This window comes from Ammodytes marinus (assembly GCF_949987685.1).
Source record: "Ammodytes marinus genome assembly, chromosome: 7".
Taxonomy (NCBI): domain Eukaryota; kingdom Metazoa; phylum Chordata; class Actinopteri; order Uranoscopiformes; family Ammodytidae; genus Ammodytes; species Ammodytes marinus.
The window spans coordinates 18,726,168-18,870,346 of record NC_137211.1 but is presented as its reverse complement, the minus strand read 5'-3'; the positions used below and the strand labels follow the sequence as shown (position 1 = coordinate 18,870,346).

The window sequence follows — 144,179 nt, the reverse complement described above, 5'->3', positions numbered from 1 at the left end:
AATGGGCCTCAGGATCTCATCACGGTATCTCTGTGCATTCAAAATGCCATCAATAAAATGCACCTGTGTTCTTCGTCCATAACAGATGCCTGCCCATACCATAACCCCACCACCACCATGGGCCACTCGATCCACAACATTTACATCAGCAAGCTCACCCACACGACGCCACACACGCTGTCTGCCATCTGCCCTGAACAATGTAAACCGAGATTCATCCGTGAAGAGAACACCTCTCCAACGTGCCAGACGCCATCGAATGTGAGCATTTGCCCACTCAAGTCTGTTACGGCGACGAGCTGGAGTCAGGTCAAGACCCCGATGAGGACGACGAGCATGCAGTTGAGCTTCCCTGAGACGGTTTCTGACAGTTTGTGCAGAAATTGTTTGGTTATGCAAACCAATTGTTTCAGCAGCTGTCTCAGTGGCTGGTCTCAGACGATCTTGGAGGTGAACCTGCTGGATGTGGAGGTCCTGGGCTGGTGTGGTTACACGTGGTCTGCGGTTGTGAGGCCGGTTGGATGTACTGCCATATTGTCTGAAACGCCTTTGGAGACGGCTTATGGTGGAGAAATGAACATTCAATTCACGAGCAACAGATCTGGTTGACATTCCTGCTGTCAGCATGCCAATTGCACGCTCCCTCAATGCTTGTGGCATCTGTGGCATTTTGCTGTGAGACAAAACTGCACATTTCAGGGTGGCCTTTTATTGTGGACAGTCTAAGGCACACCTGTGCACTAATCATGATGTCAGATCAGCATCTTGATGTGGCACACCTGTGAGGTGGGATGGATTATCTCAGCAAAGCAGAAGTGCTCACTATCACACATTTAGACAGATTTGTGAACAATGTTTGAGAGAAATGGTAATATTGTGTATCTGGAATGAATTTTAGATCTTTAAGTCCATCTCATGAAAAATGGGAGCAAAAACAAAAGTGTTGCGTTTATATTTTTGTTGAGTGTAGAATCGCCTCAAGGGCTTCTCTCCCAGATTGTCTACTTGTAAACAGCAACACCGATTACAGTAGACCGTACTCCAGCAACGCAAAGGGCTGCTCTTTTATTTGGTTGTCGTTTGATGTGTAATGACAAAAACCATTAGCAGTAAGAATGGGCTCTCCCCAACCTGCTTCTCAGCAGATCTTAGTCAGAGCTGCAGTTAGCCTACATGTCTATTTATACGTTCAGATTTTCTCCTTTTCTAGTACAGTTAGTGCAGCACACATTGAAGCAGGCTGCATTCCTGCTGCCTCCTGCCTTTTTCTCCTTGTGTCTTCTATTGCTGCTTCTCTCGCTCCGTCTCTATTCCCATCCCCCTCTCTCTGGCTGTCTCCTCCCTCTCTCTACCCTTCCCCCAGCTCTTTCCTGCTCTGTGCCTCCCTCCCTCCCTCGCTCCCTCACTAACTCACTCCATCTCATCAGGCTATATGCAGCAAGGCACAAATTCAAAAAAGAGAGACAGCAGAGGAGACTATGGAAGATAGAGGGTTTTGAAAGTGAGAGATAGCTTGGGCTGAAAGAGTGAAAAACACGAGCGAAAGACACACCATGGGGAAATGAGAGGAGGAGATCGAAACGAGACAGAGAGAGATAGAGAGAGAGATTGAGAGGTAGTGGGGATAGGACGAGGGAGGGCTGGCTGGCTGGGTGGGTGGGTTGGATGGGAGAGAAGCGAGGATGAGGAAGAGGAGGAGGGAGAGGGAGACGCTCGCTCGCTCCCTCTACAGCGATGGGCGTTCACTTTCCCCGGCTCCATGCGAGGTCAAAAGTTTACCGTGGTTTTAATTTCACCTTTCCTCAGCCAATCAGAACACGTCTCCGGCTGCTGGGGGGAACTTTGACCCACTCGGAGAATTTGACTGTAAAGATCTGAAGCTCGCCTCTGCTGCCTCTACACCAACTCTCTATTTTTTTTCCTTTTCCATGCCTTCCCCCCTGCATGTGTATTTGTCATTGATCACCGAGGACTTGAAAACAAAAAAAAAATTGTTGTTGTTGATCTAAGGGAATAGTGAGAAGGGGGGAGAAAGATAGGGGGCTTTATTTTTTGTTTACGTTTCAGTACTTTTCCTCTGCTTTTCCAAACAGATGCCAACTAGACGGCGCGTGGGTCGGAAACACCCACGAGATCAACAGGATAAACAATGAGCAGCAGAGCAATGACACAGGAGTCCACAGTCCATGTAAAACGCCACTTGATCAAAACAACATACACGCAAACACTCCGAGACCAACTGCGGCGACACACCCCGCACGCTGCCAGTGTGCTGACTGGTGGTGGGTGTATGAACACCTCAGTGTTAGTGTGTGTGCTCGAGTGCATGTGTGTGTGTGTGTGTGTGTGTGTGTGTGTGTGTGTGTGTGTGTGTGTGTGTGTGTGCGAGTGTGTGTGAGCGCGAGCGAGGAAAGTGTGTAAGTGTGTGTCTCTGAAGGGGGAGGAGGCTGCAGTTAGATCATAGCATAAGAGAGGGGAGGGGTGCCTCTGCAAATAGAGTGAGCAGAGTCGGCATGGCTCGCCACTGTAAGGAGAATGGCTTCAAGCCTCTCGTGCAGAGACTAGGCTGGGTGTGTGTGTGTGTGTATGTGTGTGTGTGTGTGTGTGTGTGTGTGTGTTTGTGTGTGTTTGTGTGTTTTTCCATAGCTCCTTCATCACTGCCTGTGTGTGTATGTGCAATTTGATTAATTAATAGCCACAGTTACTGCAGAAGCTCCCTGTTGTTCTATTCTCCCCACATCAACTGCACAATTGCCCCCACCCTCCTCTTCCTCCATCCACCTGACTGTGATAATAAGACACACACACACACACACACACACACACACACACACACACACACACACACACACACACACACACACACACACACACACACACACACACACACACACACACACACACACACACACACACACACACACACACACACACACACACACACACACACACACACACACACACACACACACACACACACACACACACACACACACACACACACACACGAGAGCAGCAGGCTGTGAACATAAAGAGTGTGTGCAGCTAAAGTGTGGACAGAGTACACTCCGAGACGCGCTGTATAGCCACCCTCCACCTGTGGCTTGTCTTTCTCCTCACACACGCTGTGTTTTCATCCAGAAAATGAAATGTCTATTACCTTCAGACCTGAAAAGTCAGGGGATATTTTTATTAGATGAAAATAAATCCCATATAAATACACAAAACCAATAATAAATGTATCCTATTATCAAGTTTGGTCTGCGTATCCAAATGCTGATCAATCGTTTTATATATCTTATTCCTTTTTGCAATAGAGCTCCATAGCTGTCCGATATTGGTTTTTAAAATCACGCCAATGGGCAAAATTGTTGAGTGACATGTTTCACTCCTAACCATGAACACAAGTATTTTTTGGTCAATCCCAAACACAATGTCTGGCTGCTGTGAATACTAAGCACCAAATACACAAATTAAAATAGTCCTTCACAAATACTCTATTAACTCCTGTTTGAGTAGCATCTGCTAAAAATCTTGTGTCCGACATTTTAAAAGGTGGTAGCTTCTTTTTTTTTAGGTTTCTTTATAGATTTGTGATCCTTTTTTAAGATTTAAGTCTTTAACAGTTAAAAAAATTGCCTAAGAGATAAGAAACCCAACACAGACTTGGGTATACGTAGCAAGTATAAGAGAAACTCAGTCTAACACACAGTTTTTTTTTTTTATTTAGTTAAAAAAAAAAGACATACAATATCACCAGCTTTTCCTGAACTAGTGTAGTTTATTAGAATGATAAACCCCTTGAGATTAATCATCTCATTTTCGAGGGGGTCCTTAAGTGATTCAATAGTCGTTCATCGACAAAAAAACTTCTTTCAGCAATGCTACAATGGGAGATTTCCAATCTCTTTGTAAAATAATTATAACCTTTACAAAAACAGAGTTCTATCTCAGATAAATACAGAAGTTAGACAACAAAAAAGCATGTAGAGGTTTGACCTCCTGAATTCTGGCATTCTGATCAATTTTGTAGATTGCTGTTGAAAGACAGTTCACTCACACTATTCAAAGGGTGTCCAACAGACCTCAAACCTTTCAAAATTCCAATCAACAAGGAGTCAAACACCTCTTCTTTGCCTAAGATTTTTCTTTACAGATCAACTTACATCACACTAGTGTTTCATTCATCTGTCTCTCTCAACACTTAATTTTCTCTCTTTTCTCTCTCCTTTCTCGTTTGGACATTTTTTGGCCATTTCATGGATTAAGCGGAAGAGCTGTGATTTGTTTCGAGGCTGTGTCGCATGCAGGTGGGTTGATGGTGTGAGAAGACGCTGAGATCATCAGTCTAATCTAGTGTGTGCATTTTGGTCTTTCCTTCTTTGCAAGCTTCATATTAAGTTTATTGCAATTGCAAAGCCATGCGAGTAGTTGATATTTATTTGCTGCAGTTATTTTCTTTTCTGTTTAAGCTGCTACTTAAACACCTTAGACCCAAAAAAAGACATTCAATCTATGCAAAAGTCTCACGAATATGGCAGTTTAACAATCTGCGAAACATCCCAGCGTAAGCACAAGCACTCTAGCCTAACTAAGCTGCTGTAATAAAATGGTCTGTAACACCTTGCCTGGGTGAGAGGGGCCTCAGTGTTACCCCAGGGTTTAAGGTTACACAGTAAATGGACTGTTTGAAAAACACTTGAAATTTAACAATGTCAACTGCATTGCCCATTCTTCTGCTGCTTGAAATCCCCAACCCCCCTGTGGCACTAAAACTTGCCTTCTTTCTTTTTTTCTGTCTTTTGTGCTTCGGCAGAAACTGTGAAGCCGAGAAAAGCTTGTGGAAAAAATCTGCATCATCGGGTTCATGCCCCTTACCCAGGACCTCGGTTTGTTTAGCTGGTAAATAGAAACTAAAAATAACAAAACAAACAAATAGTACAGTAAGTACAGTGTTTTTCACAGCAATGTAAGCACAGAGCAACAAGTTGCACAACCCCTCCGATCAAATCCTCCAGCAATATTCCAGTTCTTTTGTGCAGCTGAAGTGTTTCAGTACAAAGGTTAAAAGACAGAGCAGTTGCAAATTAGTCTTGAGTAGCGAAATTTGAATATATGAGCGTCAATGTGTTGTTAACAGGACAAGCATCAGAATACATACAGCAGGCAGCAAACCAAAGAATAAACTTGGTCTTGTGGTTCACCAATCAAACTTTATGAATGAGTGAAAATATTCTGCACAAGGTGTCAGGAGCCACGTTGAAAAGCCAAACTGTTCTTTGAAACAACTAAACTACAGGTGAGGCAATATACAATCAAAAGACACAGTCCTGATTGTTGTTTTACACGTCTTTCTCATAACAGAGAACATTCCCATTAACTATGTTTTAAACTGACCAAAAGCGTCTATCTATTCTATCCATCCATCCATTAATTGCACAAGAGGGGACAACGACACACACCTTCAGACAGTCTCTCCTCAACAGGCCTCCCAAGGAGTTGCACTCGCACACGCAAAAACTGATGGAAGGAAAAATAAAAAAGGAGTTTAAGAGAAAGAAACATTCAAATCCTGCTTCATTTCACGACTCCAAACACCTGAGTAACTACTGCGTGAAGTGGTAGTGCTTGTCAGATTATGTTTTGAAAAAATAAAATAAAAATAAACTAAATCGTTGGTTGCAGCCAAAAGCAATTCCATTGTTGTGTAACACGTGTACAGGTTCGACTGTTGCAATGGGACGTCTCTCAGAAACAAACTGTACCCGCACACCAAATAAATGCAAGCACACATTCCCGCTGGATTGCTTTGTAATGTGAGCCAAGTAACTGCAGTGTTTACCCCAAGTTCGTCCCTGGAGAGGATGAAAATATTGTTTTGTCCTAATAAGTGCCCGTAAACTCACAAGTCTTTTACTTAAATCTTCCTTCCTAGTTCAGGTTCCATCTTCTTACTGGTGCCCGTTTTATATCACAGTGCTATTCTGGGGCGTGAATGCCCACTAAGCACTCAAGCACACCTGGCGAGTCCTCATGTGAAAGCGATTGCTTCGCCAAAACTGTACAACAGTCTGCACAACACTGTGGTGAACAGCGCTGACCAGACCCAAAGGTTGAACTAGAGGTGTCCCCCAGGTAAATTATTAATGACTTGTTTTCGTTTCGTCCCTGCACCTTTGCTCTACCGCCATCCGTCTCGTCTACCCTTTCTCTTGCATAGATTGTTGTTTTCTCACTCTGGCTCTCTCCCATCCCCACAATCTCTGCACCCCACCCCACCCCCCCCCCCCCCCTTCTCTGTGTAAGTGTAGTGTGGAGATGGTGTTATTTTTAGCTCTGGTGAGATAGGGAGAGAGATCTCTCTGGACTAACACATTCTCTCTACAAGGCCATGACTGGAGGCCTGTCACCGACATGAGAGAGCGCGAGAAAAAAAAAAGAGGTTTTCACGTGCGTGCGCCGTATCCACCGTGTGTGTTTTTCCGTACCAGCATGTAAACATTACTAAGCTGCTTTTCTTTGATTAGGCAGTCACTGAGATAACAGGCCTCCACCCTGGCTAAAAGTACAATGTGTGACACGAACGTAAACAAAAGGATGGCACCACCACCACCACCACCAAAGGTCGAAAACAGGAAAACATTCTTCATTCATTTCTGTAATGTGGACGAAACAATGATGGGTTTACATCTCTCTGAGATATAGCGATGATATGTCAAAGTTGAGATATTGCCTGTGCGATTGTGTGAGTCAAGTTGAGAAGATGTTTTATATCATGCTTTTATTTTCAAGATGTTTAGCGTCTTCTTTCACAGATTCGATTTGCTTTTCTGTATTGTCTCTGATGTTGCATTGGTTAGCATCGGCACTCAAGTCTCGAATTCTGAGACGAAAACAGACAATATAGAGGGTTACGTTTTAATCCAGTCCAGCATTTCTTGAATGGACTCCATCTTCTTGTTGATTTGTTTGGACAGTTTGTCTTTGCTAGTTGATGAAATTCAGCAGGGAGTTTCATGGTGGGGGATTAGAGTTAGCAACATTAGCCCGTTTGATAACATGACCAAGTGTCCTGTTTACATTGATGTCCATACTGAAAGTTTGAACCAGACGTTGGTGAATTTCTCCAGCACTCTTTCATAATATATGAAACTAACTGAGTTTATCAGCTTAACTGCTAATTTACCTGTAATTATGGATTTGAAAGTTATTGAGCCAGACATTAAGACATTGAATCCATACCAGCTATCCACCAAAACAAATACAAATTACAAAAAAAGTTATTAGAAAATGAAGAGTAATCTTTACATAAGATAAATCGAGATTTTGTGTCATTTCTCCTTTACTTCCCTCAATAAGTATAATGTTATGAAAACAAAAGTGCTGGATGCTTTGATGATTTGCATTCATGTCATAATGAACAGTATTTTCAGACCATTTTCACCTCTTAATTGTGTTGTGCTTCATGTCAAAAACAGGATACTGGGTTCATGAAACAGAGAGGGATCATTAAACAAATCTGGTCCGACTGGAGATAAGTTGAGACCATGGGAGTTTTATTTAATGGACGGCAAAGTAATGGCCAAAAACCTGTTTTGGTTTTATTGGTCGGGAGAACTTACAAACAAAGCACACAAATCTACACGGAAATTATTTGTCTTGGGCAAATATATATTCTGGTTTGTAAAAGTGTCTGAAATCAAATTAAAAATCCATTGACATCTGCCCTGTTTTTACTCTATAGTCATCAGTTTAAATGGTTCCTCCTGCACAACACACATATTCAACCAGGCAGTTTGAAAAAGTTAGAAGAGGACTAGGGGCTGTTTTCCACAGCCTGCTACATCGGAGTCTTCCAGCAGTGTCAACAGGGTGCGAACATACTGCACTCGACGCCGGTGTAGGTTGACGAGTGTAACGCCAGCGACTGGCCGCTTGATCATATTGGGTCATATTTGCCTGACGCCCAACGCCGTGTCTGAGATCAGACCCCGTACAACTGTGCACTTTGTTCCTATGACAACATGGTCAAGCTGTGCCGAAAGACAGATGTAGCTGGCAAACACATGAAGACACCCCACTCGCAAATACACTCAAATTAACAGCAAGTCAGCAACAGAATTCTGTGCGCAGCGGCAAAAAAAAGGCAGACATCAGCCTACCGTGCTGTGAAAGTGTGCCGGGTCTGGCGGAGGACAACACCGGTGCTTCGCTGTACTACTGTAATATGGACACAAAAGACTATCAATATTGGACCTTTGTATGGATTTATAAATCCCCGAAAAGATGCATGTTCCGGGATGAATTGAAAAGCTCCTGTAAGGGTTACGATGGCACAGGACAGCTGATTTGGAACGGAACAACAGCTGTTCGCTTCCACGGGGAAAAAGTAAGGAACTCCGACTTTATTACCGTTCGAAAGTTATTAAAGCATCAACATACTACGCAGCATGCTGTCTCGGCTCACACACTCGGTTTCAGGGAGTACATTTGGATTATTAATGTTGGTTTGATGGTGTGTTTTTTTAGAACGAGTACTCGAATACTCGCTCGGAAAATCTAACGAATATTCGAAGCCTGTAAAATGGTATTCGGGCCAGCCCTACTATTCGGTGCTAACTTGGCTAAAGTACAACCGACAGCTAAACCGATGCAAAAGACACATATTCACAGAATGTATCAGGAAGGCAAAATGTCCTCATCACTCTCCACTCGCCTGCCTCGTCTTGCAGAACCCCGGGCAATCTCAACGCTGATTGGCTATCACAGCGCGACAACGCTGAAAAGTTCAATATTTTCAACTTCTCTGTTCGATGCGCCGCAAATGACGCTCGGCAGATAAAGCGCGGCAGATGAAGTGCGTCAACGCACTGCGCAAAACGCTCGACGACGATTCGCGCGTCGGCGTGCTTGCCTTGTACATTGACTTATTATGTAATCTTGACACGCATCAGTGTGCTATGTGTCCGTACCTTTAGTCTTCCATTAGTTGGTGTTAATCAGCTCAATAAGCATCACCTGCAGCAGCCTTCTAGATCTGCAGGCAAGCCCGGGCTGTTAACCTGATGGCTACCTGAGTTGGCAGCCGAGTCCAAGAGGAGATGATATTTCATCCTGGGCATCATGGCTAACTGATGCCCATCACAGGAACATGACCATATACACAGTGAGAGGCAGACAGTACAAGCAGGCCATGTTGTTAGGGTCAATTCTGATTGGCTGAACAAGCCCTAAAAATACACCAGCAACAGCTATAAAAAGCCCCCCAAAAGAAAAACACAAGAACAACCATAATCGTTGTCTCACATTGCATCAAATCAATATTTAAATACTGGCCCTCTTTTCCTCTAAAAAAGAGCATGCGGATGTCATTGCCTGTTTACTACGACTCGGATCTCACTGAACTAACAGATTCATTGTGAGGGAGCGAGGCAGTAAAAGAAAACGAGAGGGAGGGAGGTTAGAGAGGAAAAATCTGATTCAACTAAAGATGCCTTCCCTCCCCTCTGGCTTAAGCCGATGTTCGGAGGGTCTTCTTTCCTCTTCCCAGCTTGGCAGAAAACAGATGGGTGAAGGTAGTAACTCCGCTTAGTCGCCATCCACAGCAGAATGTGAAATTCAGCAGTTTGACTACAGCCTGAGCCTGTGTCTGCTCTGCATGTCATGTGCACACTTTCCCACTCTCCTGAGTCATATGCTTCTTTTAGCAAAAGAAAAATCTTTTACACATGTGGGTTAAAGGCAATGATATCGCCAAGTGAGCCAAAATGGGATCTATCAATGAAGTGTTGTTGGAGAGGGGGTACATGCCAGAAACTGCAGCAATGATAAATCCATATGAGCTTTACCAAATAAAAATATGTACATGAAGCACTGTTAAACCAGAACACAAGCACTGGTCATCTGGTTCTGTCCACGAACTGTTCCCTATGGAACAAATTCGGATTTTAGGCGGAAGTAGACAAGCTGCCAGTACCGTGTTGGCACGTGCCTCATAAAACACTTAACCTAACTTTCACTGTAAATGAGTAATTATTTTAAATAGGACCTATGATACTTTTCGACTTTTATGACCTATAAACGTTGTTATAATGATTTATAGTCATGTTTAGCCATACTAGAGTATCAAATAATTACGTACATGCATTTCGAAGTATTCCCTGCTGACCGTCTGGGGTGGCTATGCAGAGCACTAAACACTATGGCAGCCGGTCGAGCTGAACTCGTTCAAATTTCCGGATTGTTTCTGTCACGCTCGGGTCGTTTCTGTCATGTTTCCATGTACGGTAATGCTGCCGCTCAGGCAAGCTCCGGCTGCATGCCCCCACCTTCCTGAAAATTTCCCGCCGCTGGAAGGAAGGTAACCAATCACAACGGAGTGGGGTTTGCAGCAGGGGGGAGGGGCGGAGAAGCTCAAAGCAGTGTGTAGAGCAGTGGTTCTCAACCTTTTTTGAGCAAACGCCCCCCTAACCTTACCGAGATACTCTAGCGCCCCCCCCCCCCCCAAAAAAAAAACAAACACACACACACACAAAATTAAGAATATGTTTTTCCTCTATCAACAATAAAACATATTTTCTGTGCTGTTTTGGTTTCTTATAAGAATTATTTAAAAAAAATCCCAATATGAGCCTGTTCTATGATAGGCAGATTTAACCCACTGTCAGGTGGCTGGTTGCATAAAAAGAAAAAACACTGTCAGCATTGGTTGTAATCAGGGGTGTAAAGTAGCGAATTACATTTACTAATTACATTTACTACTTACATTTACTATTTAGGCTACTTGTAATTTTTTAAGTGATTTTTAAAACCTATACTTTTACTTTTACTTTGAGTATGTTTATTGTGAAGTATTGTACTTCGCTACATTTTATATCACTTGCGTTACTGAGTAAAAAAATAGATAGGGAAAGGAGAGAATAGAAAAGAAATATCGCGGGGGGCTTTTATTTGTACGGCACAATACCGGAAACTAACACAGTGAATGATCGACAGGAGGAGAGAACACATTGCGACTACATGATAACAACAAACATTGCTTCCCTTTATCATTAAAACAAAATAATCCTAGTTAAACTATCATTGTACCGCACGTGAAGACGTGAAGGCTTTTAAATGCAGCAAACCTATCATCCAGCCGTGCGATCGGCCCCTCCCTCACCTGATAGTTTAGCTTTCAGTTTAACAGTGCAGAGTAGGATGGAGACGGTGCGTGTTGCCAGGGCTGCTGTACAGGGCTTCAGTGAGCCTCTCGCGGTGCACAGCGTTTAGTATATCGTCCCTCTCCAACATATGAGGGTTGTGTCTTTAACATGGTTCCGCTTGTGTGTTAGTTAACTCCATGCTTTGGCTGATTACTCTGTGTTTTCTCCACCTCAGAGACAATAGTTAGTTTAAGTTTGAATCTCGCTGCGCTAGCATTAGCAATATCAGTAAACGTCATTATACTAGTCTGTGATTGGCTGATTCCGCTGCCGCTAAGGCTTTGATTGGCTGGTTGTTCTGACTCAAAGACCTCTGATTGGCTGTCTGCAGAGCCTTCTCTTTTCTAAGGCTGTGACAGTCAGCAGACCGCAGAACATTGGAGAGAATAGTTAAAAAGAGGTCGAGGGGTTAGAAACATGAAAAGTTAAAATAGGCTGTTTATTTCAGGTAACCTATTTTTGCAGTCAAAAGATTTATAAGATTTTTAAGAAAGTTTAAAATATATTTATTAAAAAAAAAAAAAAAAAAAAAAAGCTCATGTGTCCCAGCCTGGTCCCAGCGCCCCCCTAGGTTGTACGAACGCCCCCCAGGGGGCGGTACCGCCCCCGTTGAGAAACCCTGGTGTAGAGAGAGACTGCTGTGCTCGCTAGGGTAAGAGGAAGAGTGTCCCGAAAATCTACATAGTTTTTTGTGATGTGATTCGTGTCAGGTTGCTCTATAGCAGTTTTTAACAAGAAATGAAGACCAGAAAAGTAATATAATAGGATCTCTTTAAGCACTAAAAATATGACAAGTATATTCTGCCTAAACCTAAAAATAAGGTCATCAAATGCACTAAATATAAATGTTATTATCTAACAAATAAAACTTTTTTTAAACAAAATTTAGTCCAATTTTAATGGCCGTCTGGGGGCGTCTCTTCGGCTCCGTGCGATTATCAGCTACGTCAACCAACTGGGACTATGGGCGGAAAAAATGCTAAGTAGAAGCCGCAAGTTCCTGCTCCGTGAAATCAATTTCCTAAATCTCCATTATTATTATTATTATTATTATTAAATCCCCATGATTCGGTCATATTCTAAGTGGCTTGAACTCCAACCATGAACCGCTAAAGACCAAGCAATACGTCTACACAGGACAGATGGTGAGCCACTAACAACCCTGAGTAACTCTTGATGGATTGATACGTTTCCTGGATGAAATTACACTTTTCAATAACTATAACTATTTTCAATATTTGTTGGCATTGTTGCGTTTTCTGTGCGACATCCCCAGAAGGACCAGTAACCAGTCCACTTTGAAGAAACAATGCGAAATGAAGAATAAAGAAAAACCCCAATGCTGTTGGTGCTTATGCAAGGTGTTGCAAATGAGCTTGACAGGAGGTACGGATAGGCACAAGCGTCTGTGAGATCACCGCACCAACAACGCAACTTCGGAGGGGAGGCGGAGTGGCAGCCAATCATGAGCCTGCCTGACCGGCCTGCAGCTACCACACCAAGGTGACGACGTGGGGGTAGTGGACCTTGGAGTGCTCTTGCGCTATCCTGAGATGAGTGATGCTGCTGGTGACACTGGAGAGAGGAGAGGAGCTGGTGTATTGAGTTGGCGGCGTGTGTATATGTGTGTGTGTGTGGTGGGGGTATAGAGTGATATAGGGGGTGTGGCGGCCGAGGGGAAGGCAAGACGGGAGTGAATTGAGTTGAGGAGGTGGTCACGTAACAGCCGGGTTCAGGCAGAGTTGAAGCCACGCGCTCGCTGTGCTGCAGCTGGTAACATTTACCTTAACTCCTAGCCCATAAATGTTGTGTGAATGTGTGTGTGTGTGTGCACACGCACGTAAAGGAGCTCCAAAACACATAAACTAGGCCTGGGTTTCTACAATGGAAAATAAGTAAAAACACAGAACTCCCCTTCTTATAGACACACACACACACACACACACACACGCACACACGCACACACCCCTCTGTGGACCCCTTTAATAAGCATCTATTACCTTACAGCAAGAAGAAACGTGAAACTAACCCCCTCCTTCCCCCTAACATCCAGCTCTCCTGAAAGTAGGCTCACAAAAAGGTGACAGAATGAGATTTTCTAACTTTTTTTTCTTTTAAACAATGATATTCACAAACATACTCTTGCCCTGAACTATCACTTCAATGACCACAAAAAAGGGACACAATTCAATACTTCTCTCCCAGATGGTGACTTTTGAAATGGGTTTTGAAAATCCCGCTGAACTCTCTGTGGACCCGGTGGAGACTAAAAAGTGAAGGGAAAAATGTAGCAGAAAGAGGAAAACGCCTTTCCATATTAGGCACCAGGACATGTTGTTTCTTTGCATGATCTTCAGGCACATTCAAGAACAGTTTGGCAACAGCTCATCTGTAACCCTTATTGGCAGTGGTCATGTGTTGTTCAGAGCAGCAATGGAACTATATGTAGGTGGGGATAAAAGATAACAATCACGAGAGAAATTAGGTGCATTTTCTTGGGTTGTCAATTCGAAGCAGTGGCTTTTAAATCACACTGAAGGCTGATTTATGGCTTTGGCGACCAAAAGCAGCCTGTGTCCAAATTCCCAAAATTTAGGACCAAATTCTCACAATGTCACTGTGGCTATGACGCACGTATAAAAAGCAGCTAATCAGAATATGGCTTTAGCTTTTTCAGAATAAGCTGGCTGAAGAGACACTGTGACCACACTTTTTAATATAAAAAAAACAACAACAGAAAAACACAGCAACAGTGAATATCTATTATGCTTCTGTTTTTCTATCCTTGAGTTGGGTTTTTACTTATCTAAATTTGTAAAATCTTCCTTTTATCCCAACATTGTGATGTGCTGATTAATTACTGCACAGTGAACACACAATGCTATCAATCAAGCATACCCACTTCAGATGAATTAGATCTCAATACTCAGGGTTAGTGTGGTTGTAATTGCACAATGATGCCGTATGTTGCCTTTGTTGTCTCTGCTCTATTTCCCCTTCAAATTGTTACAGTAGTTATTTTTATTTTATTTTCTGGCAGCAATGTTAGTGTTGATTTCATCCATGACAGTCTGCAGTATCTGGTCATGGTTTTTTACCACACTGGGATTGGTATTAACACATATGACACTGCCCTATTGATGGCAAGTCTCTTATTGGATATTTTCAGCTAAGCTTGCAGTGTGGCTATACGGTTGTCTGTTGGCGCAACACTTTGGCTGTTATATCTCAACTTCCACTGAATGTGGAATATTTTCAGACATGCATGGTCCCAAGTAGATGAACCCTACTGAATTTATTGATCCTCGGACATGTCCCTGTCAGGATGAATCCAAATGACTTTGGTTACTCCCTGACGTTTGATCTGGTGCAACCATCAAGCCAAAAAATTTCATTCGTCCAATTATTTGGCTTTCAACCACAGAGCCACCAAGATTTTGTTACAGCAAATTTTTCACAATGTGGCTTGCAATGAACCTGAAAGATTGCCGCTATCACAAAGTGTATTTGGGCCTTTAAGGTAAAATGAAAGAGTCCAGTCAATGCCGGCAAACATGCAGCAGCGCCCCGAGGGATGCTGAGGAGAGGAGAGGAGAGGAGAGGAGAGGAGAGGAGAGGAGAGGAGAGGAGAGGAGAGGAGAGGAGAGGAGAGGAGAGGAGAGGAGAGGAGAGGAGAGGAGGTGGGAGAAGCCCCAGGTAGCCTCACAGCAATGCACCATTGGAGAAAGGAAAACGCAAAGCTCTACTGCTCGCTTCATCTCCATCCCTCACTCTCCGGCTGACCAGCTAAATATTTTATCAGCTGGCAAAAGGACCTACAAGCCCCTGGGCCAGAGGTTCTTTTTTGTTTGTTTGTTTCTTTATTAAAGAAAGTAGCTGGTGTATGTATATGTGTGTCTGTGTGTATATCATGGTGGGGGTGGAGGGACGGCGTAGTTTGTTCAGCGACCACTACACCACTGAAGGGCTTTTGATTGGTCACTTTGAGGTAGTGTTTCTGTTTTTCTCTCCCTCACTCTCTCTGTCTCTCTATGTGCATCCTATGTGCAGCACGCCGCCTGGTTCAGAACTGGATGAACGACCTTGAGCAGGCGCAACGGGCTGTGTTGCCATGGCAACGAAGCCTCGCACAACCAGTAACAGCTGGATGCAACAGCACTCCCTGAATTTTAGCGGGAGTCGCCACGTTAATAAAACGACTCTCCATGTCTCCTCCCCCCTCTTCTGCTCCTCACTCCTCACTCCCCCCTCCTTCATCTCTCTCTCTTACACACATTTACTCACACACATGGACCTGTAATAACACAAAGGAAAGCCGCTGTCTTACAAAGACAATATGTTTGATATTATTAACCCATAACACATCTCTGTATAGCCTATATGTTAAGTCCAGGGCACCAGTACATTCTGCACTACTAGGGAAAGAAAGAAAGAAAGAAAAACAAAGACGACACAGACTTAGGTGAAAAAGTCTAGCAGAGGAGAAAAAGATGGAAATTCAAGTAACAAAGCAAAACAGAAGATCGTAGAGAAAAGCACCAAGACGGGCACTTGACATTCCCCTCACAGAAGAAATAGCTCTCAGCAAAATAAAGCTGCAGAGGACACGGTCTGCATTGAGACATTCCGGGGAAATAAAGGAAACAGAAAGCGATGATATACAGTCGACAGTTTGTCTGACAGTCAGATCCTCTCTCCAGCTCTGTCTGATTTTTACTTATTCTATTTTCATGAATGTATAAACTGCTCTTCAGCTCTTTAACTCAAAAGAGACCAAAAGTCCTTGAATCTTTTTTTTTTTTGACAGAACAAAAATCGACTGCTTTTCCTGACATGTCAAATATCACAAATGACTAACAGAACTCTTAGATCAGTTCATACCAATGCAAGGACATGACCTGTGTTGGCTGCGAGTCGGAACGGGTCAACACGTGTTCAGTGACCTGCTTTCACAACTCACTCCAGATAAGTGTGTTTAACACAGGCCTGAATACAGCAGTACAATAGCAACATCAATGGTCAGATTTACCTCCAAAATGACAATGTATACAATAATAGGAACTTTTTTAAATCAATTTATCTGTCCCTTACTTTGAATCATTGCTTGTGTTGTCTAATTAGGAGACTGATTTATTCAATTTACAATGATATAATGAAGACAAAAGCAGTAAACACTGGTATTTGAGAAGCTGGAACCAGAAGAGAGCATTGCATAATTAATTGATTATCAATCAATAATAACAATAAGAGTTGTGACATGCATACCTTGCGTAAATACAGGGCTGTTTGCTGATTAGTTGGTTAAACATCCGATGGTTGTTGTCACTTCCAAGAGATTTATTGAAAACTGTGCTATTATTAAATAAGAGATTCATAATGTAGGTAAATGTATTTAGTTCATTGTCCAACTTTATATCTGAAACTGCATGGCCTTGGTGAATCAGTATAAACAGCTGTTTGTTTATTTAATTACTTTACAGATACCAAGGAATAATTACAGAAATGCTATTTTTAATAAAGGAATTCAGGATGACAGTCATACACTGGTCAAAAGGTGGATTTAACGCACATTTATATTTTTGCATGGTCATCATTGTGGTTAGAGTGTGACAGAAATATCCCGTCACAAAACCTACTTTCACATGTGGTTTTCCTTTCGAGAACTTCTATAAACACACTGCCCAGTGCAACCCAGACTGTAGCTTGTAATTATCAAGAGTGTCTTCCATAATTCATGTATATATTTTTTTTCTCACTTCACATTTCTGCCAATTTCTCAAAAAATATAAATGAATACAACTCAGGGCAGTGCCCACTTAATGGCGCTTTAAGTCAATGTTCTCTGTTCAAGCACCAGTGACTGAAGAGAAATTAATCAATGATCTAAAATAATGTTATTTCCTTTCATAATTATCTTTTAGAAAGCCCTCAGAATAGGAAAAATATTTTTTTAATGATAGCTATAAGTGCAATTTATTTTTGACCATTTTGGAAAAGAAAAGTTTGCTCACCTCACCTGATGGCTCTGGCATGTTTAGTGATTAATTTACATTTTAAACGAGGCGTTGCGGCGTCTTTTGATATTTCAGGTGGTGACGAAACAGAAATTATGTGGGGCACCAACATATTCTACTCTCCCGTCTTGACTCATGAAAGGACAGCAGCTTCCGGCAAAGCCACGAGAGAACACACACACACACACACACACACACACACACACACACACACACACACACACACACACACACACACACACACACACACACACACACACACACACACACACACACACACACACACACACACACACACACACACACACACACACACACACACACACACACACACACACACACACACACACACACACACACACACACACACACACACACACACACACACACACACACACACACACACACACACACACACACACACACACACACACACACACACACACACACGAATTAACAAAGAAAGTAACATTTGTATTCAAAGAAAGTTAAATTTGTATAATAGGAAGTATAAATCCTTTTCAGTCTGGGAGAGAGACAGTCATCTATAACAAAATAATCAATAAGTAATTAAGATGTTCTTAAACACTTGAGAATAATGTAAGCCTTTATGTTGAATACATAAAACTAAAAGCTTAAAAAAAGAACCCCTGTAGTAACAGTAAGAGAAAAGTGGCCTTATAAGCCTTGAAAGCAGCCAAGATGGGTCTTTTGTTGTCTTACAAAAAAAACAGGATGTGGGTAGTATTTCTGGTTTCAAACTGTTAGCCGTACGATAAAATAGAGCTCATTTGGGTGTCAGAGCTAAAGCCAACACATAAATCCCCCTTCTATCTCCAATTCATTATCAGAAGAGCGGCAGCAAAACGTGTGTCTTGATAACTTTACAGGCGGGAATCCTGGCTCTGTGGTTTCTGGCTGGAGAGCAGAGCCATAAACACAGAGAAAATATTGACTTTACATATGCAAAATCATACAGCCAATACAATTCTGCCTCTTGTGTTTCTTTGTTTCCCCTTTAAGCGTATAGAGGGCTGACAGGGTGGAGATACTGAACCTAAGTACCTATTTGGTATGGACCCAAAATTACCTGTTTGCATCGGATGCACTGTCAGACTTGCCCAAAACCCCTACTTTTAACAGAGATCGTCCAATCGTAGATCAGCAACTAACAATGTGTATCTGCTCTACGGTACGGTCTGGATAATAAGCTTTCTACCTAACAGCAGCAATAACACTAGTGTCACTTCCAAAGCCAAGGAGCCTATCATTAACTAACTTCATTTGTTTGTGAGGTTGCAGGTTAGAGACGTACACTTCCAGTGTGGAGTATTAGCCTACCCTCTGCGGGAAGCGCTATCAGAGTTCATGCTAAAGTAAGCAGCTTTGTGCTACTCTTTAATGGATTATAGGAGGTTCCAACCCCAGCCAACTTGTCCTGCTTTACCACAACTCCTTACCATAGACATTATGCATTAGCGCATATTCCAGGTTCTCATTTTATATGAAAACCAAGGAGCCAATGTTAAAAATAATATTCACATCTTTTTAAATAACTTGTGTGTGCACAATTCACACGTGTTCTAGAATGGAATGTTTGACAGACAGCAATGGTAACTAAGGGGGCCGGGGCTTAGTGAATAGTCTTGTTTAGTGATGCTGTTCTTATGTGCGGAACTTGACATTACACCTTAGAATATTAACCGGCATGAAACAGTAACACAATCATGCACTTATAGAACATATATTAAATAACTTGAACTCTGCTTTAACTGTATAGAATGCCCACAATAACTAAATGAATACTCTTTTGACCATGTAAACCTATACCTCTACAACAACAGCACAACAGTTCGGTGAAATACACAATACAGAGGGGGAAGCAGGGACAGAAAGAGAGAGAGACATACCACAGACGGGAGAGAGAGAGATAGAGATAGAGAGCAGAGTAGAGGAGGGGAGAAACATTATCAACAAAAGACCAGGAGGGAGGCAAAAGACCAAAAAAACACCAGGTAAAATTCCAGCACCTGCGCCCCTCCCCTCACCATATACACCCCCCCCCCCCCACACACACACACACACACACACACTCACATAAACACCCACCCATGCTGGCGTGTGAGGTCCTGCCTCCCTCACACTAAGCCTTCGTCAGCCCTGCCCCCAGCGCCTGACCCAGTCACCAACATCCCCTGCTAACCTCTGTCCCCTATTTTCACATTCAGCAAACATCGTGCATCACTGTCACCCTCCTCCTCCTGTTCTCCATCGCATTCATCCCACCATCCGCTCAGCGCAGACCCCTCCATGGGCGTGTAGGGCGCCGGCAGCCTGCCCACACACACCCCTCCCAGTCCAGCAGGTTGTAGGCGCGTGTCTGTCTGCACACGTGCCACAGGGTTGACTGTAAATCTGTCAGGAGAGGGGTTTGGCCATTAAAGGAGACCAAAGGGGCTTCACGCTGCCCCCACACCTCTCCACTCGGGCCGCAGACGGACAGACTGTTTAGATGTACAGCTGAAGCCATCAAAAACAAATTATCCGCCATTTTGATATATACGATTTATTGTTTAATCCCCAATCATGAGTTGACAAGCTATGCATCGATTACAACAAGTTGAAAAGAACAGTGAGGCTTCCTGCTTTCAAGAACCTGCGATAATGTAGCAAATAATAGCAATAAATACAGAACTGTAAAATAAACAGAATAGGAGAATAAAATACTTTACTGCAGGACTACTTTTTTAAACTATGTTTGGATAATATGAGGAAAATAAAAAGGGATCAAGAAGAGTCAACTGTTTTTGCCATCTTGTGCACAAAGAAGAGTTCATTTGTTTGTGCCATTTAACAAAAACCCAAACCATTACCTCGGTGCAGCTCTTCCAACATAAGAATTTCCAGCTGTTATCTGATCTACATCTTGGAAAACTGAATATCTTTTGAGTTTTGGACTGTTTGGCAGAGAGAACAACAGAATGGAAGACTTGGACTCAGGCCAACGGGACAAACATTTTTTTTTAAACTAAATTTCATATGAAAAAATTACATATTTCGCAGCAGGCAAATAATCATTAGTTGAAGTCATATTCAGCCCCAAAGCAAAAGCTGCAAATATGTCTATATTTAAAACACTGACAGTAGAGTAATTACCTTCACCTGACTTCCCTCACCTGTCCACACTGACACACAAACAAACTGCATCACTTCCATTCAACCACTGTTGTTTACACACACTGAAGGGGCAGACTGCTATTATCCAGCACAAGCAGGTATTGTGGTATAGGGGCTTTAGTGTCATCATGCTCAAGGACATGGTGCTTCTCCACACACACACACACACACACACACACACACACACACACACACACACACACACACACACACACACACACACACACACACACACACACACACACACACACACACACACACACACACACACACACACACACACACACACACACACACACACACACACACACACACACACACACACACACACACACACACACACACACACACACACACACACACACACACACACACGGTAGGGATCAAGCCGTGGACCTTCAGGGTTACAGACGGTAGTCTACAGTGTGTGTATGTGCACACGGCCACGTTGCTGCCCCCTGGAGATATACAGTGAGACACATTATAATATAGAGGGTGAAGCAGGGGTTAAATTATGGAGGAGAAGAGCAGAAAACACAAGCACAGCGAACGATCGCTCTGTCGCCTCACACATTCAGAGGCAATGACTGCTCTATTCAGTGCACCAACATGCTTATTGGAGACATACAGACGAGTCGGTGCACTTTCCAGAAAAATATATATCGCTATATTAGCAGTCGGGACCCGGGCTGACAGGCTATGTGACTGACAGGCAGTGAGCATCGTCTGCCTCTCTCTTCCCGCATCGCATGTTTCTAGCAACGAAATCGGTCAAACACACACGTGTCCTCGTTCACAAGCGATCCACACCAAGCACATTTTGAGAGTGTTTGCAAGCACTACGCTATTTGATCAACAGCATTTCGGTCCAAATTTCCTCATGTTGCGACTGGCGACAGCGTCAGGCTCAGCTGTTGGACGGTTTCTCCAGCTCCTTCCTCCTCGTCAACAGACTACCGCTAACAAGTCAGCAGCAAGCGAAAACAAAGTGTTAACTATCATTCTGTTTTGTATGCGTCTGAGAGCAAGTTAAAACAAACTTACACATGATCTGTGCGTATTGAAGAGAAATAAAAAACCTGTATTTGACCCACCAGTTCGTGCGTAAAACTGGCCAGCTTGCGTGATCGAGTGAAGTTTAGGAAAACACGCTTGCATTTTGCAACACGGGCTGACAAACACAAGACATTACAGCGGTAGTGCACCTTTGTCGCCGTCGTGAACAGGTTAGTTAACCCCTGCTGTCATTTCCTAAAAATGACCATGCACTGTGCCCTCCGCACCGATGCCAATATTGTGTGAGTGTGCACCGCCACTGGGAACCAAAGTCAGTAGCCTACATATCCGTCCTCTATCGAAATGCAAAGCAAATGTGAAGGCGGGTCAGACGAGCTGAATGCTCGCAAACACGCAGCACGCGCTTACCTTGTGCAGACGTAGCCTATCTCTCTACCGGATCGATCATTTCTTCTTTACACCATTAACTCTCCGCCATCTTCGGCACTGTTTGTTTAAATGGGAAACACTCCCGAAGCCCAAGAAGCCAGTTCTGCAAGTTGAGGTGTCGCGGGAGGTTCTGGGTAAAGGAGTTTGTTCGAGTGGATTGCCTCCTTTCCGGCTTCGTCGTCTCACCCGGATACGGACTACAGGCAGACTCCACCACCGCCGGGGGAGGTAGAGTAGAGGTGGAGGTAAGGGGTGAGTGAGGGTGGGCAGGCACTGTCTGTCTAGCAGCCTACAGACGTATGTCAGCGACGGTACTACTATACAGCAGAGAGAGAGATGCCACGATGTGTAGGCTAGACGCCGAGCAAAGCAAACCAGCTTGTGTGTTTGTTTGTTGGGGCCCAGAGGGTTTCCGGAGTTTCCAGGCATGGGGCTGACACAGAAGTAGACGGTCTAAACTTCCCAGCAAATGAGGACGCAAAGGTCTTATCCTTGGTCAGATGAGTCAGTCAGTCCGTTTGGATAAATAAAAGTCTCGTTCATGTGCCAGTGACATCCACTTAATTGGAAGCTGGGATTAGTTGTAGCCTAGGCTAATACTTTTAAAAAAACACACTAGTGGTTTTGCACGTTTTAGAAAACACATTAAGGCTATAGGCTACACTTTGCGTGGCATTTCTGTTTTGGACATTTTGATGATTCATTTTCAATTCATGCCCTTACATTAGTCTTAAAACCTGTTACAGTAAAAATCTGCATTTAAATAATTATCATGCCAAATAAATGAATAGCCTAAATTAAAATGCATGGCATCGTGACTAAATTCAATGCAGAATTATCCTATTCAGACATCATCCCAAAAATATGCTACCTTGTTCTCATATTGTGTGAAAATGAATGGAAATAAGAAGCTGCTTCGAATAAAAGAAGGAAAAAAAACATAAAACTGTGCCTAATCTATTCAAAAATAATCAAAAGGTATGTTGGGTTTGTATTTATGGAAGCAACATTTGTATGGTCTTAAACATTTAGTCTCATGGGGGGCAGGGTTGCAGGACTTTTTTAAATTTTATCTTAAAATGTTTCTTCTGTTGTTTCTGTTGTCCTCTCTAATCCTTATGAAATGTCTTCAAAGGTTATACATATTTGATACCTTGAGGAAAAGAGTGATTTTTTTCCCCTTCTCATACTGTTGTTTGTATAGATTTATAGATTGGAGGAGGCGAAACAGTCAACATACTGTCACAAGAAAAAGTGCGAAAGGTAAGAGATTCGTCTTATAAGCAAAAAGATGCACAAAAATCTGCATCTTGTTTTAGTCTTGTCAATCATCTCTTTCCCCCTCAGATCTGTCCTGCAACTCACATGGGGACCACTGATGATGATATTTATTACAGCACGTTTATAGGTGTTTGTCAGGCATTGTGGGATGTGTCACATAGGCCTATGACAGATCCAAACCATGTGTGCCTTTGCCAGTAGAAAATGTTTGGTTACTTACCATTATCCTATCATTAAATAGTTAACTGTCCATCAATTGATTGACCTATTGACTAATTGTTACTCAGATTTATCAGTATTTTCTTTATTATTTTATTGTATATTATGCAGTTGTAAGTCAGGCATACAGTTGTGTGAGAACCCGTAATATGTGATATTGAGTAAAATGTGCAATATTTGAATTTGTTTATATATATATTTTTGTGTAGGCCTACAGGTAGTCTCATTGAGCCATGGGGTCTAACTTTTGAAGTGATACACTTTGTTACAAAAGTCCCAAACTCAAATATACAGTAGAAAGAACATATAAGAATGAATATCATATCAATTAATATAGCACAATTTGGCAAATAAGTGAAAATCCTGAAAATTAATACAGGGCACAATAGAGATAATGTCGTTTGTGTTTTATGTAGGCCTATATAATATGGGTCGGTATCTGTCACCAATACAAGAAAAGGCTTTTTCTTCTTTCCAATTTTTTTTTCTTCAATCATAAAACAGACACGTGCTAAAGCGTCGCTTCACATGCTGCAGCCTTTTTCTCACTTGTGCGAGCTGGGTTTGTTTCAGTGGTGGGACTGTGGCTCCTCCAGGCCAGCTATCTCTTATAGATGAGGCCCATATGTGGGCTCCATATGCCAAGATGGCAGAGGATGCTAGAGCACAGATTAAAGCCACTACGGGTAACTTTGTCCGTTGGCGGCCTCTTTGGACAAAAGCGGTAGTATTTTTACGATGCCCGCTGTCGTAAAGCTGTTTTCTAGCTTGTGCCGGGCGTGCGAGTGTCAAATGGTTAGGGCGCAATATATTGCATGTCCGTGTGTTGAAAGTGTGAGGGCACGGAATCTTTTCGGCTCCGTGAGAGTGGTTAGTGACACTGCATCAACTAATGCCAGTCAGTGCCACACACATCTGATTGCAATGAGTTGATGCAGTGTCACCAAACTACTCTCACGGAGCTGAAAGATTACGTGTCCTCACAGAAAGCGAATGAACGAGAGACGGCAGTTAGTATGGATCACGATGAGGTAATGTGTTTATGTTGTTGTAAATAATGACTATTTCAGATGAATAATGGTCATCTGATGATGGTGAAGCAAAGTCAACTTTGTGTTAGTACCGCTCATTCATTTAGTAGTAAACACTGCAGTCTAGTTCACTCCCGTGAAATTGTGTACACGTTGCTTGGCAACGTCCTCCTCCCGCCCGTATATCACTCTCCCTTTTAGCTTTTCTTCATTGCATTCTCTTTTTTTTCTTTGATGGTTCAGCCCCGTTATCAGTCATTAGGACGACAAATAACTGTCTGGAGGGATAGGCTTCTCAAATCGCATTGCTGCGCCACACTGAAATCTGCGAACAATAAGAATATGTGACCATAGAGCCTGCATGCGCGAACCGAAAATCGGACTGGGTGTGCGACCAGACCAAATGCAGTAATAAAAACTACATAAAAACTTATTTCTTTGCACTGATGGTCTCGTTTGCTGTTAAAGGTAATGTATGACTATCAGAGGAAACATGAGGCTGTTTTAAAGATATTTAAATGTTACTCGTAGCTGCTTTAAAAGATAGAAGAAAAAAATAATAATCCACACGCACAGAGTGAGTAAGGATCCTGTTGTGTCAATGACAGTGGAACTGAAAGAACATGAGAAGAGAAAGGTGAGAGTCAAGTGAGACAAGATGATGAGACACCGGAGCTTAGTTGAAGGCAGTTTAAGAAGACGTGGGGACAAGATCACACATAATGATAAATGGTGCCTTTATTGCCTGAAGAGAAGGGAAGCTGGGAAAAACCTATAGGTGTTAAAGAAACACACAAAGTATTACAAGTGGAGCGGACAAGCAAGCATGGAGTTGACACCGTGATGTAGTTAGTTGGAGAGGAAGTGTTGTAGCTTAAAGGAACATGGATGGAGAGAGTGGAAATAAGGTAGAACTACACCAGTTTAATTCAGAAAGCAAAGGAAGGATGGAATACAAGAGGTGTAAGGTGCAGGAGACTATAGTGAGAGTAAGAAAATGTTGAAATGGGGTTGTGGAGGAGGTTTAAAGCAATTAGCCTCATTACATGGGTTAGACATAATTCATCAGGGAAAAGTAAAATAAAAGGCTTAGGTGAAGAAAATGTGATCAGATTATAACTCTGGGAGGAATGCAAACGTGTAAAAGCAGAAATTACACTCTGAAGATCCAGATAATTTAATTTCAGTAGCTTAATATTTCTGACAAAATGCTGAGGGGAGCATGACCCAAAAAGTTTCATCCAAGTTTATCACAGTTTGAGCATTTCATAAAACACCAACTGCTCATTTCACACACACAAAAACCCAACAACAAACAAATGTGAATGCTACACTGTAAACCCCTTAATAACACTTACCCACTCAGTAACTCACACATACAGAGATGAGTGGGAGCCAAAGGGTTTAGAGATGTAGTAAGCCTTTCTCTAAGAAGATATAAGGACTTTAAGCACATTTGAGGTGGTCCACTGCCAGACTGTGGACCAATTTAACCGGTTACTCTTGGTTTTTGGGACCCGAGTGCCAGAAGTTTCATTCTTAAAAAGAAACACTGCATGAACTGCAAACCTGTAATCGTTGAATTGTTTCAGATTTAGCTTGCCATTTCTTTACTGTTATATGGACTGGAAATGGTAGCTTTTGAGAATATCTGCAAAGTATTCTTAATGTGGTCTACACTGCGAGTGCATTTTGGGGTAAAACACTAATTAATTTGGTCTGTCGAGGTAAACAGTGGGGAATTGTTTTTTTTGTCTATAGCCTGCTGGCTTCAGGTTGCAGTTTCACAATATTTAAAACCACGTTATTATGGTACTTATTGTCCGTCATTTGGAAAATTCCTTAGTGTTGCTGTAGTAGCCGAATGTTCCCCATGGCTTGACAAAGACAGAGGCATCAGACTGGACTCTTTAAATCAGTGTTCCAAGTTTATTGCAGGAGTTTCCATCAGACAATACAGAGGACTTGGTAGTAGCATCGAAGCAGCAGGCTGAGAGCCGCATGGCACCTATCGATTAGTTACAGGACTCGTTTATATCTGTGTGTGGGGTGTATCATGTGTCTTAAATCTTCTACTAATAGACAGATCGTTTCATCATTTGTGCAACACCAAGTCAAACACACGTCCATCTAGGGATGTTCTACTTCTTCCCCGTGACCTCAACCTTTAGAGTCTATCTGCTTAGCAACTCTTGATGAATAGAGGCTATTCAAATCCACCACATTGCCTTGGGACAAAGGAAAAAGGAAATATCAGGAAATTAAAATGTAATGGGAAGAAACACACGCACAAACACACACACACACACACACACACTGAACAAAGTCACTTCTATTGTACCAGCGCCTCAGCATTGAACAAAGATAAAATAAAGCACAGTTACTGCCTGATATCAATTCATTAGACGGTTACGGTGTGGATAGAAGATGATTGTGCTTTATTTACCAGTGCACAGTTTATTGGACTGTCCCTCAGTGAGAATTTAGGGGACAGAGAGAGAGAGTTGTGGGAAGGTGAGAGGAACGGGGAAGCTGTTTAAAATTCAAAACAGGTGGGGACAAGGCTTCAGGATGGTAGTGGAACAGCAACGAGCATGCACACACACGTACACAGATGTGAGACGGCGAGAGCAAAGAGAGGCAACCCACAAGCTTAAAACGCTGGTACATTCAGCTTAATAAACCATTACTCGGTTCAGTTTGTAGATTGAGGATCAAGAGCCATTCAATCAGCAACTTTGTCAAAATAAGTAATCTTTCAAGTAAAACACACTAGTTCTGGCTTTGACATACAGTACGTGTTTGTAAATCATGATAGCAAACCAAACATGTTCATAATAAAAATAACCTCTCTGATGACATCAATAGCATCTTTTACTACATTTTACAACCAAGTGATGAATTGAGAAGATAATTGCAAGACATGTCAGTAATTACTATATGTAAGCCGTCCTATTTGTATGTTCTGTATTCTCAATATGTACACTATCAATAATGGACCCAATTGAACTTCACACAGACTATATATTGCTATGAAACTGCCTGATAACACAGTAAGGTAAACACAGTTTGAAGATGGAATATCAACACTCTTTCAGAAGATCAGGTATGTCTGCGCCAGACTTAACTGGGCACAAACAGCCCTTTAACTGTACTGTGTAATTATAAGACAATGCCAGAGATATTACATTTTTGTTGTCATCTAAAAAGAGCAATAACAACAGTGTGTTGGTCCTTCTATATAGTTTGTTCATTTATTTATTGTATTCATAATATTCTTAACCAGCTGGAGACTGACACTTTTTGGGAAACATTGCTCAAAATGACTAAATTGCCTATTTTTCAGGATCTATTTTCAGTGGTGGATTAATACACATTTGGGGCTCAGCAAGTATAAAGTATCAAATTGGATTGAAAAGGGAGAAGGGAAGCAAAAAGCGACACAGATCTGGTTAGGAATAAAGGAGGAAAGATATAGGTGGAGCTGTGGGAAACAATTATGAATCCACCATATGGTCCAGTCCCATTTAGCCATTACCCTCTGCCTCCATTTCTGTCCGTGCAACCTAGCTCAGCATCGTCCAATGTAAAATCAATACAACATGAGTGAACAGATAAAGCAAAAATGGGGGTAGTAAGAATCACTGGCTCAAACGCCTCAATAGACGACAAAGTTGCTTTTTTGGGGGGTAGGGGGAAACAGCAGCCACAATGGTGGAGTAATAAGTGAGAGGATAAGATGGAGTGTGGCGCTGTGTGTTTACCGTCACCGTGGAAGAGTGCACTAACAGGAGTTTTGCCCAGAGAATTCAGGCAATGGAGGAACAGATGAGACTGTATAAACACACGTGACCCTGCTAGTGCTGTCAGCTGTCCCAGTTGCATCTGGGCTATCTGTGTGTGTGTCTGTGTTTGCACATGCATGTAGGTATGTAAAGACTTATGTTCCAGTTGTACAGCGTATTATTGCATAGCTAAATCATGAACACATTTACTTCAGAAATTTTTGACACAGTCTAGAGCACATGCATAAATCATATTCATAGTCCTGATACATTTGTGTCGATTTCTGTATCGCTGGATGTGAACGCTTGAGGCAGTGGGCAGAAGTGACACATGCTGACTCCATCACTGAGGTCGTCACTGGCTCTATAAGCTCACACTGTCACATGCACACTGTCACATGCCACACAGTGTCACTAACACCCATAGGCAGCAAGGACTGACCACCATAGCAAAAAAAGTATTCGAATGAGACCAACCTGATGCGTGCAAGCTTCACATTTGTTTCTCTCCCTCAGATCAGTTCAGGCCTTTCTCCAATCTCTGTGGGGAGGAGTCTGGTCAAAAAATTAACCAATCATGTTCCTTGTTCATACCTTACGTTTGTCCGTACTCAGAAGGCAGCCCCTGAATGGTTCATGTAGTTGTCAATCTAGCCTATACAGTCAGAACATGCCATACCCATTTGTCGTCCATTCGTGGAAGGCAGCCTGCGAACGGACAAACTTTCGGTCTGATTGTTAAACTGGACTCCTCCGCACGGAGATTAGAGAAAGTCCAGACTGATCTGCCTACATGTCTTAGTTTATATTCTGGATTTTCATTCCTCCGCGCCTGCGATAGCCGAAGGCTGGTGCATGGCATTATGCTTTCAGGTTGCCTGTCGTCCGGGCCATTCTTGTGAACATGATATCTCATTAACACTTTGAGGGATTTTCATTAAACTTGTCTATTTTGAGGATTAACCATTAGGTGGTCAAAGGTCAAGGTCACTGTGACCTCAGTCCTCATGAACGCAATATCTGAAGAACGCTTCGAGAGATTCTCCCAAACTTTGGCCCAAACTCACACTTGGACTCAGGGATAAACTGATTAGATTTTGAAGGTCAAAGGTCAAGGTCTCTCTGACCTCAAATTCTTGTGAGCACAATATTAAGAATGCATTGAAGGATTTGGTCAAATTTAGCACAAATTTACATTTGGACTAAAGCGTGAACAGATTAGATTTTGGAGGTCAAGGTTACTGCGAGCTCACATATTGTAAAGTCTCAATGACATTGTACTACAGTATATTGTAGTTTACCAGGAGCATTGCCTACAACTACTGTACTTTCACTGCAATTGTATGCGTCGTTGTGGATGCATATTACTGTAAATCATAGTTTCATAATACTTTTTTATTCATCTGTGCATAACACATCTGCCCTTCTTCATGAAAAATCCCCTTTAAGTTTACGCTGTGCTGGTGCCCTTTACTTTTCCTTGGCATTTTGTTCTAAGGACTGTATGTATGAATTAATTCGATAGGGATTATTGAAACACTTTTTGCAAAGCTGTCTCTAAATAAGAATTTGTTCTGAACTGAGTTGCCTGTAATTTAGTTCCAGTCATTTAGTCTATTTCATTCATCTTGATCTTGCTGTTGTCTGTAGCCTCTAAATTTAAAGTTTTACATTTCATCTATTTATGTGGACTATTTTACTGTCTGCTCTTATTTGCATTTGCTGGCTCTGATGGACACTGCTCTACTCTGTACAACACACACACACACACACACACACACACACACACACACACACACACACTCTCTCGCCCTCTCTCTCTCTCTAACACACACTTCCCTACATTATTCTGCTAAGTTTTTATGGTAAAACAAATTGTAACTTGGGCTACATTGCTCTCGACCAGTATGTTTCTCCCCCTCTCACTTCCTTTACTATTTTGTCCTCCGGTTGATCAGTCCAGATGTTACCAGCCCTACACTCTACACTCTGTCCTGTACTGGTCTGCACCTGCTCAATTGCTCACCTCAAACCCTCCCCTCTCGTCTGCTCGCTCACAAATAGCCGGGAGTTCATGACACCCTAAGATCTCCAGCGTAGGCTACTTTGTGGTTCACTGCAAATAAACCTGGCTGGGAGAGCAGCTGCTGCCCAATTTGCTCATTTGAAACAATCAATGAGAATCACACAGAGGGGCTACAATACTTCTAAGAGATTAGGCAGACACACACACACACAAAGGCACCACACACACATGCTCCAGTCCTGCTAATTGTTGGTCATTAGTCTGCGAGTCTGGGATTGCATGTCTTATTAAATACAGAATTTCAAATGAGCTTTGTTAAATAAGAAAGTACTCCCCTTTTAATGAAGCTAATTTATATGGAAATTACACATAATACTGGCGATTCAGCAAGAGATTTATCCCCATTGGATGAAGGGGAGGAATTAAAGAAAAAAAAGAGAGGGATAGTGATCCCGCCCCCCATCCCCCATCCCACCCCCTTTCACTTTAGCAAGTCTCTGCCGCCGCTGGACACTTTCTGCAAGTTTGCTTTTGAAGCACCGCCTCAAGAGGGTTGGGGTCATGTATGTTTAGGCTGGGGATACAGCCATCAGTGTGCTGGTGTGTGTGATGGAAAGCATGTGTGTGAACCCCTGTCCTTGCTCTGACCCTGTGGAGCTCCAGCCTGCCTCTCCGGTTCCCACTGATCCATCATGTTGTCTGATTGGCCAGAGAGAAGCCATTACTCTGGAACTACACAACACATTAGCCCTGAGCTGCAGGTGTCTCTTCTCTGTGATGTGCTCATCCCTCAGCGTCCACAGATGCAGATGTCATGTTTACAGTGACCCACCAGTCAAATTGCACACCGGTGGAGGTTTCCCATCTGTAATATAACACCATATTTGGATTAACAAATGGTAGGACCAATCAACTGCCTCGTTTTGTTGGCGGACTGCACACTAAAGTCTGTCTAAGAGTGTTGAGCTCCATATAGTATGATAAGACAATGTTTCTGTCTTTCTCACTCCGACTAGTGATTTATTAATGCAGGTCTGTATGCAGCTATGCCCCTGCAGACTGCTTCTGTCCCTCAGGCAAAAAAGCTCAGTGTTGCCCCCTGGTGGTCATTAGCCAACAACTAGGATATGGCCATTATTTCCTCATGTCTCCTGACACCGTCCCCCCAAAGGGAAGTATGAATGAATAATCTTTCAAATCAAGTATAGCTTTTCAAATATATCCTTCAGTGCAATAGGTGGAAATATGTATTGAGCAGGAGGTGAGAGAGGGAAGCCAATACCAATATCTCGTGTATTTCGGAATTACATCTTCACTGCTGGTTCACCTCAGAAGTAGATCATTATCAACAACAGCTCACTTCATTTACAGTGCACTTTGTAAATGCTAAGTTTAAAAATTTAAATTTAAAAAAATCCATGGAGTTTCCATGGAGACGGTTGCGCTACTACTGTGGGCTGTATGTTAAAAAGAAAATCAACAAGTTTGCTTAATGAATAAAAGCTTTATTCAAACATGAAATAAAAAAAAATAGTGACAAAGAAAAATGACCAGAAGTCACAATAATTTGCATAAATATATACTATCAGCAGTTCAGAGACAACATATTTGAAACGTAAATATATATATATCGCAACATCTATAAACAAGCAGCAAAAAAATAAAAAATCAAGGACAATGCAGGATGAATTTATAGAATACAATAAACGTGTGTGCAGGGTTTTTTTCTTTTTAGTAAGTGACCTCATGGTCAAATTCATAACTGATTGTTGCCACCTAGAGGTTGCAATCTGTTTTTTTAAAAAGTTTAACAATTACAAAATGCAGTATTGATTGTGCAACTCCAATTGGTAAATAATTGAGGATCAATGTAGAAGCAGCCCGAGTGAGCAATGTTATGGTGCGCTGGCATAATGCATATTATGCAAAAAACTGCATTCCTGTGGGATTATACAGGCTATTGTGTATCACAGTGAGGGGGCTGTGAGCGGCAGCATGGAGCTTGTTTCAGAGCTTGTTGTACTGTGTGACATCTGATGAGCGAGAAGAGCTTACAGGTGGTTTCACTCTGCACAATGCAGTTTGTTAGTTTAACATCGGGGTCAGTAATAATAACAAGAACTGAGACACCTGCGGGACTGGAACAGATAAAACGCTATACTGACCATTTGCTCTTCCGATTATATATTGAAATGGTTGTGTGGATAACTAGCCTCAGTATGATGGTGTATTTCATTATCAGAGAAGAGCTGCAGTGTACACCTGCAGCAAAGTGTCAACTGAGCACTGTTTATACGACTGAGTTCAATTTGCTCTAATAAGGCCATGAAGTTAAATAAACCATTAGGCTAAAGAAAGTTGTACACTCATACCACAATGTATACTCACGCTAACAGTTCGGCAAGCTTCATTCTCATATAAAAAACAATTCATATCGACATGGATGCAAAACAAATATTCACACGAGTGGACTGAACAACAGTGAATTTCAACAATTTCCCCTCTAGAAAAATAGCTTAAAAATCTGACACAGGTTTTAGTACAGTGTAGGGTTGAGTCAGTTTTTCTCTCTCTTTTACATCCGAGACAGTTAAATAACAGGCTGGTACATAAATCTTCTGCTCCTCCTTTCCTCCTATGACATCGCCATACACAGACTGAGGGTTTTCAAGACCACCAAAGTCTCAATAAGGAGCGCCAATGGGAACAAAGATATGAATGGCCTCCTCATCTCCTCCCTGCTCCAAGTTAAGACTCCAAACTCCAACCGTCTGCAGACAGGTAGTACAGTCGTTCTTTTAAATGCAGAACTTCACATGCACGGTGGTTTAGTAGTGGAGCAGGACTTGGTCCACGAGAGGAAAGACCAAGAGTACAATGCCTGCGCTCCATAGCAATGTCACGATCATTGAAAAGGCTGAAGCAAGAAGGAAAAAACTTGCCACATTTGGCAAATAGAAATCACAGAATCTCTCTCACACAGGAAAGGGGGCATCTGAGGGGCAAAGACACTGAACACATAAGCATTTGGTAACCGATAACCTGTAGAACGTACACCTAACCACAACTCAGTGTTTTACACACATAAGTGTGTTGGGGACTGAGACCGGCCCAACAAAAGTGAACTAAAGATGGAATATGATCGTGAAATCAACAAACCGGGCAGCAGTCAATGAACAGATTGTCACATTTCATGCTCTGCACGCAGGCAATAATTTTTTTTACGAGACAAGCAATAAACATCGTTGTCATCACCGTCATCATCATCCACGCCCAGTTAAGTCACATAAACAGTAGGTAAAACGATACTGGGCACACACACACAAACACATATACTGTACACGCATAATGCACAGGCATACAAACACACCACCCTTACAACCTTACAAACAAGCCTCCCATTGTACAACGGGATGTAACTCATAGGGTAAGTGGTGAATAGCTTGTTGTCCCCTGATACCCAAGAATTTAAAAAAGCAAAGGGAGAAGGCAAAGAGAACGCAACACGAGCAGAACGAGTGATACAACCCACTGACATTATAAGGACACTTGAAGAAAGATTGTATTGTTTGGATTAACTAAACGCAGTTGCTATGTACCGCTGTGTTTGCTGGTCATAGCTTTTCAAAGTATACAAAATAATAACTATCTGTAGTAGATGGCAAAAATAAATAACTGAAATGTCTTGCAGCAGTTGTAAAAAGGCCACGTGTGTGTGTGTGTGTGTGTGTGTCTGTGTCTATGTCTGTGTGTGTGTGTGTGTGTGAGAGGGAGAGATATACAAACTCAACAGCACAGGTAGGAACTACCATACAGTCTTTAAACTTAAACCATCATGCATTGACATTACCGCATAAGAAGGCAGAATGGCGGGCCTCAAACACAGTAGCGTGCTCAAGTTTCCCATCATGCCATTATGAGGATTTTACTGTTTGCGTACAGTAAAACGACACGTGTCAGGGTACAGTTTCCTCTTGGTAAATCACCTAACCTGGATTGAACCTCTGTAACAGGATGAAAGTAATTACCAGAAAAGTACAAAATAAATACTCGCCTCAAACCTGTAACTTTGTTGGATTTCAACAGCAGAGGCCTTCAAACAATTGTAGTTAATGATCAAGGAGTTAAGTAGAAGCTTCAGTTTTCTGGCTGCAGCTATATCAAATACCTAAATAGCATACCTATTCCTCTGGAGTGATTTATTTTGGCCCTATTCCTGACAACAGCAAAACGTTAAAGTGTTGTTTTTGGAGTTTAACTGAAAGAGGCCCAAACTTAAAATTATACACCGTTTATCTGTACATTAACACTATAAAGGTTGCCTTGAAGTCAGTTTTATAGCTTTATAAAGATACTGGCATCATGTTAACTGATTCCATCTCAAATTACAGAAGAGCAACCCAGTTTTAAAAGTACCCGGCGAGTGAACGTAATTTTACACTAAAGGACACTTTGAATAGATAAAATCTATCCTGTTAAAGCATCAAAACCAGCACTCTCCTACCAATGTCCCTTCTGCAGAGCACCCAGATTAAGATTAGTTAAACGTTTCTAGCAGATAGTAACAGGGTTTTTTTCCACTCCAAAAGGACAGTTACGTAAGGTTTCTTAGTGCGCTTAAACATTTGTTTTGGAGAGCAGTAGACAAAAATTTGAAGTTTTGTCAAGACATAATGTCACATTGTCAAAACTCCCTCAATCAGTTTTCCCCCCGTAATTCTTCCATCTCTATGAGGCTTTGGCTTTTCTTGCCCGTGGTGATGTTTTTTCGTCAGACTTCACAACCCCATTGGCAGCACCACCTGATGAGACAAGTGAAACGAAATATTCACGGCAAAATAATCTGAAACCTTGTGTGTGAGACATAAACTGACACACAGGATTGTTTAGTGTCTATTTGGATGGTTGACCACATACTGAGTTTCTTGAATACCCACCCCTTGCAGGCTCCCTTTTGTGAGGCTTGCTCTTTGGGCTGACTGCCGCCTTCTTCTTCGAGGCCTGGTTCTGGCTGTGCTCCCTCCACTTTTTCAACTGGAAGTTGATGAATTTCCACATCATCCAGGCCTGTGTCAGGCAGATAGCTGCCAGACAAGTCATCCTAAGGGGAGTGGGAGTACACATTTTCAAGAACTACAACATGTTTTAACTGGAACAGGAAAAGGAAAACAAAACCTTGGCCTTTTTGTCATTTTATAGTTTAACGCAGAAAAATTAGCAATGTACGAGACATTTAAGGCACCTCCTGTCAACTGCCTTCTGGACTTGCCTTATGGTGAGCACATTGAAGTTGCCTTCTGCTAAGGAGAAGCCCTGGTTTTCCGTACGGGGCAGGCCAAAGCCAAACGTCAGAACTGAGAGTGTGAGGGTGAGGAGGCGAGCGATGACAAAAAGCAGCGCCCACAGAGTGAAACTGTACAAGGAAACAAGACAATCAGGATTTCCCGATCAGGGAAGGCGCTACCACACACAAGCGATACTAAACGGCAATATATTCGTTTTTTTAAATGACAACTTGTCTGTGAGATGAGTGAAAGCAATACCCCTTCTGCTTGTTTTCATCACTGAAGTAGAAGAGGCGTGAAGCGTGGAACAGGAGCTCTACCAGGTAGTGAGGGACAAGCAACATCAGACCCAGTCTGTGGAGGCTAAACGCCATGGGACAAGGCAGAATTAACTTAGGACAACTCAGGAGAGGAGACAACTCTGGACACCATTAGTTACATATACTCCTCTTAGAGAACATGGCTGAGAAACAGTAAATATAGCAAAAGAAAAAAAAATCAAATACTTCACTCACTTCAAGACATAGGCACCAGTGATGTGGACGACATAAAGGCAAATGTAATAGAGCTGGCGGGGGATGTCCTCCTGTGGAAATAAAACAAATCTCAAATCAAACTGGTTTTCAATGGACCCTTGCTTGTGTGTAAGTAATGCAACAGGTGTGAATGTGTAAATGTATTCTGAGACCCTTTGCGCGTCTGTGCAGCCTTCAGCTGATTCCATGTGGAGACACATGATAGACGTCAGCAGGGACATAAACCAACACACCAGCTTCATAGGTTTCAGAATGCAGACGCACATCGCAAGACTTTGACGATAAATTGTGGAATAAGTTTAGGCATGGTCCGATCCCATAACTCTTTGAACTCAACTGCTAACCCCAGATAAAGTACAATAAAGTGAAACATTTATCCGCCCAGAGTACATAACTTTTTAAAAGAAGCTCACCTTTCGTACTTTTTGAAAGTACAGCTCGGGAAGTGCATGGAGCCAATAGGCAATTTGGCAAATGTAGAAGAACTTGACCTGAAAACTTGACAGAGGACAGGTTGTGCAGAAGTTATATCACATTAATATACAATATGATTAATGTTGAGCATGGCTCTGTGACTTCTCTTTCAAATACAGTGATGTGGGCTACGGATCAAAGCAGCAAAAAAATAGGTAGAAAACACAGCCTGACCTAGAATCCAAAAGCACAATCTCTCATTGACCTATGACCTTAAGCATCCACTGTGATATTACACTTTGATAGGAGATAATAGGATGAATCCAACCAATTCCAAAAAAGTGCATCATGTATTTTAAAAGAAGGGATTAAACTGTGTAAGCTCAACAAACTTCAGAATTGAAAAAGTGAGACTTAAACATTGGAATTAAGCGTTTGGTTTGGATTATTCTGGGATTCAATTGTAAAGTCTATGACGTAAAGGAATCTATGGATCTTTACTTACACCATGTGAGTGTGTGGGTAACCCTCCCATAAAAAAGTAGGGTTTGTTGCGAAGTCCTCCTGTCAGATAAAAAGAGGAGACACAGAGATGAGATAAAGCCTTATGCGGGATGGGACAGTGTGTTTCCGTGGCTCCAGAAGCTTCGTACCGCTGTCAGGATGCTACAGCCCCAAATGAATGAGAACAGGTAGAACGCTGCAAGCTGACCGGACTCATTGAACTTGCTGTGTTTGGTTTTGGACAGGTGCAACCTCCTATTCATTTTCTGAAAAAAAAAAACATTGCACAAGTTGAACAGTTTAATATAGCAAATGCTGGCATTGCAGGAAAATTCAGTTTCTTCTTTTTTTTTTATTGGAAAAATATGCGACAGGCAGGCATGAAACAGTGGGATCCCATCTATTGCGATTGAAAACCAATCCTTGCACCTTGTTGAATGTGGTCCACAAAAAGATATTTATTTTTGGAACAAAAATATTTATTTTTTATTAATCATGTCCCACTGGGAACTGACATCAAAGACAAAATATGACAAGAGAAACACTAAGCACAGTAAAGGAGCTAAAAACATTGGACCTGTGGGCTGATGAAATGAAAAGGCAGAGATTCTTCAGCGGTTTTTCTGATTCCCTCATACCATGTAAGTAAAAAGATCGAAATAATAAGTCGAAACAATTGGAGCCAATTTGACGGACGGCTGCGGACTTCGGATGTCAGCGTACTCACGTCTAGAATATATTCTTGTATCAAGGCGTGAAGGATGACGGCAATAAGCAGGTAGAAAAACACAGTGGCCACATCCTTAGGGCCGTACTGGTAAAGGTTCACTGGCTCAATCTTCTCATCTGCAAAACACAAAGTTAAAACCTTAAATCCAAAGAAATAAAAATAAGAATATAAGACACGCAGTTACTGAAATGGCTGCTAGACCTGTAAGCTTCTGCTCACCAAGAACTTGTGTGACGTTGTACTGGACTGTGATGAACATGATGGCGAACTTTGCTGTGACCTGTAAAAACACAAAGACAGGAAAAAGATTAATGGACTGATTGTGAGTCAGAGGAAAGGTTTGTCACTGATCACTGACGTACTTTAGAAAATAGGGAGCCAAGCCTTTGTGCTGAAAAACTTATTACAAATGTGTGTAGAATCATTATAGTGCAGATAAAGAAAATGTCTTAGCAACCACGGCCAGGTTTAATCTTTTGGCAGCACCAAACAGGTGTGAGAAAATGCAGTCTTTGTTTCATGCACAAATGTAATGAGACTGCTTTGTCACTGTAAAATCCTGAATCCACTGCTCCCTATAACTGGGGTGTGGGGACCGCCGGGGGCCTTCCTGGAGGGCCACACAGGGGTCTGTAGCTACATAAAGGTATAATTTGAGTCCACTACCAATGAACAAAGACTATCATTGTGTAAGCATTAGTGTGTGTATCATGAGCTCCACTATCCCCCCTTAGGGTATAAGCAACTATAACACTGTTGTAGATAGGTAACTTGCTACATCTTCACAGATAAAGGTTGATTCACAATAAATTCAAAATATTGTCAGTGTGGTGGCTGGGATTGGGTAAGTAGTTTCATTCAAACGTGGCAGGCTACAGTTGATCTGACGAACCAAACGGCTAGTGATCAAATGTATGGAGACAATTGAATTCATGCAGACTTTTAGCCCGACTATCTTGTTGCCAAGGGCCAGATAAGTGTATTGATTAGCTAGGGAGGCAATGGAGCAGCCGACTACGTAAAAGTGACCTGCTAGCTGTGCCAGTGACAGTGAGCCTCCTCGCCATCATCTTCTGGCAACCAGTGAGACACATGAGAAGTCACGCTAGCGCCCTGCCCCTGGAGTGCTGCTGTCATGTCAGCTAACGATACTTAGCAGCAGCGGCTAACATCCCTCGGCTAACCCCAGCTCCTGTCTGAGCTTTTCCCGTCCAAGCACACTGTACCTCGAACATCAGGCCGAGGAGGATAATCATGGCCAAACACGACACCATGTCGGCGTGATTCTGGATAACAAACTCGTGGCTCAGCACCGGCGGGCTCTTGTTCTTCTTGCGGAAACCCATGGCTCTCTCCCGTCCCCTCCTCTGGCTTCTCGGGCTGCGGTCAATGGGTCCCTCTAACTGGGTTGGAGCTGTAGCTTCGCCCCGCTGCACGTCTCACAGCTGATGGATGTGTTCGGCTGCGCTCCGGGCTGATCGGATCCACCGCAACCCGCTGCGTGTGTGTTTAAAAACAGTCATGAAGCTGCATCGCACCAACACCAAACACTACAGCACAACACCCACTTTTTTTTTGGATGCCTGCTAAAGTCAGATGACTGGCCCTCCCACTTCGTTCAAAACCCCATTCATGAACCGCCCAGTGTCATTGACGTAGTAGGAGAACCAGAGGAGAACCCAAGCCCGTGATGACTTCAAGTACCCCACGTAAACCCCAGTATCAAGAAAGATTGTTAAGTGTAGGCCTATTAGCCTGCGAGTCACGACCACGACTGTAGTTTGAAATTCCAAGTTACCTCTAGATCATTAAATCAACTGCAAATGTATTAGATAATTTATTATTGAAGAACAATAGACCTTTCATCCAGGGTAGGTCCTGCATTATCACCCAATTTTCTAAACTTTTTTATTAACACAAACACTTTACAACGGTAGGCCTGCATTTGTTTAAATGTTTAAAGCTGTTCATGTGAAGGCTACACCTGTTTCTAATATGTATAGGCCTACCTGTTCATATGTCTGATTATTATGTACCAGCCTTGGCAGCCTAACTTAGCCTATGATTTACACCTGTAGACCTATAGCGTAGCCTATTTGCATTTTACAGAATTAGGCCTATACCATTAAGCAATTGCCTGGCATTTTGTCACCAAAGGCCATGATGAAATGCCTTTTAAAATGATAGGTTAAGATATTTTTTTTTACTAAATTGTCTAAATCCACATTCTAAAATTGCATCAATTCTTTCTGTTGTCTATATGTTACTAAAGTCAAAAGATCAGATCAGAAGATGGAGATACACAAATTATAGGCTAGGCCTAGAAGTTGAATTTGTGTTTGTGTGTTTAATGTTTAGAATAATAAGGGCTAGGCTATATATTATTGTGTACTGTCTGTAGTGGCGATTTGTCCTCAATAAAATAATAACTTGAAAATAAAGAAATCAAACAAAGCAATTATCAAAATAGCCACTGTCTGAGGCACAAGGGGGACGAATCTTACGCAGGGTAGGGAAAAGAGTCAACTGTCCAGTCGGGAATTTGCGTTTTTGAAGGTTTATTTTCCGAATTTACAGGCAAACAAAACAAATGTGCAACAGTGTGGAACTGGCCGCCTCATCTCTTTTGTCTCTCTCGTGCAGCTGGTAAAAAACCATGACCCTACCCAGTGCCTGTCTTACCTATGACCGCCTACCTCTATAGGCACCTGGTGCGCCACAGCTGGCCAATAATTGCAAAACAAAAGCATAAATAAACTCAAATTAACTTTAACTTATAATGCAAACGAGAAAATAAACATTAAATAATCAAATAATTGTAGGCTATATCAGGCCAACAAACTAAACAAATGTTTTATAATTAAATTGTACAACTGAATAGCTCCAACACTGTCCTTTGGACAAATTGTAGGCCTATTATGATGCTTTGGCGGCAACATTATTTTTGAAAATGTAATGCCAATGAAGCCATTTGAATTTGAAAAAATAAAAGAGTTACACATCTGGCCTATGTCTTAAAAAGGTAAAACAGAGGATGTGGAGGGCCCCATGCCTGAATTTGCCCCAAAATGGCTTAATCCGACCCTAAGGAAGCAAGTTTTGTAAGCAGAATTTGAATTTGTAGGCTAATAGTGTTTTTAAATGGTGGGTATACGCTTTCACTCAGGTAAGGGTTCCTGCTTTATAACAATAGAACACAATCAATAGGCTACTTTTTTTGTAGGTGCATTCTTTCAAACATTTTATTTTGGAAAAAGTAACCGGATGTTGATGTTTAGTTTTGCTCGTATGCTAGGCCTACATAAAAAAGAAGTAGCCTAACCAGTTAGTCAAATAGGCTAACTAGTGGGTCATGCTTCAATGATGTTTTACGGTCAATTTATGGAGAAAAATCAACAGGCAGGTAACTTGTGAGTGTCTAACACAAATTTATGTGATGCTAGGTTAGTGAAGTCAGTTCACGTTTTAAATGCTGTGACTATAGGCTATTGATTGACCGTTAATCAACTTTTCCTCGCACTACTCTTTCACTAGGCTTTGGGTGCGGAGTTATCCGTCTGAAATGTGAAGAAAAACGCTGACGACAGCCGGTTAGTCTTGGTGAAACCGTAAGTATGATATCATGAGTATTTTGAAGCTTCGGGCTGTCAAACTCAACCGTTGTGGCAGTTACTCATCAATTTAACATCAGAGAAACATACACCGACTCCAGTGAAATATTTTAAACACTTCCTCTGGTTTGACGCTAGAGGTCAGTATAAGACCTTACCGGACCTTACCCACCCTCTGTCAGTCGAGTACCTTTATAATATGTCCATAGTCCAGTGGGGTGAGACTATCTATGAGTGGGACACAGGGTGTTTGGTGTTTTGTGCCCCCAACATTCAAGACAGCGCTGGTTAATATATTCGTACATTTCCTTTATTTATCCTCGAAAGAAGGGTGACCCTCATTTACAATGATGTTGAGTAAAAATACAATAGGCCTACACACACAAACACAATGCAAATATAGGCTACAACAAGCTGACAAAGGGACAAGAACAATTAAAACAATCTGATCAAATGGGTAAAGCAGAACATAGCCTATAGTGCAGTGGGGCTAATTCAAAATAATATTTTTAAATTGGTTAACGGATATGAGGGTATTTATCTTACCGTAATTTGATGTTGTAAGTTATTCCAGTGATAAAGCCCGTCTGAGATTTGCAGCATTTCTGTTAAATAATGGGGAAGCTTCCCGGTCAGGGCTATATAAAAATGTGCCAATATGCGCCGCATCTTTCTTTAAGAGAGGACCATCCAACCGTTCCATATAAAGCACAATGGTGTGTCAGAAGCAACTGTGATGAACCTTAAAGCAGAGTGAAAAACAGAGTCCAGGAGTTTAGACATGAATGTGTTGCTTGCGGTAAAGCACATCACCGTAATCAAGGACAGACATGAAAACTGCCTCAATAATCCTTTTCCTTCTAAACAAAGGTTGAAAGGTTACGGTTAGGGGACAGGGGATTACAGGCAGCGCTACCGTGAAAGCACCGTTGGGGGCACAAAACACCATTGAGTGGGACACAGCAGCACAAGTTGCACAACGTGACCAACTTCATGTAATATTATCAATAACAGCAATATTTTCAGTAGGCAAATAATTGTTACAATGCTGTGGCAGAGCTTTGTCGCCCGGCTAGCTCAGTCGGTAGAGCATGAGACTCTTAATCTCAGGGTCGTGGGTTCGAGCCCCACGTTGGGCGCAGCTTTTTCTCCAGGCACACTTCGAACTAAATGTGCAGAGAGCAGGTTTCAGCATTAATCTCTGCACAAAAAATAGTCACCGTCACCATAAGTATAATGCAGTTTCATACCATCTGTTCACCCAAAATACTGTATTGTATTTAAAAGATTCAAACATTCACCCCTGATCAAAACCTTTTTTATAGGCTACAGTCTATGATCAACACATTATATACTAGTTTGTTTGGTTACCAGGGGTTGTTTTACATATATCAAGGTTATTACAGTGACAACAGTATGTGTGACTTCCACAAAGCTCTAGCCTAGCTCTTTTTCCTTTTTTCAAAACACAATTAAAGTGTTTTGACCTCATCATTCTTCATTTGAGCTGCCTAATTTTCAGACGTTACATTTTTTTGCAGACTGAAATGCCAAAATAGGTGAGGAACTACAGCCTGTCTTTTCTCTGGAAACAGCCAAGAGGGAGGGAGGGAGGAGTTTAAACAAAGGCCCTATCCGCTGAAAAAAAAAATGGAGGCTTGTGCAGTGAAGCCATGGTGTCCTGCTCCTCACAGTCTACATGCTGCCATTTCTACTTCTTAAGCCTTCAAATGCGACAACTACCGACAGATTCTACACCTGGAAGCTTGAAAACCTTGATATATGGGGTTTGTATGTCAAAATATTCGTATTAATCATGTGATTTTGTGGTTTTAGGCCTAGCTCTGTGCTTATTTTTCTTCCCCTGCCTCTGACACTCACAGTGCTGCCCCTGCCTGCACTGAACAAAGATAATTACTCAGGAAACATTTCGGCCAATCAGACGCAGCCTTGCATCTCGCTTGTGAGGGGAGCGACCAGTCAGGATCCGGCTATCAACACCGGGGCCTGATCGCCTTGCCTGAAGAGCGGAGCCTTCCACGGCTGAGGGCTGAGAGTGTCCTCCATGTTTTATAAGTGTTGACATAACAGTGTGTCAGGCAGCCATGCATCCACAGAGGTAAGCTCTGTCTTTTTTATCTCAACTCTCTGATAACAACATGGCTTCCTTCTTGTCGTTGTGGTGTCTGTAGGTTTTCTCATGATGAATGTGCTCACCTTAAAATCAGTTTAGTGTGCAGCAGCAGGAACAGGAGGAGGAGGAGCTGGGGTGGATTGGAGGCCTCGCCAGGCCTTTCTGCTCCACCACAGTGCTGAAGAGGGTGGGGGGTTGGGTAACGACTCTCACCCTTGCTCTCTCTCTGTGTCTCAGGGTCACATGGGTGCCCCAGACAACCAGGGTGCCATACAGGAGGCAGAGTGGACCATGGCAAATCCTTTTCCTAGTTTTATAATGCAAAAGATAGTTAGATTTAAAAATGGCACCCACATCTCCTTTACTGTTGTGGCAGTCTTGTGTTGGAGCCTGGCAGAGAAAGAATGGGGGATGGGCAGCGGAGGAGAAGGATGGGGGGGGGGTATAATGTACCCTTTGCAAGTGGTTTGGCTCTTGTGTTTTCTTGTGTTTGATGCCAGGCCAAAGAATAGACGTGGATGGGGGGCAACAGATGTGCCTTTTTAGGAGGACAAGGAGTGAAGGGCATAACTGAATACTGGTTTCCAGTCTAATATTTAAATGCATGTATATGTTAAGAAAAAAAAAATATATATATATTATATTCACTTTAAATTGTATGACTTGGTGCACATTTAAGAAACTGTACTGAGGGTGCAGCTCCTACACTCCATATGTGTCAGAGGTTGAGCCCACACAAAACAAACCTTTTGTCAGAGAGAAACACTTTACATTATTGGAGGCTAATCTGTAGAAATAATATGATGAGACACAGGTTTCCCTCAGTTTACAACCATAGGCTCTGTGTTTAATGGCCCGGGGCTTCGTTGACTCTCAAGCACTATTGTGAAACTGCTTCCTCCACTCTCTGATCCTCAGACAGACAGTGGCCATTTTGTGTAAGGGAGCTCTCTCTCTCTCTTTTTTTAGGAGAACTTCAGTCTCTTCTTCAGAGATAGCAAAGAGCAGGACAGAGGAACAACATGTCACGTAACGCGTAACATGTTTTTACACATCGTGTGTATATATCTGAGAGAATTTAAAACGCTGATCTGTTTGTTTTCTCTCTTTTTTTCTTTTTCCCTCGTGGTCCTCCTAGGGTTTTCCTGTTCTTTAAACAGAAAATAGAAGTGAGCCTTTCATATATAAGGATCAAGCCATTTAATGAGAAATCTGCACATCAAGGTTTATGAGGAAAGTTGTTACTGTTTGTTACCCTTTTAGCAGTATCAACTTTCTTTTGTGGCCTGACACGAGGCATGTTTCACCACAGCCCGAAAATAGTAACGTTACAATCAGTATTTCCTCTATGGAATTCTCTAAAGTACTTCTAATTCACTCTCTCCGTAAAACCAAAACCAAAAGTCAACTTTTAAATCTACGGATTAGTAAGTGAGTCAATAGTGCTTGAAGGGTGCATGTATGTGCTACTTTAACGGCTAGAAATGTCAGCAATGCGTAACATCATGGTGTCGTGAGAAACCGTGTGGGCCATGTATCTTAGGCAACGTATCTGATAAAAACTGAACAGCCATTGAATTGTGCATCACAACCACCAATGTAATCTCCCTAGGTTTAACAATAATAATAATCCAGTTTGGTTTTATACCTTCACAATGAAGAAGCTAAACTGAAAGAATATAAACTGTCTAATGCAGGGGGAAATCTCTGCATTGCAGCAAAACTGCTTTTCAAGAGGAAGAGGGGAGCCTGCACACTGTGATCTGTGTGGCACGGCACAGCCGACCAATAATGTTCCACCCTGTTGGCCCTCCAGCCAATTGCAGCTGCAGTCGAGGTTAAAGATTGACAATCAGAGGGAGAGCAGCAGGGAGAGCAAGGGCCTTCTGGAAAATTCCACAGCCATCTTTGATTCACCCTTTACAGCCTTTTATAAAATCCAGGTCAATTCTTTCTTTTCATACAGGATATTCTGTGTCTTCTAGTTGGATACTTTGGTGTTGGGACATTGTTTTAACATTGTGAAGCCATCATGCTAAACTAGGCATATCTTAAGAGTTTAAAAATCATTCTTTTATTAAATGTACGGTAGAACCTTATACTGTATGATTTGATTATATAGTTTGTTGATTTTAAGGAAAACCAATAATATGCATTTCTCTGTATGTCTGCATGTGATTGTTCGTTATGAAAGCTGAGAGTATTGTGTAATTTTGCAAAACCCAACAATCTATCTGGGGTTGTGTAGCAGAGTGAGTAGGAGTGTTTTTTTAGTCAAGGGTATAAATCCCAAGCGTTTTCAGTGTAAAACATTTTTTTGTGCAAATAGTACAATATGATGTTTGCATTAAATGGCTCTTCAGTGCCATGTATAAAAGGGCAATTTTTCATATATTTGTCTGTATATTGATGTGCACACAAACTGCATATTCTGCAAGGCATAGAGAATAGTTTTGCCATGAAGTGAGTGTGGCTTCACAGTGTTGGTCTCTCTTTCGTTGAAAATGAAATCTAATTATTCTATGACAGCAGTATTCACAGGGAAGGAGGGAAGCCAAGATTGAAGACATAGAAAAAAAAAGAGATGAGTGCGTCTCACTTTGCTGGATTTCCTTGTGTCTCCCTCTCCTGTGTTACTCCTCCATGTCTGATCGACTGGGAAGGTTCGTCTCTTGACATGGTCGTGTGTTGTGTTTTTTTAATGTTGGACTGTAATCTCCACAGATCTCTTTGGTCCTCCTGCATGGATGTGCCAGTGCCTGAGTCTGAGCCCCGGAGTGGGGGATGGGGGAGAGGGGGGAGGGGAGCAAGCTGTGGCCTCCATTTTCTGTGACGAGAGGACCCTGCTCGTCTCTCACAGGAGTGGAATCTAAAGGCATTGAGTCACTGTTGTTTCCTTTTTGACCATCAGGTACTGCATGCAGAGGGGGCATTTTGTCAGTGTTTTCTTGAACCCACGTTTCTCTGGAATACATCCCAGAATTTGCTGAGGATTTATTTTCCTTGTTTGATGGATCATAGCTCCTGGTCTGAGAATGCCCTTTGGATCAGCTTACTTTTTTATTGCTGGTCATCCTGTCTTCCTTGTAGTTGCAGCAGTTTCTTGCCATCTGTACGGAGTGTGTATATAATATAGGGTTGGGTTCAGCAGCTCTGTGTTGCCTGGTGATGGCGAATGTACTCTCTTTTCTGGGCTGTGGTACACGTAGCAGAGCGACTTGGCTAACGTTTTCTTATTTTCATGTGGGCCTCGTTTGTTCACTCAGTCCGGAACAGGAAGGCCCCAGAGGGGTTGGGGGGTGTGTGTGTTTGACTAAACAGGCTGAAACCAGATACTCTTATGCCATATTTTTAAAGAAACCTTGCTCAACTCATTCCTGTCATTTCATTTCATCAAGTTATGAGGCATTTATTGTCCTAAGTGTCAGTCAGATATGCTGTCTGGTTTAGAATAACCTTGATGACTGTAAGCTACAGTGTTTGGCATTTTGTTTGTTTGAAAGAATCATTGTTAATCCTCTGAATTGTGAAGCAGAACTTGTTTTTTATGTGATAAGGTTTAGTAGCTGATGTGATCACATCCAATCTCTATTGTCATCACTGATTAATGAAACCCTTTTAGAATATGTATTTTGACCTCCTTGTTCCTATCAACAAACTGACATTTAATCAACTTAGTGTGGAGTGTCTCTTTAAGGTTGGAGGAGGGGACTTTAGAAACATTCCTTTACTTACAAAAGAGGGGGGAAAAGGCTTATCCAACAAATGTGGTTGACCTTTGAGTTGTAGCCTGTAAACCTACCATCTTAGCTGGAAACCAGAGCTGCGGCCAAAGCTATGAACTGGTCAAGTGTGTGACCTGTCAGGGGTCTTTGGAAGGGGTTTTCTTCTCGGGGCTATTGAATAAAGACTACATCCTTGGAACGAGGCCCTCTGTTGCTCTGACAAAGGAGGAGCCAAACTCTCAAAGACTTCCATTTATTGTCAGACCCCCTTTATTCTCATCTTTTTTTTTCTCTTAAAGGAAATGAGATGAGATGAGAGCAGTATTGTAGACCCGGGGAATACGGCTTTCAATATGCTAGAGATACTATCATCTTAGCTTTAAGATGTTTCATTATCTATGGGTTTATTAATTTTGATATTTATCCTGTTTACATCAGTTTGTAAACACGGCAGTAAAATAGGGCAGGCCTATAGTTTGAGTTTGGATGTATGTGATAGATCCTTAAGGGAAACTATGTGGTGTCAAATTTAGAGATTGGTCTCAGTGATATAAACCATGACTTTGACCAGCTGAACCTACAATGTTTTTGGATATACATGTGGTGATCATCCAGGTAACACGTAATATGATACACCTTATCAGAAGCTTGTTAGATGGATTACTCTCGCTAATGGGACCAAATCCTTCGAGGGTAACCGGTTGTTACTGAAGGGGCTTGAGAGTTAGTAGAAAAATAAACTTAATTGCTATGAGACACTGTCGACTCCAGTAGTACGGACCAGCTCACTCCGACTCACTCTACTATTGGACTATTCACCATTCAGCACAGCAAAGATCAGAACGTAGTCGTACGATAATCTACAGCTGCAATCTCTCCTGAAAGGCCGAGGTGCTGGGTAATGTCAGCTATGTGGGGCCTATGTGGTGTTGTGAATATCAACTTGTGCTTAGCGGAGAAGAGCGTTGCCATGGTGATAGTTACCAATCTCTCTTGAAACATAAAGACCATACTCTGACTCATTTGTCACTGATAATATGGAATGGTTTTGAACTTCATGCCGCGGTGTCAGAGATGTGCTGAAATCAAATGTAAACAATAACAATGGAAACCTACAGGGTCCCTATTGACAGATCCTCTGGGACCCGGGTTCCACTTGTTTACTGCTATGCTTATGTTGTATCTGAACAAGCCTTTTCTGACTTTGTGCTTGCCTCTCTTTCTGTGTTTCCGTGTGCTGTTGCTTGGTGCTCTGCAGTCTGGCTGAGGAGGAGGTGAAGACAGAGTCTGATGTGGTAGAGGGGATGGATGCATCTGTACGATCCAAAGGTAAGCCTATCAGGCCGAGAAACGCTCTAGGCGTCTTAGTTTCAGATAATGTCCAGGTTACTTACTGTAAGTTTTGAGAGCAGTGTAATGCATTTTGTCCTTCTCTTGGGACTGCGAATGTAATCCCTTGCAGTATGCCTGGCTGCATGCCTGTTTTAGAATTGATGTTAAGTGTCAATACTGGGTCTTTTTTTATTATTAGAGGGAGCCTTCTAGCTATTTGTTTCTATCAAGTGGTAATTTCATATGTATAGAAGCTATTCCCAAACTAGCCTTTATGTCGTTTTATTTTCTGTCAGAAAATGTTTATGTTTTTATGAAGACATTCTTAAAGCTGAACACTGCATCTAACCATCAAATTGCTTCCCTGAAAAGGGCATGCGTAAATGATCACTTCCTTGTTTTCTCAATAGGCTCTAAGAATGTGGAATGATGTCTTATTGTGTATGTTTGTTTTCACCCTCTCGATTTTTATTCTATAAATAGCTGAAGTATTGTCATGGCTCCCTTTCTTTTCATCTTCTTTTAAGGCTTGGGTAATGTGTTGAACTAAAAGACAGGGAACAATATCAACTGCCTCTTGTTGTTTGATGAACTGATTGTCTTTCTGCATCCAGTCCCTGATCCACCGGGATCAGCAGAACGACCGGTTGTGCCACAGAAGAGAAAGGTGCAGAGTCCCACCCATTCCTCAAATGGACACTCTCCCTCAGACACCTCCCCCAGCCCTATTAAGAAAAAGAAGAAGCCTGGGGCCATCCATAGTAACAACAAAGACCAGGTAAGAGCGGCGGTATACTCCCTTCAAAATATGCCGTGTTCTCAAAGGCTGTGGAATCTGGTGCTGTTGGGAAATGCCAGTCTAATCCCTGTGAAATCAAACGAAATGGTCGTCCAACCTAACAGAAAAAAAAACATTTATAGTTTAAACAAACTGTCCCAGAGGTATCATTAAAATACAGGGGATAACAACGCATTATTAGACGGTCTCTCCTGGAAGACATTCATATAGTTTTACACACAGGCAGTGCCATAAATATTTGTGTCAAGAGCGCTGAAACGTGACCAAACAGGTTCTGAGACTGAGCCACATTACCTGCGAGAACACGCCAATTATGATTTTGACTGTAGTGTACTGTTATCTTGAAGATGAACAAACATGTACTATGTAACCTGCTGGGACAGTGGATATGTGTTGTTGTGTGGGTTTTTGAGCAGTGCCATGAATGCATGATCCAAAGTAGGATATTATGTTAGGCTTTTTGCATATTTGTCTTAATATCAATCACTTATTTAAGTGTTATGCATTTTGGTTATAAATTAATCTCATGCATATGTTTTTTATAATCTGCTTGCCAAATTAATGTTGTGCCTAGTGATTCCCTTTTGACCCTCAGTCCAACCTTCTGTTGAACATAAAACATGATTGTAGCTTTGTGTGGATTTTGTGTAATATTTGAAACTGGTTTGATGCTAATAAGTTTAGAATATTTGCTGTGATTCTCAAATAAGACACTGTTGAATTTGAACCACTATACTCATGACTGGTCAAGTGTTACCAGCCTAAGATTTTTTTTATACTTGCGAAACACCTTGAGCTGTTAAAGCAGAATGATGCATTAGAAGAGTCAGTTGTAGCTACATCTAATCATCCCAGTACTTACCTGAGAACAGTAACATGCTTTGTGCTTACACTCACGTGAAATATGAGCTATCTAATTGGAACATAGAAGGACACAGTAATCCTGGAGCTCACACCCTAAAACCTGTTAGTCTTGTCTGACTCACAGTTGAACAGTCACGTTATCAGATGTTCAGAGAGTTCACCTATTTGCTCAGTCTTAGACCCCGTTTCCACTTGGCATTATCATCTGACTTTTGTAATCGGATCACATGAATAAAGCTTTAACTACAGGTGAAAACACTCTCAAGACGCATTGAGATCGGATCACAAAAACCACATTCGGAGGTGGTTTACGTCGGTTGTGTCGCTTGTATCCACATTCATTTTGTAGTGGGAACACCTATGTGGTTTTTGGTCACATTAGGGACCGCCTACTCAACTGCTGCCCCCTACCTGAGCGGAAATACGTTGAAAATGCATCACTGGCGTTCATGCAGCTTTTATAGAAGCCTCGTGAACGTTAGTTACATCCGCCAGTATTGTAAATGACAAGCTTTCTGTCCTCTGTTTTCATTTCACTGCGTAAATCTGAAAACACGGAAATCGCTGCTATTGACTGGAGATCTGCAAGGCAACGACTACCTGTTCTTATCTGCTTAAGAATAAAAGTCAACTCGCGTTTGGCTAGTAACAGGCTTTTAATGTGAAGGCGCACAGGAAATATTCTGTTCGCATGTGCAGTATCTTAACTGCATTTAGAAAGCCGTGTAGGCTACTGGTGGTGGTGACAAGAGTGTAGCAGACATTAGAAAAGCCGCCCGGCAAACACACATCTTTCACCAACCAAAGAGGCGTAATAACTTACTTGCCTAAGAGTTTTTACTTTTATATAGGCCTTCTATCTATGATATTTCCCGCATTTGGCGAGTGTTAATGTAGAGCCCTCTAAGCAGCGTAGTGCATCGTTCCAAACTTGTCTAAATGAGACAGTAGCCTATCTCGTCAACCTAGACTGGTAATTATCTTCGCATGTAGGCTTAATGCATTTTAATAGCAAATGCGATTAAAACTGTGGCACTGTACAGCCCTGTAAGTTTACTTGTTTGAACCCCACCGGTTAAAAACAGCAATGCAAACGGAAATTATGTACGTGTTGATTTAAATACAGCGCGGGTAAATGGAATCGGATCACAAGTAGACAGAGAAGTCACATTTGAAAATACAAGTGGGAACACACGGACTGAGAGCTGGCCACTTGTAACCGGATTCAAAAAGTCAGATGTTAATCCCAGGTGGAAACAGGGTCTTAGATCGTGTTCACACCTAATAGTAACCACTTCTTTGGTGCGCACCAGTTTGAGAGCGGATACATTGTTTTGTTTTTAGATAGTTCGGTTCACAACGTTCAAGAAGGCGAAACTCAAACGGACTATACATTGTAAACAAAAGTCACGTCCACGGAAATTCTGTCAGACAGTTTGACGAGTAAAAATGTAAATCGCTCGCAATTCCTACCATCGCCTACATCACAGAGCATCGGCCGGTTATTTTCATGCTTAATGTGGAGAGCATATTGTAACAGCCAGAATCTGTTCAATGTAGTGCTACTTTCCCCTGTCAGCCCACGTTAAAATAACAGCAGACTGTAGCGGGCGGAGCATCTGGGCGTATGCTAGGACAATGTGCGCTAAACAGAACTATATAACACGTGCATTATGCAAAAGACGGTGAAATGATGCGTAAATACTATGCTTCCTGTGATAAGGGTGGCTGGGGTTCACACGAGCAACGATCCGCTCCACAGTTCACTTGCAAGAGGCCCGTCTCGGACTGCGTTCAAACCAACCCAAATTAACCTCACCAAGGGCTTAAACGATCCAGGGTTCCTTTCAACCGCACTGAACAAAGCTGGTGTGAACATGCTCTTAGACTTTAAGTTGGTTTTATCACATTACCTGCCCTTACAATGCTTACCCTGCTTACCCCACCCTACTGCTGCCTTGTTTGTGTTGCACTGCACCGTTTTTGTGTTCCTGCGTGTTTTTTGAAACCTTCCCCCCTGTTTTTCTTGCCTGCATTTCAGTCAGAGCTAAGACATGGTCCCTTTTACTATATGAAGCAGCCAGCACTCACCACAGACCCTGTTGATGTTGTACCGCAGGACGGCAGGAATGACTTCTACTGCTGGCTGTGCCACCGCGAGGGCCAGGTGCTCTGCTGTGAGCTCTGCCCCAGGGTGTACCACGCCAAGTGCCTCAAACTACCAGCCGAGCCCGAGGGCGACTGGTTCTGTCCAGAGTGTGAGGTATCTCGCTGAAGACCTGTGTATGTGTGTGGGTGTACACAAATGATTGTGGGACTCAAGAAGCACAATCTTGCTTGCTTAATTCACCAAAAAGGGGTAGCAGACTATGTGCCATGAACAACCAAAGCAGGAGAAACAAATCTTTGAAATCAGCTGCTTTTTCCTGCGGTTAATCCACAAACCAACTGATGATAGAAGTGTTTTGGCTCTCATGACACATGGTGTGACACCCCTGCAAGCTTAATGCTCACACTGCAAGTCTGAAAGATGGTTATCTAGTCTGAGAATTCAAATATTGATCTGCTTGTTTACACTCAGATACATTTACGACACACTTATTTTTGGCACAATTTAATATTTGTGTGTGCAAGCTAAATCAAAAGACGGCTTATAATGTTAACTTAACAATTTAAGATTTCTAGTGTTTGCAGTTTTCCTTATGTTGATAAATGACATTTATTCATGAACTTTGTTTCTGTTGCAGAAAATAACAGTCGCTGAATGCATTGAAACCCAGAGCAAGGCAATGACAATGTTGACAATAGACCAACTCTCCTACTTGCTCAAATTCGCACTGCAAAAGATTAAACAGCCTGGGGTAAGACTTAAAAAGATTCCAAGATTCCTATTAAACCAGTTTACAATGGATCTTTTTCATATCTAAGAAAGTGTTTAAAAAAAAAAAACAGACACAAAAGGAAACACAGAAAATAAGAGATTCATATTTTGACTAATGCATCTATCCTCCTTTCATATTTTTCTATACTGAGCAGACTGAGCCTTTTCAGAAGCCTGTGGCTCTGGAACAGCACCCAGATTATGCAGAGTACATTTTCCACGCCATGGACTTGAGTACTTTAGAGAAGGTAATATATATATATTTTTTTATTTATTTATTTTTTTGTTTTTTTAATGCTTAATGTAGACAAACATTTCTGGAATGAGCAACACAGGACAACAAAAAACCTACTAAGACATAACTTAAGAAACTGTTGAGCATAATATACTCTGTTTTTATCTTGTCTTTTGATTTCTTTTACATTTTTCACGTCATCATAGAATGTCAAAAAGAAATTGTTTGGCTGCACTGAAGCCTTTCTTGCGGATATGAAATGGATCTTACACAACTGCATCATCTATAATGGAGGTAGGCCACCTAGATGTCTATCAGTTATCACTCTACTCTGCTAATTTACAAAAAAAAAACATATAAATTAAGCTTGTCACTTTATTCCAGGTAATCACAAATTAACAGCAACCGCAAAAGTCATCGTCAAGATTTGTGAACATGAGGTAAAGAAGCGTTAATAACTTGTTAAAGGCAAATATACTGTCAATTTGTCTAATGTATAAAATAACTTGCATCTTTGTAATTCAATATGTGTTTTTAGATGAATGAGATCGAGGTGTGTCCAGAGTGCTACTTGTCTTCATGCCAAAAAAGAGACAACTGGTTTTGTGAACCATGTGTAGGTTTTTCTTTACACTATCTGAAATGCTATATTCAAGCAGTGCTCATATATTTTAGATCTGCAAAGCATTGAATTAGGTTGCCTTGCTCCTAACAGAGTCCACCCCACCCCCTGGTCTGGGCTAAGCTAAAGGGCTTTCCATTTTGGCCAGCCAAAGCACTTCGGGAAAAGGACGGGCAGGTAGACGCACGCTTCTTCGGTCAACACGACAGGTGAGATAAGCTCATAAGTATTATAGAGGAAATATGTTGGGGTTGTTAGACCAAAACTAAGCCAAGATTAGTCTTTTGGTTATTTTACTGTGGTTATTTTTTTACCGTGCTTTTCACTGTGCTTTTGTGTAGAGCCTGGGTCCCCATCAACAACTGCTACCTCATGTCCAAAGAGATCCCTTTCTCCGTGAAGAAGACAAAGAGCATTTTCAACAGTGCCATGCAAGAGATGGAAGTCTATGTGGAAAACATCCGCAAGAAATTTGGGGTCTTCAACTATGCACCCTTTCGCACTCCCTACACGCCCAACAACCAGCTACAGATGCTACTGGACCCCTCCAACCCCAGTGCAGGCACAGTGAAAACAGAGAAACTGGAAAAACTTCGCTTCAACTTTGATATAACCGCGTCTCCTAAGATGGTCTTAAGCAAGACTTCCACACCCAGTGGAATGAGTCGGAGGGTCTCCATGACGGACATGCCTCGGTCTCCCATGAGCACCAACTCCTCTGTTCACACAGGGTCAGATGGGGAGCAGGACATGGAAAAGCCCAGCAGGAATCCTGCCTTCCACTACAGCACTGGAGAGGAATCAATGGACTGTACTGGTAAATAATGTGTTACAGTGGCTATAATTGATCATTTAAAAACAACAGTGTATTAAATTACTATGAAAAAGGATCACTTACAGTGGAGGAAATAAGTATTTGATCCCTCACCGATTTTGTAAGTTTGCCCACTTACAAAGAAATGAGCGGTCTATAATTTTAAAGCTAGGTTTATTTTAACAGTGATAGACAGAATATCAAAAAGAAAATCACATTAAAACAATATATAAATTATTTTGCATTTCATTGAGTGAAATAAGTACTTGATAAGTACCTACCAACCATAAAGAATTCTGGCTCCCACAGATTAGTCCTCATGCTTTGAATAAGTATTCCTAATCTCAACTAGTTTCCTGTATAAAACACACCTGTCTCAACTTGTTACCTGTATAAAATACAGCTGTCCACAGAGTCAATAAATCAAACTCCAACATCTCCATCATGGGCAAGACCAAAGAGCTGTCTAAGGACATCAGGGACACGATTGTAGACCTGCACAAGGCCGGAATAGGCTACAAGACCATTGGCGAGAAGCTGGGTGAGAAGGAGACAACTGTTGGTGCGATTATTCGAAAATGAAAGAAACACAAAATGACAATTAATCTCCCACGGTCTGGGGCTCCATGCAAGATCTCACCTTGTGGGGTATCAATGATCATGAGAAAGGTGAGGGATCAGCCCAGATCTACACAGGAGGAGCTTGTTTATGATCCCAAGGCAGCTGGGACCACAATCACCAAGAAAACCATTGGTAACACACTATGCCGCAATGGATTGAAATCCTGTAGTGCCCATAAGGTCCCCCTGCTCAAGAAGGGACATGTACAGAACCGTCTGAAGTTTGCCAATGAACACCTGAATGACTCAGAGAATGCTTGGGAGAAGGTGATGTGGTCAGATCAAAAAATCTATTTCTTTGGTATCATAGTCACTCCCCATGCTTGGAATGAAGAGGAAGACTATGACCCCAAGAACACCATCCTCACAGTCAAGCATGGAGGTTGAAGCATTATGCTTTGGGGGTGTTTCTCTTCTAAGGGGACAGGTGGACTTCACTGCATCGAGGGAACAATGGATGGGGCCATATACCATGAAATACTGGGTGACAACCTCTTTCTCTCAGCCAGGGCCGTAAAAATGGGTCATGGATGGGTCTTCCAGCACGCCAATGACCCTAAAAATACAGCACTGGCAACAAAGGAGTGGCTCAAGAAGAAGCACATTAAGGTCATGGAGTGGCCTAGCCAGTCTCCGGACCTTAATCCAATAGATCTGTGGAGGGAACTGAAGCTCAAGCGACAGCCTCAAAACCTTAAAGATTAGGAGAGGATCTGCTAAGAGGAGTGATCCAAATATCCTCCTGAGATGTGTGCAAATCTGGTCATCAACTACAAGACACGTCTGACCTCTGTTCTTGCCAACAAGGGTTTCTCCACCAAGTACTAAGCAATGTTCAAATACTTATTTCACTCAATGAAATGCAAAATAATTTCTATCTTTTTTTTTATGTGATTTTCTGGATTTTCTTTTCGATATTCTGTCTATCACTGTTCAAATAAACCTAGCTTTAAAATTATAGACCATTCATTTCATTGTAAGTGGGCAAGCTTACAAAATCAGTGAGGGATCAAATACTTATTTCCTCCACTGTATAGAGATGGACCTACAGGGAATTGTCACCCAAATCTGCAGCCCCTTTCGATCTTATGGAGCTTGACAGTGAGTTTCAGCTCATCGTTTGGCTGCTTGTCCTGCAGCTATTCTGTTTTTATTCTCTAAAAAATGTTTACTCACAAGGTGGCCACAAGCAAGACTCTACATGAATGATATTGTTGCTCCATAACTGCTTGATACTTAAATGTGCAACTGTTTGAGAACAATTTCGCCATACAAATTTAAGAGGTGTTGATATGTGATTGTTCAAAACAAGTGTCTGATAAAATCAGTTTTTGCAGGTTTAATCTGCATCACTTTGGTCATGTAGCCACGGGTGGAAGGATGCTATTTTAAACAACTTTTTACCCCATACGTAAAAGTTTCCATTTTTTTGTTGTAATTACAGCATCACCCGTCTCCGGGAAGATGGGTCCTGCAGGCAGTCCGAAACCCTTTAACCCCGGACTGGTGCCCAAGCAGGAAAGGACTGCAGGCACAGGCGGTATTCTCAATCTCAACCTGGGTCAGTACCAACAGCACAAAGGATGATTTCAGAAAGGCTGATCATTTAAAAAAATAAAAATTATAATTATTATTACATTTAAACATATCGACATGCTTCACCCCCAAGCAATCAACATAACATAACAAACATAAGTCTAATCACAATAACTATGAAAACGATATAACAGATTACCATGATCAACAACAACAGGGGTGTCAAACATACGGCCCGCGGGCCGGATCCGGCCCGCGAGATGATTTGATCAGGCCCGCGACCTGTAGAGCATAAATTTCTGCGTATGTCAAAAAAAAAAGTAAGTCTCTAGCCCATTCCTGTGAGGAGTTATGAATTTTTAAAGAAATAACCGAAATGCTCACTCCTGCCGCTAGGGGGCAGCCTAAATAAAAAAAGCACATTTTAGCAACGTGGTAAATGGTAAATGGCAATCCTGCTTCACCGCTATTAATGTTTCCTCCAGTGCTTTATGGCAAAGTAAAAACCAAAAAAAAAAAACATTTTTATTTTTAGTACATTTATTTTATTACTTTTTAATAAAAATAAAACTATTTTTATTTTTAGTGCTGAACAATTAATGTACTAGCAAGCGCGGTGTGTCTGTGGCTCTGTGTGCGCAAAACGAGCAGGAGCATGCTAGTGTAGGCCTACAAGATTTATTTCCTAATTTTCAATGCTGCTTTATTTTTATGTTTTAAATTGGGAAAAACAAATTCCAAAACAACCAATAACCTCTGTATTTAAAAATAAATCAAAACAGTAGAAGTTGCACTTTTATTTAATTGTATTTTGTACAGTCTGCATGTTTGCACAAAATGTGTCCCTGTACATATAATAAACAAAATTGGACAACTGTAAGGTCAGTGCCTGTTGTATTTGTGTATTCAAATAAACAGTTGTTTATTTCATTAGTGCACATTGGCATCTTTGAGCAAAATACCCCCAAAATTTTTGCTGCGGCGCTTCGCGCCGCACCTCCTATTCCCATGGCCAGCAGCAACCTTTACTAAGACATTTCCTGGGGGGTACAGAGATCCCTTGTGATCCGTGATAATGTAGGTTGCAAATGTAGGCTGAGTGATAAAGCATATTACTGAAAAACAAAGTTAGGGATTTGGAGTTATTTTGCCATTATTTTACTAGTCCGGCCCACCTGAGATCAGAGAGGCTGTATGTGGCCCTCGAACCAAAATGAGTTTGACACCCCTGAACAACAACTATGACAAGAATAACACAAACGCACCCCAAAAAACAAGGCTGATAATGTTGATTATTATTCAAATTTGTTTTACAATCAAACATTAACCTGTTCCTCACAGATCGGGTGAAGGCTGAGATGGATCTGAAGGAGCTGAGTGAGACCGTGCAACAACAGCAGCAGCAAAATCAGCAACAACAGGGAGCTTCAACTGCCCCACCTACCCGAAAAAGACACATCAGGAGCCTGGACAAGACTATTGAGAGCTGCAAGGCACAGCTCGGTACTTACACAGTGATATATTGTTTTTTTTTGTCACAGGACTGTATTCTTGTACTGTAGATGTCAGGCCATATTCACTGGAGATAATATCAACCCCAATAGCACAGATTTATTTTATTGCAATTTAAAAATCACCTTGTCAATTTGCAATTGAATTAATATAGTTTAATGCACTGGATAATGTCATTAGTTTTCCCAACTCTATGTTTTTGTTTAATTATGTTTCAGGCTTTGTTTGAGACTGAAGTAGACATTTCTTACATTTCTTAATCAAACTTCATAAGAAAAAAGAGTTACACTTTATTTAAATTTGTTTTAAACATGTAATCCATAATGTTTGTTTCCGCCTGCAGGGATTGATGAGATTTCTGAAGATGTGTACAAAGGTGTTGATCACAGTGACTCCGATGACTCTGAGAAATCCGACTCAAGTGACAGCGAGTATCTCAGCGACGAGGAACACAAGCCAAAGATCTCCGCCCACGACGACAAAGACAAAGCAGAGAGAAAAAGGCCCAAAGGCAACACGGAGGGAGAGATTAAGGAGGGAATTACAGGGGGAGCAGATAAAGCCACCTCTGAACCCCTGCTCAAAGACAAGCACAGTAGCAATGGCCCAGACCGGGACCTCCAGGACAAGCCAAGAACGCCCCAGTCTCTATCCCTTACTGACAAGCCCAAAGCCCCAGAGGAGGGAAGAGCAGCTACTGCCACATCAGTGGGCGAGCAAGACTCTGATTCTGAAAGAGAGCTAGTGATTGACCTCGGGGATGAACACGGAGGCCGGGACTCTAAGAGGGTCAGAAGAGACCCGGGTGCTTCTGCTGCCAAAACTCCCAAAGAGTCTAATGTTGCCAAGTTGGAAGGTGAGGCTTCTGATATAATATATTATTATACTGTATATACTGTCTATTAGAAGAGAAATTGAGAGCAAATTATATCCTTAAAGGTCTCATATTATACACTTTTCTGTCAATATTATATGTTCCTAGAGGTCCCTAATACGTTTTTCTTTAGTTGTTTGCTGAAAAAACTGTTCAGATCATTTATTCTAGTATACCTCTATACCCTGATTTTCAGCTAATCTCAGGATGGCCTATTTTTGAAAACGAGCTGCAGCTCCCCTCGTTTTATATACCATCTATGAGCTCCTCCCGCCCCTGTCCGGAAGCGAAGCCATTGGCCTCGCCCTCTGTCCATAGCCCTTCGCACCGTCTTCACCCTGCCTGTTACCACGGTTAGGTTTACCCGTGAGAAGAACCATGTCTAGTGCTAGTAACGCAGGAGCTCAGCCGCACTTTGAACAGTTTGACATGACCGATCCTTGTCTACATGAAAGACTATGTTCATACTGATGCACTGACAGCCACAAGCTAATGGAAACGGCATGTTCACAATCAAAATGCAGCAAAAGATGGAGGCTACTGCGAAGCTACTCGGGGCTAACGGCTAAAAATAACACTTAAATCAGTGAAAACATTTGTTTCAAAGTTTGACTTCTACACTATTAGCTTCTAATCCTTTGTCTTGCTAAAAACGAGGCATTGCAAGACTGGTGTGGGGAATATAAATAGGTTATTATGAGCAAAAGATTGATGCTTGTCATAAAGCTAGCTCGGGAGCTAGCGGCTAAAAATAACACTTAAATCAGTGAAAACATTAGTTTCAAAGTTTGACTTATACACTATTAGCTTCCAATCCTTTGTCCTGTTAAAAACGAGGCATTACTAGACAGCTGTGGTTAATACAAATAGATTATTATGAGCTAAATCTGGATGCTTGTGCCAAAGCTAATAGCTATACACCAGTCAGGCAAAAATACCAATAAAAACATTTATTTTAGTTTCATCGTTTGAAAAAAAGCACAAGTAGCTTCCTATCCGTTGTGTTATTAAAAACGAGGTATTTGACTGCTGTGGTTAAGATAAATTAGTGTATTATGAGCAATCAGCTTCTGTGTTGGTTTATGCAACATTCAGCATGCTTTGCTGTAATACAGGCATCTTGTCGCTTAGCGGGGAAAACAACATGGCAGTGAAGGAATATTTTTCCAGAGGATCTCGGGCCGTGGACCAATAAGAAATAGGGGGGTTGGGTTATCATAGACTACTGCACGGTGGAAGTTTCTGGTTACTAATGTGGGGGGAGGTGGCTTTCCCGTTTTTGACGTCAGAAACTGAGAGAATTCTGGCTGGAGTATATTGGGGGGAGAGCGAGAATAGGAGAGAGTTTTCTTTTTGTTTATACTTTGGCAGTTTCTAGCACACCGTGGACCCATGTTTATGTTCAAAAACATAGAAAAAAGTGCATTTTGCATAATATGGGACCTTTAAGTTTCTAATGTTAGAACACACTCAATGAATGGTGCAGGCAGCGTGTTCTTCAATGCAAAATCCATCCAAATAAATACCATTCTTCTTGAATACACAATGCTTTATTTACCCATCTTTCTCAGCCATCGTGTTTTCAGGGACATATCTAAAGGTGAGAACACACCTGGCGCGTTGGCGCTTTGGGCCAAAGCGACCAACGCGCCCGATCTGGCGCTTGGTCATTTTGTGTCAAAAAGTGGTTCAACGCGTCGCTTCGCAGCTAGTCTCCCCCCCATATATTTATTCCCCTAATCAACCATGGCTGCGATCAGAACCGACCCGACACAACAGCGATCATGTCCGCACAAAAACAACAACAACACGGCCAACAATTGTGCCAAAAGACAAATAAACAGCAACTGAATGGAACAAATAGCCTTAAAACAGATTCACGCCACTCGGAAATGAACACAAACGGCAAGGCAGCACCATACCAAACACATTTACAGCAGCATTGCTGCACAGGGCAGTAGAAAATAAAGGCAAGTAGCCTACATTACCTGGCTGTGACGGGACCGTGGCTGGCGTAGATAGCCTATAGGGCAGGCATAAACACCGGTGCTTCGCTGTACTCGTTGTGAAAGTTCCCCGGATTTAGCCGTTATGTTTTGGTTCATTATATGGAGGTGGTGGCCGCACACAGCCGGGTGAGTTAGCTAACGCTATCCGACCGGTGCTAACTTGGTTTATCGGCTTAAGCACAGCCACACATATTCACTGAATTAACCAGGAAGCCCATTCTCCTGGCTCACTTTCCCCACCCGAGCGGCTTCATATCACCAGCCAGCCGCATTTCCTCCACGGTGTTTATAGAGACACAGTCTCGCACACACAGCGGTGATTATTTGCTCCTCCATTTTGTCTCAGATTTTTCTGTCCTCGGTCTCTCTGCCAGTGACGTCAGGTCAAGCTCACCGCTGATTGGCCAACGCGGCTAAACGTCACGCGCTGGAGCGTTGAAAGTTAAATTTTTTCATCTTTTTTTTGACGCTTTGCTGGCGCGTTGACGCTTTGGTAACGCGCCCAAAGCGACGCTTTGCCGCGGCCAACGGATCCTCGCGCCTAAACCAATGGTTCCCTATGGAAAAATAGGATTTTTCAACGCGCCCACCACACCCAACGCGCCCGGTGTGTTCTCACCTTAAGGCTGGGTCACCATAAAATTTCCATAAACTTTTATGGATTAATGTTAACTTGATTAAAGGTGCTGTAAGCAGAATGGTTCTTTTAGCTAACTTCCTGTCAGTTACTGCAGTTAGCAGTCCCCTCGCTCTTCCCTACGTCACCACATTAATGCACTGTGGTCTTCAAGCAGTGAGTTATCTAGCATCATCTCAGATCCATAAATGTGATAAAAATATGATAAAAACCATCAAAATAGACATTGGGAAGGATTTTTACCTGCTGCGCCATTGTAGGCGCATAAATTCACCCATCTGTCGCTCTGGCGTGCACCGGCAGTGAGACCATGAGTGAATCGGTTTGTAGCGTTCTCTCTTGTGATTGGATATTAATTTCGGGATCCCCCGAAAAGTTTATTAGCCGATTACATGCAGAGCAGCTGACTGAGAAATCGGCTTTATGAAACGCGCACATTATGAAAGTGATTACTGTATGAATAAAGAGCGATTTAACATTTATATTAACATAAATAAACCGCTTACTTCACCTTTTTTAATGTTAACTTATTTCAAAGTCTGCAGTTGACCTTAAAGGCCAGGACACACCGGCCCGATAATCGGCCATCGGACATGGTTTGGTGTGTTCGGTATAGGCCCCCAGGACTCTGCCTTCTCCGAGCAGCCAGCATGGACATGTGGCCAAGCCATTGTATTGTGCATGCTATGAATGGGGTTGTGGGAGGAGCTTATTTTCATGCGGCCCGGAGGCAGATTTCCCCTTCCACACAATACAAGTGGCGAACAAGATTGTGTCTCTGCAATTTTTTTTGGGATATCAATCATAGGCTCATACTTATCTTTAGACCATATACTAATAAAATGGAAGTTTTCTCATTTCAAAACGCCACCTCAAGCGTTTTATTCGCCCAACGGCTTTCAGTTTGTTTTCGCGGGAGGAGGAGGGGTGGGCAGGCGTGGACAGCTGAACAGAGTCGTAGTGAAACAAAGGTTTCGGCCTGGCCTCACGGCAGGAAATTAAAACTAATTCTTACTCATTCTGATAAGGCAATTGCGTTCACAGCTACAACATTGGTCTTATAGGAAAACTTTAAAAAGCTAACTTAAGCATTTGAACATTTGTTTGGTTGATTTCAATAGTTAACTTTAGCACCATGGACCTATAACGATGTAACACGCTATCAAAACAGCGCTAGCCCACTAGTTTGGTGTAGATGGCTGGAGGAATCTTCGTTTAGAACTTGTTAACCACTGTATTACTTTACAAAAATGGAGTGTTTTAAAGATCACATACAGCGATCACATATAGCAAATCATCGGGGGGTTAGTGACTTATACGCCTATGGTCGGTAAACAATGCAACTGTGCTCGCTAAGACCTTTAGCTTACAATGCTACAGAACGAGAATGATTCTACATCCGCTACCAGTCCGCTACGCTTGCCGCCCTCTTTCTTGATAGGTCCATAATGCCGCTACGTCATGCTTCCGGGCCGCATGAATTTCCGGATTAATGCTTCCTTGTGGCTTCCCTGCGCCAATGAGCAGCTATCATTGGAATGAATGGCGCCTTGTTTCAATCCGGTGTCCATTTCTTTATATGTCCATGGGTCGGTGACGTCGGCCGTCGTAGATGTCGTCGGGCTTCTTTTCAGCCGATTCAACCATGGACCTATAAGGATTCAACATGTTCAATCGGCGTCGGGCAGTCTTTCAGTCGGAGCAATTCGATTTGTGGAGGGCTAGCGAATCAGTGAAGCCCGGAAGTGAGGCGGGTAGCACAAATAGCTGACAACAGTATCGCATCGCTAGCCATTGTTTTAATTAGTTTGTTTGTTTCGTTCAGCGAGTACTCGCATGAATCAACCCTTCTTGACTGCTCGACACCATGCTCGACACTCTCTGCTAAATATATATATTTTTTTTTCAAAGGGCCATATTGCATTATATTTTTAAAATCGGCCACGGGCCAATAAAAAGCGCGGGCCGTAGTTTGGACACCCCTGGTCTAGACTAGAGAGCTGTCCCATCATTTCCGGCTTCCGTATTTTTTTGGCCACAACACAGATTAGCGCCGCCTGCTGTTATGGAGACATTACGTCCCGCGCAAGCGCAGAGCGTACGGAAAGGCAGTAGTCGGCTCGGTGTGTTCTTGGCACTTTTTTGGCCGCGACGGGCAGACTGGAGCTGCCTGAATCGGCAGACCCCATTTTCAGGCGACGGTCGGTAGTCGGACCGGTCTGTCCTGGCCTTAACACATTCATCCGTTAACTGAGTACTCCACTGATCAGGAACTGTTGCATTTTTGTAAACACACTTTGAGGTGTGAAATCGGTTGAAGAGAAATACTCTCCAGTGGACCAAAAAAATCCCTTCAGGCCTTATAACTTATTTAACCTTCTGTAGCTTACATTTCAGATTTAAACATCCATAGTGTGCCACTCTTAAGGCGCAATATTGTTTCTTTTTGCACAGGTAAACTGCCTTCATCAGCTGCAGCGGCCACACCATCCCGGGAAGCTGCCGCCAACCTGAAAGATTCTTTACAACCGGCCATCACGGCCGCCCTCAACCTTGTGTCCACTGCAGCTTCTGGTCAGCACAGCACCACCACAGCTGTGAGCGGATCCACCAGTGCTGCCTCTCCCGCCTCCAGCTCTGTCTCCACCACATCCCCAGTGCCTGCAGCTTTAAAGAAACAGCGCCCTCTACTGCCCAAGGAGACGGCTCAGGCAGTGCAGCGGGCAGTGGTTTGGAATCCCACCAAATTCCAGACGTCGTCTCAGAAGTGGCACATGCAGAAGGTGCAGAGGCAGCAGGAGCATGGAGAGGAGTCGCTAGGGCAACCACAAGCCCAGAGTCAGGAGCAGACACTCAGCCCTCAGCAGCTGCAGTCACAACAGCAGAACTCCTCCTCAAGTACACGCTATCAGACCAGACAGGCAGCCAAAGGTATGAACCAGAGCTGCCAAGTCTCACTCTTTGGCCGTGAGACACACTCAAATCAACCAGTTCACACTCTCACACGCCACACCTCAAATTAATCCCCAAAATAACATTTGTTTTGCGGGACTTTTATTTTCAAATTCTTATTTTGAAAAGCTAACAGACATGAGTGCCGTGACTTCCTATTTCTGAACGCGCATTAACGTTATGCTTTGATGTGCACTGTGCATTTGAAGCTCGAGGCGAGCCCCCAACCTGCACCTTCTCTTCCGAGGTGTGTGTTGATAGCGTGCCAAGTTACCGCTGATAAGAATTGTTTCCCCCTGGCCGGTGAGCGCACATGCATCAAACATATTAACGCTTCAATTTCACTCAAGTAAATTCAGAAGATCTTTGGATCGTTTTGTAGATTTTTTTTTTGGTAATTTAGTTTGAAAATTAGGTTTGCAAAGTAACAAATGGCTCATCCGCCAATAAAAATGTTTTTATTCTTCTGTGTAATGAACAGTAGCCTATGTATTGCACATTTATAGCACTTTTCATAACACAAATCAAGGTAGCCTAAGAGGAGGGACCAACTCAGATGTTTAATTTTAGTAGTTTGCATTGTTGAACTGTTCCCCAATTTTTTTTCTTCTTTGAATAAAGCCTAATGCTGCTAGTAAAATACCACCAGCCACTCAACCCTCAATAGTAGACATGATATAGAATAATTACCTTTTTTACAGTTTAACCAAATGTTTTAACATCTCTACATGAGATATTTGAAAGCACTACACATGCATTGTAGGCTATTCAATTAAATTTGTTTCAGCGGAACCGTGAATGTTCTTTATTACTTTACATAAAAATGAATGCAGAAATGGCACACATTGCTCCATAAAAATTCAGTGGGGTACCCCCAGACCCCCACTTGTAATGTCTCCACACCCAATGTTTAATTAAAACCTGTCCTACGGCTTTGCAATTCATGAATTTGTTTATTTTAATAAGATTTTTGATGTTTTATCACATTTTCCAATTGTTTTTATTTCTGATTTAATATGAACAATATGTAAACTTGCAGGACACTAGCAAAAAAAATTGGGTGGGAGAGAGGACACAGTTTTGGGTCCCTCTGCCAAAAAATCTCACTCCAAACAAAAATCCTAATAAATGTTGATGAATATTATAAAACTTAGTAACTGTCTAGACTGTTGACAGGACTATTTGGGTGTGGCCGTATCAAATGGTATCCATGGCAACAGTCATTGTGCTGTGATTGGTCCAAAATACTTATTGTGTAATAAGAACCAGAGCAGAGCCTGGCTCATCTAAACCCAATTTCTGCTATCAAACTTAAATGACAATATCTTTTATTTGGATTGATGAATATGCCTTACTCTTTTCATATGCAAACTTGATGCAAATAACAGAATATAATGTGAATAAAAAGATGTATAATTTCTGTCTTTGTCTTTTGCAGGGCAACAAAAAGACCCGCCTCACAGTACTTCAACAACCACAGCGGCACAGGCAACATCTAGCAGCTCCTCTTCTTTCACGTCAGGAGACATTCAGATCCCTACAGCTTCAGCCGGCATGGCTGCAGATATAGCCAAGTACACAAACAAAGTAAGTCCGCAGCTCTGAGATTTAATGTGAGAAGGACTGCTGTAGTTTATCTTGAGATCTTTCTAAATTTTCAGTCGCTTTGCACTGATTGTAATTTTGCTTTATCATGGATGTTGCATAATGTAAGGGGAGAAACAATTAGGGACAGCTTTACTTCATATCAATTGAATAACTGCTCTGTTAACTTCATTTTTACTGAATGAATTTGACTAATATTTCATGTTTTGTGCCAAAACTTTACAGATTATGGACTCGATAAAAGGGACAATGACTGAAATCTACAATGACCTTTCAAAAAGCACTTCAGGAAACACAATTGCAGAGGTAAATATATATGGACGATACTTATGAATGTGTAATTATAATTTTGCCTTTGATGGACAGTGGTAAGCAGTTGAGAAATGTGCAAATAAATGTGCATGCCATTTTATTTGCAACGAAGACAGACTTTGTTGCCACTCGGCTACCAAGGCGCTTCAATACTGACATGATTTGATGTCTGTTTGTTTTTGCCCCAGATTCGACGGTTAAGGATAGAGATTGAGAAGCTTCAATGGCTGCATCAACAAGAGCTGTCGGAGATGAAGCACAATCTTGGTAAATCCCCTGCTTCCAGCATTGTGTTGCCACACTTCCTGACAGTTGATGGCACCACTGAACCATTATTTTCATGAAAGTTTCATAAAAACAGGTGTTTTTTATTATTTTACACCTGGTGTACCTTTCAAATAATGGTTATATTGTCTCGCTTAAATGCAGAACTGACAATGGCAGAGATGAGGCAAAGTCTTGAGCAGGAGAAGGAACGGTTGGTGGCCGAGGTGAAGAAGCAGACTGAGTCGGAGAAGCAGCAAGCAGTGGATGAGACCAAAAAGAAACAGTGGTGTGCTAACTGCAGGAAGGAGGCCATCTTCTACTGCTGCTGGAATACCAGTTACTGTGATTACCCCTGCCAGCAGGCACACTGGCCAGAACACATGAAGTCTTGCACACAGTCAGGTAACATACCACACTCTAGTGTACCCAATGTTTAGATTTAATTTGGGCAGCCTGCTTTGATCTGTGGGGGATTTATGTTGGGCTCTAAGATACACAAAGCTGTCACACTATAGTTTGGCAACTGGATTAATATAGACAAACAAAGATACTCTGATAATGAAGCACAAACAGACCTGTGAACGCAGAAGAGATGCAGTTTTTCATGTTCTCACTATATTTTGCTTTTCCTTTCAGCTTCAGGTTCACAGCAGGAGCCAGAAACTGAACCCAACTCAGAACCTTCAGTCAAGTCATCTGGCCACTCTCCTGCCACACAGACTCTGCCTTCAGGAGCAGCATCCTTATCAGACAAAAGCAACTCTCCCCCACTTATTGACAAGAGCAAGGACAGTGCTGGCGTTACTGTGACCTAACCGCTACACTGCAGATACTATCGCACATTTTTGCAAGGCGGCGGTGGGGCTTGTCGCGTCAAATTGACTGCATGAAAGGCCTACAACTCTTTGACAAATCACTTCGATTTTTTCATTCCCATATTTTACATCAGCCTGGTGGACATTTTTTTTGTTTTGTTTCATCTCTCATTCGCACATTTTCCACAAGTCTGTGATCAGGTGGATTCATCATGTCAAAGTATGTCTTAAAAAATAAAATGTGAGTCTGTATGTTTTCATACTGTAGTTTTGTTATAACCCTGTTACCACTTTCTTTGAAGGCTGAGCAAGATTGTATCAACCCACAGAATATTTTCTACATTAACACCTTCAGTGCTGCTCTTAAGTACTTCATGGCTGTTTTATTATCTTGTTAATCATTCTCCATATTATGATATTTGAAAATAGCCACCAGTTGATACTCATTCATCATCGTGCCATCACAGGTCTTTTGAGTTATGCAAGTTGTATCTTTGTTTCAAACCATGTCTGCTTCATCATGTCCACTGAGCATTTTTTGAGTAATGCAAGTTTAAACATTTTCAAATATGTCCTCTTCGTGTCAGTGCTGGCATTTGGGCTCATACCAGTTTTGTATTGTAGTTCCACATTGTATAGATCTACATAATAAAAAAAGAAAATCTGATTTATTAAAGAATTTAAAAAATTTAAACTGTATAAAGTTTTTGTAAGAAAATACCTGAACAATATTTATAGTGTTATATGTTTTTTTATAGTATGTTAAATGAAATCACATTTCTATGTGTCTAAACAAAGATATTTGAAAATAAATTACTTCACATGAATGTCAGCTCTGAGAGAAGTCTCTGTTTAACTGGTTATCCAAAGCTGATGTAGGCCTTAATCCTGATCAGACTGGGTTGGCATAAATAGAAACTGTACTTTGGATGGATATCATTTTTTTGTGAGGTGAGCATGTCTGTTTTTGACCCATTGTCTCGTTCGTGTTTACATATTGTACATACAATAAATGGACTCGTGAAGAAAGAATAAAAATGCTCTGATTAAACACATCGTGCTTTGATTCATCCATTGATCACGTTAAGCTAAACTGAATGACACAATAGGATCAGGAAACAACGGTGCATTCTCCGACTGTGGCCACATCTCGCGAGATTATGTTTCAGCAAAGAGAGAAAATGGAAGTCTGTGGGAGCTAGCCAGCTAGCGGAGCGATTTCATTAGCAACTGGAAACTAATCTTTTGTAACCAAGGTACGACTTCAGTTTGCGCAAGCACGCGTGCAACATCAAATGATTTTGTCAGTATCGTTGAAAAAAGTCAGTTCAATTCCGTATCAGCTGTTACTTGGTAGTGTAGCAGCTAGCAGTTAGCTAAATTAGCTGCAGAAAAAAGTCGGTCACCTGTAAAGATACTCCTGTACTTCCCTAAATAACAGTGTTTGAGGGATGCAGAAGAAGGACGTTTCGTTGTTTACGCTTGTACATACGGCTGAGGGCTGTTTTTTCGTTTCTCGTTAGTTAAATTTTGAGGCGACATTGGGCATTGCCCGCCTACATATCCCTCATGTTTACGAGACTTTGCATATCAACCACATGCACCAGGGTCATTTCTGCAATGTGAACGTTTGACATAACAAGAGCGTGTAGGTAAAATCTCAAGGCCTAACTCCAACATCTAAATAACGTGAGATAATTTAAGCACTGAGAAGATTTGTAAACAAGGCGGTGGGATAGAAGCTAAATATGCTATGAGACAATCCTGTATTTAATATAACCTATTCTGGCAAAAGCATATTTACCAGAATAGTGACACATGACATATTTAAATAGTGTCATGAAGTCTAATATCAATCAAATAATTGGAATTTTAGGGGGGGTGGATTGACCATGCTGTAACAACTACAAAACCAGGATAGTACCTTTAGAAAATCATGTTAAATGTATATACTTTGCATAATAATTCTGGGACTCGACTTTTCATTCATATTGTCACACGTTTTTTGATAACCAATAATGGGTGGGATATTGGTCTTAAATTGCAACCTTAATGGTCTCAAATACAGTTATCAAAATATCTTAAATTTAACTTGTTGAAACCAGCAAAAACACTTATTCTACTTAAGTGCTCAACTTCAAAAGTCATTAAATTTCTCTGCAAACAATTGCAAAGCTAAATTAATGTTATTTAACATGTGATATGTCCAGTACGTAGGCACTGGGCTGGGGCTAAATATTCAATATTTTTTTTTAACATATCAAATGTTTTAGGACCAATCTTAGTGTGGTTTACATTTTAATTGGATCAAAGCCTTTTGTTTCATCTTCCTTTCGCAAATTATTGACTTGTAGATACTTTATAGATACTGATATACACACTCAAATTCCCATTTACATAAACACTTTCCCTGCATTCCGAATCGCATACTTTCTACTATATAGTATGTGGAAAAAAGATTTAGGATGTCCCGATTCTTGTGGCCAGATTTAGGATGGTTAGAAGTACCCGGATGTCCTACTTCATCCGGCCAAGATTGTTAGTGTTGAAAACTGCATCCTATTTGGGCGATTCTGACCCACAATTCGGTGCGCACGTGAAGTGACGTCACATCGACGAAGCCTCCATATGAAAACAAACGTGGATGCGCCGGATATAAAAGCAAGAGGCAAGATCAAGGCGCAATGTTATGATGAAATAAAAGAGTTAAAGTATGTCCCAATAGTATGCCTACTGCATCCTAACTAGATTCTTTTTATCGTCGGATGTTGTATGTAGAATTGAAAAAAGAAAGAGTATGCGATACGGAACGTGGGGTTTGAATCTTGATTCATTTGCTTAGCTAATGCAGTCAAATACAACAGTACCCGCAATACAACTTCCAATCTTTATGAAGGGTATAATGTTCAGTTTTACGTTGAAACAATTTATATTGCTGATGAATTACTAGAAACACCAAACCGCATGAAACAATAGTAATAATTAAATTAAAAAAACTAACATAATACAATCCAACAGCAGTTAAGACAGTTTAAACTAGAATTGAGTATTACAACATTTATGAGGATATGATTTATTTATTCCATGACCACTGTGTTGGAGAGCAACACATTTTAGGTTGGTGGCCCAAATGAACTGACAGTTGTCTTGGAGAAATATGTTTTTGAACAAACCTTTAATATAAATTTGGTTGGCCTTGACCCATCTCCCACAGCAGCGGATATTCATTATTGTGTTTGGCTTACTATTGTCTCATTATCTAATGGGTGCTTTTTTGTGTATTTCCCCTTCCTAATCTACCCAGGTGCAAAGAAAGAAAAGTGTAATGCCACTTTACTCATCCTGAAAATTAGCCTTTGGCAGCCTTCTGCTTTTAGGTTGTAGAGGTAGCTGTTTATCTTTTTCTATTAAGCCCTACTACTAACTACTTGCACATTTTTAACATTCCTCTAAGCTTGTTTTACTTACAAATTATATTTGTTGTGTTTTTGCAGCCTTGATACCTACCTATGGACCCAATGGAAAATAACAGCTTAACAGATGATAATAATTCAGGTAAAACAAATTCTATGGTGTTTTGTTTTGAGATTTGCTCTGAAAGATAATAAGAAAGTTTGGTTACATGTTTATTAATCCTGGTTGTTCCTGTGTTTTGATAGACGAGCAGCAGAACCAGCCAGAAGGGACAGACTTAAATGTAAGGCCGTCCCTGTCCGAAGTTACAAAGTCCTGGGGCTTCAGGCGGACAACCGTCGCTCGAAGGGAGTTCATGGATGAAGTTGGAGAAATGAACCACAGTCCTCCACTTGTACGCAGAGGCAGAGGTCGTAGAACCTACCAAGCCGCTCCAGAGAGCCGCGCTACCCAAAGAACTGCTCGTGCAACTAAGAGTGTTTTAGATGAGCTGGAGTGGTCAGCCCCGTCCTCACCTGCATCAGAGGAGGACAAGCAAGCCTCTGAGCCTGAAACTTCTGCAGGAGGGAGCCTTGACCCGAGCTTATGGCAAGATTTTGGGTCCGCTTTCCACACGGCCTTCTCACTACTTGGCGGGAATGAGGGCTTGTCATTGGAAATGTCGGATGCACTGGCAGACTCTAATATTTTGGAATCCACCAATGCCATTGATCCCTCTCCTCTACTGGCTATAGATGACGCTGAGGTGCTTGATAACATCGAGCCTTCCGAAGACATGGAGATTTCGCAGCCTGTTTCTATTGACAATGTGGCAGGAAAAGAAACTGGTGACGTGGTACTGATCTCCAGTCAAGAAGAGGACAGTGATGAAATGACTCTGTCACAGATTAAGGAGGAGCTGGCATCTAAAGGCAAACAGGCCGACACGAGAGGTAGAGGGAAGAAAGGTGGAAGAGGAAAGGCCAGAGGAAGGGGAAGAGGCCGAGGAAGAGGTAGGGGAAGAGGTAGAGGAAGGGGCAGGGGGAGGGGCCGGGCAGTGGAGCTTCAGCTAAACATCGGAGACGCAGACGACAGCGATGACGAGGTGATGCTCGTTCTTCCAGCCGAGCAGCAGCTGCAGCAGTCCCAGCAGGAAACAGAAAACCCTCCACACAGCCCCTCTGAAATAGAGATATCCTCTGCTCAGTCTCATGCCAGCCTGAGTCCTGCTCAGCAAACCAGCTCCGACTTTATACTCATAGACTCTGATTTAGAGCAGATTACTCTTGTAACTCCCGGACAATACGAGGATGCACCGGAGGAGGAGGAGAAGAAAGAGGAAACAAATGTAGGCATATCAGGCTTTGATGGTCAGGACTCCAATGCTCTGTACTGCATCTGTCGACAGAAACAGGATAAAAGGTACGTGTTAATCTCTGTTCACTTGGGGTTTGGAGTTTTGCATACCACAACCATCTGTGAGTTTCCCTTCCTGATACTAACCGTTGGTTGTTCACTTCCTCTAGGTTCATGATCAGCTGTGATGGTTGCCAGGAGTGGTTCCATGGCGACTGCATTGGTATCAGTGAGACACAGGGCCGTACGATGGAGAGGAACGGTCAAGAGTACATCTGCCCCAGTTGCACTACAAAGAAGCAGAGTCAACTCCAACCACAGCCCGAGCCACAACCCCAGCCAGAGCCTGAGCTAACCTTCCCCGAATGCATGACACTAAGTCCTTCTGTGGAAAGAGGGGAGGTGCACAAGGAGGAGCAAGCCCCCAAGGTTAGAATTGCAATCGGATTGCGACCTCCACATGTATATAAATAGCCTCTCAACTTGTTTGCAGCAGCGGTTATTCCTGTGTGACAGTAAATATGTGACATATCATCCCAGTATATTTGTATCTTAAGTTATCAGCTGATTTCCATGATGGACGTCCGGTCTTGGCAGCTAAGATGAGATTCTGGTTTCAGGAAACTGTGGTGGTGGAAGAGGAGGCCGAGGAGGCTCCTGTGATGAGTCCAGAGCCTAAACCAGATGCTGAGATGGAAACAGATGGCGGTCTTCCCCTGTGCATTGGACATGGGTGTCCTACACCAGCCCTGCCAGACTCTGTTTACTGTGGCACTGACTGCATCCTTCAGCATGCTGCCTTCACCATGAAGACGCTTTCTGGCCCCAAGGTGCCCAAGTCTAGAGGAAGGGCACCGAGAAAAGCTGCTGCTCCAAAACCCACTGCAAGGGTAAGTCAGTAAATGTGAAATGGAAATACTAATTTAAAATGTATAGGTTATATCTTTCTATTTAGTATTTTCTACATGTGTGTCTGAATTAAAGTGAGACCACGGTGTAAAAATATATTCTATACTATGGAGTATATTTATTTTTGACAAATATTTTCATCACAGGGTCAGAGGTCGGGTAGGATGTCTAAGAGATTAGCAGCAAAAGCTGAGGAGGAACATGAAGAGGAGGAGATGAAGGAAGAAGATGGAGGGCAGGAGGAGGCTGCGTCTCCCTTAGCCTGCGACCCCAGTCTAACAGAAGTTCAGGCCACTTCCATACCATCACCTCAGTTTTACACAGCGTGTATGTATCATTCACTACTCATACACATTCGGATAATACAGCACACATCATGCACAAAGTGCCGCTTTTGGCAGTAGTTATATCTTCCTCTCTACTACTCTACTGAAACTCTACTACGTAACACAATCATACACAAGCACCGCCCACACACACTCTCTGGGATGACTGATAAGTAACAGGGGTCAGCAGTGGGTAAGTATGTTCACTTTTATAGTTTCTTTGTTGATTATGATTGCCCAAAATGTGCTGAAACGGCTCATAACTGGAAACTGCTACATACAGCAATAGAGTGGGGTAGTTTTGGGTAGGCAGGGTGCTTTACCACGTTTGGTACCAGTGTATTGAAACTCGGCTCTGATGCTCAGTTTGTCGGACCTTGCAAACGTCTCTCGCAAACGCAGAATGTTCTGATTGAAGAATTATAAATGAATGATGAGCCCAAACTTAATTGGAAAGCACAAGGCTGAACACATCGAGCCTTTGGCACAGGTCTCTTATATAGCAAACATGCTTCATATTGTGACACAAGTTTCCGACCTGTGAGATAATGAAGATTACTTACAGGCAGTGTTGAGGTTGTGTTTCTGACCATAACCTGCAGTGCACATAAAGCATGTGGCATGTTTTCACATGTTCAGCTCAGTTTTCTAATTTCTGATTTTTCAAAACTATATAATTTAAGATTACAATTTAATTTTGTTAATGTAATGCAATTGAGTACTAAAGTGTCCACTACATACCTGGCCAATGTCATACATGGAAGAGGTTCACCAACTAGGATTTGTACACTCCATTTTATAACTCACTACATGGACTACATTTCACAGACCACATACTACTAGCTCAATTACTCACAACGTATTTTTTGAGTGTTTGTGTGAAGGATTCATCTTTTGTCCACTAGCTGTAGCTACCCTACAGCTGCTGTAATAGACATTTGAAATAACAACTGCAGCACTCAACAGTAGCACTGAATACATTGGATTTGTACTTAGCAATGTCCCTCTGCCACAATGTGGGCGTGGGAGGTCACTTCTTCAAACTGTATGGTTTTCTCAAAGATATTCGTCTTTTCAAACAAGGACTCCAATATTTAAGCACCAGCGGTTTCGATTGTAGTCCAGCCAGCATCTCATTATTTCAATTTCATTTTTTTGGTAGTTTCTGAAAACGTCTAGTAAGTAAAATGAACTAATTGTTGCCCTCAATCCATGAAATGCACTTCAGAAAACAGGCACCACACAGCAAAACATTTACAACCTTCCTTGTCCCTGTGTCGTCACTATCCATGTATCTCAGGAAAAACTTTTACATACAGTCACTTGATGCTGCAACTTGTAGTTCCTAATTCATGGCCATTCAACTCACAAACACACTCTTGGACCAGTTGTTTCGCATACAAACCCATATTAGCTCGGATAGGACACTGACTGAATGAGGAGCGGGCATCTGGAGGCGGAGTTGACTTCTTGGTGCTATAGAGACGCACAGCGGACCTGAGGATTCACCAGTGCAGATACTAGAAAGAGGTTCCACCTGGAGTTCACAAACAATGAATGGGACATTTTGTTGACACACTTCCATGAAGATGATTTCAAAGTGTCTGCTGGCGACAGTCAGAAAAGTCCACCAATTCCTCTGAGAAAAATACTTTGTTCCTCTGCAAATTAAGAAAGCTCACAGTTTACAGCACATACAGACTTTGGAGATGGATAGCTTTTCAGAAACCTAGCATGGCTATGGTGTTTATTAAATCATACATGGGTAATATTAGGTCTCATTTAGTTCTGTTAAAGATTGAGTCAGCGATTCTGGAGAAGGCTTCTTGTCAAAATAACTTTTTTTGATAATAAGAGAATATCTCCTCACAATCCGCTACCTGTCCGTATTGTGTGTCCAAAAGAAAAGTCCATTGTTAATACACTGCCTAGGCTCTGTAAAGGGGCATTTTGCTAGCTATGGTTGGCCCATTTTGTTCACATGCCCTTTGTTTACATTCCAGTGTACAGAGTCTAGGCTGTGTATTGTCACTAGATTTTATTTTTTCAGCGTGAACACAGTATGGACAGGTAACGGACCATGAGGAGATATTCACTGATTTTGACAAAAAAACATTTCCCCCAAATCGCTCACTCCACCTTTAAAACATTTGGGGGGGACTATGAATTCAACTATGTTCCTGATATCTGAACCCCACTTCATTTAGTTTTTGCTTACACACTTGCATTTGCGTCCACATTTCTCTTTATATTTAGACATGCAGCAGTAAACAACATCTCTGTTCTCTAAAACTAAACACCGACCTGGGGTCAGCTTCTACACCAACTTTCCCAACCTTTGATAACTAGGGTGTGATTTCAAATTTTAACAACAGCAATTTCACTTTATATCCACACATACAAGCTACACACAGCAGCCTTTTCATATTTTTGTTTTATAGTTTGTTGATTATTTACAGATACAGATGCCATAAAATGAAGGGATTACACTTGTTCATCAAACAAACATCATCAATGTCCTTATGCAACACACTGATTTAGCTTAGGTGTAAAGGGTTAAATAGTAGTTGCCACATTTCGTAATCTCTCATTTTAGTCTGGAAGCTCAAAATTTAAATGGATAAAATTGGCTTGTTTACAAAAAAATGTATTTGTTAAAGTCCAACCTTACTTATAGGAGATACATTTCAATGGACCCCTGCCTACATAAAAAGAAAACAGAAGATTGTATCAAATGCATTATATCCTTGGCTTTGAGAAGCTTGTCCCTTGTTCACAAAAACACACCTTAATACTTGTCAAGTCACAGGAATGTCATTGATTAGCACGAAATACCAACAAATTAATCCCGTTTTTCAAATATCTGTGAAAAAGCTTACACACCAAATTACGTTGGAAATCTTTCTGTGGCTACACCAATACAATGTGGGTGAAGGAACCTTGTTTGAGGTTCTCAACATAATAAAAAAAAACATCAATGTAATTGCAAAATGAGTAGAACAGTCTTCCCTTACATTGCCTACAATTTGAAAAATCTTTTAAAATTAAACTGAGAGGAAAGGAATGTCTACAGCCATTTTAGTTGCACAATTTCTTTCCCTCTCCAAGTTAAATAGGCTTTTAGGGACTTCAATAAGTCTAAAAGTCTTAAATGATATATACCGCCGAAAAGATATATATAAGATTATAAAACAGTAAAGAATAAGAAGACAAAGGAAAAGCAGATATTCTTAATCTGTTCACAACAGCTGTCCAGCAGTCCATCAGAACCCTTGGTGATCACCTGTTGCAGTTACCAATGCGTAACACCTCACGGAGCCAATGATTCTTTAAATGTACAGCATTCTGACTAAGGAGAAGGTCACTTCTCCAGCTGTTGTGTTGCAGGGACGGGTTCACAGTTGGGTTGAGGTTTAGACAGCTTCTGCTAACTAGCAGTCCTCAGGACAGGGCGTGGCCTAATGAATGGTGGTGTCACCATTCCTACACAATTTCATCTCTGCCTCACATGACATCATGGAGAGTGTGGCATTTCGTCAGAGTGACCTGAACTTTATTAATGGCTTACTGAAGATGACATGAGTGGAAATTGCCCCTGCTGGACATCAGGGTACCCAAGAGTGAACTTTAGTGTGTATGTCAAGTTGCAAGTTTCACTGGTCAGAGCTTGAGATGAGTTGCCAACTTCCCGTCGTATATTACCTATATCTTTATTTTCCAACATTTTTTATTTTCCATTCTTTCATCCTCTTTCCTTAATTTTTAAAAGGTTTAAATTGACTTTTTCTCCTTGCATATAACATTACCAATCAACAGAAGAAAGCAACTGGGGGGCACAGTATTTTTTCCACCCACTCTGGATCGGCTTTAGAACTGATTTGCACAGACAGTACATGAAAACCACCGAACTGACGTTGAATTCATTTATCGAAGGATTCTCCATAATCTCTAACTTAAATTCAAACCTGTGCAAAAACTTAGGTCCCTCTCTTCTGTCCTAAACATTCAGTGGGAGTTGACAGTGACTATTCTTTCTGCTTCATGTCTTCCCCCTCTGCCTTTAGTTGAACTCTCATCGGTTGTTGACAGGAAACTTGAGTCTTATTCTACATCTTTCAACAAAAACACACAATGAAACCCAAAATGTTTTCACTCACTGGAAGAGACGAGGTCTTCAGTTTCATATATTTAAGCCAACTGTGAGGCCCATCAGCCATATGTTTTCCAAATAACAAATTCCCTGAATGCAGATGGCCACAATCAGCAGTGCAAACAATCAGAACTGCGTAGGTCAGTACACATAACGTGTAATGGCAAGGTTATGAATTGTATCGGGCTCAACCATTGGACATGGTCTGAGTGAGGTGCTCATTGAGGGCTGATGGTTACTTTCAAACTTTTTAAACCAATGCTGGAAAGTTTTACCCCCCTCCACCTAAGACATATCCACCATTTGAACACAATGCTGACTTTGTTCATTTAACTCCCAAATGATTGATCCACTGATATGATGCTTTCATGGTTTGGTATAAAGTCCTGTCCTGGATGACAGGGATAACATCTATCCATTCACAAACATTTGTTTCTATGATACATGAACAATAGGTCATTATTAACAACCTTAATCATGACTCTTTTAAGTCACGTTTAGCCCTTTTGCCTGTTCTTTCTTAATGTAGATCTCATTCATTCCAAGAAAGTATAGTTTGACTTGTGTTCAGTGTGAGTGCAGCATGACCACAGGATGTAGGGAAACTGGCTTGGGAAAGGCATGCTGTTTCTGCTGATTAGTTTTAGTGTCTCAGTCCGAGAGAACAGAATATTTATTTATTTATGGGTCAGCGTACCATACAGTAGGCCTACTAGCATGTGCAATGCTTAGTTACGAGAAGTGAGCAGATTAAGTTAAATATCTGATCTAAACTGAGGTATCTGCTATTAGAGGTGCTCTGTCAGATTTTAGACATCTGTTTTTTTTTTTAAATCTTTTGGATCTCAATTTATGCTACTTTTCTTTTGTTTTTTGCTTAATTTAAAATGCTTAAAGCTACAGTTTCCTTGGTGTATTTACAAGTTTGATCATTTCAATCCCTCAGTGTTTAATTGTAAAACACGAGCACCCTCTACTGGCCAAATCAATAATGTGCAACTACAGAGTAAACTCCATGTCCAACTTCCTAACACTGATTGTAAGATTATGTAACTTCAGTTATCGTTGGCCAAATATCCATAAATAGATTTTAGATTATTCAAAACGCAGTTATGTTAAAATATTACACAACATTTTACACTATTTCTAGTATTTGCCAAGTTTTCTAATTGTGTGTGTTCATGGCATAGAACAACACACCATTAATTTCTTCTAATTTTATTTAGCTTAAGCACATACACTACATATTTTTCCTCAAATTGATTTACTTTAATAAATCCTTACAATCAATGTGGGGTAAAATCCCAATGTTTTGGGACTTCCCTCCCCTTCAAGAGTGAATAGGAAACTGACCCGATAGTCTTGATGTCTGTCCTTTATTGAGCCCTCTAGTGGTGAAATGTCTTGTGTTGCACATGTAAACCTGTTCTTGGCAAGGGACAAAAGATGGAGGAATCAACAGTATCAAACTCAAAAATGTTTTTTTTTTTTTTTTTTTAACGGGACTTCCCACATATTTTCCACTGACCAATTTTAAAAGTATTTTACTGTGAGATTTCACATGAATGGAACATTAAACAAAAACTTTAAAAAAGTTTAAAAGTGTATTTCCCAAAATGTGTAACAGCTCAGTTTAAACAATATACAACACAAAGAGTAACAGTTAAGGAGTTACATGCCATTGAGGGTGATGTGTCCTCAGATTTCCACACTGAACACATGAGGTTGAAATCACTTTGTGGTTTTATGTTTGACATAAAAACCTGCAGACTATAAGCCTCCTAGGTTTTGAAGCCCTGCCCTAGAATCCTCAGGAGAGGGGAGAAAAAAGAAAGACAATTAGCCTTCTGTGGCACATGATTTTTAACTGATGGATAGCAGCTTAGGGTCTCACCTTGGAACGAGGATGTTGCATTGAATTGAATATTGAATTGTCAAATCGATAAGAAACACTGTGGACTTTAGAGGTTATTTTTCCCATTTTTTTCAGATTGGCTCTATGGATAGCAACATCATTTTTTAAGTTGTTTGTTCCACCAATTCTTCCAGACCAACATATCTCAGTAACTATTGGAAGGATTACAACAGATGTTCATGGTTATCTGATGATGATTATTTCCACTGACTTCGGTCAATCTTTTTGTATTTTTCTTTAGAGATTTTTTTGGTGAAATGTCTTGATGACTGGATGGATTGCCATGAAATTTCAAGTGTCACCACCATCAAGGCAGCATTTGTCCAATGCTTTATCCAATACTACTTTCGGATTCAGATTTCGGGTTCCACTAACCACTTTACATTACATTACATGTCATTTAGCAGAAGCTTCTATCCAAAGCGACTTACATCTGGAGCACGCATTCATACACCGATAGCAGCTACCACGCAGGGTGCAAGCTAACTATCGGGAGCAATTTAGGGTTCAGTGTCTTGCCCAGGGACACTTGGACATGTGGCGGGGAGACGGGGGATCGAACCACCGACCCTGCAGTTGCCACAAGGGCCCACTTTCAGCACATTTTCTGATTCAAAAGGAATCAACACATTCTCAGCAAGTTTCACCTTTCACATACTGTGGTAAATACAATATGTTTACACATGCTAGCAACTTAGTAAAAGAAGGGAAAAGGAAAACAAGAACTGTAAAAATCACAACCCATAAAAATAAAATAGAAATTTACATTAAAATATGTACAGGTGAAACTCGAAAAATTTGAATATCATGCAAAAGTTAATTTACTTCAATAATTCAACTTTAAAGGTGAAAACAATATATTATATAGACTAATTACATGCAAAGTGAGATATCTCAAGCCTTTATTTGTTATAATTTAGATTATTATAGCTAACAGCTTATGAAAACCCCAAATTCAAAATCTCAGAAAATTTGAATATTACATGAAATCAATAAAGAAGGGATTTTAAATACAGAAATGTCGGCCCTCTATAAAGTATAATCATCCATATGTACTCAGTAATTGGTTTGGGCCTCTTTTGAATGAATTATTGCCTCAATTCCAATTCATTTTCCATGATATTCTAATAATACGAGTATCACCTGTATGTGTATGTATAGCCCTGTAGCGTAGAGTCTGTCTCTGGGTCCTGGGCTTTGTTGATGAGGCCAGCTGCAATTGGGAAGAAAAGATACAGAGCTAAAGAGCGGTTGACCTTGTGGTCCTCTACACCATTAGTTGAAACCTTGAAGCAAAATATTTTGCACCAACATTGTATTTTGAAATGAGGAATTCAGTCTCATCTTCCTTATCAAAGGACAATATGTTTTGCGTGGTATGTCTGTGCCTTAATATATCACATAGGGCTTTCAACCATTCAGGACGAAGCCATTAATTATGGAACAAATTGCTTAACAAGCTGTAGGAAACAAATTGATTGCTTGCCTCTCTTATACACTGCCCGGCAAAAAAAAAAGTCACCACCTGGATTTTACAAAGCACATAGGCAAGAGCCCTCCATCGGTCAAAAACTGCAGTGATGATTAATATGTTTCAGTTGGCAACATGTTATATAACCCTAACTGATGCAGTGTATAACTTCTTCTTTCTCAAAAACAATGTCAGAACAACATATGCTGTTGTTTTGGAAACATGTTACTCTGTTTCAGAAGGGTGAAATTATTGGCCTACATAACAAAGAAAACTACTAAGGAGAAGCAGAAACTACTAAATTTGGGCTAAGTGTCAAAGGCATTATTAAAACCTGGATAGAGAGTGGTGAACAGGAGAAAATGTTTAAATATGCTAGGGCGCAAAAAGATTGGACTCTGGAGAAATGGAGAAAGGTTGTGTTGTCTGATGTGTTCAGATTGACCCTGTTCCACAGTGATTGGTGCATCTGGGTAAGAAGAGAGGTGGATGAAATGATGCTCTGGGGCCGGTTTCCCGATAACGTCATCTCTTAGCGCGCTACGAAGACTCCTACGTTATGACTTACCAAAGTTGTTTACCTCTGTAGTCGTGGTTCCTGAACGGTCTCTTAGGAGTCTTCTTAAGAAACAGTCCCTACGTGGCTCGTACGCGGCGCTGTCCAGTGCTGAAATCGATGGCTCAGAGTTCGATTTTCCATTTCCTGCTTATTTCATGCGAAGCTGCATGACAAGTCTTTGCGAATAAAAGATTACTAGAAATCCTTCTAAGCCGAAACATTTATTTAACACCTCTTGCTTTATAATCTAAGTATCTTTAAGAACAATAATCACGTTTCGTGGTAGTAGAATATCGCCAATGGCCTATATCAATAAAAACAGACGGCCCAAACAGCATCCAAATGAGCTAAAATCCTAAATACAATAAACAGTAACATGGCACACTTATTTTAAGGTAAGCTTTAATTGATTATTCATTAATTTTTTCACACGTTTACATGTTTTGAGGCGGAGAATCCGACGCACACTGCGGAGCTGTCAGCTGAGCCGGCTCAGCTGACAGCTCCGCAGTGTGTGGAACACAATGCGATGGTTCTAGTGTTAACCTTGGTCGAACGTATTACCATAGCCTATAGGCCTACTGATTTAAAAAAGGTAGCCTAGGCTATAGAAAAATATAGAAACAGCGGAGGAGATTAAGATTGTTTCCAGCAATTATTTTCTTCATGAATGACTTGTGGCAGTTCCATGCGCAACAGGGATGTCACTCGTGTCCGTTTTACGCATGGTGCTTACGGAAGGAAATGTGGGGGTCTGTAGTAGCCAAGCCTATCTCTGGCGATGCCACAGCGATCGCAGGGACTTCACTTGTCATTAAACTTATACATCTGACTGTATTTCATATCAAAGGGACACAGCGATGACTGTATTAAATATCAAACTGATAAAAACGATCCGACTGTAGGCTGTAGTGTATCACGTATAAAGTAGCCTATTTTCATATTGACGGACATCGCATCCAATCAGTTAATGCTGATTGTCAAGTCAGTTAGATGACTATGTAGGCTACTTATAGTTTGAACACTTTGTGAATCAGAGTGAATGGTATTCTGCTAACATATATAGCTTACTTTAAATGTGATATGTACGCTATATACAGTTATCGTTTTTAACAGTTTGTTATTTAATACAGTCATCGCTGTGTCCGTTTGATATGAAATACAGTCAGATTTATTAGTTAAATGACACAAATGAGAGCTGAAACATCCCTACGGTAGAGCTAAGAAGGCTCTGCGGGCGCTCCAGACCAACCTTACCAACGTAGGACGTACGAAAGAGATTTGTAGCAAAGAACGTTTCGGGAAACAGGCGAAATGTTAAGTAGGAACTCTACGTAGGGGTTACAAATGACGTAGCGTTAAGAAGGCTCTACGAAGGCTTTGGGAAACCGGCCCCTGATCATTCCTGGGGCCTACTCTGCAAGCCTGTGGGGGCAGTGTAGAGTAGGATCTGGGATTGCTTCAGTTGGTCAGGTCTAGGTTCAGCAACCTTATGGGCCAAGAAAAGCTTATCAAAATGTGCTATGGACAGTGTTGATTCAATCAGTTTGCATGGGGACCTTGAAAGTAACACCATTCGTGTGACAGTTCGGTATTCATGAAGTGTGTAACTTTAGCCTACATACTGTATGTTGAGTGGAAATATAGACGCGTGAATCTGCTGAGGGGAAAGGTATTACTTTGTGCAAGGGAGGCATGGATAAGATGCTATTAGAAAGATCAAACTAAAGTGATTAGATTTGTTAGTACCCACTTCTTGACTGCCAATCGGACTGAATTGCCTTTTTCGTTCATTGAGCTGTGAGGCATCAATTCAGAGGTCTTAAACCAGGCTAATTAAAGCCATCGCAAGGAAATCCCTATTAGTAATTGTCAGATAAGTGGTAATGTGTTACCAGTTATTGCACAAATTTTTATCTCTTACATTATAAAATATAACTCAAATGCCATTGAAAGGTCATATAGGCAAAATTATGCAAGTTATTTTTTTAATCCCTTCCATTCATTGATATTTTAGCTATTGAATTAGTTTCTCACACAAACAGGAGTTTATTTTTCACTGGAGAAAATGGCTAAAGAGGCAACAGCAGAAAAGGGTTTATGAAATACAGCAAATGTGCAGTGCTACAATAAAGACGAGGGAAAATTAAATTACAAGTTAAAATCCTGCGTTTAGAGTTTAGTTATTTGTTCAACACTACTTGGAAAAAGTACAGATGTATTGGCATGAAAATTTATAATTTAATTATAGTTATTGAGGCAAGAATCTGTGAACATCGCTAATGTCGCTGGTGATAAAAGTGAAGCTTTGAGTTTTTATACTTTAGGATTCAAAATCAATTGAATTAAAATATATGTACTTTATGAACTTCAACCTTTAGATTTATTTGAAAATAAAAAATAGCATAATAAAAAAAAAAGCTTAGCACCCGTCTGATCATGTGCACTTGTATGCTTAGCTTGTAGGTGGTAGTGCTAACTCAAAGTAAATTCCCATTTCTCACCCAATTCTCACTGAATATTCATCTAGTAAACCAAAAAAGCTGCAGTAATTTACAATCAATTAGAGAGATACATTTAAAGTGTATAACAGTTTTATATTAATTGAGGCTCGCCACAAAGAAACGCTGAGAAATACCCCCATCATTTTGAAGCCATATTATTAATCATAGGCCCATATTGTAGAGAGATGAGACTTAAAACAGGATCCCCCTGAGCTGAGACGCTGGTGGGGGTGGAGTAAAGCCAGCAGGCAGTTGATGGAAACAGCATTGAAGGTCCGATTGGCTCCAAGAAAGATCCTTGGCTAAGAATTGTGAAATAGTAGGGACTTTGACAGAAGATAACAGCCGGGGGAAACTGCAGAAATTCACCCATAGAAGAATAAAGGCAAAATGTAAAAGAAATAGATATTTCACAAAAGCTTTATCACAGATAACCTAAATAGAAAATAAAGGAATTGCATGTCAGCCTGTGACTGCAATATTAAGATTTAGTTTGAGTTGTTGGGTTGATCTCAATATTGAACAAAAAGATTGATTCATCATTATCTTCTGTGGTTTCTTTGGGTTTGTGTATATGAATGATTGAAAGAGGCATGCTGAGACGAAGCCTAAAAGAGAACATCATGCCTTGAAAGCACACCTAACCTCACCTGTGCACATAATAGCCTAATCATGCACAAATAAAGATGATTCACGTTTTATCTCATGGATGCAGAAAGTGACTCATGCATATTTGTTTCTATCGTCTTTCCTTCAGTCATTAGTTAAATTATTATTTTTTGTTTGTTACTCTGTCTACCTGTCTTAAAGCACAAAGACAAGTGTTTGCAGACGCCATACTGAACCATGATCATTAAATTTTTTTTTCCGGGGGGACATTTTATGCTTTATTAGACAGTTAGGAGGGTCAGACGAAATGGGGCAGAGAGGGGAATGACATGCAGAGAACGACCACTCGAACCTGTGGTCTGCTGCTTCTGAGGACTGAGTATTGGGGGGTGCTCTAACCACTACACCACAAGCGCCCTCCCATTTTCTGATATTTGAGAGGATGTGTCATTGTTTCTTTAATTTTTTTGCTTAATGTTAATCATCGGTCCATATTAAATGCATTACATCTAGCATTGACATTTCTTTATTTGGGTATAGTAAGAAGTGCAAAACAGGCAAAGATTAAGAGTTAAACAATCTTCTGTCAATCTGAGAACATACAAACATTGTTCGGAGTGGGTGCCTCACCACAGGTGTCACATTAACGTTGCCCACTGCATCTCCATAAGGCTCAACACTGAATTATGGCATGTTCTAAGCACACAACACTACACTCACATGCAGCAAATAGTGGTAAACATAGCAATACCACATTCTAAAAGTACTTTTGGTGAAAGTATGTAGAGTATAATATAGGAAGTATAATCCTGAAAAGACTAGATATATTTACCGTAGAAATGAAGAAAAAATTGCCAGTCACTGTTTATTTATATATTTCAAATTTGTTAATTATATACTGTATATACACTCACCGCCACTTTATTAGGAACAGCAGTTTGATTTCTTCTTAAAATATACAGCAAAAATTAAGAGACCACTCCAAATGTTCAGTGTCTCTCGTTTTACTACTTATAGGCATATATTTCAGTAAAATGAACATTTTGATTTTATAAAATAACTACTGACAACATTTCTTCCAAATTCACAATAAAAATATTGTCATTTAGAGCATTTTCAATAAGTAATGTAGAGATGAAGATTGAAGAAAAATACAGACTGGTCTCTTAATTTTTTTCCGGGGCTGTATAACTAATCACCCAATCACATGGCAGAAAATCAATGTATTTAGGCATGTAGACCTGGACAGGACAACTTATTGAAGTTAAAACCGAGCAACAGAATGGGGAAGAAAGGGGTTTTCAGTGACTTGGAACATGGCAATGTTGAGGGTGCCAGAAGGGCTGGTCTGAGTATTTCAGAAACTGCTGATCTACTGGGATTTTCACGCACAACCATCTCTAGGGTTTACAGATAATGGTCCGAAAAAGGAAAAATATCCAGTGAGCGGCAGTTTGTGGACCAAAATGCCTTGTTGTAGTCAGAGGTCAGTGCAGGATGGGCAGACTGGTTCGAGATGATAGAAAGGCAACATTAACTCAAAAAAACAAGTTTCAACCAAGGTTGGCAGAATACCATCACTGAACGCACAACACGTCCAACTTTTAAGCAGATGGGTTACAGCAACAGAATACCCCACCCTGTGCCACTCCTGTCAGCTAAAAACAGGAAACTGAGGCTACAATTCACACAGGATCACCAAAATTGGACCAAAGAAGATTGGAAAAATCATGCCTAGTCTGATGAGTCTCAATTTTAGTTGTGACATTCAGATGGCAGTTTCAGAATTTGGCATTAACAACATGAAAGTATGCGTTCATCCTGCTGTGCACCATCAACCATGCCACGTTTAAAGTCACTTAAACCCCCTTTCTTATACCCATTCTGATGCTCGGTTTGAGTTCAGCACGTTGTCTTGACCACGTCTACATACCTAAATGCATTGATATTCTGCCATGTGATTGGTTGATTAGCTATTTTATAAGCCACTGAACAGGTGTACCTCATAAAGTGGCCGGTGAGTGTGTATACAGTATATATAATTTATTCAACCTTTATTTATACAGTCGATCATATTGAGACATAGAGTCCCATTCTCAAGAGAGACCTCTTTCTATTAGATTATTATTTATATGCATTGAAATGCATGCAGGTTTTACATTTGACTTGTAGTGACTTGATGTGGAGCTGACTTAACTATTTAGTAAATGAGTCCAAATAGTTATTTTCATTATAAGCCGCGTTTCCGCCGCAGGAACTAGTTCCTGGAACTACGAAGCTTTGCAGGAACTATGCGTGTTTCCACCAGAGGAACTAGGGTCTAAACTGTAGTTCCCGGAACCTTTCTTACCCCAGAAAAAGAACCTGCTCGGGGGGTAGGACTTCGCAAAGGTTCAGGAACCTTTGACGCAGGGCTGCAGTGCTGAAGATATCTTATTGGTTGAGTTACCTGCTCGCAGTTTTTTACCCACAATGTTTAAATCTCCGCTTAGCTTTCTTTATAGTTCCACGCTTAGCGAGCGTCTCATTTCCTGGTTTGAATTTAATCCATTTGTAATTGTTTGTGATGTAATAATAGCGAACAGCAACAGCACAACATGAGTGTCCTCCATACTATCGCCCGGGCCACACATGCATCTGCTGCGCTTGTGTTTGCATTTTTTTCTTTTTCTTTTTTGGTGAACATTTTAAGATTATAACAGCCGTTTGAACAGTCAATGGAGCAGCCGCACAGCGCACATGGCAGCTTCAGCTCAGTAGTCTCGCCTTTTATTTTTGAGTATTTAATCTTAGCCCAGAACATCTCCCCTGCCATGCTCATGTGTGCAGCCTTTACCACCTTCTGAACACAAATCCTCTTGATCATTTGATGGATGAGGCTACCAGTCTATACCACACATCTTCTACAGGACTTACTGGGGTCGTATAGCCTCACTGCTTGAGGTTGGCTGGTAATTTAGTGTATCAACACTTTTATTGTTTCATCTGGTCCAGTAAATCCAGGTCTTTCGATTGTTCAATCACAATGCCAGTTTTGCAATGTTTGATTATTTTCAGTGAGCCTTTATTCACTTACACAAGAAACTTGACATTTAAAATTAAGAAACTTAACTTTTTATAATATTTGTTGGTATCGTGTGATTAAATGCTCTATCATTCCCCTTTCCCTCAATAGTTGACTGGTCCAGGAGGACTTTAAATGCACCATCACTATAATGCAAACATAATGCATGATAAACAAAGAATTAAGTCAAAAGTTGGTAGCTTTTGTTTCTTTGTTGAAATGAAAAGGCTTGAGGCTTCAAGTACAGGAAGTCAAAGTATCTTATTTTAGCTTTGATTTGCCTGCTCACACCAGTACAGTAAATCACATGTATCAATGTATTTTTACACACAATTTGACTGTGTGAAAAATCCTAATCAGTAGTGAATGTGAATTGCATTCACACAACTTTTATTATAATCATTAATATCCTCCAAAATGGCACTGAAGTAAAAGTCTTACAAAAATACCAGTTGAGTAAAGAAGGATTTAACTGAGCAGGGGAATGTTGTTACCTTCTCCCAGAGACGTGCAAGAGGATAAAGTTCAGTGATCTGTTCAGACTAAACTGCTGTCAGGCTTTCTTTTTTGGGGACTTATTTCTCAACTGATCATAATTCCAAATACGGGGCTAGTTTTCACATTTCTTTCTTTCTGTAAGCATTGACCTGTGTGTTGAATCCAGTTTTATGTTTCCATTTTGTGTTGAAAAGTTGATATTAATATATGAATAACATATCTGACCAGTAAGCTACTATTACTGGTTTGCTTTTATAAATATTGGTTCATGCCACAGTTTATAGAGAGTTAAATGTCTTTATATTCACAAAATGCCCTGCTGTTCTTTTTCTTGTATTAACAGCTAAAAAGGACAGTAAACAGGTAGAGGCTGACAGTGAGGATATAACTCCTTCAAAACAATCTCCAGAAGACACCTCTACAGATGCTGCTCCCTCTTCGGAACCTGCCACCAAGCCAGCCTCACCTCAGAGCCACTCTCAAGAAAAAGCAAAGGAGCCAATCAACATTGTTGTCCCTAAACAGCAAACTGCGGAGTCTGATCCATGTATACAGCTCAACCCAGAAGAATCTAGTCTCAGAACAGCTGCACAATCCCCCTCCACTTCAGCTCCTAGACATCATGAATCAGGTGCCCTTATTGTCACTAAGACCCCATACGTTATACCAAAGAAGCAGTCCGGACCCCATCTTCCGTCTAGCCACGTCGCAACCTCAGCATCATGCCAGAAACCTTCCTCAGCCCCTGCGCTGCTCAACGAAACCAGAAATCTGCTGGTGCCACCAGCACCCAGTGCACCCTCCTCAAGACCATCTCAGCCCAACAACCAGGTCAGACAGAGCATCCAGCGCTCCCTCACCAGTATCCTGTCCAAAAGGTGAGTTATAAAGGCTGGTATAAAAGTCTTCGTCTGGGATTTGTTAATAAGTCTTGTTATTTATATGTTCTATACTGTTGATGACTGACTCGTAATTTGAAAATTAACATAATAAGTTAAATGTTATGGTGACGGGAGGTAAAATGGTGATATGGTAATACCTGTACATATACAAAAACAACATGGACATGATTTGATAAGCATGCTAACATACATTAAACTTTAGCATTGAGGGGTTGATGATAAACCTGAGTATTTTCACTTTATATACTAAAGTGGAAACATTGCATCTCAGTCTGTTAAAGCAGTGATGCACAAGACATTTGTTGACTTACTGCCTTTTCATTTCTCAAGGGTGTGTGATTGCGAAGATTTGGAGATGTCTGAGAGTGAAGTTGCAAAGCTTGTTGCGGGTATTGAGATGGAGATGTTCGACATATTTCGCAACACAGACAGCAAATACATGAACAAGTATAGAACAATAATGTTCAACCTGAAAGACCCAAGAAACAAGGTTTGCTCTTAGTTGATAAAAGCTATTTCTAATCTTAACATACATTTAAATACTCTTCTCAATATTGAAGACATTTGTAAAGTGAATTTAAAGTACATTTTTAAAGGAGCACCTCAGAGATTATCAATGATTTAAAAAAACTTGAAAGTCCATTTACAATATGGGTTGGTTCTAGGGCTTGTTGTATCGGGTTGTTCGTGGAGAGATCAGTCCCTTCAGACTGGTCAGGATGAGCCAGAAGGATATGCAGGCTATCAAAGCATCAGAGCCAAGCGCAAAAGAAACAAAAGAGGTAAGTGTAATATGTATTAAAACACAACAACCAAGACAAAATCAGATCAGCTTGTACTTGTTATCAGGCATCAGAATGGTCAAGTAATGTATCAGAAGTGATTGTTTTCTTCCATTTTTTGTGTGTGTTTAGCTTAAGGATAAAGCTGCTAAATCGACACATTTGAGGCCAAAGCCTGAAGCAGTGAAGGTTGATTTGCCCAGTTTAAATCCCACTAGACCTGACAGAAGCACGGTGTGTACTTGCCTCGTTAACATTCAGTTGGTGGATTTTTTTTTTTATCTTATTTTTACATCTAAACATTTATGATGAAATACCATTGATGTTATGTTATCTTTGTGGGTTAGTTCTTAATGTTTTTGTATTTGTTTAGGTACATGTTTCATCCCAGGAACAGAAAAAAATGTTAACTGTTCCTGCTCTGAAGACCAGAACAAGCCAGCCAAGTCAGGGCAGGGCTGTTCCAGATATTCTCGCCTGTATGCTTAAGGACACAACATCAGAGCACAAAACTCACCTCTTTGACCTGAAATGCAAGATATGCACAGGTGAATTAAAAATATGTTTAATCATAACTATGTACTACATGTATGTGTACCTAGTAGTCATTATTATCTAATGAATGTTGCATGTAAATGTTTTATTATATTCTTCTTCTTTTTCAAAGGCCAAATGTTACCTGGGGACGAGGAGGAACCTGCAAAGAAAAAACCCAGGGTTTCTGAAACGAGAGATAAATATGAATTCTCCCGAAGAAAGTCTGCATATGATGACTCCCCTTTGCGTGCACCCCCTGACTCACCTGACATGGATTCTCCAACATCATCCCGCCTTATCATTGATGCTCCAGCGCTGACTATTGTAGAATCCCCTGCTTCCCCCACAATGGATTCTCCAGCCTCCCCTACCTTAGAGTCTCCAGCTTCCCCTGTCATGGAGTCCCCTGCATCCCCAACTCCAGACACACCTAAAACTACAATAACAAAGAGAGCATATACACCAGTTGTGATTCCAGCCGTCTCTACTGTAACCATCACAAGGCGTGACCCACGCACTGCAGCAAGCAGATTCTCTGCTACATCTAGTGACAACTCTGGTCTCAGTAACACAACCCATAACCTATCAAGCACTTATGCTCCACTTAAGAATACTAGTTCTGCAATGCCCTCAGCCCCAGACTCCTCATTACCACCATCAAAGACATTACCTAAATCAATCTTAATGAAACCATCTACCTCTGCAGATCCTAGACTCTATGGCACTTTAACAAGGTATTTTAAAGAGCTCTGAGAATATAAAGCACATATAATAGAATTTGAGCAAAATCAGTGTAATGCATGGATATGACTTTTATTGTGACTTTGTTTGCGTTTGTAGGACAGTGATATCTGAATCCCCAGTTCATTGTGAGACGGCTCAGTTCTTGGCAAAGCAAAACACAGTGTGGAAAGGCTTCCTAAACATGCTCACTGTAGCCAAGTTTGTCACCAAGGCATATCTGGTTTCAGGTCCAGCAGAAAATCTTAAAGCGGTATAGTAATGCACATAACTTTTAACAGAATTGTATCAAAATAACTGTCATTGTCATTGGTTGAAATGAGAAAGATAACAATGTATCCCTTTTGTATAGGATCTACCCGATACGATACAAATTGGAGGACGAATCATGCCTCAAACAGTGTGGGACTATGTTGCAAAACTAAAGACCTCTGTTACAAAGGCAAGCAGTATATAGTAATAATTTCTGGGGTTTGTGCAATCATATTGCATTTCTATCAAGATTTGACATCTTTTGTTTGTGTTTTGTTTATTAGGAGTTGTGTGTAATCCGGTTTCACCCTGCAACAGAAGAGGAAGAAGTGGCCTATGTCTCCCTGTTTTCCTATTTTAGCAGCAGAGGTCGTTTTGGTGTGATAGCCAATGGTAGTCGATCCATCAAGGATGTATATCTTGTCCCACTCAGTGCTAAGGAATCAATCCCATCCATTCTACAACCTCTGGAAGGACCAGGTGTGAAAATATGTTGACTACTGCTTATAGGCCTATGCCCACATTCGATTTTAATTATTGGTGTTCCTGAATGATCTATAATTTGTTCAGTATTGATACATGAAGACATTGTGGAATTCTGAGCTATTTGTCAGTATTTAGTTAATAGTTGTTCTAATAATCGATTTATCTCACTTTTCAAAGGGCTTGAAAAAAACAGACCCAATCTTCTTCTGGGTCTGGCAATCATTCAGAAGGCAAAACGTCTAGGAAGTTTGCCTCAGGATGTTGAAGAGAAGAGACCCATGGTTTACATGTCTAAAGACCCTATGTGGATCCCAAAACCTCCGTCTCTCTATGGTTCAGACAAATTGGAAATATTCCAACCTTACGATCCAGAGACTCCTGCTAACATTACCCCTCCTGGAACACCATCCTGCCCTGGCTCACCATCAGAGTCTTCTTCTTCTGGCTCAGTTACAACACCATCTCTTTTGACTTCCATTAGAGCAAACCTTCCTGTCTCTACCTCAGCTACCGTTGCTGCCATTCAATCCACCTCTAAAAGCATCTCTAACATAAATCCTGCAACAGCAACCTGTGATAACACACCACTGCAGACTATCTTGAAGACTTTGTTCAGCAATAAGCAAACTGAATCTGTGGTCTCTTCTGAGGGACGTTCTACAGCAACAGCTAGTGTTAAGAAGCTTCAAGTATTTTCTAAGGTGTCTGGATCAATGGTGGATCCAATTGTCCAACAGTATGGGAAGAAATCCAAAGTCAAAGAAATAGAAGAAGAGGTAAATGACTTTGACAGACCCTATGACCCAGAAGAGGAGTATGACCCATCAATGGGATATGGAATGGTTGCTCCACAGAGCAGGGAAAAAAATAAAGCAGAAGGGCCTACAGTATCAGACGTTGTAGACGATGGTGTGGCCTATGATCCAGAAGATGAGACTATCTTTGAAGATATTCAGAGTGATATTGTAAAAAAGCCCCCTGTTGCAAGTCAAACATCAGGTTTGCCTTCATTATCAACCCCAATTTCCAGCCCGGCTGTAACGCCAGCTTCCTCCTCATCTCCAGTGAAAACTTCCACCCCCAGTGGAGTAATAGAGAACCCTCCTATGGGCACCGTGGTTGTCTCAGCTGCAACACTAACTGAACAACAGCGGATGCTTGAGGAGCTCAATAAGCAGATTGAAGAGCAAAAACGGCAGTTAAAGGAGCAAGAAGAGGCACTACGTCAACAGAGAGAGGCTGTGGGTATGTTCATGGCCCACTTTTCTGTTTCTGACTCCCTAATGTCTCCCCCACAAAAATCTTTGCCTCTCGGTCAGCTGTCATCTATGCAGGGTGGCATAATGCAAACAGAGTCAAGACCTTCAGAATCAACAGATAAGACACACAGCCATACAGTTAATGTAGACATTTCAAATGTGGATTCCCAAACTGTTACGCTAGGAGACACCACTAGCAACACTATTTTAAAAAATGACACAGATACTGTTATGGAGCAAGAAAATGTAAAGGAAAGTGACAAGTATTCCTCTGCTGGAGAGATTGAAGATTCTGATGTAGCTTATGATCCTGAGGATGAATCACTTTTTAATGAAATTCAAGATGATGTATTTCAAGGAGGTAGTATAAAAACTGAACAAAGTGCCTGCCACAAGGGCACCAATCTGAATTCATACTCCAGCAGAAAGCGAAGGAGGTCACCTAAGAGGCGGAGTGAAAGGGACCAACACAAAAGTCCTTCAAAAAGATCACAGCAGCGTTCTCCTTCACGTTCCCGAAGGCATAGAGAAAGGGATAGACACAGAAGAAGTGAAAGGGACAGGTCAAGGCATAGAACTAGAGACCAGTCAGAACGCCAGGGTCGCCGTCGTAAAGAGCACACTACACCCCGACATTCTCGTGGGCATACAAGATCCTCATCTCCTAGAAAAAAAGATTCTGTGTCCCTTTCACCAAAAAAGTACAGAGGACTTTCCCCTCAAATTATTGAGAAATCCAAGCATCAAAGTGTTCTGTGTAAGGCCCCAGGGTCTTCAGACTCTGTTGTTGAGAGTAACACATCATGTACCTTGGTAACTATTAAAAATGACCCAGATGGACATCAGTTAAAAAGTAATCTTGTTGAGACCGCTGATAAAGACATTTCTCCCTGTTCACGGGAACTTCCTTACAATGTGAAGCTTGAAATTCCTGAACCACCAAAATGCCAGGAACCTCAAAAAGATTCAGGTGGTGCCATGGACAGCCCAGCTACTGGTTCTTCTAAACAGGTGGAACTCTCTAGACTACAAACTTGGCTTGATAACAAGATTGAAAGTACAGTTCCTCTAAGAGAAATTGATCCGCCCCTCCGAGATTCTCCTCAGAGCCCTGATCCAGAGCCACAGTTTGTAAAACCTTGCAGCAGTAGTAACTCTGTTAAACTAGAGGAAATCAGAGAACCTGAGACATTAAATAGTGTTTCAATGCCGCTTGTTAAATATGAAAGTAACTGTCTACTTATTGGTGGTCAGGCGAAATTGTCCGATATTCTGTGTCCTGCTGTTGGAGGTCCAATATCAAACATTTTTAATTTTGAAGATCAACAGGATCGAAGTGTCAAAGATCAAGGTATGAAGATAGAAGTGGAAGGTTCAGACTTAAATATGCTTGGCCGAGGTGGAGGACATTCAAATCCAGCAAAAGGATCAGATATAAAGAGCCCAGGACCTGGAATAGACCTTGCGACAAAACCTCCAGTACCTGGTATGAATGTTCCAGTTATTTGGAATTCAGCCCTAGATATGAAAGAACCTTGCCATAGTGGACCACTGATTAGAGAAAAAGGAAATAGATTCCCAGGGCCTGAAATGAGTCCAGGCACGTTTGGCATAAGCCCAAACATTTGGGGTCATGGACCACCTAAACAAGACATCACTATATGCAGTCAGGGGAATCATGTGAGAAGCCCAGATGTGAGACACAGTAAACCAGAAATGAGAGGACAAGTGCTTGAACCAGCTATTACAACTCCTCCTATGGATGGGTCAGGCCTACAGAATGAGAGGAGAGATGCTAAAATTAGGCAACCTTCATTTGATAGACCTGGGCCTGAAAGAAGGGACTCGGGGTCAAGGGGACCTTTATCAGCTATGCTTCACACTAATCAAGATACAAGGGGGCACAGTCCATCTTTAAGGGGCTCAGGAAGAGTTCAACGAGAATCGAGGCATGATGACAGTTCAAGGGCCCCTCCTGGAAGGGAATTTCAGTCACACTCAAGAGATGGAGATTTGAGCAGGGTGGGTTGTGGTCAGGAAAGGAGTTCAAATGCATCTACAGGTTCAGAGGGTACAGTTCTAGGAGCAGATGAAAGGCAGGGCCCACAAATAGCGCGGGATCAAATAAGAGATGATTGGAGAGGGCAACATAGGAGAGGATCAGGTCCAATTAGAGGAGGGCCACGTATACAAGATGAATGGAAAGGCCATCAGCCTGATAGGAGAGGTCCAAACATTGAGAGCCAGGGGCCTGATCGACAAGATGTTGGAGAACAGAATTTTAGAGTACCAAAGCCTGAAATTAGAAATTCAAAAATGGAAAAACTGCGGAATGACAGAGGACCAGCAGGTCTTGATTTCATGGGGCCAGGACTTGAAAGGAGAGATTCTGATATGGAGGTCCCCTTGCATGGCAGGTGTGGACCAGGAGGTCCAGATTTCAGGAAACGAGAGCATGAAACGAGAGGTCCAACCAATGACAAGCTCGGACCTGTCATGAGAGAACAAGGTGGGACAGACTTTGTTAGACCAGGCCTTGAAAGGAGAAGTCTAGCTATGGAGGGTCCTGGGCCTAATAGGAGTGAACCACCAGGTCGAGATTTAAGAGGACAATTGCCTGAAAGGAGAGGTCCTGATATAGTTAGACCAGGAGAACAAGACGCATGGGGACAACCGGTAAGGAGAAGTCCAGCTATGGAAGATCCTACGACTGACAGAGGAGGACCCGGAGGTCCAGATTTCAGAGGACCTGATAGGAGAGGTCTGACTATGGAAGGTCCTGTGCATGACAGGAGAGGATCTGGAGGTCCAGATTTCAGAGGACAAGGAACTGAAAGGAGAGGTCCCGCTATGGAAGCTCCTGGGCCTGACAGGAGAGGACCTGGAGGTCCTGATTTCAGAGGACCAGGGCCAGAGAAGAGAAGTTTATCTATGGAACGCTCTGGTCCTGACAGTAGAGGACCCGGAGGTCCAAATTTCAGAGGACCAGGACCTGGAAGGAGAGTTCCCGCTATGGAAGGTCCTGGACCTGACAGGAGTGGACCTGGAGGTCCAGATTTCAGAGGGCCCGAGGGAAGTTTATCTATGGAGCGCTCTGTTCCTGACAGAAGAGGACCTGGAGGTCCAGATTTCAGAGGACCAGGTCCTGAGAGGGGAAGTTTATCTATGGAGCGTCCTGGGCCTGACAGGAGAGGACCCGGAGGTCCAGATTTCAGAGGACCAGGACCTGAAAGGATAGTTCCCGCTATGGAAGGTCATGGGCCTGACAGGAGAGGACCCGGAGGTCCAGATTTGAGAGGACCAGGACCTGAAAGGAGAGGTCCCGCTATGGAAGGTCCTGGACCTGACAGGAGTGGACCTGGAGGTTCAGATTTCAGAGGGCCCGAGAGAAGTTTATCTATGGAGCGCCATGGTCCTGACAGAAGAGGATTTGGAGGTCCAGATTCAAGAGGACCAGGTCCTGAGAGGAGAAGTTTATCTATGGAGCGTCCTGGGCCTGACAGGAGAGGACCCGGAGGTCCAGATTTCAGAGGACCAGGACCTGAAAAGATAGTTCCCGCTATGGAAGGTCATGGGCCTGACATGAGAGGACCCGGAGGTCCAGATTTCAGAGGACCAGGACCTGAAAGGAGAAGTTTATCTATGGAGCATCAGGGGCCTGACAGTAGAGGATCCGGAGGACCAGATTTCAGAGGACCAGGACCTGTAAGGATAGGTCCCACTATGGAAGGTCATGGGCCTGACAGGAGAGGACCCGGTGGTCCGGATTTCAGAGGACCAGGATCTGAAAGTGGTGGTCCCGCTATGGAAGGTCTTGGACCTGACAGGAGAGGACCTGGAGGTCCAGGCTTCAGAGGACCAGGGCCTGAGAGGAGAAGTTTATCTATGGAGCGCCCTGGGTCTGACAGTAGAGGACCCGGATGTCCAGATTTCAGAGGACCAGGAACTGAAAGGAGAGGTCCCGATATGGAAGGTCCTGGGCCTGACAGGAGAGGACCTGGAGGTGGGTCAATAATTTTTTGTGTCTCTTAATTAAGATTCAATTTGAAATTGTGGAAATTTGGAAAATTACCTTAAACATTACTAGTAGGGGAGAGTGGCCTAAGTTGTGCATTTTGGAAGTTGTGCCACCCCTTGTTTCTAGAAAACCGTGGAAGAAATTGGAAATGTGACCACATATTTAAGAAGAGCCATCCATTTGACTTCCTGTAAAGAAGGGAGACACAAGGAATAAGATATAAGCACATTTAAGCTCAAAAAACTGTGTTTTGCCTTTCAAAGTAAAATTTCCATGATCAAGGTTTTTTGATTATTGTGTCTGAACAATTATAGACACGTTTGAAAACATTTGACACATGTTTTAGTGCTTTGGTATTCTACATTTTGAGTCTATACAGTTAGCACGATGTCAGCCCTAAATTGCTGCATCATGCTTATTATCCAAATTTCTGGGATTGGGGTGATTTGTGCCAAAGGGCCTAGGTGAGTTATAAGTAAGTAAGTAAGTAAGTAAAATGTATTTATAAAAGCACATTTATGACAGTTTGCACTGTCAAGTGCTGTACATAGTGCATTCAGTAGGTAAACAATGAAGGTAAAATAACAATAACCAAAATAAAAGACGTAAAGCCCATACATCCACATAAACACAGATAGTAGTGCAGAGGTAAGATAGTTAATGGGGAGGAAACACCAGGGTGTACATATGGGTTTTGAGCCTTGATTTAAAGGCAGAAATGTAGAGGGAATCACATTTGTCAGGTGGCAGTTGGTTCCACAAGCACGGAGCAACTAGTGCAAAGTACATTTCTGAGAGTTGTGCCAGTGGCATGGCTGTATACGCTGGTCACCAAAAGAAAGTGATTGTCTACAGTAGCTCAGAAGAGAGTGACATCTCAATTCCACTTAACGGCACCCCTGATGAGAGTTCAGATGGCCAGAAAGATGATGATGGTGACTTTGTCATTGTGAGCTTTGCAGGTAAAACCATTAGATCTGCTAGGCCTTGTTTAAGAAAATTGTCCTTCAATCTTTGTCAACTATTTACTTTAAATAAACCTTAAATAAGTGATTGTCTAATGGATTTGTCTTGCATTACAGTTTATGAGATATATAGCAATAGCACAATTTACCCCATGGTATTCTCTCCAACCGCACAACTTACACCACACCGGGGGCAAGTTGTGCAACAAGACAACTTTTTTTCCGAAAGCTATATTTCTTCAACAGTTTATTCCAGATCCAAAGTTTTTATTGCCAGGGATGCACAACACCCTGAAATATATGTACATATTTGAGTTGGAGACTTTACTGTCAAGGCCTTACTTTAAAGTCACTGAGTGAAAAGTTGCACAACTTAGGCCACTCTCCCCTACATATTTTAAGAGACCCTATTGGAAAGTTATTGGTTTTAATACATTTTGAGACAGTATTTTGAGGATATTGTTAAAAATGTCTAAGTGTTGTAAAATTCAAAACTTTGTCCCAAAAAATTTATCTTGCTTAAAAACAGCGGATTTCTCAGTAATACATCCTATAAACTACTTTGGCATTACCCTAAATGTGAGGTTATTAGGAGTATAGAAAATAGTATTAAACCTAACTTTTATGTGTCCATGATATTGACTCTCAAATTAGATTGTTAATCGATATGTCAGATGGTGTAACTGGTAACAACATTTGCCTCCTATTACAAGCCTCTCAGTATTTGGCCAATTTTTTCAAATATCACTAGTTTATGCTACAGGTTCAATATGTAATATGAGCTCAATTACTATTTAAAACCAATTTTAGGTGATTATTGTTTGTATTTTCTTAAAATTGTGATATTTCCACAACTTAATTATCAAAGCTAGGTAAAGTGTCTGTTTAAAAGTAAAAGAAAAAGATTAGCTTTAATGCTTATTATTCCTTTGCAGTATTTGGCCATTTTAATGTCAAATAAACCTTGTCAAATGACATGAAAGGAAGTGTACTCTCTCACTCACTCACTCACTCACTCACTCACTCGCACACACACACACACACAATAAACTAACATAAACAAAATAATTATGTTTTAATTAAAATCAAGGATGCTTTTAAAATCCTATTTTGATTAGATTTTCAAATTACTCATGCCAACCCTTTTTTGTCACGTGACCCAGGTCCAGATTTCAGAGGTCCAGGACCTGAAAGAAGAGGTCCCGCTATAGAAGGTTCTGGGCCTGACAGTAGAGGCCATGGCGGTCCCGTTTTCAGAGGACCAGGACCTGAAAGGAGAGGTCCCGCTATGGATGGTCCCGGGCCTGACAGGAGAGGACCTGGAGGTGGGTCTATAATGGGATGCCTATTTTTTGAGTGATGCCCTTATCGACCTGTGGCATATGCTACTGCGACATGTGGTATGCCATGCCGTCCGTTCTGTTGTAAGGATATGTGTGATCTGTTTTTCGTGATATGTGCAATGCTTTGAAATGACAGTAAATTAATTACAGTTAACAGTAAAGCTAGCCTTGGCTATCATGGCTAACCTAGCTACTAGAGCCAGTTAAAACAGAAAGCTAAAGCATGCATTATTTTCGAACAATGCGGATCTACAGAGGCAGGTCCCTAAATCTGCCAATAGAAGATATCGGTTGTGTGTAGTGTAGTGGTGTGACAGTTCAGTTTGACTGAACGTTCCTGCCATGTAGTTAGCAGCATAAACCCCTAGGGCACAGCACATTTTATTGTTTGACTGAACGGCATGCCATGTAGTGAGTAGCATAAACCGTTAGGGCGCAGCACATGCCACAGCACATTTGTTCAGAGGCGGCCTTAACGATCTGGGGGCCCCATTCAAGACCTAGTGTGGGGCCCCCCACTTTTTTTGTATTTTCTTGAAAAAATAAATATATATATTTTTTTTTTAATACATATTTCTTGTGCATGCTTCCCGCAAAAAGAAAACAGATGGTAGAGTTTTATGAGATGATGGGCCACTGGGTGCAAACTCTTAAAGGCCCCCCCAATCCTACCTGTCCAGTCAGGTACACTGGCCCTCATTTATCAATTTTGCGTGGAAACTGGTGCAGATTCTGGCGCAAATACCTCCCTACGCCAGGTGTCGCGTGGTATTTATCCAATCTGATGCTGAATCTGAAGCTTGAGCTATTTTGCAAAGAAGAATGGGAAAACATATCAGTCTCTAGATGGGCAAAGCTGGTGGAGACAATAGACTTGCAGCTGTTATTGCAGCGATAGGTGGTTCTACAACGTATTGACTCAGGGGGGCTGAATACTTATGCACACCACGCTTTTCAGTTTTTTATTTCTAAAAAAAATTTAAAACCACATTTAATTTTCATTCCACTTCACAATGATGCACCACTGTGTGTTGGTCTTTCACATGAAATCCCAATAAAATAAATGTACGTGTGTGGGTTTTAATGTGACAAAATTTGCAAAATTCCAAGGGGTATGAATACTTTTGCAAGGCACTGTACATGTACACATTCTGTTTGAGAGACCCTTTTCGAAGGTTTTGACCATTTTGAGAGAATATTTTGAGAATAATGGCAAAACACACACACACACACACACACACACTTTAACTAACATTAAACACAACATGTATATTTTAACTAGACTCAATGATGCTTTTAGAATAATCTTTTGAAAGATTTTCAAATTACTAATCTTGCCAACCCTTTTTTGTCATTGACCCAGGTCCAGATTTCAGAGGACCAGGACTTGAAAGGAGAGGTCCCGCTATGGAAGGTCCTGGGCCTGACAGAAGAGGACCTGGAGGTCCATTTTTCAGAGGGCCAGGGCCTGAGAGAAGTTTGTCTATGGAGCGCCCCGGGCCTGACAGTAGTGGACCTGGAGGTCCGGAATTCAGAGGAGCAGAACCTCACAGGAGAGGTCCAGCAATGGGTGGTCAGGGGGCAGACATGAGAGAATTAGGAGTTCCAGATTATAGTGAACCAGGACATGAAGGAGGTTACACTATGGACAGCCAAGAGCTTGACAGAAGAGGACCACAAGGTTCATATTTCCAGGGTTCAGGCCCTGAAAAAAGAGGTATGTCCTTGGATGGACCAGGGTCCGACAGGAGAGGACCAGGTATTCCAGTCTTAAGAGGGCCTGGGTGTGAAATGAGAGGTCCCTCTGGGCAAGGTCAGGGGCCTGAGAGAAGAGGACCAGGAGATCAAAACACTGGTAGAATGGGTCCTGACAGAAGAGGACCTATGAGGGTGTCTGGGCCTGATATCATAGGACTGGGGCCTGAAATAACTGATCCAGGTATAGCTGGTCCAGGGCCTCATATTAGAGGACCAGAAGAATCACACTTCAGGGAAAGTGGACATCCAAATATGGAGGGCCCAGGGCCTGACAGGAGAGAAACAGACTTCATGGGATCATGGCCTGAAATACTAGGTTCTAATATGGAAGGTCGAGGACCTAACTGGACAGGTCCAGGTGGTCCAAACTTAAGGAGACCAGGGCTGCAGCAGTCAAGTCCAAACTTAGATGGCCCAGGACCTGACAGGAAATGTCCAGAAGATCTGAATTTCAGAGGACCTGGGCCAGAGAGAAGACCTCCAGATATGGACGGAACGGGCAACAGCAGGAGCTTTCGAGGAGGCCCAATGTTTAGGGGTCGTCAGCCAGAAAGAAGACCTCCAGATATGGAGTTTCAAGAGTCTGATAGAAGAGGGCCACACTTCAGAGGAGTTAGGCCTGAAAGTAATGTTATGGAGGGTCCAGGGCCAATTGGGAAAGGTCCAAGATGTCCAGATTTCAGAGGAACAGGATGTGAAAGTAAAGGTCCAGACTTTGAGGGCCCATGGCCTGACATGCAAGATCCAGGAGGCTCAGGCTTCATGGAACATGGGCCTGAAAGGATAGGTCCAGATATGGAGGGCCCAGGGTCTAATTGGAAAATATCAGATGGTCCTGGCTTTAGAGGCCCAGGCATCAGGCAGAGAGCTCCAAATACGATAGGTCTAAGGCATAGAGATGACTGGGGAGGGTCTGACTTTCGAGGGCCAGAACCTATTCAAGAAACTCAAGATAGAGAGGGCCCAGGACATGATGGAACTGGTCAAAACTTGAGGGGTTCAGGGCCTATTAGGAGAAACATTAGAAGACCAGGGCCAGCTATGAGCAGGTCAAACATTGGAAAAAGGAAAGGGCCAGACTTTAGATGCTCCCCCCCTAATAAGAGACGCACGGAAACAGAGGAACAGTGGTCTGATAGAAGAGAGACCAATATGGAGGCTTTAGGGAATGAAACAGAATGTCCAGGTGATGATTGGAAAATACATGACAACAGGGGCCAAATGCCTATCCAAGAAGGTCCAGCTGGGCAGATTCAAGGACACAGCAGGGAGGGGCCTAGTATGGAATGGACAGAACCTGGAAATAGAGGGACAAGGCCAACACATAAAAGACCAAATATGCCATTTCTACGGCCTTCAAGAGGTCCAGGAGATGATTGGAGTGGTTCTAGTTACGAGGGTCCAGGGCCTCTGCAGGATGACACAGATTTGGTATATTCAGGGCAAGATAGGGGAGGACCTGGAAATGAATGGAAAGAATTTGATAGAGGGGATGCTGGGCATAACAGACGGGGGCCTGGTCCATTTTTTAGAGGGCAACAAAATAAAAATAAAAGACAAGGTCATGACAGAATAGGTCCAGACATGAGAGGACCAAGATCGGATAGGAGAGATGGTCCAGAGATGGGGAATGACTGGAGCCAACCTGACTTCAGGGGTAGTATGAGAGGGCCAAACATGGAAGGACCTGGGGCACATAGGGGAGGTCCAGAGATGATTAATGCATGTCCAAACAGGAGAGGATTTGAGACAGAAGATTTTGATAGAAGAGGCCCTGGAGGTCCAGATTTAAGACGACCAGGGCCTGAAAACAGAAATACAAACGTTGAGGGTCCAGGGGTTGATGGAAGGTTTTCAGATTGTGACAACTTACAAAATCAGCAAACAGTAAAACCCCTGAGACAAAGAGCTGCCTTGCTTCCCACTCCTAAAGAAGGTCTGATATGCTTCCAAAATCCTAGGATCAACAAGTCTGATGTCTTCAACCCAAAACGAACAGACAGGGAGTGGAGTAGAGCTAGACCAGCAAGTCTAGACAGAGAGTTGGTCAAAGGGAAAAGACATGAACAGGAGAAAAGTTCTGCTGGTAAAATAGATACACCTGCAGATGCAGGCAAAGCGGGTACTGAAGAAAATAAGGAGAGCAATGCAACTGATAAACAAGGGGTTTAAACTGAAGCCAATCAAAGATTACACATCGATGAAAATAAAATCAACATCAAGCAAAATCAGACACGAAACATGGACCCTTCAGGACAGTAAACTGATATACGACAAACATGTTTAACATCATCACATTCAATAGAGATATTACAGCATAACACGCCGAATGTATTTTTTCCAAGGAACATGGTTATTGTAGTTAAACTTCAACATGACCTATAGAAAAGCCATGTGTAGGCTTAGATATTGTAGCTTGATCAAAATGTGGAGAGGTAGGCCTATTTGAGTTAAATATTTTCTACTTTGTCTTGTTTTCAAAGTGGATAAGTTTCTTTGTATTATTTGATTATGACTGAATTCTACTTCAACTTAATTGATCACCTGTAAATTCAACTACTCAAAGTTCATTTCTAGTTGGAAATAGTCAGAAATGTTTTGTACAGATGTGAATTTTTTCTTTGTTTTTTTATATATCTATACTGGTGTCAGTAGCCTTAATTTGGCTTTTATGTTCTTCTGTGGATGAAAATGTCTTATTTCATTGTTTTTTTAGAATGCAAAATGTCAATAAATGATAAATAACCTTTTAGATTTGATTCAGTCGATTGAGTCACAAATATTTGGATTGATTGATAACTTGCAACGGGAGAAGTACCCAAAATGTTACCTAAAGCAATAATCTCATATTAAAGCACAGTGTTGGTTTGATGAATACATCAAACTGGTGTCCTCTGGCCTCCGACAGATGTTGATGACGCATAAGGACTTATATTTTGTCAGAGAGATAGTCAAAAGCAATATAGGCTTAAATTAAAACAACTTGATTCGATCATGGCTTTTACATAAAAGGTGGTTTCTAATCATTTTAATATGTATCATTGTAATATATCCAGTGGTGAACGACAAGTTCAGATCCTTAAAATAAAGGCAATGATACCATTTTGTCAGATTTACTTAAGGAAAAGTACAGTCATTTAAACTCATATCCAAAAATGTACATTATGTGTAAATTAAGTTGGATTTTTTTAAACTTTGTGTATACATACTTTTACCATTGTAGTTTATCAAGGTGGAGCTAATGACTACCACATTCTGTAGGTCTGTTGGGTCTCTAGTTGAGGAAACATATAAAGTCAAGTTAGGCATGGTGGGCGCCATGCCTGGAATACACTGGGGGAAACCCTGTACTTGGTATGGAGTATTTCACACCGAACCATAGATAGTGCACCGAACTAGCACTACTTTTTATTTAGTTTACAGGTTTCTGAAGGGCTCTTGCTGTGTCAAGCAGATGGATACTGCTGATTGGTAAGCAAAGAGAGGGGGAAGGGAGAGAAAGTTTTTGCCAACAAAATGTTTGTTATTAGAAGACTGAGTCTCCCTGAAGCAATACGGTTCATAACCCTACACAGCCACCTGCAAAGCTCAATTCAGACCAAACGGGGGCGACAGCATTCAGTTGAATCCTTAGCTATATCGTCTACCAAGAATGATTTGGTAATTGCAATGTTGGATTCTAACTGAGTACATTTACTCAAGTACAGTAGCCTACTTAAATACAATTTTTAGGTAAGGTTTCTAGTATAGTTGAATATATATGTTACATTATATCTACTCTATATCAGAAGAAAATGTTGTACTTTTGACTGAAATTAAATGTGACAGGTAGTGGAAGAAGTTACAAGCTCAATGTTAAAGTTCAACCTTAAAGACCTACTTCACAGATGGAAATATGAAGGTGTATTGAACTCTGAGACGATGAGATCCCATTTAGTATAAATGTGCATTTTTTTTAGAAATCGGTTCATCCTAGCCTGAGAAAAGGCAGAAAGAGTGTTTTATGGTCCCACTGTCTCTAACCCCACATTTTCTCATGTGTGACATCACACATGGGAACATGTAGGGTTAGGATTAACAGGACAGCTGGGCCAAGGGAAGACAGGGAAGAAAAACCGCATTCATTATATTTTATTTTATTTTAGCGATTTTATAATGATAGAACGCCAGTTCCGTGTGGGTGAAGTATTCCTTTTCACACTGGCACGCCAGCGGAGAGCCCGCGTTTTTAAAAGCGGCTGCTGTCGCGGCGGCAATGTCGGCAAGGTGCTTCGTTGATCGTATAGTTGGGATAGCCCGACCAGAAGTCCACCACACTTATTGTCTTTTACAACATAACGGTGTTATAGTCTCTGTAGCCTACATGAGCATTTACAGTAGGCCTATGAGAGAAAAATAAAGTTCAGTCTGAAAAATAATTCCCCTCGCTATAACATTGGTTCAAACTTCGATTCCACGTTTGTGTTTAACGTAGAATATATCATATATGCAATATTTTTTAAATGCCAGGCACTTTAACATTGAACTTATAAATGGTAGAGCAGCTGTGTTGTCCAGGTCCGGATACTCAGTTACCACAGTGGTATTACCGCCTTGCCTTTACTGATAGGCCTATGTGTAGATAGCATGTCTAGCTTGGCAAAACCATAGACATAAAGGAGTTTGGCAATGTGGTGCAGCCTTAATTACTGAAAGACAGACACAACCAATGACAACAAGTCGGAATGGTGGTTGTCGATGCCAAACTGTGTCGCCTCAATATGTTCCCCAAGCAGAAACACATCCTCCGTTTCAATCTCCTCCCGGACGAAGTGTGTGACTCGGACGTCTGGTTACTTATATCATATCAGAATCTTCTATGACTGTTAAGCTCACTATGAATATTAAAACACGTCGAAACTTGTGCCCTGTATCTTAGCTACATGTATGATCTTTGCAGCAAAGAAAACCGCGTGAAAATCAGTTTGGTATTTAATGAGATATGATTAATTACATGCGCTGACAGACTACATTGAGTGGAACGTGTGACCGGTCCAAGATGGCGCCCGCATTTCTCGCGCTCAACGCCCAATGCGGCGTCTATCCTTTATAATGTCTATGGGCAAAACTATACTGTGTTTATGTCGACTGCCTGAACTCCAAATTATTAAAATATTTATACTTTATTTATCATTGAGGGGTGACCCCCTCATTTGCAATGATGTCGAGAAAATAATTAAAATAATAAATAAATATCGGCATCAGCCATCGAAAAACCCAAATTCGTCGACCACGATTCGTAAGAATATTGATCTAGTAGGCTTAGTAACTAAAGCTGTCATACAAATGTAGGCCTATTTAAGTCGAACAAACAACAATCAACCATGAAATGTAAAAGTTAAAGTAGTAAAGCACAGTTGCCGACTTGAATAACTTATTTTCTGTCCACTAGATTAAAATGTTCTCCTTTCACAATCACAACAGTTTCTGTTGTTAAAGTAGTCTACCGCAAATGTGTTACTATATGCTACATTAGGCTACTAGGCTACTAGGCTATAGTAGGCTAAATGAAGCACAACTGCCTACAAGACTGTATTAAAAACGTAAAAAGAGACAATGGCAACTCATTAAACTGGAAATGTAGGCCTACTCAAGAATTTAAACATGTAAAACTAGCTTTACCACAAATTACTTTTCTCATGCAGCACATTCTTACAACTTTAAATTAAGTTCATTAATGGCTTTGCAAATGGGTTCCTTCTCACCACCTGGCTGACTTGTATCACCTGCAGGGGAAATGGTGGAATTAGACCTGATAGGCCCTTGACCACAAAGGCTACTTGAGTAGGCTATTTCCATGTAATGCTGTGTTATTTCACTTCTACTCAACATTTCATAAGGTAAGACAGCATAGGCTATTGTACTTTTACCTTAATGACATTAATGTGGTTAACGTTGTTAATGAATGCAATGCAATGTTTAAAATGAAACCATATGAGGTCCGTTTGAAACCAGTGGTTCCCAAACAAAAAACAATGTCACTGTAATTTCAATGTAAAGTAGGCTACTCGGTTACTTTCTATCACTGCTATTGAAAAAGTCAATAAAACATTTTGGATATTATCACACACAATTTTCTTTCTGTAGAAAATATAATAATTTTAAATAATGAGACGGCCACAGTGAGTGGTCTCCGACGTCAGCTCTTTACCACCCGCGACCATCGTTTCAGGAGCTCGCATTAAAGTAAGTAGAAGACCCAGGACAGAGAAAGCTTAACGATAACTTAAACTTTCCCAACCTTTATAAAATAGAAGAAATAAAACAAATGTATTATTGTACATTTTGAAAACCATAATAGGTTTTAAGGCGGAGAGGGCCCACATACATTCGTTAGCCTACTGAAGTTTGCTAGCTTAAAGTTCCTTGTTCGCTAACGTAAGTTCACGAATGTTCACGAGCTAGCTTTAGTCATTTTGACAGTTTGTTCACGAGGAACATCTTCGAGGTATAAAAACCATATGAACTGTTTAATGTCAGTGTTACCAGTGATAGTTTTTGTCTGCCATCTATCAAAGTATGATACTTTCATAGATTGTATTATAACAACGTTAATACTATCCACTTTTATTTAATTAAAATCGGACATCGAGACACCATTTTAACCGAAAATATGAAAAGTTTAAAAGGGATGAATAATTATGAAGTAGAAAAGGCGATGCTAAACTGGAAAGCTAAAAATGGATCAAGACATGGAAAAGTTTGAAAGTGTAGTATAAATAGGATTCAATTGTTGAATAATACATGATGATAGCCTGCTCTGATAAAACAAGTAATGTTTCTCCTTATCTTCATTCCCATTTCTACAGTGAAAAATGTCATCCTTTTCCTCATGTTATAAGACCATCCACGCACCACCTTCACCCTCATACAGAGAACACACCTGTGACTCTGCCGGGCTCATTTTGAGCCAAGGTGGATGTCTGACACATGATCACCATCAGCAGATGTTAGGAGCTGAGCTTGGTCTGATGGAGATGTCAGAGGTTGAATACACACACCTCCAGCACCTTGTCCAGGCACACATGGAGGCACAGGCTGGGCCTCCTGATGGGCCCGATGCGAGATCTCACCCTGCTACAGTGATGCTTAAAGAAAGCTCTGGATCCACTGCCATTTCTCCATTCACAACCTCCCAAGCTATTGATCTATCAACTTCAACGGACGAACACTGCCTGCTGATGCCAGGGGAAAAGACACCAGCTTCCTATGGAGAGGTCCCGGGCTTTGTAATGGCCAGAGTCAGAGGTGATGACAGTCCTGATCCTCGTGTCAACGGCAGCGCATCATCACTGAACCGGTCCAGATCAGCTGCTAGAGTTTGCTTGGAGAAAAGGTTTAACACCATGTCTGCCGACACCCCAAGACAGCAAGATATTCAGTCAGCAGTTCTTAGCAAGTAGGCTTGGTTAAGATATTTTATTGTAATTTATTTTTGTAAATATAGCACCATGAAGCTTAAGTTCTTATTTGTATCTGCCAAACTTCTCGTTGTGTTACAGTTTTTTGACAATGCTCCAGCAGACGGCTGAGGCTCAAGACGCAGGCATACACCCTCAAATGCAGAAGTGGATTAAAACAGACAGAGCAAATCCCTATGAGATTACCAGCCCGTTTGTAGGGGGTGTTTATAACCCAGTCACCAACATGTGTGAACAAGTATGGTCAAAAAAATTATAATTCTATATTCAGTTTCTTATTTTTTATAGAAGCCACAATCAAATTACATTTTTAAACCTTGTTTCTGTCCCCTTGTTTTAATCATAGGTGATTAGCCATATTCCTCACATGGTTGAACCTAAGCATCAGGGTTTGATCATCCCAAAGAACTTTTCATTGAATTTTCGCCCTGAAAGGGTTGCTGCCAAAGCTCACTACACAAGTTGCAGCAACTCAGCAGAGGAGCAGCAGATGGTGAACACAGAAAGTAATTATCTACAAAACACTTAACCTGATCTTATTTTGAAAGTTGTAGTCTGTTATTGTCTTTCATCCTAAAGTGCAAACACATACGTCTGTGATTAACTAAGTCTCGCACACTCGTGTTTTTCATAGACGACGTTGTGACACCTGCTGCCTCCGGGAACCATTGTAACACCAGCAGCCCACAACCCATCCAGGGTGCTAAAGCTGCCCCAGACTCAGCTGGAGAAAGTGGGAACGGCACCAGGAAAAGAGCTCGATCTCATATGTCAATCAGCCAGCGCAGGGAGAGACACAACAGTAAGGAGAGGGAGCGCAGGTGAGCAGCCATTACTAACAGCTGAAGTTAACAGACAGACAAACAAAATGAACAAACAGTATGGCTCATTGTGTGTTTCATCTACTGTTTGCAGTGCTTGTTTGTTTTATTGTTTACCTAAATGCTTGTATTACAGTGTTTTATGAAGCAAACCAGAGATCAGCTTGGCCTTTGTACATCACATTTTATTTGAATGCAACCATGTCCTTGTCAAATACATTCATTAATATTGTAGAGCCAGCCCTGTATAGGGGAGAGTTTTGGATGTAAGAGCAGGGTGGCAGGTCAGGCCATTGCTTAAATAAGACATTGTTTCTTAGCAATTTTTTCCTGTTTAAATAAAAGTTGATGATGATGATGATAAAAACATGTATTGTCTTTTCTGCTGTGCAGAAAGAGGATCCGTTCATGCTGTGATGAGCTGAACATGCTGGTGCCGTTCTGTGACCAAGATACAGACAAAGTCACCACCCTGCAGTGGACCACTGCCTTCCTCCGATACATCAATAAAACGTATGGGGACACCTTCAAGGAGGTACGTTTCGGTTGTTTTTTAAGTAGCAATTTAGCTTGATTACACTGAAACTGAATTATTTGACACTAAAACCTGGGGCTGTAAAATAAGAGCTAAATTACATTGCCTCTTACTGCAAGAATAATAGGTCCTGCTGCCGACTTTTTATGACTTCTGTTATTTACATAGTTATCACACATAATCATATTCCCATTTGTATGAAATAATTAAATCAAATAATTTTTATTATTTTACTATGATTGATTATCTTGTGTTGTAAATGGATAAATACTGCAAATTTAAACAAGCCCTAGTCTATTTTCCTAAATTATGGTTACTGTGTACAACACCACCACCACATGCAGTAAAGGAGAGGTGTAGATCGGCACAGACTTAAAATATTAGTGTTAGTGCTCTGCCATTAACCACACTCATCTGCTATCTCACCCCTACCCTTGACAGGAGTTTCAGAAGGCGTTCACTGATGACAAAGGTGTCTTTCTTAAATCCAGCCTCGCTTCAGGCCAGGACCCAGTCCTCGGAGACATGGACGAGACACTTAGCATTCCTCTTGCAGTAGAGCAGTGACACCCATCACTTTTTTATCCGATAAGTCAGCCAAATAATCAAATACATTTTAAGTTTCCCTTTAAAGTAACCTGGGTTGTCCCAAGAGGTCTAGCAAAGGGTTAGGTAAATGTGTTGTAACATTTTAAATGACAAACAATGTCCTTTTGCTCCGTTTTTTTATATATTCAAAAGCAGACATTTGTAAAAGGGGATTTTCAAAATGCCATACTTAGGTGGCACTGTTTCCCCTTTGAGAATCTGCTGAGATTAAGATCTTATGAAGAGATTTCAGCTCTTAAGCTATCATACATTTAGCAAATTTTAATTATATGTGCACCTTTTATATGCTTGATCCACATTTTATACTTGTATTTTAAATAGTTTACTTTTGTTACACTATGTTCATAAAGTACGTTGTTCAGTTTCAGTGTCCAAATACGTTTATTCTTCAATCACATATTTAATTGAAATGAATGTTTCTACTTGTGAATTAATGGGATTACTTGACTTTCATAGTGTTAAACATATTACTCTGAAGTACAGACTGTTCATTTGATATGTAAAGAAGAGTAATGTTTTACTGAAAAGTGGCTTTATTTGTTCTTTCTTACAACATGTCGCTGTAGCATCTTACTGTACATACAACAGTCACCCACAAATAATAAATAGTATTTAAGGTCATGTATATTTAATAGTTACAGCACCGGTAGTACATTACTATGTGTTGCCATTGCAGATTTTTAAAAAGGAAGAAAATTACTCCTAAGATTCTTGAATTTGTTTAACAATGACTGATTTATGCATCCACACGTTTTATTTTGTTTCAAATTCTCACATCTAGAGAATCATCTTCACACGAACTTAAAAAAAAATACTTTAAAAGAAAAAGCTGTAAAAAATGATTATCAAAAGTTTTGTTTTTGCATTAATCTACACAATTTTTGTGCACCTGGGTATTTGTGTTTTTTTATTCCTTTTACAAAACATACATAGCTCCTTGGCAAAGGCTTTTTGCCCAGGCGCCTATATTCATATCTTACACTGTAAGCTTGTATTTTGAGGTAACGCCTGTGATTAACATTAACGGGCCATTAAACATGCACATTCACTTCAGACAGTCACTGTTGTTTTTAGATCGTCATCTGCCAAAAGGATGTTAACTAAGGTAATGGGGCCATGGAAAAGAACATGTACAAAGTTTATACACAAATGACTCATCTTAAATTTTCCAGTTTTTTGTAAGTAAAGTCTTGTTATGTGATACTGTAATATTTGGAGCAATGCAGCTGTTCTCTTGGACTCTTCTGCGCCTCTGTCCATTTTATTTCTGGATGTCATCTTGATGTTTTGTCTCTCAGTTGCTCTGGTATTCATGTCAATCCACGGATGTTCCGTTATTCCTCTCAAAAAACCACACCTGTTGATGTTACTCTTCCCATCGTGTGATACATATATTTAAATAAAGAGGAACATTTTTTGTGATCACTCGCTTCTTTTCTTCCTTCCCGCCCTTGCGTATTAGCCTTCCTGCTCCGGTTTGACAGCGTCAGGTTCAGGAAGTCATGTTTAATGGTTTTTGGGGTTGGAGGATTTCCCGGCGGCCGCTGCTCCCTGGCAGGCTGTTGTATCACAGATTCCTGGCGGTCCTGTGTGCCCAGTCCTACCTACCCGGCCTGGCTCTCCAGACTCACCTGGATCTCCTGGAGATCCATCACGCCCATCTTTGACGATTCCAGCTACTCCTGGAAGACCTGTGGACAGCATACGGGTAATTAGCCAAAGGCAAATGACTGTATCACAATTGACTGGGAATGAGATAACGACACCCAGAACATTTTCACTACATTAAATGTAGTTGGAAACAATGTTCAGATTAGCTCAAGCTCTGATAAGCATGTGCTGTTTAAGGCCACATACCTTGGTATCCTTGGTCTCCAGTGGGCCCATCAAGGGCTTTGCCAATGGGTCCCTTATCTCCTGGCTGGCCAACATTACCTACAGTAAAGACATTTTAATCAATGCTGGAAAGTAACTTAATGTGTTTAACTCAAGTTCACTTTACTTTAAAAAGTTTTTCCATTTTATGTTACTCCATTTATACGCAACTACATTTTTAGAAGGTGATATTGTTTTGTAAGAATATATAAAAAAAATAAGGTAATCTTACACAATACAATGCACTGTTAAGGATTACACCAGTTCACAACCCTGTTGGCTTGTTGCCCCTTAAAAGTGTCAATTTGGGGCACTTAGTTACATTTCAGATTCAAATTGTTCACCAAAACTTTATTTGTTAAACAATTGTAACCCTTTTCAAACCCCAGTAAGCATCTCAGAACGTACCTTGACCCGTAGGTTGTGAACTGGACTAAGCTACCAAACTTTATATAAAATATTTAACAGTTTACACAGTGATTTATGCTCATTATGCTGATTTTTATAATTAGATCATGTAATTTTGCAATTATTGAGGCACTGATGAAGTGATGGTTGTGCTCCTACAAAAAGGTCAAAACTTGGCATTGATTTCCTTTTCATACCTCTGGGACCTGGGTCTCCGAGATCTCCTGGCAGGCCTCTGTACCCTGGAGGTCCACGGGAACCTGGATGCCCAATAGAGCCACCATCTCCTGTCTTTCCTGGAGGCCCAGCAGGGCCGGGGCGGCCCACCATTCCAGGGGATAGGGGTCTTCGAAGGTTAGCGGCCAACTGTGCAATCTGATCTGAGTGGTGGAAAACATCAGCAGGTCAGTTCCTAGTCTTAACTTTTATTCAACATGAGGGAATAATAAAGATTAATTGAGATTTCTCACCATCGATCATTGAGCCACACAGCTCTCTGATATGCTGTTCACTTGCCAGTTTACCCTGAAATAAAGGTTTAATAAATAATTTAAAAAAAAATTTAATCTCATTCAGGCAGTTTATTAGAAATCAGCATTTAATATTCTTCCACCAATTACAAGCTATTTGCAGTTTTGTACAAAACAAAAATACTCACAGGTACACCTGTCTTTCCTGAAATTCCAGGTAGACCCTGCTCCCCTTGAAAGCCCATTGTTCCTTGTTTTCCTGGGAGCCCTCTTGCCCCAAGCTCTCCCTGAGGACCCGTCACGCCCTTCGGTCCCAGTTCGCCCCGTTTCCCTGACTATAATCAAAAAGAATAATCTATGAAATAACTCATTTAGATTTTGCAAAAATTAAAAAAAAAAAAATTATTTTGAAAAACATTCATAAGCCTCTGATTTGTTAGTTGACTAAACACCAACTAAGGAGCAAATTGTGTTTGTTGAGACAATGCGGGGGCGGATTCATATGGCGTCTTGTTGCTTGATAATTACTCCAGCGCGCACAGCAAACAGTAAATGAGACTACGAGAGTGAGGCTCATCAGCACTGTGTCTCTAATTGCATAAATTGTGCTACAGCTTAATGTGACTCCCCTATCCCTTGTGGCGATAGCAGCGAACAGGCCAATAAAGCTAAAGCTGCAATACCTATCTCTAATTAATCCTATTAAAGCTGGAATGTGAAGCAGAATCACATGCAATGGGTCTGACAAGTGGGTAACAGCTGAGAGAGCTAAGTACCAGGAGGGAGTTTTGAACAAACTTCTGCTGCTTATTACACACTGCACATCACAATAGCATACAATATCTGATCCCTATGTGCTCTGTGTGAAAAGATTAATATCTATTGGGTTATGACACACTGCAAGAGAGAGGACAAATGAGTGACTAAATGTAAATGAAAACATTGATGTAACTCACCTCTCCCTTTTGTCCAACTGGGCCAAAAGGTCCCTGAAAACAAGAAGATATGTCTGTTTAAATATAATTGAGAACTTTAAGGTAATTGCATTTTGAAGATACAAAGACATTTATTAAGTACAAAAAGTGATAATAATAGTGATAATTTAACCATAAAATAGATAAAACGAGAGGAAATAATATTTTAGGTAGTGAATACAAAGCATTTAATCCAATGTAAATAATGGCTGTAAACATTCTAATGAAAAAACAGGTTTAAAGATTGGGCAGGGCAGACAACAGCTGAAAGGTTCAGCGCATGACAACTCAATTTTTCTTCACCAAAGTTTTTGTTTTTCATCAAAAAAAACTTGTGCCAGAGGACCTGAGGGGAAAGATAGACTTGTGCAAGAACATGAAGTGCTTTATTAACAAGTAAAATCTATATGAAAACAGACGGCGGTTCAGCAGATTCCTGAATCAATTGTGTAAATAATTAGTGCGAACACAGTAATGAATCTCTAGAGTGACTAATAGTCCAATGTATGGATTCTGCTTGAACTGTGGAGATTAAGAAAATACTCACAGGTTCTCCATTCTCTCCTGGTAAACCATCACTTCCTGCCACACCCTGGATAGACAACATAAGATCTGAGTTATACAATAAATCTCAAAACTTTATTGTTTGAAAGTGTTTAGACTCAGGGACTGATAAGATTTTCAGCATAATCATTTAGAAAATAAAAACATACCATGTCGCCTTTAGGTCCAGAAGCTCCGACTGGGCCCTGTAGGAGAGGGAGAGAGAGAATAAACGAGAGCCATGTTGAGAAATTTTGTGGAAGGCCGGCTGTGGCAGAAGGAAGGGGGGATGAGGGGAAACGAGGTGGGCTGGTTCAAGGGGAACCAGGAGCGGTATAAAGACTGGCTTTGTTCTCTCCTCGGATTCTGAACAGGAGGCCTATTTGTGTTTCAGATCTCTCCTGGTCGAATTTTATAGCTTATACCACTAAGACTGAGGAGCTGGTTATTGACATACGGTAGCCTCCCATGAGTGCAGCTGGATAGGTACATATCTCTGTTGGTGTTTGTGTGTGGATATTCTGTTCGTGTTGTATGTCTGTATTTAAAGGAGTGGCGCCTGATGAAGATATTTGTTGTCGTATTTCACATACTGCATTAGGGCTGTATGTAAAGTAATTGGTAAATTATTTGATGAGTCAATTTACAGAAAAATTACTACAAGATTTTTTAAATAAAGATTGCCACACTATTTCCATCTTCTCAAATGTGAATATTACTGTTTTTGTTAGCCTACTCGCATAATATCCTGACTGTAATTGTGTTTTCATACAAAACCTTTGAGGATGTTACAATGAGCTATGTTATTTGCTGACATTATTACACTAAATGATTAATGGGTGATTCAAGAAATACAACTAGTAGATTCACTTATGGTAGCTGGGAGAATGTATTTTTTTTATTATTATCCGAAAGTTGAAGCCCGTTTCTGTGTCATGGTCTGGATTACACTGGATGACGCTAAGCCCTGGGACACATTTAATAATATCACACACGTCAAACTCACCCTTTCACCAAACTCTCCACGGATTCCTGTTGGACCTGGAAGACCTGCATCCCCCATGGCTCCTTTTACCCCCTGCAGTACATGACACACACACACACACACACACACACACACACACACACACACACACACACACACACACACACACACACACACACACACACACACACACACACACACACACACACACACACACACACACACACACACACACACACACACACACACACACACACACACACACACACAGCCAGTGTGAGTTAACTGATCGTTTAAATAAACTGACAATGATCGGCGACGTCATGATCACAATGCAACTGACCTGGAAGCCTTTCACTCCCTGAGGCCCAATGTTGCCCGCTGGTCCGATACCTCCCTGTTGGAAACAGACAATTATAATGTATTCCTACTGGGAAAAGCATTCAGTAGTAAACCAAACTGGGTATCAATTTACACTTGAAAAAAAAAGGTTTTTCTTGTTGACTTTTCAGTTTAGAAGAACAAAAAATGGGCATAAGGGTTGTGTGGGATATGATTCATTCAACAGTGCAGTGTACGAGAGAGGTCAGATTATTCCTGTGCTGTTTTATCCTTCTTTCCTGTGATGTGAAAAACAAAAAACCCTCTGTTGAACAAATTCCTCTTTTATGAATACCTGCTCTCATCACTGTCCCTTTATTACTCAATAACTCCACCTTAGCAAGCAACTGAACCGTCCACAATAATCTAAGTCCTTTTGTAGCAGAATACCATTAACTTCAAAAGGGCAGCAAATTATTATCCTGCTATTCCAGTTTTTCTCAATGTGAACAAATTGATGCTGTATGCTGCTGTGCATTGTGGTCTTTTAAGATGGGCTCTTTACATAAATCCAATTTCTTTTTCATGTCATTATGCATTCAAATATCCAAACTGGTTATTAGAACAGTGTATGAAGCTGAGTTTCTATTCTGTGAATAGTGGGCAGCAGAAAGTCTAATCATTTGGGTTCTTAAAGGGACAAATATATGTATTTTTAAATTGCCTGTACTGAATGCTTTTGAAGCTTTTGTAGCTGTTACAATTTGACATAAGAACATAATGCCTTATAGTTAATAGTGTCAGCATTCACTTACCGCCACTCCTCTGGGTCCATCTATGCCCCTCTCTCCTGGCACGCCAATATCACCCTAAAGGGAGAAGACGACAGACGGTGTCAGGAACAGTTTACAGTGGGGTTAGGTTAATAAGTGACATGTTAGAGAAGCTGTGACCAAGTAATAACCTCCCCCCCCCAAAAAAAAGAGCCAATCAGATACATACAGGAATACCTGGCTCTCCAGAGGGTCCTGTCTCTCCCATCTTGCCCGGATCACCCTGGTGTGAATAGAAGATAAATGTTGTCATCCATGGTACCAATATTAGCTTAAAGGTTGAAAGCCAGTTTCTTTGTTTCTGTAATACTCACAACTCCTCCTTTAGAACCCTTGGTACCAGCCTTTCCTTGTAAACCCTGGAACAGAAAACGCACAACGATTACTAAACTGGGAGAGTTTTGTCGCACACACCCCATGTGATCAGTTTTTTGAGCAAAAAGCATGGTAACAACTTTTCAGACTAGCATAATTTTCACCAATTAGAAGGGGTGCTGAGCGTGGGTACTGCAATTACATTTCTCCTTAGAGAGAAGAATGAAGGTGATGAAGGATTTAAATAATTAGCCTTAATGCAAATTAGACAGGAGAAGTCTATTACAAAATACTTACTGGAAGGCCGTTCGGTCCTTTCTCTCCGACTGTCCCATGGCGTCCAGCATCACCCTAATGACACAGACAGACAACATTTTGACATGCGTTTTACTCAAGCCGTGGACTCACTTACTAATTTAAGCCCAAATAATTAGAAAAGAAAAGGTGTGACCTACCTTCTCGCCATCTAGTCCTTGTGCGCCATCTTTACCATCTCTGCCAGGAATACCCTGTAGGAGACATCAGATATCATTTTCTCAGGGTTCTGAGAGAAAGATGCTTATTAAAAATGTATACTCTTCCATATATGCACTTACAGGCTCCCCTTTGGGTCCTGAGCCCCCAGGACCTCCTTTGGGACCAATTTTACCCTGTTGAAAAACACATAAGAGTGTAATTTAGGCATGTTATATTTGACTTGAAAAATTAAGAATAATGGGAAATAATTGAAAAATAATAGCCATAGATCAAAGTCTTACAATTTCTCCTTTAGGCCCTCTGAATCCCTGTGGTCCTTTTTCTCCGGCGTCGCCCTGGAGACATCAGATGAAACACACACAGCTATTCATTGATGGGACCAGCCGTGCTACTTTGGCTGTGAACTATTACCAGGCACTGTTTCGATTTACAAGCGTGTCACAAACAAGGATAGACTCACTGTCTTTCCAATGATGCCGGCAATGCCATGTTTGCCTCTGAAACCAGGATGCCCCTACAGAGAAACAGAGCATGAGGTCAAGGAAACATACAGTACATGTGAGTACACCAATTTAAATGTCTTAATTGTGAGTGAACAGGGAAGGAGCGGTCAGGGTTGCTTACTCTGTCTCCTACAGGTCCCATCGGGCCTTGTAAACCTCTGAGACCACGTGGGCCCTGGAACAGAGCATACAAGAATTGTGAAGACACTTAAGATACATCACAAACCACGTTGAACCATATTCAATAATTCATCACAAATTGTGGTACTTAATGTGTGCTTACAAGTGAAAGGTCATACAGTAACAGGAAAAATAATAATTTTTGAATAATCTTTAGTTAACTCACCTGCAGACCCACAGTCCCAGGAATACCTGGAGGGCCAGGTGGACCAGAGTCACCCTAGAGAAAGAACAAATCACAGATGGATGACAAGCTTTAATCAAAAATATTGTGAACATCAATCTATTCTTATGAATACATAATAGTGACTGACAGCCTCAACATCTGTCAAATGATGTATTCACCTTCTCTCCATCTTTTCCAAGCTCCCCCTTGTCTCCTTTATGTCCAGTGTGTCCCTACAGGAGCACAAATACACAGAATTGAATACAGACTGAGGGTGTATTCACACATGCCGTGTTTAGTTAGGTTGAAACGAACTCAGGTGCACTTCTGCCTTCGGTGCGCATCTTTCAGGCAGGTGTGAATACAGCAATCGCACTCGGGGGCGGACCAAACAAGCGGACCGAGACCCAGCTGAAGAGGTGGTCTCGATGCGCTTCAAAACGAACTCTGCTGCAGTTCGTTTGTGGTGTGAATTTGGCCGGACTCGATCCGACCCAATTGCAGGAAGCACTGCACCTTTGATTTCTTTTCTTTTCTTTTTTTTCTTTAATCGCCACCAGCTTCACATTATGGGAAAGTGTTGTTGTCGCCGTTGTTAGGAAGATTAGTTGTGGTTTGACCGGGAGCCTCGAGCGAAAATATTACAGTTGATAATGACGCGTACACATGCTGATATGTTCAGCGATCAGATGGAGAGGGGAGCGTCTCCCGCACAGTGCCAACAGGTTCACGCTGCGCTTTGCATGAAGTGTGTGTATTTATTTTTCTTCCCAACGTGACCGTCAATACTGTCCCTGTGTCAGTTTGGAACTGAACTGCGCCGAACTGACACCCAGCTGATACACATGAGTGTCAGCTTGAGCCTATTCTTCTCTCGAGCCGCGCGTCCAACAGCAAAAATACAGTAGGCTATACATTATGTTTCACATCGTAGGCTACAAGCCACATAACGTGGCATTGACATAGGGCTACATATTATAACCATATGAAACAACAATAATTAGATTTTCTTCTTCTTTATTTATAGGCTAGATGTAGGCCTAGGCCTTTTTATTATTTTTAACCCCGTATTATATATCAATGATATATTTCGCAGTTTTTACTTCGTTCTTCCTGATTCTCTCCACCCCAGAATGTCTGTCCAATGAATGAATGACCTCAGATCACGTGTGGTTTTGCTTCGTAATGCTGGTTCACTTGCAAAAGGGGCAATATGAAAGTGGACCACACCAAACAAAAAAAATCTAAACTCTATTTGGTCTGGACCAAAGCAAGTGAACTAACGGACTTTCCATGTGTGAATACACCCTGAGTGTGCATAAGGCAATGTCAGGGTGCCATTATGATGATATTCCTCTAAACACATAGAACAAATAATTTAAAACAAATTTGAAAAAAGAACATGACATAAACTATATTTTATTTACCTTGAATCCTGGCATCCCAGGGGGACCAGATGGACCATGGGGGCAGATAGCAGGACACTGCAGAGGACAGAGACAACTTTATAGTTGTACAATTGCAATTGCAATTGCAATATTAAATATCTATACACATTTATAATGGAACATGTTATATTCTCCAGTCTGTACTTACATTTTTTTTTAATTATGACTAATTTATTATATTTGTATTTGTATTGCTCAATTGCTTTGGCAATGTCAAAGCATGCCAATACAGCTCCCTTGAATGATGATCTGACAGGTGCATGATTGAAAACTTACCAACAGGTCACCGCTAAGATCATGAAGAGTACCGGGCAGACCCTGACAGAAGGAGAAACAACAATCAAAGAGTTGAGTGCATTTCCCTCCTCACATTTGGTAAGCATCTGCAAATTCACAGACATTCAACAAGAGATCCACTGGGTGGCAGTGGAAAATACAGTACGTGACTATGTGCTAATGTACCAGCAGTACCAGTGATCAAATATGTTATGATACTTACTGGTGGTCCATCGGCCCCAGCAGGTCCAGGAAGTCCTGCAAGACCCTCAGCACCCTGAGAAATGGATAGATGGGGCCCAAAATTAGTAGCATCCTCAGCATCTCAGTTTAAATTAAGCAATAAGATTTTAATGCGTGATTTTGTCAAAGTTAAAGCTGATATGCAACATCTCAGCTGAGCAGCACTTAAGGTCCCACTCCACTCAAAATATGTGATGTGATTATTGTCACTTCACTCAGAGTTTGTAAAGTTTGTTGCTTGATGGCTGTTTTCAAATGAATCTGTTGAAAGGGAGAAGTTTCTCTGTGCTGACATTAAATCATTGTGTACCAATTGTAGTCCGAGACGCAACCTATCAACTAATCTAGCAACTAATCAAGTGTGGATAAAGTAATTGCATTTTGTTGTGGAAAAAGCAAACAACACACAAATAAATCAAATGCAAATTAGTATTCCAAAAATAATATTTCCATATATTTGAAAAATAAATATGTGGGGGGGATCTTTTATCACTAAAATCACAACTCATCCAAAGGTAGCAACAAGTAAAACCATTTCTGCAGACTATGGTAACCCTGAAAATCCTACTTATTCAAACTGTATTTTCAACTTTCACCCAAACATTAACTTGCATTCTGACCCATTCTCTGAAACTGAGCAAGCTTTTAACTACAAAGTAACTGAGCACTGTATAATTCACACAAGGGTTGATCCATAAGAAACACTAGGCCAGTCCACATCCTAAAGTGCATTTCCTCTCCAGTGGTAATTCATATCCTCCTGCTCCTGATACATAATATAGGAATTTAGGAGTGAAAATGAGGAGATAGGATAGATACTCACTGCTGGACCCAGAGGTCCGGCTCCGCCTGGCAACCCGTTGGTTCCGGGTAGGCCCTGGAAAAAAAGGAGGTGGGTGTGTGCAAGATGTCATTTTTACATTTGTAGATGTAGCACACAATCAGGGCTACAGCATTGTGTAAACAACATACTTTCAAAATGTATGAATGCATTGTAAAAAGATAATACAAATACATCACATATGAAATTATATAAAAAGATGGCGCTGTGTACTCACTGGAGCTCCTGGTCTCCCTCTGCCCTACGGAAGACACAGGAAGGCAAATTAAGTCACAAACACAGAGGGGATGATTTGATTTACTCACAACATCAATATCCACCACATGATGTATTTCTGCATTAAATCTGCTTCTAAAGTTCAGCCAAGGTTGTTGCTGTGAGGTTGATATGCACCGCTTTAGTCCAGTCAGATCAGAACAAAGTATAATCTGTAGCATTCCTGTGGCAATATGTGACCCTGGCGCTCTCAAAAGGGTCAAGTGAGGTCTTATTAGAGCTGAGTTATAGTTATAGCCCTGACTTTACATGAGCAGAAATACAGAAAGTGATTCTCTTTGAAATTCTCTTAGAACATTTTAAAAAGAAGAAACTGCATTTTCTCTAACGATTTGGGAAGGGACAAGATGTCAAATGTGGTAAAGCATCAAGGAATGAGAACTCTTTTAGGCCAATATGGTCATTAACATTGGTCTGTTATGTTGTGTTTCATAGTATGTAGGGGTACTTACAGGAGGTCCAGCTGGCCCAGAAGGTCCAGATTCACCCTGTGGATAGAGAGGCAACAAGCTATGATTAACATCTCAGACATAATCAATCAGTGCAAAAGAAAACCTTGAGACCTACATATGAACCATTTGAACATATTGCGTATCCATGTGTGGACATGCACGGTATGTACAATAATCAGCAGCTCAACTTTTATAGAAATAGAAATAGTCTTGGACAATACTTTTTCCGCTGTTTCAAATGCTTAAGTAACAGATCAAAAAATATTTTGCAACTAGTAACAAAGAGGAGAAAAATTTCCTAAAATCAATGTTTGCATATGTAGTTCGGATATCTGTACAGTCCCATAAAGATTCCTACACTTCATATTGTGGCGGACATAATAACAAGAACTTGTGGTCTGAGATACTTGTTCCATGTTTGTCTTCCTCTAAACGTCACAACCTTGTTTGTTTACATGTCCCATCCGTTATTCCTGTCCGGAAAAAAAATCAATAGGCTACTATACAAAATACAATATAGTTTCATTAATAAAGTGATATGGTTTCCTGTGGTTCCCCCTTCTTCATTCCTTATCGATCCATCCATGATAATTCTGCCTCCTCTTTCTCTGAACTCTTTGTTTACCTCCCTCACAGCTGTCTTTGTGTTGTCTGAGAAAGCAACGTTTAAATAAACAGGCCTGACACAGTGATGTTACTTATTCACTGCATTCCTAAGTGTAGAAACTAGACGACAGAGTATACTGGCAAACAAATCACAAACAAACAGATGTGAGGGAGATTCCAATTACCAATACATATATTACTGATGTGCCCTTAGTTATTGTATTGTGTTGTGAAAATGAACATTCATCAATGGCTGTGTCAAACAACACTATTTTGATTCTTTTTGGCTTTGCATGTCTCTTTAGTACCACAAACCAGCCATGGCAGTGCAGTAATCTGAGTAATTAGGGAAATTGGTTAACGCACGCTAGCTCATTAGTTTGGCTAATTAGTTGAATTGCCAGAGGGGCTTTATCTGTGTCTGACAGTGAATGTGCAAGCTTGCAGCGAAGGCCCCTCTATCCCTTTCATATCTTATATCTAATGTGGGAAATTTCTCAAAAGTCTTCATGTGTGGAGATGCAGTTTGAGGCCACAAAGTGTGGCATTCCAGGCCGGCTTAGGGAAGCAGCAGAAACAAGTCTGATTCTGATCCCTCATTAAAAATATCCACACCAAGACACTGAGCCCACTTGATAAACCCAGGCTGACAGAGTAAAAAAACATGGGCCTTGTCTCTGTTAGACCCTCGGAAAGATCTTCATACAACAGCGCCTGATCAACATGCATTGTTTTTGCATATTACACAATGTCGCATGTGAATTAATAGTGGCTGACTTCAACCAGTCGACCAATGGGGGACAGTCTGAAGTGGTGTCATAAAATTCAATTGGGGACATATTTAAGTGTATCCTCAGCATCCTGTGAAGGATCAAAGGACTGCAACATACTTACTGCTTCCCCTGGGGGTCCATCCTTCCCAGCAGGACCATCAGGACCTGTCAAACCCTGATAAGAAAGTACATCATTCAGTTGCACATCATTGCCTCACTCTGCTGTTAATTTAAACATGTTCAATATTTCAAATCCACAGTACTCAATTAAATCATGTTTTCATGACATGTATGGACAAACACACATATGGTGTGCTGATGTTATTAATATGAGATTTTTGTTTTCTGGTTATTGGACACTTACATCAACCCCTGGAAGTCCGGGCAGGCCTGGTTTTCCTGCTACGCCTGGTATTCCTGCTTTTCCCTTTGGCCCCTAAACAGACAGATATTAATGAACAAGCGCACAACAAAAACATGATGTAGCTAACTGAATAATGGCTGACTACTTGAACATAGGGGTAGAGTGTACACACTTTAAAGTGTGTTCAGACAGTTTGGGGATCTTTGGCTATATCAAACTGTAAAAAAAATATTAGGGGGATAGACAGTTCAGAAAAAGGGGAGACTATTGTACAAATATTTACATCAAAAAGACTTTGTTACTTTCACTTGAGGCATGGTTCATCACGTTCAGTACTCTGTGCTGTGTTCAAAGGACAACAGGGCTGTCTCTTTATTTTATTCATTAGCACACACAGCTAACTCTGGCTTATTTACAGAATCCTGTCATCCTGTTAATTAATGAGCATTGTCCCAATCATAAATAAATAAATGAAAAATTCATATGCACATAAGTGGTGGTACATTAGAAGTTTGGTTAAAATTTGCAATACACGGCATAACAAGTTGCACCAATTTAACTCTTACTCTCATAATGTTTTGACATGTTGTGGCATATGTGGGTGTTGCAGTTCATTTCTGAGGTCAAAAGGGTGGTTCAAAGAAAATATTAAAAACACTGACAGATAATTGACTTGTTGGAATACTTACTGCTTTCCCCGACAGTCCAGCAGGCCCATCTTTCCCCTGTTAATGGAAAGAAACATAAGTAACATGAGCAGGAGCATTTTTAGAGGATTTTTACTAACAGTGACTACAGTGTTTGATTCAGATAATTCAGTAACGTAGTGCTATACCAACAACAACAACAAAAAACACTTAAAGTGAGTGAATCAGTGAGTCTCTAGTCTGCTTCAGTAGAAAGGATAGTATGTTTAGCTTCTGCAGTGACAGGGGAAGAACAAACACTGCTGAACTGAACCCATGCCCACTGGTCACATGATAAAAGCTTGGGTTTGGTTTGTACAGGGGGATGAAGGTGCAGGGAGGAGGTGTGAGGTGAAACTCTAGATGGTCTCACAGGGTTGGGGAATGCATGAATGGGCCCTCTGTGTGCCTACACTTTATTGGAGTCCCAAAAATAATTACAGAAAAATACATTTCCTGACATATAGGCAATATAGGCAATACCAACATTTCTTTCATTTCATAGAAACAAAAATCAATGTGAAAAGAAGTAAACATCTAAAGAGATTAATGAAGTATGTCACCTCGTTAACAATGTTTTCTTTTTACTTGGTTTACCCATAATCCAATTTCCTCTCATAACTTTTGCAAATAAAGTCTCAGCACATCATGTTTACTCATATAAGTACAATTAAGATTGTGTATTATCCTACAGACCAGTAAACCCCCTTTATGAGTGGCTTAAATATAAGTGGGTTGTATGGTCCACGTTTATTATTTGGAAATTGTTTGAATTGATATGACCAACTGAAGAAGTAGTACAAGCCATTCACAGACAGTACATAATCTAAGTGTTGAAAGGTATAGTAGGACTAGATTGGGTTTAATAGGAAAAGTTAGTTAACCAGAAAGTTTTTGGGAAACTTTTTCACCCACACATCTCCATTTAGTAGACACCCACCTAAACCCTGCCTACCTGAAAACGATGCTTATGATTTCATGCTTGAGGGAGGGGCTTTGGGAGGAGTCAAAATGATAAAAACTAACATCTAGAAACTTTTCAGCCACATTTGTGCACAAAGGAAACACTTTCTAGCAAAGGTATGTGACGCCACAGATCCTGTAGTAGAGGCGGAGGCACCAATTTAACAATTATTGTAATTGTTGGCGATTTCGATCATCAGTAACTTGACACTAAAAAGATGTGGAACATAGGCAACCTGTAAAATCAGTGATTTACTCATAGAGAGAAAAAAAAATTCAATTAGGAAAAAGTAATATGGTACAATGGAAAAGAAGTAAATAAACAGTTGGCAGTCTGGTTAACTCACATCGGTGCCATCCCTTCCAGGGGCCCCCGGGGGTCCTAGTGGCCCAGCAGCACCTCTGGGCCCCGGCCTCTGCAAAATAAAATTCATCAAATCAGCCACAGTAATATTATGTATCCACTGGTCCTTCAAAACCACAGGTATAATGTGTAGGCTGTGGTTTGATATGAATTGCATGAAATAGAAAGTGACATCAAATATACTGCAAATACTTTGGCATCAACATGATAATTAATAGAAATAAGGGTAAAAGTATAATTAAGACAATGTTGATGAAATTAAAGAATATTGCTTTATTCTAAAGATGTAACTTGATATAAATCACTACAGACATGACTACAACTCCATGAAATATTGTGTGAAAATCCCATAAAGATCAAGGCTGAATACGTATGTACTTTTTGAGCACAAGAGGAAGGCTTAAATGGATTTCTATGGAAACACAAATAAACCAGTAGTTAATTAAAACAAAATAAACTTAATTCACTGAGGACTTTTCAAATCAGCTCCTGCGTCAGACTCAACCAGGGAGTCTGAATGAACAGAGGTGGCATTGTGCGCAGTGGCACTGATCTCCAATCTGTGCATTCCACAGGTTCATGGAAAACATAACCCCAAATTCACCAACTAGTGCGAAAAGCTTAAGCCACCTGCACACAATCAGGCTGAGATGGAGGAGTAAAAACAGGCCTACGGAGCCAGACAAACAAAATACCAACCAGGATTCAGTCAATGATAACTGTAAGAGAATACGTTTTTAGAAGTTTAAGAAAATATTCTGAGAAAGCATCAGAGTTTAGGGATGAGTGCATGCAGCTCAGGCCTTAAGACTGTCACCATTATCAACACAAGGGGCCTTTACTTTATTATCAATAGGCTAGTTGGGTCTGCAGCTCACATTAACCTTTTCGGACTAAGATAAAACTAGGCTATAAATTAACTAAAAAATAAACACAGAAAATAATTTCGGTTATGATGCAGGCGGTTAAATGAAGGAGGGATGCGGCACTACATGGCCCTTACCTGCGCTGAGGATGTTGTCAAAAGCTGGCACAATAAGAGCACCCAAAGAGCAGAGAACACCGCCATGGCGAGCCCACAAACCCGAGTCTATGCGGGGGATAAAAAGTCAAAATCCCTGGTTCCCTGGTCCTCTCTCACTCCCCCCCAGCGTCCGATACGGAGCCTTTCTTCACCACACGGCGCGCAGCTCCTGAATGTCTTTCTCTTTGGTTTCAGATAAACCCGAGCCTCCAGCCGAATGGGCTGAACTCAATGTGGCGCACTGCACTCAGGGGTGAAGAGGGGTGAAGAGGAGTGAGGGAGGCAGCAAAAGCAAAAGGGAAAATCATTTCGGACACCGGGGAAAGTGGGCTGAGCTTATAGCGTTAAAGGTATGCCTGGGTTCGGGCTATGGCCAATTAGAAACGGGCCTAAACAAATTCCCCATGCCTGCAATGTAAAATAAATGTTGTACTTCTTAAGGTTATTTTAGTGGTAGGCCTAGGCTACCTACTGTGTTGAAGTGACTTTGCAATTGAGTGACACTTCCATAGTCCCAAGTTCGACCTGTTCAGAAAACTAACCCAATCGAGGGCAAGACGTCCTGACCTGAGTTGTAAGGGTCAAGCTCCACAAATGTTGCATTTCCTACATGTCCCATTATGCAACACATAATAAGTCTTAATAAGACCCCTCTGCCTGACAAGTACAATGGTCATGTTTTCAAGCTCCTTTTACCCAGTTTGTAACACAGACTCTTTATTTGTAAAAATACCTGTGTTTTATTATTGATTGTCTTTTAAACTACATTTTGAAAAACTGGTCTCCAAATTGAAAATTAAATAAGGTTTATTTCTTAGAAATAAAGCATGCTTCTCACTGCAGGCCAGGAAACGTTTGTTCACTGCAACCTTCTTACCATTGTTAGATTATGGTGACCTGCTGTTCATGAATGCCCCTGACCAGTACCTCAATAAATTGGATACCGTCTACCACTGTGCTTTGCAAATTTTTAACTGGCTGTAGATTGTGTTCAACATTGTACCCTTTATGCCAATGCAAAATGTCCATCGCTACATGTACGCAGACTCTCACACTGGTTGTTTTTTGTTTATAAGTGTCTCATTGGGCTGGTCCCTTCCTATCTATGTGTTTACATGTCCACAAACAAATGGTTTGCATTCTAGGGATGTGTTACAGATGTTGGTACCCAGAGCTAGAACTGAGTTAGGGAAAAAGGCCTTTAAATATGCTGTGCCTTCTGCCTGGAACACTGTACAAAAGCAGCTGAAGCTGCCGGAGTTACCTTGGGAGAATTTAAAAGTAATCCTTAAGGACAGAGATGATAGTTCGCTTGGTCAATGCAATTGTTTGTAAAGTTATTTTCTGATAACGGCCAGGTTCATTCATTTAATCTGTTCCGGTTTATTTATTTAATTTTTAACTGTACTCATTTAAATTTTCATATATATATAGTCTTGTCTCTGATCTTGTATTGTACTTTAATTGATGCTGAATGTGGTGTATGAGAATTGTGGTTGATTGTGCTTATTTTATCATGGTCCTGCCTTCTTGACCAGGTCAGAATTAAATCTCAATAAATGTTTACCCAGTTAAATAAATTATATTGATTGATTGATTATAAATGTATAGGCTACTCTTTAAGAACCCAAGCCAAGATAACCCATATTACATCAGCAGGAGAGAAGACACCACAATTTAAAAGGCTGAGAAGTAGGCTACTCCTCAATGGCACAATTGGTAGAATTCCTCTCACTCACACATATTTTAAAGAACCATGACCCTTCTGTATTATGGAGTTAATTTTTTTGGTTAGTGTCCTGGATTAAAATATGGCATCTCAAGTTTCATTGTCATTGCATATCTGTGCCTACTGCCCAGACTACGGCCGCCAGTAACAAATGATTGATTATTTATCAATTCATATGCCAATTACCTTTTCAATTAATGGATAAAGGGGTTGGTCTATACAATGTCAAAGAATGCTGAAAAATCTTCATTAGCAATAGAAAATGTCCTAGCCTTGTGACCTGATGTATTGTTTTGTGATACACAATTTAGCTGCTGAAACAGGTGAATGGCTTATGCCACTAATCTTAATGTACATTTTAAATAAGTCAACTAAAAATATTTAAGGTTTTATTTATAATGTCCCAAACAGGGAATGGGTATATCTATAGATATGGGCTGGCACGGGAATATTTTCTCTAACTGTCCTTGCTCGCACCCTTGTCTCCACACTGATACCAAAACCTGAGCAAATTGTGTTGCTTGATTTCTCATATCTCAGCATATTTTTTATTCCCTCTGTTGTGAGTCAAGTCACTTCACTGAAGCTGCTGCTGCACTGGGAAATAAAAGAGTTTCAGGAATCAGAGCAACAGCTGACATCTTACAGTGTTATCCTGAGAATTGCAATTCGCAACTCTAGTGGGACTTATAGGCTTTAGCTAAACACATTTCATTCCATAAAAACATCAAAAAATAGTATAACTTTATTCTGCTTTGACAACAGCCAGATATTTAGTTGGGGGAAAAAAATCATACAGCTATAAATAATTCAGAACTTTTGTAAAGTTATCAGCATTTCAGTATGTAAATAACCATAACTTCAACAATTAAGAGTGAAAATCAAGTGCAAATATAAAAAAACGATGCAACCTGGCATGTACATTTTCAATGACTGCACCCATGTACCATGTCAAGGTAACATAGTGGACTTTAAATCATAGCCAAAGCTTTATCGGTTCTGCTTAGAAGACAAACATATTGTACAATCAACCAGTCTTATCACATTTTTTGGCAAGGCTTTCATCAATTGATCGAAAGTCTACGTTCCCAAATCTGCAAGAAAACATACAGACTGTGCAACATCCTTGAAATATAACTTAAGTGACATTCAGTCTTGAATCCATTTGAAAAGCAGAAACACAAACTCCTACAGAATGTTTTACTCACACACAAAAACAGCCCAAAAAAACAAACAAAAGCTCTTCCAATTAATTATTTTTTCAGTGCGAAGAAAAAATTGTTCAATTTGTAAAAGTATCAAGGTGTTAAAAATGCTGAAACCATCATTTCATTCATATACATTAATAATAGTGCTCTATTTATTCTGTAGATATTAATTCAATATAAATTGCTGACAGTCTTGGTTATCACTACCTTAAAGGATGAGGCTGTTAATAGTATTTTTCTTGTTGTCCAGACTCATGGCTATGGCTAAGACCTACAAGGCAAAGATCACGTGACTGACAGAGTAGCACTACTGCTAGTATGTTTACCAAAAGCTGACAGCTTTAGCTTTGTGGGGTTACCATATTAGGTTCAGACAAAGACTGTGGGTTTAATAGCATTGAGCTTTGCACTATTTATAATCTGATATATCTCCAGTCAGATATTCCAAACTGGAAATGTTTTTGTCACCTATTTTTTTTAATGAATTTTCATACATTATAACCATACCATTGTTTGTTTGTAATGATTTTATTTGAATTGTGTGCTCCATGCCATGTGCTATGGCCGTGAGCCGTAATAAATAATAAATAAATGAAATTAAATGAATAATGTCAGGTTGGCTAGATAAAAGTTTGATTCTCTCATGAGGATTGTGTTAACATTGTCCAAATCACTTCATGAAAAAAGCACAGCAGGTTGATTATTTTGTAGCATAATTTGATTGTCTGAGTTGGTCACGTGATCCTTGCCGTGCAGGTCGCAGTGGTCAATTTAGTCTTCTATTGGTTTTGAAAATGTTCATTGTATTTGTTTCAACAACAAAATATAGAATATCAGCAAACTTGTCCTTTAATTTCATCTGATGGCCATGAGTAAAGTGAGCCCCACCCAGTCCCACATTTAGTGAGTTAATGAATTCATATACACTCTTTCAAATTGAAAAGAATCAATATCGAAACATCAAATATAGTAGAAATAAGGCCCAGAAAGTCTTTTTCAGTCAAACTCTGTCCCTATATTTAATTTCAATTAAGCTCAAATTAATTCATTTTCCATGGGTTTATTTATAATGTCCCCACAATTTGGTCTGAGCTTGATTGGTTTAACTCCATATCAATATCCTCCGACTGCTCCCCATTTGTCTGTCCATCCACGCCTTTGTCACTGCTCGTCAGTGACCCATTTGTTGCCGACACATTTGCCTGCAGCGTTTCCTCCTCTTCCTTTTTTTCTGGCACTTGATTAAAATCCGTCCTTGGGATTTTTCCCTCCCTTTCCGAAGAAAGAGAAGGCGAGTGTTTTGAAGTCTTAAGGGGCGTTTGCGCTGCAGGGCTCGTTTGACCCACAGTATTGTTAGCACCGGCTTTATCCTCCGTCCGCCCACCAGCCAAGTCCACAGCAGAGCCGTTGCTTGGCAGGACCTTGTCATCTTCTCTCTTCTTCTTCGGTGGTTTTTCAGCATCTATGTCCCCATCTGTTTGCATAATGTTGTCTGCTTCCTGGATGTTGTCCTTTGGGTTGTTGGTCAATTTGTGCTCACCGTCTGCGCAGGGCTCGGTTTTTGCTGTCACAGTGTCAGGACTGGGCGACTGATCCATCTCATCATCAACATCGTCTGCGGAGTCATTTGCATTCCCCAGAATGTCATTATTAGACTCAGTCTTGGCATTTCCATTTCCGGCAGTCTCACCGTCTAGTTTTGCCTCAGGGGACGCCTCAGTTTGGTTATTGTCTTTACTTGCCGTTTTATCAGTGTCTTTCTGAGCCTTCTTAGCGTTTTCCACTTCATCATCCTTCTGTGGCACAACTGCTTCTCCATCTTTGCCTTTACCCCGTAAATAAACATCCTCTTTTCCATCTACGTTCCAGACCACATCAGATCTTTTCTCAGCTTTCCTGAACTGTTTCTGAATCTTTCTGGGACACCACACAAACTTATCCTTTGGCTCAAAGTGTTGGTAGGCAAAGCGCAAAAGCTCCTGACGTTTCTGCTTGTCCATGACGGCAAACAGGAAGTAGTCAAGCACGCTGCGTTTGACACTACTAAGGGTCTTCTTGACTAGAGTCTCCTCAAGGAAGAAGTGCACAAGGGGGGCCTGGAAATGCTCAAAGCCCAGTTCTCCGAGGCTCTTCAGGATGCGAGTGATGCGCAGGTTGTTGTGCATATTCCTGCGGGAGAGGAGACAGTCCAAAGCTGAAATTACACACACACAAGAATACATATCTCCGATGTTGCTTACGTGAGAATATCGGAATATTCACCGCTCAAGGTTTCCAAATCGCTCCTTCCAATTGTCTGCTCGCTTCACTTCACCCGTCTCTTTGTTGACCAAACGGATGCCGTAGAAGCCCAACATGAGTTCATAGGACTCGATCAGTCTCCTTTTAGCATCCTCATTCTTCTTGAAGGCCTATTCAACATATACAGTGGAGGCATATATAAAAAATTAAATGGAGGACATTTCAACAACTTTTATGATCGCGCATAGCGATTTGTCAAAAAAGTTTTTAGTATGGGTTTGCATTTCCAGCTGGGCAGCTAGTCGTACAGTTTTATTTACAGTATTTAAGAAAAAAAGAAAGAAAAAAGGCTGTGTCTGAGAATGTTAATAAATGGTAGTGTTTGCTTGACAACCAATGTACTTTTTACTTCTTAGAATTCACGAGAAAATTCTTTGAAACCCTGGTTACAGGTAATAAAAAGAAGGTCCGAAAGGTGGGGTCAGCAATAAGGAGATATTCAGCTTCCACTCATGTTTAGAGATATTACTCTTCAAGATGTCCTGATATAGACAGATTTTTAGCATGTAAGAGGATTTTAATTTAATTAAATACTTTATATACATGATACACTATATACAGTCGGATCGTTTTTATCAGTTTGATATGAAATACAGTCAGATGTATTAGTTTAATGACAGAAGTGAGTGCCCGCGATCGCTGCAGCATCGCCAGAGACACGGACCCCGACATTTCCTTCTGTTGGACAGTAGAAGCACCACCCGTAAAATAATGAATGCACGGACACAAGTGACACACGTATGTGGAAACGAGGCGTTAACAGTTTGGTAGAGTGTTCCTTTGTTGTTGTTGCCTATAATACACTTACCTCAATTTCCTTCTTGGTGAGTTCAGAAGCCATGTAATTAACCCCCGGCTCTCGCAGTGGAAACAGCCTTACCATGGCAGAGGATTCAAGTGACAAACAACACAAAACCAATTAGCAACCAATGAAACAATGCTCTAATTCCATGAAAATGATGTCCACTGCCCTACTATACTTTTGGATCTGTATCTCTAAAAAAAAAAACACAAACAACTCTGAGGCTTTACGAGTTTAAGGAATATATCCTTCCAATAAACAGACTTGCGACAAGAAAACAAAGCTGTCAACAAGTTCTCGTTGTGAGTATCACTGGAAGTTAGTGTAAACATCATTTCTGTAAAAGAAAACTATGTTTCAAGGGTATTTTCTATATTTTGAAAAATAAAAAGGCAGAGATCACTAATAGATTTATCGATAAAAACGGTATTAATGTAGTTTCCTACAGTGAATGTTTTTAATTGGAACAAATAGCTTTAAAAAATGCACTAAAGTAAGCTTCAGACCTTTATGTACTGGTAGTTGTTTGTTTAGCAGAGCTAGTTCTATACCGTTCGACTGAAACAAGCAATGGTGCAACATTGAAGCATGTTTACGAGCACACCTTTTCCTAAACAGTGTGTACATGGTTCCTACAGCTTAAAGCAGCTCCGAGTAACATTTAAATATCTTTTAAACAGCCTCATGTTTCCTCACATAATCATAAATTACCTTTAACAGCAAACGAGACCATCAGTGCAAAGAAAGACGTTTTTATATAGTTTTTATTACTGCATTTGGTCTGGTCGCACACCCAGTCCGATTTTCGGTTCACACGTGCATGCTCTATGGTCACATATCCGTATTGGTCACAGATTTCAGTGTGGCGCAACAACGCAATTTGAGAAGCCTATCCCTCCAGGTGAGGGAAGGGGAGCGGGAGCCTTGTTTGAGACAGTTGTTTGTCGTCATAATGACTGATAACGGGGCTGAACCATCAAAGAAAAAAAAGAAAATGCAATGAAGAAAAGCTAAAAGGGAGAGATAGGCGGGCGGGAGGGCGTTGCCCAGCAACGTATACACAATTTCACAGGAGCGAACTAGACTCCTAAATGAATGAGCGGTAGCCTACTAAAACAAAGTTTACTTTGCCTCACCAGCATCATCAGATGACCATTATTCATCTGAAATAGTCATTATTTACAACAACATAAACACAATACCTCATCGTGATCCATAGGCTACTAACTGCCGTCTCTCGTTCATTCGCTTTCTATGAGGACACGTAATCTTTCAGCTCCATGAGAGGTGACACTGCATCAACTCATTGCAATCAGGTGTGTGTAGCACTGACTGGCATTAGTTGATGCTGTGTCACTAATCACTCTCACGGAGCCGAAAAGAGTCCGGTGCCCTCACACTTTCAACACACGGACATGCACTATATTGCTTCCTGATCATTTGAATCTCACACGCCCGGCACGAGCTAGAAAACAGCTTCACGACAGCTGGCTTCGTAAAAATACTACCGCTTTTGTCCAAAGGGGAATTAAATTAAATATTTTGAATACCACTCTCGATCAAATTAAAGAGTAGTTTTTAAGCACTGAAGAAAAATGCAACATCAATTACTTTGGGTTATTGAAAATTGTGCCCAAATGTTTCTTGTAACAACCCTGGTGTACCTACAAGGTCACCATCTTAAAATTACATTAGCTTTGTGACTTCAGATTGGACACTGCCAAAACACATAAAGCAATTTTCAAACAATACATACCACTGAATGTACGAGTGAACTCTCTCCAGTCTTTTGTAGTCATTTTTCCATTCCTTGTGAAATGATTCGATGTAGACATCTGTGCCAAATGATAAAAGAAGCATCAGGTCACAATACGACAGGTTTCCCCAAACACTTAAAAATATACTGTAAGCAAGCCTGAATATGTATTACTACCATCAGGAGAGGAGGGAAATTTGTTGAGGTAAAACTGCAAATTGTTCATCTTGTCTTCTGAGCACTCATCATCTGTGAGATTCTGTCAATTGAGAAAAAAAGCTTGTTTTTTTTTCTTGTTTGCAGTTGTGATGTACAAGATGTTTTGGTTGTTCGATAACTCAACAGCTTACTTACTGGATATCCTCTCCTGTAGTTCTGCATGTCCTTTGCTGCCCTCATGTTTCTGGGCGTGTGATGCCACTGCAAGTAAAAGTGAAAGTGAAATTAACCAGCATAAAAAGGCCTCGCCGTTATACATTTAGAATACATGTAGGTAAATGCATCCTTAATTTTTAGATATGGAAAATCGTGTAATCATTACTAATAATCAGTAATATTATTTTTCTTACTTTAGAAAAGCTTTAGCTTAGCGTTGTACAACTTGACATAATACAGTATACTGTAAGGCCAAACTAATCTCATTTCCTACCCCTGCAAAAGGGCTAAACTCGTAGTTTCGCCTTTGTTATCATTATGAATTACACACTATGCATAGTATACACCCAAGGCAGTCCAAATGAACTATCTAAATGTAACTATATTTATATGTAATCCCTCATAAACGAGCTAGCGTCAGTGGGTTGCTAGGCTAGTTAGCCAGCCTGCAGCACAGAGGCATCAAGCTATCATTAGCTTTCCAGTCATAGCAATACTAGCCGGATGCAAAAAGCGGTAAGGTACAAGTCAACATGTCCCACATCATTATTAAGGTACGTTTCAGTTTGTTTGAGTGTTAAAGAAACGCGTACAGTTACTAACGTCCAGCCAGATTTGTTTTTGTCTTGGCTTGACCGACGGCTTTGGCTCTCTCCGGCCGGGTCGTCTCCATCACTCTCTGTGTCCCACGTCGAGTCGTACTCGCATACACAGTCGTCCTCCATTATTAAATAACAACCCGTTATACGCGTAAGTAAAGCTTAATACATGTGTAACCTGGTTTTAGCTCTATGAACGGGCACGATTTAAGTTAGACTTGCATCACGTTAGACGGGGAAAGCCCTGACCATCGTCAGACAGCGGCACCGTCGGCGGCTGCAGCAACGATGCTGCCTTCAGGTGCTCGCTTTTATCAGTAATTATCTAACTTCACATAACTCCACACACATTTGCGTTCTCTTTAACCGTAAACGATGTTGGTCTTTATACAAACATGCATATCTTATTGTGGCAATTCACATTTAAGAATATAATATCATCAAAATGTGGTATTAGGTTGTTAAAAATCTTTTTTTCTGATTAACGTTTTGATTTTCCGACACAGCAGGAAGGCAGCACACTTGCTGTGTTGGTTGATGGTTATTCAAAGTGCAAACCAGCTGATATGAGTCAGGCGGAACGAAAAACAACAGCAATGTCAAGATAGATATATACATTACGAATAATTATAAACTATTGATTTTGCACATATAGGCTAATATTGTAGGAATTTATAATGAAGCACCATGTGATGAAACAAAAACCCTGAACAGAACCAGAACAGACTCCTGATGATCCAACAGCAGATTAATGTTATGATGTAGACCAGTGGTTTTCAAACTGTGGGGCGCGCTCCCCCGGGGGGGTGCGGAGTTGTGGCAGGGGGGGGGGGGGGGGCGCGGATGAATATGTGAAAAAACTAAAAAAAAAATATAGGGGAGAGTGGCCTAAGTTGTGCGGTTTGGGAAGTGTGCCATCCCTTGTATCTAAAACCATAGAAGAAATTGGAAATGTGACCAGATATTTAAGAAGAGCCATCCATTTGACTCATCCTGTAAAGAAGGGAGAAACATGGAATAAGATATAAGCACATTTAAGCTAAAAAAACGGTTTTTTGCCTTTCAAAGTAAAATTTCCATGATCATGGTTTTTTGATTATTGTGTCTAAACAATTAGAGACACGTTTGAAAACATTTGACACATGTTTTAGTGCTTTAGTATGCTACACTTTGTGTCTATATAGTTAGCACGATGTCAGCCCTAAACTGCTGCATCATGCCTATTATCCAAAATTCTGGGGATGGGGTGATTTGTGCCAAAGGGCCTATGTGAGTTATAAGTAAGTAAGTAAGTGAAATATATTTATAAAAGCACATTTATGACAGTTTGCACTGTCCAAAGTGCTGAACATAGTGCATTCAGTAGGTAAACAATGAAGGTAAAATAACAATAACCAAAATAAAAGACATAAAGCCCATACATCCAGACATATAAACAAAGATAGTAGTGCAGAGGTAAGATAGTCAATGGGGAGGAAGAACCAGGGTGTAAAGATGGGTTTTGAGCCTTGATTTAAAGGCAGAAATGGAGGGGGAATCACATTTGTCAGGTGGCAGTCACAAGCACAGAGCAACTAGTGCAAAGTAAATTTCTGAGAGTTGTGCCAGAGGCATGGCTGTATGCGCTGGTCACCAAAAAGAAAGTGATTGTCTACAGTAGCTCAGAAGAGACTGACATCTCCATTCCACTTAACAACACCACTGCTGAGAGTTCAGATGGCCAGAAAGATGATAATGGTGACTTTGTCATTGTGAGCTTTGCAGGTAAAACCATTAGATCTGCTAAGGCCTTGTTTAAGAAAATTGACCTTCAATCTTTGTAAAATATTTACTTTATTTACTTTAAATAAACCTTAAATAAGTAATTGTCTTATGGATTTGTCTTGCATTACAGTTTATGAGATATATATCAATGGCACAATTTACCCCATGGTATTCTCTCTTGTGGCACAACTTACACCACACCGGGGGCAAGTTGTGCCACAAGACAACTTTTTTTTCCGAAAGCTATATTTCTTAAACAGTTTATTCCAGATCCAAAGTTGTTATTGTCAGGGATGCACAACATCCTGAAATATATGTACATATTTGAGTTGGAGACATAACTGTCAAGGCCTCACTTTAAAATCACTTTGAGTAAAAAGTTGCACAACTTAGGCCACTCTCCCCTATAGGGGAGAACGGGGTAATCTGAGCCACTTTTTACATTTGCTCCCCTCTAAGCGAGCTAAAATTATTTATCACTCAAATTTACACATTTCCCATTAATTCAGGATGTTTCCTAGAAATGGGCATTAGCAGAATTTTTTCAAGACAAAGGGCAGTGAAAATATGATTGTTTTAAAAAAAGTTGTGATGTGGCTCACTTTACCCCACTTGTGGGGTAAACTGATCCACTTACTTTTTCCACTCTGAAACTACCATAACAACACATATTATAACAGTAAGAATCCTGAAAGCTAGCCACACATTCCAGAACTAATGTCGGACTAGTAAAAGAATGATGGGGTTTGGTCAATTAAGCAAAGCAAATTTTCTAAACACTTGAAAGTAACTCTGAACAAAATACAAAATCAAATACAACATATTATAATTCAAAAGGTTTTAATAAGATTCAAATGAAAGATAGAACCAGTTAGATTAGAACACAGTCTGGGGGTCAGAACACAGTACCCTTAGAGCCAGCTAGTGTCTGGGGGTCAAAGCATAGGAAAATCAGAACCAGCAAGAACAGCCTGGGACTCAGAACACAGGAGAAGACCCAACTGGATTATAACATCAGCCTGTCATACTCTACAACTAGGCCTACTCTACATTCCAGCCCTGAAGGTTACAGGGAAAGATGAGAAGGTGCTCTTTCTGTGTGGTTGCCCCAAGTCGTCTTCCTGGTCTATTTCCTTGGCATGATGGCTTTTCTACAATGTGTATGACATTAAAATAAAACATATGTCATGTAATATTACATTAAAATATGTTTAAGACTAAACTTAACTTGTGCCTTATGGTGGGGGAAAGTGAGACAGTGGCTCACTTTCCCCCACAGCATTTGGCTCACTTTCCCCCACCACCACAATTTGATAAAAAAACTACCTCTCTTAGCATTTCAGGCTAATCTTCAGTTATCAGCATCACATGGTTTCATATGTTGGTAGTTCATCAACACGTATGTTATAAGTTTTTCTACGTGAATACATTTGCTTTGGCACAACAGTTGATTAAGTTGACAGCAAGAAAATTTACTTTTACATGCAAAATACCTATTTTGGTGAAAAAAACATGCTTACCACAGCACCATGAGGTCCTCTCTTTCAGGGCAAAGGGGAAATGAGAGGGGCTTGAAAACATATATCTCACATGACCACAAATGTTTTCCGTTGCCTAGATACAGGGGGTGGCTCACATTACCCGATGCCTCAGATTCCCCCGTTCTCCCCTACATATAATTTTTTTTTTTTTTTTGGTCCAGACAACTTCAAAACATTTGATACAGGAACCGTTAGGCTTATCTTCAAGGACACAGGTCATTAGTTTAAATATTTTAAAATATGGAGATTGTACCCACATTTTCTGTGGATCGACTCATTAATTAATCAACTGATATATCAACCCTTTTAAGATTGCAGTTGAAGAGCAGTGGGGTTAAAAAAGCATATGCACAGGGAAAGTTACATTTCATACCTGAACTATGCCCCAAAAAATAATACTCAAAATGATTAATATTGGCAGTTTTTGTTGAGAATGTAGAAAAGCAAATGGACGACACGTTCAAAAACAGATTATAGTCAGAGCTAAGTTTATGCACTGTCGCCAAAAAAGTTGGAATCTAAGATTTTTTACCTCTTCTCATGAAATGACTGTGATAATGTGATTTATTATTGATAGATAAAGTGTATATCTTCTCAAAACTTTATTGATCAATATCATCTAAACATATCGAAGGGAAAATTAAACCACAATTAACCTTTGCAAACTGAGTATTTATTTAGGCTTAAACAAAATTGGGGCAAGCAGGCCATGGCATCTTCTACACCCCTTCTGCGTCAAGAAATCCTCTTACTGCAGCTGCCCTATGTGGTCTTGCATTGTCGTCTTGAAGCTTCTGGGAGGCAAAAGTTCTCCAGACGGCACTGACGACGGCGTTGACGTTCCCATCCAGCACCACCAATGACGTTTTTTCCTCCATAATGAAAACCGGCCCATATCATCACTGAGCCGCATCCACCTTGAGTAGTTTCCTGGATGCAGTCATTGTGGATGTTTTAAAGCTCCCATATTATACACTTTTCGGTTCTATTATACACCATATTATATGGTCTTAGTGGTCCCTAATACGTTTTTCTTTAATTGTTTGCTGAAAAAAACTTTCAGATAATTTATTGTACTATGTTGATGTTCAGCTAATCTCACAATGGCCTATTTTTTAAAAAGAGCTGCAGCTCCCCTCGTAAATATACAATCTTTGAGCTCCCCCCGCCCCCTGTCCGGAAGCGAAGCCAGATACGCCTCACCCTCTGTCTGTCAGGGCCGTGGACCAATAAGAAATAGGGGTGTGGGCTGCACAGTGGAAGCTTCTGGCTTTCCAGTTTTTGAGGTCAGAAACGAGGAGAATTCTGACTGGAGTATATTGGGGGGGAGGGGTGGGCGTTTCAGAAAGGGGGAGAGTGAAAAAAGGAGAGATTGTTATTTTTTAAAATATTTTGGCAGTCTCTAGGCACACCGTGGACCCATGGATATGTTAGAACACATTTAAAAAGTGCATTTAGCATAATATGTGACCTTTAACTCCTTAATCGCCGCACCCGTTGTTTTCCATCTTTACGGTCAAGGGTAAAGCGACTCTTATTCATGAAGACAACATAGCCAGTGCCCAAGCTGTAATGCCTGTCAGGGAGGGGTTGCCATACTCAATATTGGCGAGTGAGTGACATTTGAAGGAGTAGTATTGGACATTCCTATGTATGAAATAACCTCAAATTTGTTTTTCGTGTTCAATTGACAGAGGTGCAAATATTTTTAACAAAACCCTTCTATTGTTCAATACCACCAATTTCGTTTAAGCCTGAATACATCCTCTAAGGAACAGCCGCGCAGACAAGGAGTATGAGGTGTGAACATGTAATTAGACCGTAATGTTTCATTAACTTGACAGATGCATTTATACATGGGGGTATTTTTCACTATTAGAAGGTATAAATAGAAATGCGTGTTATTGCAGGGTATTCAGAGTTGAATGGCCGCTGGTGTGGGTTTCTATTTTTAGTTGTAGTTACTGTGGAAACCAAAGGGCTCTGCAGGCATCCTGTGTTTGCTGTTGCTATTTAGTGCCTCTGCTTTATAGAGTGGATTCACTATATATGTGTGTGTATATATATATATATATATATATATATCATTTGCCTCAGTCATAGCGTTTTCAAGACAGATGAAAAGATTTTGTGTTTGCAAAGAGATTATCATTAGTATGTAGAACCCAGTCTGGCTGTGGTGGTAAGTGTTTATATAGAAATTTAGGATAAGCTCATGAATCTTTTCCCTACTGTGACTGAGTCTCCTGCTTCCTGTAGTTTTTCCCTACAACGATTCGAGGGTCGTCTGGGGAAATTCTTCTCGTCAGGATTGGGTTACACAAGCTTCTCGTATGGCTATATGTGTGTGTTCTTTCTAGGTTAACATTGATTTGCTGAACGTAGGACACAAATGTAGCACTGTCCATTCAAATGCAATCAGCAATGTAAACGGAAAGTCACTGTAGCAACACAAGCTGTGACATAAAGTATAATAAGAGTTTAAGGAAGCCAAACAATACATTCAACTTGAAAAGCCAATAAGTTATGACTGTAAAATTGACTTTTATTTATTATAAAAGCAAACATGGGAGGAGCTGTTTGTTTCAGATTTAATATGTAGTTAAGAAATTGGTGTAAAATATTTGATTACACAAACCTAAAGACAGGAAAAAAAATAATTACATACACTCATTCATGTGTTATGTGAATCAATAAGATGCAATCTCTTCTTCTGTAAAGCATCACATAGACCGCTCAACTGCAGAGAAAGTATTTGCTCCCAAAAAGGTGAGAGGAAACCAGCATGCAGCATCCTTTCTGTGCAAAAGCACAATACTTAATTTATATCTCACCTGGATTTTTTTTTACGAATGAAGACATACAAAACGAAATGAAGGAGGTCAACATGTCGGTAAAAAACAAGATAGACTCCACATGCTACAAGTATATCTATAGTGTCTCTGGTAGACAGTCGACACAAAGTCGACAGGCCTCTAGGTCTTGTTCCAGCACCAACTATAACTCAGTCTGACAGTGACAGATCTGAGGGGATAATCCTCATACTGTCTTCCTGGTGTGTTCTTCTATGTAGATGAAGGCACCTGCTTTTCTGCTCTGACAGATTAAGCATTTTAAGTTGTTTTTCTCTTGTCATGCTTAGTGCCAGTCTTTTTGAGGAGATTCAGTTTACATCCGGCAAGCATACAGCGTATGTCCAACAGTGTATGTTTTTCCAGCTATAGCACCAATTCAAACTTGGGCATGAATGCAAACTCATTAACATATTTTGATTGATTTGAGATTCTGTGTCATTCCAGATACAGGGTTGCAATACTTTTATGTAAAAATGTCAAGTCTATTTCTTCTTTATTACAAAACATTATACATTTGGTTTATTTTGTATTTGTACAATGTAAAACTCACTATAATTTCCAGTCATCCACCATCCCTTTTTACAGTGTTTTTCTCAATCATGTTCAGGTGGAAACTCCTTTAATATCAGATATTTTGCTAAATTATTTATTCTTAGTGAATTTTGAGTATGAATGTAGTAAAACATATCAGCATTTTAAATATGTCTCTATGAAAAACCCACGGTAATTTCTGTATAAATCATTATAATTTGCATAATGTTCCAAATAAAGGAATGCGATTATAGCTAGAAAAGGCATCACAGATGCCAGAGAGGATCATCATCTTCTCTAAAACTCCTTCTAAGAATCCTATATCAAATTAGGATGCTTCATTTCAGCCGACAGGCTAAATTCTGATATGTGTCCCAAATAATCAAATCCTAGTGCCAAAGGAAGCAGGCAAATCGTTATCTTGATTAAAGCTGTTACAGGTACATTTTCAACTGTCATTTATCTTTGTGTCCTGGGGTCTTCGTCCTCTTTTCACTCTCTGACAACAGGTTTGTCCACACACAAATCCTCTCTTTGCATCAAGCTGCCTCCTCCTCTTGCACACCTGTTTTGTCCATGTCTATAATTTCTTCCCTAGCCTTAGTTGTCAAAGCACAGCTGCCGTTCCCTGCTAAATACCTCCTCCTTTCCTTTCTAAAAGTTTGGCGTCTACAGAAGAGCTTAATTTGTATAAGCCTTCCTCCAGGATTTTGCCAGATTTGCATTTTCTCCTCCTGCATAATTGGCAGATGGGTTTTATTTAGTAGAGAAATGCGCCTCCAGGCACAAGGTCCTCTTCTCTCTGCATGACGCCATGTGCATCTTTAAAATGGATTCGTACCATCTGCATACTCTCAGCATCACCACAGACACAGACAAGGGCTTTTTTGATTTCATGTGAAAAAAGGACAAATGCTCTCTGTGGACAGTGAAACAATGGCTGGAACAAATAAAATAGGACTGATATGATTATCTCCCATAGTGAGGCATAATTAGCCCTAAGAGAAATTCTTCTTCTAATAAAATTACAATGTAAAGAATGTCGACAGTAACACAGTAAAAACAATATATTCAGTTCTGTGAACATGAATCATTTGACTTCACGCCTGTGTCTTCATGTGCTACAATCCTAAATTCTTGAATATACAATGGGGAGAACCGAGCAAGAAAGTGGACAATGGACAGCATTTCAATAATCCCCTTCGATTGCTGTTATTGTTCCTTGTGAATTACATGGTTATATGTGTGTGGTAATGAAATGTACCTGAGAGAGCAGAGAGAGAAAAACGTAATCAATGATCAATGAACAATCTCTTTGGGT

General features: G+C 41.0%; 7 protein-coding genes across 10 annotated transcripts in view; 3 read left to right on the top strand and 4 right to left on the bottom strand.

Moving 5' to 3' along the window:
- LOC307253242 (nuclear receptor coactivator 3-like) overlaps positions 1–21,899 on the bottom strand; it is a 66,226-nt gene extending 44,327 nt beyond the window's left edge. Inside the window, exon 1 of the mRNA XM_080031186.1 lies at positions 21,821–21,899. The gene's annotated coding sequence lies outside the window, so the exon portion shown is untranslated. The remainder of the gene's footprint in view (positions 1–21,820) is intronic.
- Positions 21,900–31,678: 9,779 nt separating this feature from the next.
- LOC307253752 (translocating chain-associated membrane protein 1-like 1) lies at positions 31,679–39,214 on the bottom strand. 2 transcript variants are annotated; one of them, XM_080031909.1, is made up of 11 exons: positions 38,879–39,214; positions 37,872–37,932; positions 37,650–37,768; positions 37,072–37,188; positions 36,924–36,982; positions 36,418–36,502; positions 35,984–36,054; positions 35,727–35,831; positions 35,453–35,596; positions 35,121–35,284; positions 31,679–34,985 (listed from the first exon to the last, which is right to left on the bottom strand). In XM_080031909.1, exons 1-11 carry the CDS (start codon positions 38,996–38,998, stop codon positions 34,912–34,914), a joined length of 1,119 nt encoding a protein of 372 aa, XP_079888035.1. In that variant the 5' UTR covers positions 38,999–39,214; the 3' UTR covers positions 31,679–34,911. The 2 variants fall into 2 exon arrangements, with proteins under 2 accessions (XP_079888035.1, XP_079888036.1); XM_080031910.1 differs by having other exon boundaries at positions 35,727–35,822.
- Positions 39,215–42,908: 3,694 nt separating this feature from the next.
- On the top strand, positions 42,909–68,826 carry LOC307252648 (MYND-type zinc finger-containing chromatin reader ZMYND8-like). 3 transcript variants are annotated; one of them, XM_080030376.1, is made up of 21 exons: positions 42,909–43,050; positions 43,147–43,382; positions 48,381–48,451; positions 49,069–49,232; positions 52,159–52,380; positions 52,865–52,978; positions 53,154–53,246; positions 53,440–53,527; positions 53,618–53,673; positions 53,772–53,849; positions 53,949–54,064; positions 54,197–54,672; positions 56,735–56,851; positions 58,168–58,329; positions 58,682–59,194; positions 64,313–64,789; positions 66,249–66,397; positions 66,641–66,721; positions 66,916–66,994; positions 67,157–67,396; positions 67,631–68,826. In XM_080030376.1, exons 2-21 carry the CDS (start codon positions 43,369–43,371, stop codon positions 67,807–67,809), a joined length of 3,489 nt encoding a protein of 1,162 aa, XP_079886502.1. In that variant the 5' UTR covers positions 42,909–43,050; positions 43,147–43,368; the 3' UTR covers positions 67,810–68,826. The 3 variants fall into 3 exon arrangements, with proteins under 3 accessions (XP_079886502.1, XP_079886503.1, XP_079886504.1); XM_080030377.1 differs by having other exon boundaries at positions 42,941–43,054; XM_080030378.1 differs by lacking the exons at positions 42,909–43,050; positions 43,147–43,382 and adding an exon at positions 45,176–45,340.
- A 160-nt stretch (positions 68,827–68,986) lies between these two features.
- LOC307252893 (uncharacterized protein) lies at positions 68,987–104,526 on the top strand. The gene is made up of 19 exons (XM_080030717.1): positions 68,987–69,065; positions 71,114–71,195; positions 71,304–71,364; positions 71,469–72,624; positions 72,729–72,987; positions 73,179–73,448; positions 73,614–73,794; positions 88,907–89,441; positions 89,796–89,955; positions 90,131–90,247; positions 90,380–90,481; positions 90,621–90,795; positions 90,915–91,518; positions 91,625–91,778; positions 91,878–91,967; positions 92,062–92,257; positions 92,441–97,525; positions 99,669–99,830; positions 101,212–104,526. Exons 3-19 carry the CDS (start codon positions 71,319–71,321, stop codon positions 103,776–103,778), a joined length of 11,859 nt encoding a protein of 3,952 aa, XP_079886843.1. The 5' UTR covers positions 68,987–69,065; positions 71,114–71,195; positions 71,304–71,318; the 3' UTR covers positions 103,779–104,526.
- Positions 104,527–108,547: 4,021 nt separating this feature from the next.
- On the top strand, positions 108,548–110,989 carry LOC307252892 (transcription factor-like 5 protein; the record flags this gene model as incomplete). The annotated part of the gene is made up of 6 exons (XM_080030716.1): positions 108,548–109,044; positions 109,148–109,304; positions 109,413–109,572; positions 109,701–109,887; positions 110,281–110,422; positions 110,864–110,989. The coding sequence occupies exons 1-6, from the start codon at positions 108,593–108,595 to the stop codon at positions 110,987–110,989; spliced, it is 1,224 nt and encodes a 407-aa protein (XP_079886842.1). The 5' UTR covers positions 108,548–108,592.
- Positions 110,990–112,537: 1,548 nt separating this feature from the next.
- Positions 112,538–127,442, bottom strand: col9a3 (collagen, type IX, alpha 3; the record flags this gene model as incomplete). Its single annotated transcript, XM_080030959.1, has 32 exons — positions 112,538–112,722; positions 112,889–112,966; positions 113,512–113,694; positions 113,785–113,839; positions 113,973–114,119; positions 114,741–114,773; positions 115,306–115,350; positions 115,472–115,507; positions 116,308–116,379; positions 116,630–116,683; positions 117,423–117,476; positions 117,610–117,663; positions 117,755–117,799; positions 118,053–118,106; positions 118,211–118,264; positions 118,352–118,405; positions 118,514–118,567; positions 118,693–118,746; positions 118,857–118,910; positions 119,082–119,135; positions 119,261–119,314; positions 120,509–120,565; positions 120,806–120,847; positions 121,029–121,082; positions 121,872–121,925; positions 122,107–122,130; positions 122,618–122,653; positions 124,118–124,171; positions 124,361–124,432; positions 125,050–125,085; positions 126,357–126,425; positions 127,377–127,442. The coding sequence occupies 32 exons, from the start codon at positions 127,440–127,442 to the stop codon at positions 112,538–112,540; spliced, it is 2,037 nt and encodes a 678-aa protein (XP_079887085.1).
- Positions 127,443–129,898: 2,456 nt separating this feature from the next.
- Positions 129,899–136,417, bottom strand: ogfr (opioid growth factor receptor). Its single transcript, XM_080030958.1, has 7 exons — positions 136,162–136,417; positions 135,548–135,613; positions 135,371–135,452; positions 135,194–135,272; positions 133,444–133,510; positions 132,597–132,745; positions 129,899–132,503 (listed from the first exon to the last, which is right to left on the bottom strand). The coding sequence occupies exons 1-7, from the start codon at positions 136,291–136,293 to the stop codon at positions 131,399–131,401; spliced, it is 1,680 nt and encodes a 559-aa protein (XP_079887084.1). The 5' UTR covers positions 136,294–136,417; the 3' UTR covers positions 129,899–131,398.
- Between the last annotated feature and the right edge of the window lie 7,762 nt (positions 136,418–144,179).

Bases quoted from the DNA above. Each gene is read 5' to 3' on its own strand.
- LOC307253752 (XM_080031909.1), bottom strand. From the start codon at position 38,998: ATGGGTTTCCGCAAGAAGAACAAGAGCCCGCCGGTGCTGAGCCACGAG. The intron at 37,189-37,649 runs GTGAGTACGCTG...TTTTTTTTTCAG, and splicing joins TACAAGAATATATTCTAGAC to AAAATGAATAGGAGGTTGCA. The intron at 36,503-36,923 runs GTAAGTAAAGAT...TCCTCTGTCAAG, and splicing joins TACCCACACACTCACATGGT to TTTTCAGGTCAAGTTCTTCT.
- LOC307252648 (XM_080030376.1), top strand. The intron at 56,852-58,167 runs GTCAGTACCAAC...TGTTCCTCACAG, and splicing joins TATTCTCAATCTCAACCTGG to ATCGGGTGAAGGCTGAGATG. The intron at 58,330-58,681 runs GTACTTACACAG...TTCCGCCTGCAG, and splicing joins GAGCTGCAAGGCACAGCTCG to GGATTGATGAGATTTCTGAA.
- LOC307252893 (XM_080030717.1), top strand. From the start codon at position 71,319: ATGGACCCAATGGAAAATAACAGCTTAACAGATGATAATAATTCAG. The intron at 91,779-91,877 runs GTATAGTAATGC...CCTTTTGTATAG, and splicing joins CAGCAGAAAATCTTAAAGCG to GATCTACCCGATACGATACA. The intron at 99,831-101,211 runs GTGGGTCTATAA...TCATTGACCCAG, and splicing joins TGACAGGAGAGGACCTGGAG to GTCCAGATTTCAGAGGACCA.
- ogfr (XM_080030958.1), bottom strand. From the start codon at position 136,293: ATGGAGGACGACTGTGTATGCGAGTACGACTCGACGTGGGACACAGAG. The intron at 133,511-135,193 runs GTATGTATTGTT...TGCCATGGTAAG, and splicing joins GTTCACTCGTACATTCAGTG to GCTGTTTCCACTGCGAGAGC. The intron at 132,746-133,443 runs GTAAGTGTATTA...TATGTTGAATAG, and splicing joins TCACCAAGAAGGAAATTGAG to GCCTTCAAGAAGAATGAGGA.